The 144,179-nt window shown below is 44.4% G+C and overlaps 1 protein-coding gene across 1 annotated transcript; it reads right to left on the reverse strand.

Annotated features, from left to right (window-relative positions):
* Positions 1-20,503: 20,503 nt before the first annotated feature.
* Positions 20,504-77,881, reverse strand: LOC110528689 (endothelin-3). Its single transcript, XM_021610821.2, has 4 exons — positions 77,528-77,881; positions 66,338-66,614; positions 30,224-30,388; positions 20,504-21,525 (listed from the first exon to the last, which is right to left on the reverse strand). Exons 1-4 carry the CDS (start codon positions 77,595-77,597, stop codon positions 21,510-21,512), a joined length of 528 nt encoding a protein of 175 aa, XP_021466496.2. The 5' UTR covers positions 77,598-77,881; the 3' UTR covers positions 20,504-21,509.
* Positions 77,882-144,179: the final 66,298 nt, after the last annotated feature.

Consider the following 144,179-nt stretch of genomic DNA (forward strand, 5'->3'; position numbering starts at 1 on the left):
CTATACTATGTGTCCTAACTGAGGTGGTCTATACTATGTGTTCTAACTGAGGTGGTCTATACTATGTGTCCTAACTGAGGTGGTCTATACTATGTGTTCTAACTGAGGTGGTCTATAGTATGTGTCCTAACTGAGGTGGTCTGTAGTATGTGTCCTAACTGAGGTGGTCTATACTATGTGTCCTAACTGAGGTGGTCTATACTATGTGTTCTAACTGAGGTGGTCTATAGTATGTGTCCTAACTGAGGTGGTCTATACTATGTGTTCTAACTGAGGTGGTAGTTTCTACAGCACGTCCTTTAGCTCACCTCCCTACCAGAGTGTTTCACAGAGTGTCCCTGCCAAGTAATCGTTTATCACTCTGCAGAGCCACAACCACACGTCTGGAGCAGCTACAGTATATGAGGCATCATCCATGATTCATCCCACAGGACCTTTGTTCACCCTGTTTCCCCAGGCTTTACCCTGTTGGGATAATCATTTCACTGTGTCCTGCTGCAGAGAGAATCCTCCACACCGCTATCAACATGAGGGCTTTACCCTGTTGGGATAATCATATCACTGTGTCCTGCTGCAGAGAGAATCCTCCACACCGCTATCAACATGAGGGCTTTACCCTGTTGGGATAATCATATCACTGTGTCCTCCTGCAGAGAGAATCCTCCACACCGCTATCAACATGAGGGCTTTACCCTGTTGGGATAATCATATCACTGTGTCCTGCTGCAGAGAGAATCCTCCACACCGCTATCAACATGAGGGCTTTACCCTGTTGGGATAATCATATCACTGTGTCCTCCTGCAGAGAGAATCCTCCACACCGCTATCAACATGAGGGCTTTACCCTGTTGGGATAATCATATCACTGTGTCCTCCTGCAGAGAGAATCCTCCACACCGCTATCAACATGAGGGCTTTACCCTGTTGGGATAATCATATCACTGTGTCCTGCTGCAGAGAGAATCCTCCACACTGCTATCAACATGAGGGCTTTACCATGTTGGGATAATCATATCACTGTGTCCTCCTGCAGAGAGAATCCTCCACACTGCTATCAACATGAGGGCTTTACCCTGTTGGGATAATCATATCACTGTGTCCTGCTGCAGAGAGAATCCTCCACACCGCTATCAACATGAGGGCTTTACCCTGTTGGGATAATCATATCACTGTGTCCTGCTGCAGAGAGAATCCTCCACACCGCTATCAACATGAGGGCTTTACCCTGTTGGGATAATCATATCACTGTGTCCTCCTGCAGAGAGAATCCTCCACACCGCTATCAACATGAGGGCTTTACCCTGTTGGGATAATCATATCACTGTGTCCTGCTGCAGAGAGAATCCTCCACACCGCTATCAACATGAGGGCTTTACCCTGTTGGGATAATCATATCACTGTGTCCTCCTGCAGAGAGAATCCTCCACACCGCTATCAACATGAGGGCTTTACCCTGTTGGGATAATCATATCACTGTGTCCTCCTGCAGAGAGAATCCTCCACACCGCTATCAACATGAGGGCTTTACCCTGTTGGGATAATCATATCACTGTGTCCTGCTGCAGAGAGAATCCTCCACACTGCTATCAACATGAGGGCTTTACCATGTTGGGATAATCATATCACTGTGTCCTCCTGCAGAGAGGATCCTCCACACCGCTATCAACATGAGGGCTTTACCCTGTTGGGATAATCATATCACTGTGTCCTGCTGCAGAGAGAATCCTCCACACCGCTATCAACATGAGGGCTTTACCCTGTTGGGATAATCATATCACTGTGTCCTGCTGCAGAGAGAATCCTCCACACCGCTATCAACATGAGGGCTTTACCCTGTTGGGATAATCATATCACTGTGTCCTCCTGCAGAGAGAATCCTCCACACCGCTATCAACATGAGGGCTTTACCCTGTTGGGATAATCATATCACTGTGTCCTCCTGCAGAGAGAATCCTCCACACCGCTATCAACATGAGGGCTTTACCCTGTTGGGATAATCATATCACTGTGTCCTGCTGCAGAGAGAATCCTCCACACTGCTATCAACATGAGGGCTTTACCATGTTGGGATAATCATATCACTGTGTCCTCCTGCAGAGAGAATCCTCCACACTGCTATCAACATGAGGGCTTTACCCTGTTGGGATAATCATATCACTGTGTCCTGCTGCAGAGAGAATCCTCCACACCGCTATCAACATGAGGGCTTTACCCTGTTGGGATAATCATATCACTGTGTCCTGCTGCAGAGAGAATCCTCCACACCGCTATCAACATGAGGGCTTTACCCTGTTGGGATAATCATATCACTGTGTCCTCCTGCAGAGAGAATCCTCCACACCGCTATCAACATGAGGGCTTTACCCTGTTGGGATAATCATATCACTGTGTCCTGCTGCAGAGAGAATCCTCCACACCGCTATCAACATGAGGGCTTTACCCTGTTGGGATAATCATATCACTGTGTCCTCCTGCAGAGAGAATCCTCCACACCGCTATCAACATGAGGGCTTTACCCTGTTGGGATAATCATATCACTGTGTCCTCCTGCAGAGAGAATCCTCCACACCGCTATCAACATGAGGGCTTTACCCTGTTGGGATAATCATATCACTGTGTCCTGCTGCAGAGAGAATCCTCCACACTGCTATCAACATGAGGGCTTTACCATGTTGGGATAATCATATCACTGTGTCCTCCTGCAGAGAGGATCCTCCACACCGCTATCAACATGAGGGCTTTACCCTGTTGGGATAATCATATCACTGTGTCCTGCTGCAGAGAGAATCCTCCACACCGCTATCAACATGAGGGCTTTACCCTGTTGGGATAATCATATCACTGTGTCCTGCTGCAGAGAGAATCCTCCACACCGCTATCAACATGAGGGCTTTACCCTGTTGGGATAATCATATCACTGTGTCCTCCTGCAGAGAGAATCCTCCACACCGCTATCAACATGAGGGCTTTACCATGTTGGGATAATCATATCACTGTGTCCTGCTGCAGAGAGAATCCTCCACACCGCTATCAACATGAGGGCTTTACCATGTTGGGATAATCATATCACTGTGTCCTCCTGCAGAGAGAATCCTCCACACCACTATCAACATGAGGGCTTTACCCTGTTGGGATAATCATATCACTGTGTCCTGCTGCAGAGAGAATCCTCCACACCGCTATCAACATGAGGGCTTTACCCTGTTGGGATAATCATATCACTGTGTCCTGCTGCAGAGAGAATCCTCCACACCGCTATCAACATGAGGGCTTTACCCTGTTGGGATAATCATATCACTCTGTCCTCCTGCAGAGAGAATCCTCCACACCGCTATCAACATGAGGGCTTTACCCTGTTGGGATAATCATATCACTGTGTCCTCCTGCAGAGAGAATCCTCCACACCGCTATCAACATGAGGGCTTTACCCTGTTGGGATAATCATATCACTGTGTCCTGCTGCAGAGAGAATCCTCCACACCGCTATCAACATGAGGGCTTTACCCTGTTGGGATAATCATATCACTGTGTCCTCCTGCAGAGAGAATCCTCCACACCGCTATCAACATGAGTTATCGTCCCAGCCAACCCCCCCCCCTCCCCACTCTCGGCACACATCGGTTGAATCAACGTTGTTTCTACGTCGTTTCAATTAAATGATGTTGAACCAACGTTGAGTAGATGTTAAATTGCCACCTGTGCCCAGTGGGCCAAAGCTGCATTTCAACATGTTTTCATCGTTATGGAGGCATGGGGGAAAAACAGCATGCCTTCAGAGAGTTGGCTGCTCTTCAGTCAGAAGCTTTAGACCCGGGATGGACAGATTAACAAGGCGTTGGACTGTTTTTAGGTTTTTAGAAGTGTAAGCCTCCTCAAACACATATAACGGCTTCGCGGGTCGTCCTTAAACGCCTCCTCCTTTATCTGCTCCTCCGAAGGCCCTTAAAGCATTACGTTTCTGTGTGTGAAATTAGAACCTGTCTTTTTTCCATTTTAACAGCTAGGCTTCCTCGTGCCAGTCCATCCAGATAACCTCAGAGACTGGAAACTGGTCCGGAGGGATATACAGACAGACATACCGTGGCTATACAACCCTATTCCCTATATAGTGCACTACTTTAGACCAGGGCCCTATTCCCTGTATAGTGGTACTACTTTAGACCAGGGCCCTATTCCCTGTATAGTGGTACTACTTTAGACCAGGGCCATATTCCCTGTATAGTGGTACTACTTTAGACCAGGGCCCTATTCCCTGTATACTGGTACTACTTTAGACCAGGGCCCTATTCCCTATATAGTGGTACTACTTTAGACCAGGGCCCTATTCCCTGTATAGTGGTACTACTTTAGACCACGGCCCTATTCCCTGTATAGTGGTACTACTTTAGACCAGGGCCCTATTCCATATATAGTGGTACTACTTTAGACCAGGGTCCTATTCCCTATATAGTGGTACTACTTTAGACCAGGGCCCTATTCCATATATAGTGGTACTACTTTAGACCAGGGTCCTATTCCCTATATAGTGGTACTATAGTGGCCTTTATAGGGAGTTTTTCTAGGGAGTTTTTCCTAGCCACCGTGCTTCTACACCTGCATTTCTTGCTGTTTGGGGTTTTAGGCTGGGTTTCTGTACAGCACTTTGAGATATCAGCTGATGTACGAAGGGCTATATAAATAAATTTGATTTGATACTATAGACCAGAGCCCTATTCCCTATATAGTGGTACTACTATAGACCAAAGCTCTATCTAAACCAGTCTGATCTGCAGCAGCATCTAGTCGTCTATCTAAACCAGTCCGATAAACCAGCCTGATCTGTAGCAGCATCTACTCGTCTATCTAAACCAGTCTGATAAACCAGCCTGATCTGTAGCAGCATCTAGTCGTCTATCTAAACCAGTCTGATAAACCAGTCTGATCTGCAGCAGCATCTAGTCGTCTATCTAAACCAGTCTGATCTGCAGCAGCATCTAGTCGTCTATCTAAACCAGTCTGATAAACCAGTCTGATCTGCAGCAGCATCTAGTCGTCTATCTAAACCAGTCTGATAAACCAGTCTGATCTGCAGCAGCATCTAGTCGTCTATCTAAACCAGTCTGATCTGTAGCAGCATCTAGTCGTCTATCTAAACCAGTCTGATCTGCAGCAGCATCTAGTCGTCTATCTAAACCAGTCTGATAAACCAGTCTGATAAACCAGTCTGATAAACCAGTCTGATAAACCAGTCTGATAAACCAGTCTGATAAACCAGTCTGACCTGCAGCAGCCTCTAGTCGTCTATCTAAACCAGTCTGATAAACCAGTCTGATCTGCAGCAGCATCTAGTCGTCTATCTAAACCAGTCTGATCTGCAGCAGCATCTAGTCGTCTATCTAAACCAGTCTGATAAACCAGTCTGACCTGCAGCAGCCTCTAGTCGTCTATCTAAACCAGTCTGATAAACCAGTCTGATCTGCAGCAGCATCTAGTCGTCTATCTAAACCAGTCTGATCTGCAGCAGCATCTAGTCGTCTATCTACACCAGTCTGATAAACCAGTCTGATAAACCAGTCTGATCTGCAGCAGCATCTAGTCATCTATCTAAACCAGTCTGATAAACCAGTCTCATCTGAGGTGTTATTGTGAAGGATCGGTGACCCTGGGACTGAACTGTGTGGTTACGCTAGTTACACCCTCCCCTGACAATAAACAGCCTAGCTAGTTACACCCTCCCCTGACAATAAACAGCCTAGCTCAATACCCAGGCCAAAGCCAAAGCCACAGGCAACCAAGGCACTTTGGAGAAAAATGTGCAAATTGCATCTTTTGGCTGAAAGAAACCAGTGTTTATTTCTTTGAGCATTTATCTTTGGATTTGAGGCTTATTGTCAAACCTCCTGGAGGAAGACGAGGGCTGTCTCCCAAATGGCACCCCGTTCCCTTTATAGTGCACTACTTATCTATCGGGCCCTGGTAAAAAAAAAAAGTAATGCACTGTCTAGAGAATAGGTTGCTGGGCTGCTCCTTACATGCTTAACAAATATAATTAACTAACACACACAGCAACAAATGTCAATTCTGCATTCAACCACAACATACCGTTCAAATGTATATATTTGTTTTGTGTCTACAGACCTGAAATACATTAGATTAAAATTGAATATCCTGTGCTTTGGCTGAAAAATGTTCAGGAATAATAATAATAATAATGTGTTTTTCTTGTTCTTTTTCCAATGAACACGTTGACTTCACATGACATGTTATTACTGTGTTATAGGGGCCATTCTGTCTGTCTAAACTCATTTGTGATGTTATTAATGTGTTATAGGGGCCATTCTGTCTGTCTAAACTCATTGGTGATGTTATTAATGTGTTATAGGGGCCATTATGTCTGTCTAAACTCATTTGTGATGTTATTAATGTGTTATAGGGGCCATTGTGTCTGTCTAAACTCATTTGTGATGTTATTAATGTGTTATAGTGGCCATTGTGAGGGGCGGGGGTGTGTGTCTATTTGTCAAAAACAGCTGGTGCACGATGTCTAATATTAAAGAAGTCTCGAGGTATTGCTCGCCTGAGGTGGGGTACCTTATGATAAGCTGTAGACCACACTGTAGACCACACTATCTACCAAGAGAGATCTCATCTATATTATTAGTAGCCATCTATTTACCACCACAGACCGATGCTGGCACTAAGACCGCACTCAACGAGCTGTATGAGGCCACTCAACCAGCTGTATAAGGCCACTCAACGAGCTGTATAAGGCCACTCAACGAGCTGTATAAGGCCACTCAACGAGCTGTATAAGGCCACTCAACGAGCTGTATAAGGCCACTCAACGAGCTGTATAAGGCCACTCAACGAGCTGTATAAGGCCACTCAACGAGCTGTATAAGGCCACTCAACGAGCTGTATGAGGCCACTCAACGAGCTGTATAAGGCCACTCAACGAGCTGTATAAGGCCACTCAACGAGCTGTATAAGGCCACTCAACGAGCTGTATGAGGCCACTCAACGAGCTGTATAAGGCCACTCAACGAGCTGTATAAGGCCACTCAACGAGCTGTATGAGGCCACTCAACGAGCTGTATGAGGCCCTCAACGAGCTGTATAAGGCCACTCAACGAGCTGTATAAGGCCACTCAACGAGCTGTATGAGGCCACTCAACCAGCTGTATAAGGCCACTCAACGAGCTGTATGAGGCCCTCAACGAGCTGTATGAGGCCACTCAACCAGCTGTATAAGGCCACTAAACGAGCTGTATAAGGCCACTCAACGAGCTGTATAAGGCCACTCAAACAGCTGTATAAGGCCACTCAACGAGCTGTATAAGGCCACTCAACGAGCTGTATGAGGCCACTCAACCAGCTGTATGAGGCCACTCAACCAGCTGTATAAGGCCACTCAACGAGCTGCATAAGGCCACTCAACCAGCTGTATAAGGCCACTCAACCAGCTGTATAAGGCCACTCAACCAGCTGTATAAGGCCACTCAACCAGCTGTATAAGGCCACTCAACCAGCTGTATAAGGCCACTCAACCAGCTGTATAAGGCCACTCAACGAGCTGTATGAGGCCACTCAACCAGCTGTATAAGGCCACTCAACCAGCTGTATGAGGCCCAAAGCAAACAGGAAGAAGCTCACCCAGAAGCGGCGCTCCTAGTGGCCGGGGACTTTAATGCAGGGAAAAATGAAATCCATTTTCCCTCATTTCTATCAGCGTGTTAAATGTGCAACCAGAGAAATAAAAACTCGAGACCACCTTTACACCACACACAGAGACGCTCGCCACCCATTTGGTAAATCTGACCATAATTATATCCTCCTGATTCCTGCATCCAAGCAAAAACTAAAGTAGGAAGTACCAGTGACTCAGATCCGTGGTCAGATGACGCGGATGCTACGCTTCAGGACTGTTGCTAGCACAGACTGGAATATGTTCTGGGGTTCCTCCGATGTCATTGAGGAGTATACCATCTGTCATCGGCTTCTTCAATAAGTGCATCGATGACGTCTTCCCCACAGTGAATGTACGTACATATCCCAACCAGAAGCCATGGATTACAGGCAACATCTACACTGAGCTAAATACTAGAGCTGTCGCTTTCAAGGAGCGGGACTCTAACCCGGAAGTTTATAAAAAATCCCACTACACCCTCAGATGCACCATCAAACAGGCAAATCATCCATTTAGGACTAAGATTGAATCCTACCACACCGGCTCTGACGCTTGAAAACTATTACTACAAAGGGAAACCCAGACGTGAGCTGCCCAGTGGTGAGAGTCTACCAGACGAGCTAAATGCCTTTTATGCTCGCTTAGAGGCAAGCGACACTGAAGCATGCAAGAGAGCACCAGCTGTTCTGACGAACTATTCAGGACGACTGTGTAATAACGCTCTCGGTAGCCGATGTGAGCAACGTTCACAAAGCTGCGGGGCCTGATGGCCATGACGTGTACTCAAATCATGCGCAGACCAACTGGCAAATGTCTTCACTGACATTTTCAACCTCTCCCTGACCGAGTCTATAATACCAGCGTGATTTAAGTAGACCACCATAGCCCAAGTAAGTGAAAGTAACCTGCCTAAATGATTACCGCCCGTGGCATTCCCGTCAGTAGCCACGAAGTGCTTTGAAAGTCTGGTACTGGCTCACATCAACAGCATCCTCCCAGACACCCTAGACCCTCTCCAATTTGCATACCGGCCCAACAGATCCACAGATGATACAATCTCAATTGCACTCCACACTGCCCTTTCCCACCTGGACAAAAGGAACACCTTTGTGAGAATGCTGTTCATTGACTACAGCTCAGCATTTAACACCATAGTGCCCTCAAAGCTGATCACTAAGCTAAGGACTCTGGGACTAAACACCTCCCTCTGCAACTGGATCCTGGACTTCCTGATGGGCCACCCTCAGGTGTTGAGGGTAGGCAACAACACATCCACCACGCTGACCCTCAACACTGGAGCTCCCCAGGGGTACGTGCTCAGTCCCCTCCTGTGCTCCCTGTTCACCCACGACTGCGTGGCCAAACACGACTCCAACACCATCATTAAGTATGCTGACGACACAACAGTGCTGACCATAATTCTATCCTGATCACCAACAACGATGAGACAGCCTATAGGGAGGAGGTCAGAGACCTGGCCGTGTGGTGCCAGGACAACAACCTCTCTATCAATGTGAGCAACACAAAGGAGCTGATCTCGTGTGTGCGTTTGTGTTTTATATCTGACCTATACAGTACCAGTCAAAAGTTTGGACACACCTACTCATTCAAGTATGATAGTATGGCAGCGTTGCAGTTGTTGACACAAACCGGTGCGCCTGGCACCTACCCAGTTCAAAGGCACTTCAATCTGTTGTGTTGCCCGTTCACCCTCTGAATGGCACAATCCTTATCTCAATTGTCTCAAGGCTTTAAAAAAATCCTTCTTTAACGTGTCTCTTACCTTTCATCAACAATGACTGAAATGGATTTAATAACAGGTGACGTCAATAAGGGATCAAGGCGTTCACTATGTCATGGAAAGAACACGTGGTTCCTAATATTTTGTACACTCAGTGTAGTGCACTACTTTGGACCAGAGCACTCTGAAGGAAATAGTCTTTTGTGACACACCTTGTATGACAGGGTTTTTAAAATTGACAATAAACAAGACATCAGAAATACTACTGTTAACCCTGGACTTTACTCAAGCCCAGATTGATAGAAGACAGATCCGTTGCAAGGGAGCATTAGTGTGACAGAGGTGGAATGCAGTGTGTGACGTGCCTCACCGCTATGATACACAGGATGAACAGAGATGTCACGTCCCTGTCTTTGAAACGTGTTTTTTTCTTTTTCTTTCTGTAGCTGAGTGCAGATTGGCTTCTTGTGGATTATCAGCAATTACACCTAAATCATTCCACATATACTGAAATTACTCTGGGAGTGTGAGAGGAGAGCCCCACCCAGTGCTCTGGGACGGGGAGAGCCCCAGGGAGGTTGGAGGGGAAAGATTAAGATATCAGGTCATACGTCTTTTCTGGATTTGGTTGCTTTCACCACATCTTTCTTCTCTGACATTGAGTCTTAGAAAACTGCCATTTTGACAATAACAAATAGAATTACTCCCAAAAATGTATAACCAAGCTTTTATGAGTTTCTCTCAGGAGAACATTATGGGAGTAGAAGAAAGGTTTAGATATCAGGTCATACGACCTTCCTACCTTGATTGTTTTCTATCACATCATTCTTTGCATATATATTTTTTTAAATAATTGCTAATAACATTGCTAATAACACCTAAAGGTCAGGTCGCAGTTGTAAATGGCTGGTTAAATAAAGGAGAAATATAAAATAAAGGTTGGTGTGTAGGGTTGTAGGATGGGGAAATAATCAGTAGTTTATATCCTGTAGTGTTTTGTATTCAACCAGGGCTGTAATGAAGGTGTTCATTAAGAGACATCAGATAATGTTGTTGGCATCAGTAGCAGAGAACAGAGCAGAGCAGCCGCCCGGGGGGGGGGCGACCTGGGTTCAAATTCTATTGAAAAAAATCATTTCAAATACTGTAGTTGGACTTGATGGAGCGTGCCTGATGCTATGTGCACACCCTGCCAATCTGGCACTCCAGGCAGGCTGAAGCAAAGATGAAAAGTATTTGAAAGATTGAAAATAGTATTTGAACCCAGGTGTGGTATCAGAGTGGAATGTACCTGAGATGCAAAGTAGCACACAGAAACAAACACGTCCATCCAACCCGCAGGATAATTACTGCACAGATCTTAGCTAGTCTTTCACAACAGTCACCGCTGAATATCTAACTGTATTTACTGTGAGTGTAATGAAACACGATGGGAGACAGAAAGCTGGTTTCAAGCGCAGGGCACAGCAGGTGTTTATTTGTAAAGGACCACAGGGGGAGGCAGGTAGCTGGGTCCATTGGCAGGCAGAAGGTCATACACAGGAGGAGGCAGGTAGCTGGGTCCAGGGGCAGGCAGAAGGTCATACACAGGAGAAGGCAGGTAGCTGGGTCCAGGGCCAGGCAGAAGGTCATACACAGGAGGAGGCAGGTAGCTGGGTCCAGGGCCAGGCAGAAGGTCATACACAGGGGGAGGCAGGTAGCTGGGTCCAGGAGCAGGCAGAAGGTCAAACACAGGAGGAGGCAGGTAGCTGGGTCCAGGGGCAGGTTGAAGGTCATACACAGGAGGTCCAAAAGGGCAACAGTACAGGCAGGGAAAAGGCAAGTAACGTAGTCCGGGAGATCAGGCAAGAGGTTGACAACAGGACATCCAGGCATAAAGGCAGGGAATAGGCAAATGGCGTCGTTAGTGAGGCAGGCAAAAACTATCACACAGGATTATATCACGGGAGAACCAGCGCTCTGAAAGACGTGTGTCACAAAACAAACAATACCTCTCAGTGATTGGGTGCAAAGAACTGAACTAAATAGTGTGTGATAATGACACACAGGTGTGTGAACAGGTGATCAGAATTCAGGTGATTGGGATCTGGTGAGTGAGCTGCGTTCAGGGGATCTACGTGTTTGAGAGTTGGAAGCAGACGTTACAGTGCTGGAAAAGTGGAGGCAGCTCCTGTTTTCATTACGACTTGTGGTAATGTGTTTCTAAATCAATAGCTGTTAAGTGGTCTGAAAATGTCAGAAACATTAACTTGATTGACCATGCTGTAGGTCATTTAAATGTTTGTTACATGCAATATGCTTTTTATGTTGCTCTCCGGTTTTGTGATGAAACGAAGGTGTGGTTGAATTTATTCTTCTCATTGTCTCAGCCTTAGGCCTATATATCACAGTGGCAAGGCATGTGAACTAACAGATTATAGAACAAACAAACGAGTGTGAGCTGGAAAGTGAGCTGCGTTCAGAGGATCTACATGTGTGAGAGTGTGAGTTGGAAAGTGGGCTGCGTTCAGGGGATCTTACATGTATGAGAGTGTGAGCTGGAAGCAGACGTTACAGTAAGTAGCTGTTTCCATCTTATTCCCCACATTAAGTGTTTCCAAATGTGTTTTCAATCTACAAAGAAGAGCTCTGCTTAACTCATGTAACAGATTTGCAATCTGTGATATTCTGTTGATAAAGTGCATCCTACTGCCAAAACCAGCAGGGTTTTAACCACGAAGACACAAGAGGGAAACCAATTTATTCTACATGAACCTATGAAGCACGGAGGCCTACCTGAAAAGCTTGAGAGGTAACGGATTGTTGGGGAGATCCAGAAATAACATTCAATCCTGTTCAACCACTGAGAGGAATAGACCTGCTCACCCTCCTGTTCAACCACTGAGAGGCATAAACCTGCTCACCCTCCTCCTGTTCAACCACTGAGAGGCATAAACCTGCTCACCCTCCTCCTGTTCAACCACTGAGAGGCATAAACCTGCTCACCCTCCTCCTGTTCAACCACTGAGAGGCATAAACCTGCTCACCCTCCTCCTGTTCAACCACTGAGGCATAAACCTGCTCACTCTCCTCCTGTTCAACCACTGAGAGGCATAACTGAAACACTGTATGTGCTAGGAGCTATCATCTACCCCAAGGCCAACGTTTCCTTCCTTGATTCATATTTTTATACATTTATTTTTACAATTCACGATTGTTTACACCGATCTAAAATGACACACAAATCCGCCATTCTTTAAACAAGCGGTAAAATTCCAGAGGAAGATAAAAGAGAGAGCTACAGCTACAGGACAAAATGAATGAGCTACAGGACAAAATGAATGAGCTACAGGACAAAATGAATGAGCTACAGGACAAAATGAATGAGCTACAGGACAAAATGAATGAGCTACAGGACAAAATGAGCTACAGGACAAAATGAGCTACAGGACAAAATGAGCTACAGGACAAAATGAATGAGCTAGAGGATAAAATGAATGAGCTACAGGACAAAATGAATGAGCTAGAGGACAAAATGAATGAGCTACAGGACAAAATGAATGAGCTACAGGACAAAATGAATGAGCTACAGGACAAAATGAATGAGCTAGAGGATAAAATGAATGAGCTAGAGGACAAAATGAATGAGCTAGAGGACAAAATGAATGAGCTACAGGACAAAATGAATGAGCTACAGGACAAAACGAATGAGCTAGAGGACAAAATGACTGAGCTACAGGACAAAATGACTGAACGAGAGAGGATCCTCATGTTGTTGCCCAGAGAAAACCTCCCTGGTCTTGAATCTGGTTGAATCTGTGGTTATAAGTTCACTGTGTTGGGTACAGAGATGAGGTAGTCATTCAAAAATCATGTTAAACACTATTATTGCACAAAGCGTGAGTCCATGCAACTTATTATGTGACTTGTTAAGCACATTTTTAGGTAGGCTATTTTATGATAATAATAATAGTAAGAATGATTTAAAAAAAATAATGATAATATTCATTCATAATAATAATAATGGATAAGGAAAATAAAGTCTAGAACTGACTATCAACTGATCGAGTCACTTTCTGTAATAAATAATATGTATAATAAAATTGAGGGTTCATGTAAATAATAATATAAAAAATATTTTGTAGAGGAATAACATTTTGGGGAAATCAGTTCTAGACTTTATTTTCCTTATCCATTATTATTATTATCAATTAATATTATCATTATTATTTAAAAAAAAATCATTATTACTATTATTATTATCATAAAATAGCCTACCTAAAATATTTATTGAGTTAAACTACGTACAGGAAATGAGCTTTTCCCTAGGTCCCTCAAATGAAACAAAATCATATAATATCTCAATAAATAATTATTTGAAACAATTATGTGAAATGGGGGCCCTGGTGAAAAAAGTTTGGGAACCTCTGATGTACACCTCTGGGGGTAAATCTTTACAAATTAATAAAAAATGAAAAGCTGAAATGTCTTGAGTCAATAAGTATTCAAATCCGTTGTTATCGCAAGCCTAAATATGTTCAGGAGTAAAAATGTGCTTAACAAGTCACATAATAAGTTGCATGGACTCACTCTGTGTGCAATAATAGTGTTTAACATGATTTTTGAATAACTACCTCATCTCTGTACCCCACAAATACAATTATCTGTACGGTCCCTCAGTCGAGCAGTAAACTTATAAACACAGATTCAACCACAAAGACCAGGGAGGTTTTCCAATGCCTCGCAAAGAAGGGCTCCTATTGGTAGAAGGGTAAAAATACAGAAAAAGCAGACATTGAATATCCCTTTGAGCTTGGTGAACTTATTAATTACACTTTGGATGGTGTATCAATACACCTAGTCACTACAAAGATACAGGCGTCCTTCATAAACTATAAAAATAACATATTCAAGTATAACACCCTAAAGCTTAAACAGCTTATTTTCATTGTGGATAAAAAGAGAGAACAGAGAAAAGAGCACAGGCACAATTCTTGAGGAAAACCTGGTTCAGTCTGCTTTCCAACCGACACCGGGAGACCTTTCAGCCAGAAAATAACCGAAAAGTCCAAAATACTCTGAGTGGACAAAACATTAAGAACACCTCCTCTTTCCATGACATAGACTGACCGGGTCAATCCAGGTGAAAGCTATGAATCCCTTATTGATGACAGTTATTAAATTCACTTCAATCAGTGTAGTTGAAGGGGAGGAGACATGGTTAAAGAATCATAAAGAAGGATTTTTAAGCCTTGAGACAACTGAGACATGGATTGTGTATGTGTGTCATTGAGGGTGAATGGGCAAGACAACAGATTTAAGTGCCTCTGGTAAGGTAGTAGGCGCCAGGCGCACCGGTTTGTGTCAAAGACTGCAACAATGCTGGGTGTTTCACGCTCAACAGTTTCCGGTGTGTATATCAAGAATGGTCCACCACCCAAAGGACATCCAGCCAACTTGACACAACTGTGGGAAGCATTGGGGTCAGCATGGGCCAGTATCCCTGTGGAACGCTCTCGACACCTTGTAGTCCCTGATGACTTGAGGCTGTAACACTGCATCCTTTCAGTCATAGGTAAATTCATAGGGGGTAAACATCTCAGTCCCAAGGAAACAACAAACATAGAAAATACAGTCCTACATACCAGGACGATTCAGCCATACAAACTTGGACTATTCACATCCTACAAACGTGGACTATTTGCAGACCTGCAAACGTGGACTATTTGCAAGCATAGAAACTTATAATGTTAGACAATTAATTTAGAAAGGGATAGAGTTTTAAACATGATATCTGCCGTTCCTTGGCTTTGTGCTAGAAGGGCATATTGAGGGTACATTCCAAGACAACAACAATCCAGATGCTTAAGGACTAGATGAATTCTACCCCTTCTGTGGCAGACGGTAGCCCACATAGTTCCCAATCTTATTGAAACAGAGAGCAAATATTGGATAAGCTCAAAGATATTTAACTTGATTAAATTTCAGCCAGAAGTTGAGGGCTCTCAAAATTGTTCCCAGGTGTCTTAAGAAATGATTTGGCTATAGAACGAACTGCTGTGGTTGTTGTGTTTTCTCTAAGTTCTGGTTCGTTTTTTGTTCTGTAGCTACTGCTGATTCCTGTCCGTCTCACTGTACTGTAACAAATAAGAAAATTATTATTATTATTCAATTATTATTAAGAAATGAAAACATGAGTAAATAATCAAACTTTTTATTTGATTCACATACAGATGTCATTTGTAATTCTGGGTGCTGTATATATGTTCAGAACTTTTGTGAAACAGCACAGTTGAAAAATAAATGGCAAATAGAAACTGGATGGTCTTCAGAGATAGGGGTTAGGGGTTGAGGGTAGCTGAAGGATGGTACTAAAAACAAACAAAAGATAACTAAATAAAATATACTGCGTCTGTAAAATGTATATACTGTAGTATGTACAGGGCATTCGGAAAGTATTCAGACCCCTTGACTTTTTACACATTTTGTTACGTTACAGACATTCTACATTTATTTTTTTCCCCCTCATCAATTCACACACAATACCCGATAATGACATCACAATACCCCATAATGACATCACAATACCCCATAATGACAAAGCAAAAATGTAGTTTTTTTTTAGAAATGTTTGCAAATTTACTACAAATAAAAACTGAAATATGACATTTACATAAATATTCAGACCCTTTACTCAGTAATTTGTTGAAGCACCTTTGGCAGTGATTACAGCCTCCAGTCTTCTTGGGTGTGATGCTACAAGCTTGGCACACCTGTATTTGGGGAGTTTCTCCCATTCTTTTCTGCAGATCCTCTCAAGCACTGTCAGGTTGGATGGGAGTGTCGCTGAACATTTATTTTCATGTCTTTCCAGAGATGTTCGATTGGGTTCAAGGCTCTGGCTGGGCCATTCAAGGACATTCAAAGACTTCTCCCGAAGCCACTCCTGCGTTGTTTTGGCTGTGTGCTTAGGGTCGTTGTCCTGTTGGAAGGTGAACCTTTGCCCCAGTCTGAGATCCTGAGCTCTCTGGAGCAGGTTTTCATCAAGGATCTCTCTTTACTTTGCTCCGTTTAAACAATTAAAATAAAATAAAATAAGGCCGTAACGTAACAAAATGTGGAAAAAGTCAAGGGGTCTGAATACTTTCTGAATGTGCTGTATAAGCTGTAAGTAGAAGCCTAAGTGTTGTTGTCCACTAGTTAACTTCAATTAGGTGGTAGGGTTAGGGGGAAAATAACAAAGGAAAATATATTTAAAAAAATATATATACATTTTATATATACATTTACCAAAAAAATTGGAAATGATGCAGGCAATTACATTTATGGAAGCTACAACCTACCTGAAATATTAAAGCTGATTCAGTGTTTCCTTGTACGTGTATCTTTGAAGGTAGCTGTTGGATGTTTTAAAGACAATCTAGAATGCTCTTTCTGCTGGTAGTTATCTGGTCTATAGTTTTAAACATGTCTCATAGTCTGGTTGAACATGGTATTTATCTCCCGTATAGATGTTACATAATCTATACAATTATAACAAGCTAATATGTCGATGGCATGTGTCCCAAATGATTTCCGAATCCCTGTGTAGTGCCTTAGTCTTGACCGGAGAACTACGGGCCCTGGTCAGATGTCATTTGGGACATAGCCCATGTTAGTAACGCAAACATGCAAGTTACACAGATTACAGCAGCGTATCAATACTATACACAGTATATAAACTCATACGAGGTATTTCAGTACCTCCTGTAGCTTAGTCTCAAAGTTACATATGAGTTTTTTAAGGGAACTAGAAGTTTCCGCAGTCAACCCGAGCTTTAGTAGGATCAATCTCTCAAGATATACACCGTGCCATGCTTATAGATGTGGTCAAATATTCACCCTTGCATGATTCACAATTTCTTCTATAACAAGTTGAACTTGAAAATAACTTTTGGTGTTTATACATGCATTGTTTGATTTACCTATGATCAAAAATGAAATGGAGATTTTTCAATTAAAAGTTAAAAAATGACCTGAACTAAATTATACAAACGAATTTGGTTGGAGGCAGTAATTCTGGTTAAATGTAATTTTTCTCACCTGTGGTAAGTAGCAGGAGACTACAGGGTATAAATAGTCATTCAACCAGTTTTGAAAATAAGAAACGGAACATTCTGCTCCATTGTAAAGTGCAAGGGTGCTAATATATTTGACAGCATCTGTAACAATAATAACATCAGCACTAACGAAGCCTGGCGTGGAAGACGTTATTTCCACGAAATAAATGGACGACTCTGAGGGTAGTCCTGGTTAGGGTTTCTGAGGGGATCCATGGTCCTGGTTAGAATTTCTGAGGGGATCCATGGTCCTGGTTAGGGTTTCTGAGGGGATCCATGGTCCTGGTTAGAGTTTCTGAGAGGATCCATGGTTCTGGTTAGAGTTTCTGAGGGGATGGTTAGGTTTTCAAAATTCCAATAATTTTCCAAAAGTTCCAGTAACTTTGCCAAAATTACCAGGTTTTTCCCAAAATTCTGGTTAGTGGATTCCGAATTAACTGATTATTCCTGCCTGATTAGGGGATTCCAACCAGGATTTGGGGAAAATTACCAGAATTTTGCCTAGTGAACAGTAATCTGGTTTAAACTAAACGTGGCTTTGGTGAGTTAAGACCGAGTGAACATAACTAGTACATTTTTAAACATGGAAATTAATTTTGTAAAGTCCTGGCATTCATAACTTGAGACATTATTCGTTAAGACATGTGTTGGAATACAATAGGGACATCATATGGTTTCTATTGAATACGTATGGCATCCATACATTACAGGTCACAGCATGTAGTTCTGGTATTCGTTCTACAGGAAGAAATGATAAACTTTATATTAATGGACACCATCACTCCATTTCAAGTCTGTTTATAAAGCCACTTCCAACGCAGCGGTTAGTCATCAGTGGTTAGCCAGTCTCACTGTATCTCTGGATGAGCACAGATCAACCCCAGAGGTGCGTTCAACCAGGCGAACAGTTTGTGATTGTTAGCTAACAGAAGCTAACACATTCTATATGATTTGTGTAAGCAACAAAAAATTAGCTAGCAGTCTGAAAAGATGTGGAGTGATGGAGCACAGATCCACACCAGGAGTCGTAGAGGATCACAGAGCCACACCAGGAGTAGTAGAGGAGCACAGAGCCACACCAGGAGTAGTAGAGGAGCACAGAGCCACACCAGGAGTAGTAGACGAGCACAGATCCACATCAGGAGTCGTAGAGGATCACAGAGCCACACCAGGAGTAGAGGAGCACAGATCTACACCAAGAGGAGTAAAGGAAACAGAGGAACAAAGTCTTTGTGCTTATGTATCCTGGTAAAACCTCTGAGGTTGCAGTCCATCCACTCAGATGAACATTCTGTGTATAGGTCTTTCAGCTCCAATGCCAGAGTTCTTCCCTGGATCTGACATTCCTGATTATGCAGGCCAGACAAACAACCTTTAAGTCCTAGATGTCTCTCCCTTACAGCTAACCAGTCCTCCTTCAGGTCAGCTTGTTGGGGTTGTGGACCAAAAAAAAAAAGTAGTAGTTGTCATTACATTAAAGTAGTAGTTGTCATTACGTCAGCTGGCTATAGGTCGGTTACAGGAAATGCTCACTACCACATATATCTGTGGAAATATATACGCTGGTCTGCTATATATTAGACATCTTGAGGGGAAGTTTTGTTTTTCAGGTTTCTTTCTGGAGGTATGCCAATTCCTCTAGCCGATATCATCAGCTGCATAACAAGGCATTCAGTCCAGCAACAGGTGCTATATGAAAAATCCAATATGTCAGAAGAAATGTATGTACACTGTTCCGCCACATATCATTAAAAAGCCAAGGGTTTCCGGTTGTCTCTCTGTAGATATGTTGTTCCTTTGACTGATAGTCTGAAGTTGTGTTGTTCCTTTGACTGATAGTCTTTAGTTGAACTGTAGTTGTTGCTGTAGCAGGTATCAGTCTGTAGTTGTTGCTGTATCATGTATCAGTCTGTAGTTGTTGCTGTAGCAGGTATCAGTCTGTAGTTGTTGCTGTAGCAGGTATCAGTCTGTAGTTGTTGCTGTAGCAGGTATCAGTCTGTAGTTGTTGCTGTAGCAGGTATCAGTCTGTAGTTGTTGCTGTGGCAGGTATCAGTCTGTAGTTGTTGCTGTGGCAGGTATCAGTCTGTAGTTGATGCTGTATCAGGTATCAGTCTGTAGTTGATGCTGTAGAAGGTATCAGTCTGTAGTTGTTGGTGTAGCAGGTATCAGTCTGTAGTTGATGCTGTATCAGGTATCAGTCTGTAGTTATGTTGTTCCTTTGACTGATCGTCTGTAGTTGAACTGTAGTTGTTGCTGTATCAGGTATCAGTCTGTAGTTGTTGCTGTAGCAGGTATCAGTCTGTAGTTGTTGCTGTAGCAGGTATCAGTCTGTAGTTGTTGCTGTGGCAGGTATCAGTCTGTAGTTGATGCTGTATCAGGTATCAGTCTGTAGTTGATGCTGTAGAAGGTATCAGTCTGTAGTTGTTGCTGTAGCAGGTATCAGTCTGTAGTTGATGCTGTAGCAGGTATCAGTCTGTAGTTGTTGCTGTAGCAGGTATCAGTCTGTAGTTGTTGCTGTAGGAGGTATCAGTCTGTAGTTGATGCTGTAGAAGGTATCAGTCTGTAGTTGTTGCTGTGGCCGGTCTCAGTCTGTAGTTATGTTGTTCCTTTGATAGTCTGTAGTTGAACTGTAGTTGTTGCTGAAAGCTGATATCAGTCTGTAGTTGTTGCTGTAGCAGGTATCAGTCTGTAGTTGAACTGTGTTGTTGCTGTAACAGGTATCAGTCTGGAGTTGTTTCTGAAGCAGGTATCAATTTGTAGTTGAACTGTAGTTGTTGCTGTATCATGTATCAGTCTGTTGTTGATGCTGTAGCAGGTATCAGTCTGTAGTTGTTGCTGAAAGCAGGTATCAGTCTGTAGTTGTTGCTGTATCATGTATCAGTCTGTAGTTGTTGCTGTAACAGGTATCAGTATGTAGTTGATGCTGTAGCAAGTATCGTATCAGTCTGTAGTTGTTGCTGTAGCAGGTATCAGTCTGTAGTTGTTTCTGCATCAGGTATTAGTCTGTAGTTGTTCTGTATCAGGTATCATCAGCCTGTAGTTGTTGCTGCAGCAGGTATCAATCTGTAGTTGAACTGTAGTTGTTGCTGTAGCAGGTATCAGTCTGTCCTTGTTGCTGTATCAGGGATCTGTTTGTAGTTGTTGCTGTATCAGGTATCATCTATAGTTGTTTCTGTAGCAGGTATCAGTCTGTAGTTGTTTCTGTAGCAGGTATCAGTCTGTAGTTGTTGCTGTAGCTGGTATAAGTCTGTAGTTGAACTGTAGTTGTTGCTGTATCAGGTATCAATCTGTAGTTGTTGCTGTAGCAGGTATCAGTCTGTAGTTGTTTCTGTAGCAGGTATCAGTCTGTAGTTGTTGCTGTAGCTGGTATAAGTCTGTAGTTGAACTGTAGTTGTTGCTGTATCAGGTATCAATCTGTAGTTGTTGCTGTAGCAGGTATCAGTCTGTAGTTGTTGCTGTAGCAGGTATCAGTCTGTAGTTGTTGCTGTAGCAGGTATCAGTCTGTAGTTGTTGCTGTAACATGTATCAGTCTGTAGTTGAACTGTAGTTGTTGCCATAGCAGGTATCAGTCTGTAGTTGTTACTGTAACAGGAATCAGTCTGTAGTTGTTGCTGTAGCAGGTATCAGTCTGTAGTTGAACTGTAGTTGTTGCTGTAGCTGGTATCAGTCTGTAGTTGAACTGTAGTTGTTGCTGTAGCAGGTATCAGTCTGTAGTTGTTGCTGTAGCAGGTATCAGTCTGTAGTTGAACTGTAGTTGTTGCTGTTGCAGGTATCAGTCTGTAGTTGTTGCTGTAGCAGGTATCAGTCTGTAGTTGATCTGTAGTTGTTGCTGTAGCAGGTATCAGTCTGTAGTTGAACTGTAGTTGTTGCTGTAGCAGGTATCAGTCTGTAGTTGTTGCTGTAACTGGTATCATTCTGTAGTTGAACTGTAGTTGTTGCTGTAGCAGGTATCAGAAGTTGTACTCAGGTTGAAGATGTGTTAGGGCAGGTAGACACAAGACATGTGTTTCTCCTGTTCAGGTGACTACCGTAACCTCTGCCTGGGGAGAGAAAAGAAAGAATGGTCGATTAGATTAGTCACTTACAGTCTGTAATCATACAGTCTCTAGCTCTCCTAAATATAATAGTATCTTGCTGTCCTGGATAGAATAGTCTCTAGATGTCCTGGATACAATAGTCTCTAGCTGTACTGGATAGGATAGTCTCTAGCTGTCTGGGATAGAATAGTCTCTACTTGTCCTGGATAGAATAGTCTCTCCCTGTCCTGGATGGAATCGTTTCTAGCTGTCTGGGATAGAATAGTATCTAGCTGTCTAGGATAGAATAGTCTCTAGCTGTCTGGGGTAGAATCGTTTCTAGCTGGCCTGGATAGAATAGTCTCAAGCTGTCTGTGATAGAATAGTCTCTAGCTGTCTGGGATAGAATAGTCTCTACCTGTCCTGGATGGAATCGTTTCTAGCTGTCCTGGATAGAATAGTCTCTAGCTGTCTGGGATAGAATAGTCTCTAGCTGTCTGGGATAGAATAGTCTCTAGCTCTCTGGGATAGAATCGTTTCTAGCTGTCCTGGATAGAATAGTCTCTAGCTGTCTGTGATAGAATTGTCTCTAGCTGTCCTGGATAGAATAGTCTCTATTATCTAGATGTCCTGGATAGAATAGTCTCTAGCTGTACTGGATAGGATAGTCTCTAGCTGTCTGGGATAGAATAGTCTCTAGCTTTCTGGGATAGAATAGTCTCTATCTGTCCTGGATATAATTGTCTTTATTATCTAGATGTCCTGGATAGAATAGTCTCTAGCTGTCTGGGATAGAATAGTCTCTAGCTGTCTGGGATAGAATAGTCTATAATATATAGACGTCTGGGATAGAATAGTCTCTAGCTGTCTTGTTTAGAATAGTCTCTAGCTGTCTGGGATAGAATAGTCTCTAGCTGTCTGGGATAGAATAGTCTCTAGCTGTCTGGGATAGAATAGTCTCTAGCTGTCTGGGATAGAATAGTCTCTAGCTGTCTGGGATAGAATAGTCTCTATTATCTAGATCTCCTGGATAGAATAGTCTATGGCTGTCTGGGATAAAATAGTCTCTAGATGTCCTGGGATAGAATAGTCTCTATCTGTCCTGGACAGAATAGTCTCTATCTGTCCAGGATAGAATAGTCTCTAGCTGTCTGGGATAGAATAGTCTCTAGCTGGCTGGGATAGAATAGTCTCTAGCTGTCTGGGATAGAATAGACTCTACCTGTCCTGGATAGAATAGTCTCTACCTGTCCTGGATGGAATCGTTTCTAGCTGTCTGGGATAGAATAGTCTCTAGCTGTCTGGGATAGAATAGTCTCCACCTGTCCTGGATGGAATCGTTTCTAGCTGTCCTGGATAGAATAGTCTCTAGCTATCTGGGATAGAATAGTCTCTAGCTGTCCTGGATAGAATAGTCTCTATTATCTAGATGTCCTGGATAGAATAGTCTCTAGCTGTCCTGGATAGAATAGTCTCTATTATCTAGATGTCCTGGATAGAATAGTCTCTAGCTGTACTGGATAGGATAGTCTCTAGCTGTTTGGGATAGAATCATCTCTAGCTGTCTGGGATAGAATAGTCTCTATCTGTCCTGGATATAATTGTCTCTATTATCTAGATGTCCTGGATAGAATAGTCTCTAGCTGTCTGGGATAGAATAGTCTCTAGCTGTCTGGGATAGAATAGTCTCTAGCTCTCTGGGATAGAATCGTTTCTAGCTGTCCTGGATAGAATAGTCTCTAGCTGTCTGTGATAGAATTGTCTCTAGCTGTCCTGGATAGAATAGTCTCTATTATCTAGATGTCCTGGATAGAATAGTCTCTAGCTGTACTGGATAGGATAGTCTCTAGCTGTCTGGGATAGAATAGTCTCTAGCTTTCTGGGATAGAATAGTCTCTATCTGTCCTGGATATAATTGTCTTTATTATCTAGATGTCCTGGATAGAATAGTCTCTAGCTGTCTGGGATAGAATAGTCTCTAGCTGTCTGGGATAGAATAGTCTATAATATATAGACGTCTGGGATAGAATAGTCTCTAGCTGTCTTGTTTAGAATAGTCTCTAGCTGTCTGGGATAGAATAGTCTCTAGCTGTCTGGGACAGAATAGTCTCTAGCTGTCTGGGATAGAATAGTCTCTATTATCTAGATGTCCTGGATAGAATAGTCTATGGCTGTCTGGGATAAAATTGTCTCTAGATGTCCTGGGATAGAATAGTCTCTATCTGTCCTGGACAGAATAGTCTCTATCTGTCCAGGATAGAATAGTCTCTAGCTGTCTGGGATAGAATAGTCTCTAGCTGGCTGGGATAGAATAGTCTCTAGCTGTCTGGGATAGAATAGACTCTACCTGTCCTGGATAGAATAGTCTCTACCTGTCCTGGATGGAATCGTTTCTAGCTGTCTGGGATAGAATAGTCTCTAGCTGTCTGGGATAGAATAGTCTCCACCTGTCCTGGATGGAATCGTTTCTAGCTGTCCTGGATAGAATAGTCTCTAGCTATCTGGGATAGAATAGTCTCTATGTAACGGTTCTCTTGTTGTGTAGTAGAGGCGGACCAAAACGCAGCGTGGTGGTTGTTCATCGTATTTTAATGAAGACACTATACATGAACAAAACTAACGAAAACAAGAAACGTGAGAACAAAAACAGCCCTATCTGGTGCAAACACAAAGACAGGAACAATCACCCACAAACACACAGTGAAACCCAGGCTACCTAAGTATGATTCTCAATCAGAGACAACTAATGACACCTGCCTCTGATTGAGAACCATACTAGGCCGAAAACATAGAACTGCCCCAAAACATAGAAAAACAAACATAGACTACCCACCCAACTCACGCCCTGACCATACTAAATAAATACAAAAACAACGGAAATAGAGGTCAGAACGTGACAGTACCCCCCCCCAAAGGTGCGGACTCCGGCCGCAAAACCTTGACCTATAGGGGAGGGTCTGGGTGGGCGTCTGTCCGCGGTGGCGGCTCTGGCGCGGGACGCGGACCCCACTTCGCCATTGTCCTAGTCCGCCTTATTGTCCGCCTCCGTGGCTTACTCACCCTGCCCACCCCTCTCAATGACCCCACTGGACAGAGGGGCTGCTTGGGACAGAGGGGCAGCTCGGGACAGAGGTGAAACAGCTGCTCGGGACAGAGGGACAACTGCTCGGGACAGAGGAGCAGCTGCTCGGGACAGAGGGGCGGCAGCAGCTCGGGACAGAGGGGCGATAGCAGCTCGGGACAGAGGGGCGATAGCAGCTCGGGACAGAGGGGCGATAGCTGCTCGGGACAGAGGGGCGATAGCTGCTCGGGACAGAGGGGCGATAGCTGCTCGGGACAGAGGGGCGATAGCAGTTCGGGACAGAGGGGCGATAGCAGTTCGGGACAGAGGGGCGGCAGCTGCTCGGGACAGAGGGGCAGCTGCTCGGGACAGAGGGGCGGCAGCAGCTTGGGACAGAGGGGCGACAGCTGCTCTGGACAGAGGGGCAGCTGCTCGGGCGGCCCCTGGCTGACTGACGGCACTGGCGGCCCCTGGCTTACTGGCGGCCCCTGGCTGACTGGCGGCCCCTGGCTTACTGGCGGCACTGGCGGCCCCTGGCTGACTGGCGGCACTGGCGGCCCCTGGCTGACTGGCGGCACTGGCGGCCCCTGGCTGACTGGCGGCACTGGCGGCCCCTGGCTGACTGGCGGCACTGGCGGCCCCTGGCTGACTGGCGGCACTGGCGGCCCCTGGCTGACTGGCGGCACTGGCGGCCCCTGGCTGACTGGCGGCACTGGCGGCCCCTGGCTGACTGGCGGCACTGGCGGCCCCTGGCTGACGGGCGGCACTGGCGGCCCCTGGCAGACGGGCGGCACTGGCGGCTCCTGGCAGACGGGCGGCACTGGCGGCTCCTGGCAGACGGGCGGAACTGGCGGCTCCTGGCAGACGGGCGGCGTTGGCGGCGCTGGGCAGACGGGCGGCGTTGGCGGCGCTGGGCAGACGGGCGGCGTTGGCGGCGCTGGGCAGACGGGAAGCTCAGCTGGCGCTGGGCAGACGGGAAGCTCCGGCAACGCTGGAGAAAAGGAAGGCCCTGGTAGCGCCGGAGAGGCGGGAGACTCCGGCAGCGGCGCCGGGCAGGCGGGAGGCTCCGGCAGAGGCGCCGGACAGGCGGGAGGCTCCGGCAGAGGCGCCGGACAGGCGGGAGGCTCCGGCAGCGCTGGAGAGGAGGAAGGCTCTGGTAGCGCCGGAGAGGCGGGAGACTCCGGCAGCGCTGGAGAGGAGGAAGGCTCTGGACGGATGGGCCGGAGAGACAGCCTGGTACGGGGAGCTGCCACCGGAGGGCTGGGGTGTGGAGGTGGTGACGGATAGACCGGGCCGTGCAGGCGCACTGGAGCTCTTGAGCACCGAGCCTGCCCAACCTTACCCGGTTGAATGGTCCCGGTCGCCCTGCCAGTGCGGCGAGGTGGAATAGCCCGCACTGGGCTATGCAGGCGAACCGGGGACACCGTGCGCAAGGCTGGTGCCATGTAAGCCGGCCCAAGGAGACGCACTGGAGACCAGATGCGTAGAGCCGGCTTCATGGCACTTGGCTCGATGCCCACTCTAGCCCGGCCGATACGCGGAGCTGGAATGTACCGCACCGGGCTGTGCACCCGCACTGGGGACACCGTGCGCTCCACAGCATAACACGGTGCCTGCCCGGTCTCTCTAGCCCCCCGGTAAGCACAGGGAGTCTGCCCAGGTCTCCTACCTGGCGTAGCCATACTCCCTGTTAGCCCCCCCCCAATAAATTTTTGGGGCTGCCTCTCGGGCTTCCTTCCGCGCCGCCGTGCCTGCTTCGCCAACTCCATTCTCTGATAGCCTTCCGCGCACTGCTCCATCGAATCCCAGGCGGGCTCCGGCACTCTCCCTGGGTCGGCCGCCCACCTGTCGATCTCCTCCCAAGTAGTATAACCCATGCCATTGCTGTCCATAACGTCCTCCCATGTCCATACCTCCTCGCGCTGCTCCTGCTGCTGCTTTCTCCGTTGCCCATTACCACACCGCTTGGTCCTGTTGTGGTGGGTGATTCTGTAACGGTTCTCTTGTTGTGTAGTAGAGGCGGACCAAAACGCAGCGTGGTGGTTGTTCATCGTATTTTAATGAAGACACTATACATGAACAAAACTAACGAAAACAAGAAACGTGAGAACAAAAACAGCCCTATCTGGTGCAAACACAAAGACAGGAACAATCACCCACAAACACACAGTGAAACCCAGGCTACCTAAGTATGATTCTCAATCAGAGACAACTAATGACACCTGCCTCTGATTGAGAACCATACTAGGCCGAAAACATAGAACTGCCCCAAAACATAGAAAAACAAACATAGACTACCCACCCAACTCACGCCCTGACCATACTAAATAAATACAAAAACAACGGAAATAGAGGTCAGAACGTGACACTCTAGCTGTCCTGGATAGAATAGTCTCTATTATCTAGATGTCCTGGATAGAATAGTCTCTAGCTGTCCTGGATAGAATAGTCTCTATTATCTAGATGTCCTGGATAGAATAGTCTCTAGCTGTACTGGATAGGATAGTCTCTAGCTGTCTGGGATAGAATCATCTCTAGCTGTCTGGGATAGAATAGTCTCTATCTGTCCTGGATATAATTGTCTCTATTATCTAGATGTCCTGGATAGAATTGTCTCTAGCTGTCCTGGATAGAATAGTCTCTATTATCTAGATGTCCTGGATAGAATAGTCTCTAGCTGTACTGGATAGAATAGTCTCTAGCTGTCTGGGATAGAATAGTATCTAGCTGTCTGGGATAGAATAGTCTCTATTATCTAGATGTCTGGGATAGAATAGTCTCTAACTGTCTGGGATAGATTCGTCTCTAGATGTCCTGCGATAGAATAGTCTCTAGCTGGCTGGGATAGAATAGTCTCTAGCTGTCTGGGATAGAATAGTTTCTAGCTGTCCTGGAAAGAATAGTCTCTAGCTGTCTGTGATAGAATAGTCTCTAGCTATCTGGGATAGAATAGTCTCTAGCTGTCTGGGATAGAATAGTCTCTATTATCTAGATGTCCTGGATAGAGTAGTCTATGGCTGTCTGGGATAGAATAGTCTCTAGATGTCCTGGGATAGAATAGTCTCTAGCTGTCTGGGATAGAATAGTCTCTAGCTGTCTGGGATAGAATAGTCTCTAGCTGGCTGGGATAGAATAGTCTCTAGCTGTCTGGGATAGAATAGTCTCTAGATGTCCTGGATAGAATAGTATATAGCTGTCTGGGATAGAATAGTCTCTAGATGTCCTGGGAAAGACTAGTCTCTATCTGTCCTGGATAGAATAGTCTCTATCTGTCCAGGATAGAATAGTCTCTAGCTGGTTGGGATAGAATAGTCTCTAGCTGTCTGGGATAGAATAGTCTCTAGCTGGCTGGGATAAAATAGTCTCTAGCTGTCTGGGATAGAATAGACTCTACCTGTCCTGGATAGAATAGTCTCTACCTGTCCTGGATGGAATCGTTTCTAGCTGTCTGGGATAGAATAGTCTCTAGCTGTCTGGGATAGAATAGTCTCTATTATCTAGATGTCCTGGATAGAATAGTCTCTAGCCATCTGGGATAGAATAGTCTCTAGCTGTTCTGGATAGAATAGTCTCTATTATCTAGATGTCCTGGATAGAATAGTCTCTAGCTGTCCTGGATAGAATAGTCTCTATTATCTAGATGTCCTGGGTAGAATAGTCTCTAGCTGTACTGGATAGGATAGTCTCTAGCTGTCTGGGATAGAATCGTCTCTAGCTGTCTGGGATAGAATAGTCTCTATCTGTCCTGGATATAATTGTCTTTATTATCGAGATGTCCTGGATAGAATAGTCTCTAGCTGTCTGGGATAGAATAGTCTCTATTATCTAGATGTCTGGGATAGAATAGTCTCTAACTGTCTGGGATAGATTCATCTCTAGATGTCCTGGGATAGAATAGTCTCTAGCTGGCTGGGATAGAATAGTCTCTAGCTGTCTGGGATAGAATAGTTTCTAGCTGTCCTGGATAGAATAGTCTCTAGCTGTCTGTGATAGAATAGTCTCTAGCTATCTGGGATAGAATAGTCTCTAGCTGTCTGGGATAGAATAGTCTCTATTATCTAGATGTCCTGGATAGAATAGTCTATGGCTGTCTGGGATAGAATAGTCTCTAGATGTCCTGGATAGAATAGACTCTATCTGTCCTGGATATAATAGTCTCTAGCTGTCTGGGATAGAATAGTCTCTAGCTGTCTGGGATAGAATAGTCTCTAGCTGGCTGGGATAGAATAGTCTCTAGCTGTCTGGGATAGAATAGTCTCTAGATGTCCTGGATAGAATAGTCTATAGCTGTCTGGGATAGAATAGTCTCTAGATGTCCTGGGAAAGACTAGTCTCTATCTGTCCTGGATAGAATAGTCTCTATCTGTCCAGGATAGAATAGTCTCTAGCTGGTTGGGATAGAATAGTCTCTAGCTGTCTGGGATAGAATAGTCTCTAGCTGGCTGGGATAGAATAGTCTCTATCTGTCTTGGATAGAATAGTCTATAGCTGTCTGGAATAGAATAGTCTCTAGCTGGCTGGGATAGAATAGTCTCTATTATCTAGATGTCCTGGATAGAATAGTCTCTAGCTGTCTTGGATAGAATAGTCTTTAGCTGTCTGGGATAGAATAGTCTCTAGCTGTCTGAGATAGAACAGTCTCTAGATGGCTGGGATAGAATAGTCTCTATTATCTAGAAGTCCTGGATAGAATAGTCTCTATTATCTAGATGTCCTGGATAGAATAGTCTCTAGCTGTCTGGGATAGAATAGTCTCTATTATCTAGATGTCCTGGATAGAATAGTCTCTAGCTGTCTGGGATAGAATAGTCTCTATTATCTAGCTGTCCTGGATATAATAGTCTATAGCTGTCTGGGATAGAATAGTCTCTAGCTGTCTGGGATAGAATAGTCTCTAGCTGTCTGGGATAGAATAGTCTCTATTATCTAGCTGTCTGGGATAGAATAGTCTCTAGCTGTCTGGGATACAATAGTCTCTATTATCTAGATGTCCTGGATAGAATAGTCTCTAGCTGTCTGGGATAGAATAGTCTCTAGCTGTCTGGGATAGTATAGTCTCTAACATCTTTGACTGAGTTGGGTTAACTGCCAGAGGCAGGGCAAGGGAGGAGAATGCACAACAAGCCTCTGCAGTATGTCTCTGCAGGCGCCGTGTTGGACAGATAAGACAGGGTAGAAGATAGATCTACTTACTGACAGCAGAATCAAAGAGATAATCTTGTCTCTAAAGCATTCAGAGGTTGGCTAATCAGTTAATATCCAAGTGTGATATGAAAAAAAGTGTCTGAAATTGAAAGGTAACATTGGATATGTGAACCCGCTGACCTGATGGGGCCTAAACCATCTAATATATAGCTGATGTGGTAGACCTAGACCTGTCAGCTTTAGCTGATGTTTGAAGACAATTTTGTAAATCTGTCATTTAAATCTGATAAAAGCCACATAAGTGTCTGTGTGTGTGTGTGTGCATGCGTTAAATCAATTGGCGAAGGAAAACAGTGGAGTAGTACTTAGTCCTAAACTCTTCATTACAGCCACAGAGGAATACGAAATAAGAAATTATATCAAAACATGACTTGTCTGTGGTGTGTGTGTGTGTGTGTGTGTGTGTGTGTGTGTGTGTGTGTGTGTGTGTGTGTGTGTGTGTGTGTGTGTACCAACCTGTCAATGCAGAATCTGCTGCACTCTATGTCCGTCTGCTCTGCACACACACAGCGCTGTGATTCCTTCCCTCCTCCTCCTCCTCCTCCTCCTCCTCCTCTCTCACTGGAGCGACGTACACGCTGGGAGCTTCTGTAGCTGGACATACCGTACGGCACTGTACGCCTACACAAACACACACAGGCAAATCATTAGCATAGGGAGTATAGGTAGCCTGGCAGTAATGTAGCTGTTAGAGCATTGGGACGGTAACCCAAAAGGTTGCTTGTTTGAATCCCCAAGGTGGAAAATTCTGCTGTTCTGCCACTGAGCAAGGCACTTAACAACTTCTCTCTGTGTGCCGATGACATCGCTTAAGGCAGCCTTCTGCATCTCTCTGATTCAGTTTCAATTAAAAGCATTCAGACTAGGTTCCCCATGTACCATACCCTACATATCAATAGGTTCCTCTTCCAATTGAACAGCTTTATTTAATTTGTTGCAAATCTATTTTTAAATAAATATTATTATATCTAGAATATCTACAACACAAGGGTGGAGGAGAAGAAAGGGAGGGAGAGAGGGTGAAGGAGAAGAGGAGGGAGAGACAGTGGAGGAGAGGAGGAGAGGAAGGAGGGAGAGAGGATGGAGGAGCGGAGGAGGGAGAGGAGGAGGAGGGAGAGAGGGTGGAGGAGGGAGAAGAGGAGGGAGAGGAGGAGGACAGAGAGGGAGAGGAGGAGGGAGAGAGGATTGATGAGAGGAGGAGAACGGAGAGCGAGAGGAGGGAGAGAGGGTGAAGGAGGAGGAGAGGAGGAGTGAGAGAGGCTGGAGCAGGAGAGTAAGATGGTGGAGGTTGGAGGTAGAGAGGTGGAGGACGACGAGTAGGAGGGTGGAGGAGGTTGGAGGTAGAGAGTAAAATGCTTCCCAAGTGGCACCCTATTCTCTATATACCTGCACTACTTTTGACCAGAGCCCCATGTCCACTTTAATGAATAGGGTGTCATTAGGGACAAACCCTCTCTGCTTGCTGTACTTCACGTTACAGTCTCTGTCTTTCATTTGAATTAAATTCAAAGGGGCTTTATTGACAGGTGAAACATATGTTTACGTTACCAAAGCAAGTGAAATAGATAATTTAAAAAAAAGTGAAACAAACAATCAAAAATGATCAGTAAACATTAGACAAAGGAATAGAGACATTTCATATGTTATGTTATGTTGTGTTTTTAAAGATGTGCAAATAGTTAAAGCATGAAATGAAAATAAATAAACATAAAGATGGGTTGTATTTACAATAGTGTTGTTCTTCACTGGTTGCCCTTTTTTCTGTTAACAGGTCACAAATCTTACTGCTGTGATGGAGTGCTCGTACTTATCAACATTGGCTTTGTTTTCCAATTCTTTGTGGGTCTGTGTAATCTGAGGGAAATGTGTGCCTCTAATATGGTCATACATTTGGCAGGAGGTTAGGAAGTGCAGCTCAGTTTCCACCTCATTTTGTGGGCAGTGAGCACGTAGCCTGTCTTCTCTTGAGAGCCAGGTCTGCCTACGGCGGCCTTTCTCAAAGCCAGGCTATGCTTACTGAGTCTGTACATAGTCAAAGCTTTCCTTAAGTTTGGGTCAGTCACAGTGGTCAGGTATTCTGCCACTGTGTACTCTCTGTTTAGGACCAAATAGCATTCTAGTTTGCTCTGTTTTTTGGTAAATTCTTTATAATGTGTTAAGAAATTTATTTATCTTTTTGTTTTCTCATGATTTGGTTGGGTGTAATTGTGCTGTTGTCCTGGGGCTCTGTAGGGTGTGTTTGTGTTTGTGAACAGAGCCCCAGGACCAGCTGGCTGAGGGGACTCTTCTCTAGGTTCATCTCTGTAGGTGATGGCTTTGTTATGGAAGGTTTGGGAATCGCTTCTTTTTAGGTGGTTGTAGAATTTAGTCTCTCTTCTGGATGTTGTTCATTAGCGGGTATCGGTCTGATATGCATTATTTGGTGTTTTAAGTTGTACACAGAGGATGTTTTTGCAGATTTATGCATGCAGAGTCTCAATTTGGTGTTTGTCCCATTTTGTGAATTCTTGGTTGGTGAGCGGACCCCAGACCTCACAACCATGAAGGGCAATGGGCTCTATAACTGATTCAAGTATTTTTTGCCAGATCCTAATTGGGATGTCAAATTGCACGTTCCTTTTGATGGCGTAGAAGGCCCTTCTTGCCTTGTCTTTCAGATCGATCACAGCTTTCTGGAAGTTACCTGTGGCGCTGATGTTAAGGCCGAGGTAGGTATAGTTTGTTGTGTGCTCGAGGGCAACGGTGTCTAGGTGGAATTTGTATTTGTGGTCCTGGCGACTGGACCATTTTTGGAACACTATTATGTTGGTCTTACTGAGATTTACTGCCAGGGCCCAGGTCTGACAGAATCTGTGCAGAATATCTAGGTGCTGCTGTAGGCCCTCCTTGGTTGGGGACAGAAGCACCAGATCAGCAAACAATAGATATTTGTCTTCAGGTTCTAGTAGGGTGAGGCCGGGTGCTGCAGACTGTTCTAGTGACCTTGCCAATTCGTTAATATATATGTTGAAGAGGGTGGGGCTCAAACTGCATCCATGTCTCACCCCACGGCCCTGTGGGAAGAAACGTGTAACCAAACACTTGTTGTTTGTGTAAATGGATTTTATCATGTCATATGTTTTTCCCCAACACCGCTTTGCATCGATTTCTTATAGCAGGCCCTCATGCCAAATTGGTTCAAAGCTTCTTCTTTTTTTTAAATCATCAAGGCACTTTGCCTTTGTTTTCTGTTTGTTTGTTTGTCAATTAGGGTGAATACTTGGTCTGCCGTACGTTCATTTGGTAGTACATTGTTTTCACTAAAGAAATTTAGAAGTCCGCTGTTAATGATAATGCAGAGGATTTAACCCAAGGTTGCTGTTTATGTATATCCCACAGGTGTTATTGGGGGCAAAAAGATGGAAGCTGTTTTTTCCATACAACTCCACTTTGTGTTGTTTGTTTAGTGTGTTCCAATTTTCCCAGAAGTGGTTAGATTCTATGGATTCTTCAATTATATTGAACTGATTTCTGACGTTCTATTTCTCTCAATCTCCCTCCCTCCCTCCCTCCCTCCCTCCCTCCCTCCCTCCCTCCCTCCCTCTCTCGGAGCTGCAGGCTGGAATGTTGTGATCAAGTCAAGACATTGAAGAGAACTGTTTTTGTTTCACACTAAGAGATTAACAATTACAACATTTTTGGTGTAAGAAGTAAGAGCTGGCTGTCTGATCGGAGAAGTTTTTATTATTTATGAACGTCCTGTTCTGACAGTAGACACCCTATACCCTCTTTAGTGCATTACTATGGGCCCTGGTCGAAAGTAGTGCACTCTATAGGGAATATGTTGCAATTTGGAACACTGCCCTAGTTGTAAGGATCTAATGAGAGGCCCCATTACTGGAACTAATAGCTGCTGAGTGGATCTGAGTGGATCTGAGTGGATCTGAGTGGATCTGAGCGGATCTGAGTGAAGCTGAGTTTAGCTGAGTGGCGCTGAGAGGTGCTGAGCGGAGCTGAACGGATCTGAGAGGAGCTGACTGGAGCTGAGTTTAGCTGAGTGGAGCTGAGTTTAGCTGAGTGGAGCTCAGTGGTGCTGAGAGGTGCTGAGCTGAGTGGAGCTGAGTGGAGCTGAGTGGAGCTGAGAGCTGCTGAGAGGTGCTGTGCGGAGCTAAATGGATCTGAGAGGAGCTGAATGGAGCTGAGCTTAGCTGAGTGGAGCTGAGTGGAGCTAAATGGATCTGAGAGAAGCTGAATGGATCTGAGAGGCGCTGAATGGAATTGAGTGTAGAGATGTGTAGAGAGGTGAAACTTTATATACCGTAGAATCATAGCATCATTCACCAAGTCATTTCCTGTCACAAACTCCTGTCACAAACTCGGATAACTCTTGCGCCACAACCTGTTGCGTCAGCCTATTTTGTTCATAAGTGTTTGTGTTAACACCTGCTACCAATTAGCCAACTAGCTAGCTAGGTTTCAGTGGAGACCGTTTCGCCTGGAATAGCTAACGAACGTTTCCAGCGCTGTAGAAGCTGTGTTTATAACGCTGTTGTCCGGGACATTATTGACAATCTGGAGATCCAATGCGGCAATTGTTTGCTAGTGGAGGATTACAGGAATGAGGTGGCTAGATGATTGTTGACTACAGGAAAAGGAGGACCGCGCACGCCCCCATTCTCATCGACAAGGCTGTAGTGGAGCAGGTTGAGAGCTTCAAGTACCTTGGTGTCCAAATCAACAACAAACTAACATGGTCCAAGAACAACAAGACAGTCATGAAAAGTGCATGACAACACCTATTCCCCCTTAGGAGAAAAGATTTGGCATCCTCAAAAGGTTTAACAGCTGCACCGTCGAGAGCATCCTGACTGGTTGCATCACTGCCTGGTATGGCAACTGCTCGGCCTCTGACCTCAAGGCACGACAGAGGGTAATGCCTACGGCCCAGTACATCACTGCCAAGCTTTCTGTCATCCAGGACCTCGACACCAGGTGGTGTCAGAGGAAGATCCTAAAGATTGTCAAAGACTCCAGCCACCCTAGTCATAGACTGTTCTCTCTGCCACCGCACGGCAAGCAGAACCGGTGCGCCAAGTCTAGGACCAAGAGGCTTCTAAATCAGCTTCTACCTCCAAGCCATAAGACTCCTGAACCTCTAATCAAATGGCTACTTAGACTATTTGCATTGCCCCCCACCCGCCCCATCCTTTATGCCACTGGTACTCTCTGTTATTATCTATGCATAGTCATTTTAATAACTCTACCTACATGTACATATTACCTCAATTGCCTCAACTAACCGGTGACCCTGCACATTGACTCAGTACCGGTACCCCCTGTATATAGTCTCCACATTGACTCAGTACCGGTACCCCCTGTATATAGTCTCCACATTGACTCAGTACCGGTACCCCCTGTATATAGTCTCCACATTGACTCGGTACCGGTACCCCCTGTATATAGTCTCCACATTGACTCAGTACCGGTACCCCCTGTATATAGTCTCCACATTGACTCAGTACCCGTACCCCCTGTATATAGCCTCCACATTGACTCTATACCGGTACCCCCTGTGTATAGTCTCCACATTGACTCAGTACCGGTACCCCCTGTATATAGTCTCCACATTGACTCGGTACCGGTACCCCCTGTATATAGTCTCCACATTGACTCAGTACCGGTACCCCCTGTATATAGTCTCCACATTGACTCAGTACCCGTACCCCCTGTATATAGCCTCCACATTGACTCTGTACCTGTACCCCCTGTATATAGTCTCCACATTGACTCTATACCGGTACCCCCTGTATATAGCCTCCACATTGACTCTGTACCGTAACCCCCTGTATATAGCCTCCACATTGACTCTGTACCGTAACCCCCTGTATATAGCCTCCACATTGACTCTGTACCGTAACACCCTGTATACAGCCTCCACATTGACTCTGTACCGGTACCCTCTGTATATAACCTCCACATTGACTCTGTACCGTAACACCCTGTATATAGCCTCCACATTGACTCTGTACCGTAACACCCTGTATATAGCCTCCACATTGACTCTGTACCGTAACACCCTGTACATAGCCTCCACATTGACTCTGTACCGTAACACCCTGTATATAGTCTCCACATTGACTCTGTACCGTAATACCCTGTATATAGCCTCCACATTGACTCTGTACCAGTACCCCCTGTATATAGCCTCCACATTGACTCTGTACCGGTAACCCCTGTATATAGCCTCCACATTGACTCTGTACCAGTACCCCCTGTATATAGCCTCCACATTGACTCTGTACCGGTACCCCCTGTATATAGCCTCCACATTGACTCTGTACCGGTACCCCCTGTATATAGCCTCCACATTGACTCTGTACCGGTACCCCCTGTATATAGCCTCCACATTGACTCATTACCGGTACACCCTGTATATAGTCTCCACATTGACTCATTACCGGTACACCCTGTATATAGCCTCCACATTGACTCTGTACCGTAACACCCTGTATATAGTCTCCACATTGACTCTGTACCGGTACCCCCTGTATATAGTCTCCACATTGACTCTGTACCGGTACCCCCTGTATATAGTCTCCACATTGACTCTGTACCGGTACCCCCTGTATATAGTCTCCACATTGACTCTGTACCGGTACCCCCTGTATATAGCCTCCACATTGACTCTGTACCGTAACACCCTGTATATAGTCTCCACATTGACTCTGTACCGGTACCCCCTGTATATAGTCTCCACATTGACTCTGTACCGTAACACCCTGTATATAGCCTCCACATTGACTCATTACCGGTACCCCCTGTATATAGCCTCCACATTGACTCTGTACCGTAACACCCTGTATATAGCCTCCACATTGACTCATTACCGGTACCCCCTGTATATAGCCTCCACATTGACTCTGTACCGTAATACCCTGTATATAGCCTCCACATTGACTCTGTACCGTAACACCCTGTATATAGTCTCGCTGGTGTTATTTTACTGCTGCTCTTTAATCACTTGTTCCTTTTATTTCTTATTATTCTTATATTTTTTAAACTGTATTGTTGGTTAAGGGCTTGTAAGCAAGCATTTCACTGTAAGGTCTACACTTGTTGTATTCGGCGCATGTGACTAATAAAATGTGATTTGATTTGATTTATCCTTAGCAAGCTAATTTTAATTATCTGTGAACTTATGGGGAAAAAGCTAATTAGAACTCTCTCCTATGGCTGAACGCCGATCGGGCCTGATGGATGTTTCCTCACCTTGTCATCTGTCCCTATCTGAATGGCCTGTGCTACCTGGAACTTGCCTTCCTACGTAGTCGTCTCCATCTGCTTCTCCTCCTCCATCTTGTGGTGGAGTAGACAAAGAACAACAAGAGGTTTATTCAAATCAACGCAAAGTCGTGGAAACTGAAGGCGGCGGCATACTGCAAAGAAGACTGGAGTGTCTGCAAGAGGTTCAGAGCAGATTCACATGAGGAATAGCTTACTGCACTGGTGCCTGATCTACCTGAACCTTCATCACTGGGACTGCCTGTGTCTGCGATGGCGGTGCTGACTCCAACTACGCTGACTCCAACTACGCTGACTCCAACTACGCTGACTCCAACTACGCTGACTCCAACTACGCTGACTCCAACTACGCTGACTCCAGCAGCGGCTTAGAGTTTGGCTCCTTTCCCTCTATCTGGACCTGACGGGGCGCTGCCTGCTGTGGGATGAACAGATCAGTGGGAGCAATGGGCTTATATCTGCTTCTCCTGGTCCCTTGAAAGGTTACGTGAATTGTGTGAGTGTTAGGGTTAGGCAGATTGCTCTATCCCCTTCTCCGGCTTTCCAACGGTGAGAAATATTTCTGTTCCTGGAGCACAAGTACAGGACATCAATAAGCTGTTCCCTAACATTTTAAACCAGCATCAGGAAATTGAGTCTATCATAGTTAATGTGGGATTCAATGACATTATGAAGGGCAGCTCAGAACAGCTGAAGATGGATTTGAAAGAACTGATTGGTTCTCTGCTTGATACCAACAAACACCCCATAATATCTGGCCCTCTGCCCTCCCTAAATTGTGGCATTGAACGTTTCAGCAGACTTTTTGCCCTCCATAACCTACGAGATGATTGCAGTTCTGTGGGTGTAACATTTATTAACAATTTTGATACCTTCTGGAAACAAAACTTGTTTTATAAGGAGGAAGTGATCCACCCAAATCATTTGGGCCCCTGGATCCTTTCACAGCATTATAAGGTTGTGTTGAGACAATGACTTATCAATGACCCAAACCCAGCTCTGTTAATACCTACCATTGTGTCGCAGAGTTGTCATAATGCTTCAGCAAATATACATGATCTCTGGTGTGCTGGAAGACAGATTAAGTAACCTAATTGATGTCCCTTTAACTGCCCTGAATACATCTTTTGATACTACAGCTATTGTATGCAGTAATCATGAGCCAATGAACCAGAGTTATGCTGTTAGCACTGTGTGCCCTAGTAGGAAGTTCAACTCACCTTGCACTAACATCAATAACGTGAGCATGTCTACTTCTGCTAAGCTTCCCAGTAAAGCAATGAAAACAACCAACCATCCCAGAAAAGTGCTACAAATAGCCCACGTAAACATATGTAAAATACTGAGAAATGTAGCTTAAAAGTGGCCTTTACAATGAAGCTAAACCTCTCTGATCTGAAGCTGGTCTATACAGTAGAGCTACACCTCTCTCGAACTGGTCTGAAGCTGGTCAAATCAATGTGCTGTCTAACACAATGTTCTTTTTAACATTCTAAAATGTGACCATCTGCCGAACCCCATTTCTGCCTGATACCAGCTCACAAAGCCCCTTCATCTGAATTCATCTAACCTAGAAAAATAAATGGTCCATAATTTGGCCGTGTTTTTGGTGAGAAAGTCTTAGTAGCCCCATTGTATATATAGCTATTGATTTGTGTGTTTCTCAAGATTGGACGGTTGGGCACTAAAGCTAGCATACATTGGTCCAACATCAGCAGCATTATAGCGGATCCAGTCCAATGAGGCTGCTAACCAACCTACCTGTTTAGTGCTGCTCACAATGTTAAATGCTTTCAACACAACGCTAGTTAGCTACTTACTGTAGTAGCGCTAATGCTAACATTATTATGAGTTTTGATGAAGCAGCTGTCATTGCAGTAGCCTCCCTCACTGTGCTCAGCTGACCCAACAATACAATAGGAAGTCACTTTGTAGATAGAAAAATGGAAACATAGAAACATGATCTATGGACTGATGTCTGACAACAGTCCCTCCTAATGGTGGGTCTGCATGTCTTAATAGATTATAATTAAACGGTGCTTATATAGTCCTGTTTCAGTGTATGAAGTGGCTAACCTGTAAAAATGACTAACCTGTACAAGTGGGTAATTTGTACAAGTGGGTACAGGTGTGAGGTGTGAAACGGAAATTTTGTTTTTATTGCATATCCTACTCCCCCCGAGACATCCTCAGGGGAATGGGCTCACAGTCAGGGGATCTGCCATTATTGACCGTAGCATTTATGGTTAATTGCCTTGCTCAAGGGCAGAACTACAGATTTTTAAAAACATAAATCATGGTGTCTTTCATATGAAGATGTCTGCAGGGTAGGACTGAACAGCATGCGTTAACTACAGTAGGCCCTGTCACATACCAAGGATGAAAACAGTCCTGAGAATGTGTACGGACTGGCAACTGGCTGATCCATAAATATCAAAGGCTGAGCTCTACATAATATGATCGAAGGAGAGATGGAGAGAGAGAGGAGGCAGGTTCATATGTCGGCAAATCTAGAATCTGGAGCACGAGAACAACTCAGGAGGAGAAGAGAGAGAGGAGGAAAGAGAGAGAAGGAGAGGGAGAGGAAGAGATGAAAAGAGAGCAAAATAGAGAGCAAAATAGAGGGAGAAAAGGAGAGGAGAGGGAGGAGGAGAGGGGAAGAAGAGAGAGAGAGGAGATGGAGAGATGGAGAGGGAGAGAAGCAGAGCAAGAGGTGAGAGGAAGAGACAGAGGGAGAGAAGGAGAGGGAGAGAAGAAGAGAGAGAGGAGGAGAGGGAGAGGAGAGGAGAGGGGGAGAAAAAGAGAGAGAAAGAAGTAGAGGGAGAGAAGGAGAATAAGAGGAGGAGAGGGAGAGAAGGAGAAGGATGGGAGAAGAGAGAGAAAGAAGTAGAGGTAGAGAAGAAGTGGGAAAGGAGTGAGAGAAGAAGAGGGAGTGAAGAAGAGAGAGAGAGAAGGAGAGGGAGAGAAGGATAGGGAGTGGAGCGAGGGAGAGACAGAGGGAGTGGAGGAGAGGGAGAATATGAGAGAAAGAAGATGAGGGAGAGGATGAGAGGGAGAGATGAGAGGGAGAAGGAGAGGAGCATAGGGAGTGGAGAGAGGAAGAGACCGAGGGAGAGAAGGAGAGGGAGAAGAAGAGAGAGAAGAAGAGGGAGAAGAAGAGAGTGAGAGGAGGAGAGAGGGCACGACAAAACCTATTCCCCCTCAAGGGACTGAAAATATTTGGCATGGGTCTTCAGATCCTCAAAAGGTTCTACAGCTGCACCATCGAGAGCATCACTGCATGGTATGGCAACTGCTCATCCTCTGCCCTCAAGGCACTACAGATGGTAGTGCGTAGGGCCCAGTACATCACCGGGGCCAAGCTTCCTGCCATCCAGGGCCTCTATACCAGGCAGTGTCAGCCCCTAAATATTGTCAAAGACTCCAGCCACCCCAGTCATACATAGACTGTTCTCTCTACTACCGCATGGCAAGCGGTACCGGAGCGGCAAGTCTAGGTCCAAGAGGCTTCTAAACAGCTTCTACCCCCAAGCCATAAGACTACTGAACATCTAATCAAATAGCTACCGAGACTATTTGTATTGCCCGCCCCCCCCCCAATCTGCTGCTACTCTCTGCTATTATCTATGCATAGCCACTCTAATAACTCTACCTACATGTACACAATTATCTCAATTACCTCGACACCGGTGCCCCCGCACATTGACACATTGACTCTGTACCGGTACGTCCTGTATATAGCCACCACATTGACTCTGTACCGGTACCCCCTGTATATAGCCTCCACATTGACTCTGTACCGGTACCCCCCTGTATATAGTCTCCACATTGACTCTGTACCGGTACCCCCTGTATATAGCCTCCACATTGACTCGGTATCGGTACACCCTGTATATAGCCTCCACATTGACTCGGTATCGGTACCCCCTGTATATAGCCTCCACATTGACTCGGTATCGGTACACCCTGTATATAGCCACCACATTGACACATTGAGTCTGTACCGGTACCCCCTGTATATAGCCTCCACATTGACTCTGTACCGTAACTCCCTGTATATAGCCTCCACATTGACTCTGTACCGGTACCCCCTGTATATAGCCTCCACATTGACTCTGTACCGTAACTCCCTGTATATAGCCTCCACATTGACTCTGTACCGGTACCCCCTGTATATATCCTCCACATTGACTCTGTACCGGTACCCCCTGTATATAACTTCCAACATTGACTCTGTACCGGTACCCCCTGTATATAGCCTCCACATTGACTCTGTACCGGTAACCTCTGTATATAGCCTCCACATTGTCTCTATACCGGTACCCCCTGTATATAGCCTTCACATTGACCCTGTACCGGTACCCCCTGTATATAGCCTCCACATTGACTCTGTACCGTAACACCCTGTATATAGCCTCCACATTGACTCTGTACTGGTACCCCCCTGTATAGAGCCCCACTATTGTTATTTACTGCTGCTCTTTAATTATTTGTTATCTCTCACTTTTTGGGGGATTTTCTTAAAACTGCATGGTTGATTAAGGGCTTGTAAGTAAGCATTTCACGGTAAGGTCTACTGTTGTACCTGTTGTATTCAGCGCATGTGACAAATAACACTTGATTTGATTTTAAATAGAGGGAGAGAGAGGCAGAGGGAGAGAGAGGCAGAGGGAGAGAGAGGCAGAGGGAGAGAGAGGCAGAGGGAGAGAGAGGCAGAGGGAGAGAAGGAGAGTTGGACAGGGAGAGAAGATTTGCTCCTGTAGCTCTAACTCCAACATTTTTTGGGAGGCTATAAAATCCATAGAGAATAAGAGCACCTCCTCCCAGCTGCCCATTGCTCTGAGGCTAGGAAACACTGTCACCACCGATAAATCCACTATAATTGAGAATTTCAATAAGCATTTCTCTACGGCTGGCCATGCTTTCCTCCTGGCTACCCCAGCCAACAGCTCTGCACCCCCCGCAGCTACTTTGCCCAAGCCTCCCCCATTTCTCCTTCACCCAAATCCAGATAGCTGATGTTCTGATAGAGGTACACAAATCAGCCGGTCTAGACAATCTGGACCCTCTCTTTCTAAAATGATCTGCCGAAATTGTTGCAACCCCTATTACTAGCCTGTTCAACCTCTCTTTCGCATCGTTCGAGATTCCCAAAGATTGGAAGGCTGCTGCGGTCATCCCCCTCTTCAAAGGGGTGACACTCTAGACCCAAACTGCTACAGACCTACAGTATATCATTCCTATCCTGCCTTTCTAAGGTCTTTGAAAGCCAAGTTAACAAACAGATTACCGACTATTTCGAATCCCACCGTACCTTCTCCGCTATTCAAACTGGTTTCAGAGCTGGTCACGGGTGCACCTCAGCCACGCTCAAGGTTCTAAACGACATCATAACCGCCATCGATAAGAGACATTACTGTGCAGCCGTCTTCATCGACCTGGCCAAGGCTTTCGACTCTGTCATTCACAACATTCTTATTGGCAGACTCGACAGCCTTGGTTTCTCAAATGATTGCCTCGCCTGGTTTACCAACTACCACTCAGACAGAGTTTAGTGTGTCAAATTGGAGGGCCTGTTGTCCAGACCTCTGGCAGTCTCTATGGGGGTGCCACAGGGTTCAATCCTCGGGCTGAATCTCTTCTCTGTATACATCAATGATGTTGCTCTTGCTGCTGGTGATTCTCTGATCCACCTCTACACAGACCACACCATTCTGTGTACATCTGGCCCTTCTTTGGACAATGTGTTAATTAACAAACCTCCAGACGAACTTCAATGCCATACAACTCTGTAGTTGCCTCCAACTGCTCTTAAATTCAAATAAAATGAAATGCATTCTATTCAACCGATCACTGTCTGCACCTGCTCGCCCGTCCAGCATCACTACTCTGGACGGCTCTGACTTAGAATACGTGGACAACTACAAATACCTTGGTGTCTGGTTAGACTGTAAACTCTCCTTCCAGACACACATTAAGCATATCCAATCCAAAATTAAGTCTAGAATTGGCTTCCTATTTCGCAACAAAGCATCCTTCACTCATGCTGCCAAACATACCCTCGTAAAACTGACTATCCTACCGATCCTCGACTTCGGCGATGTCATTTACAAAATGGCCTCCAACACACTACTCAACAAACGGGATGCAGTCTATCACAGTGCCATCCATTTTGTCACCAAAGCCCCATACACTACCCACCATTACGGCCTGTACGCTCTCGTTGATTGGCCCTCGCTTTATACTCGTCGCCAAACCCACAGGCTACAGGTTATTTACAAGTCTTTGCTAGGTAAAGCCCTGCCTTATCTCAGCTCAGTGGTCACCATAGCATCACCCACTCGTAGCACGCGCTCCAGCAGGTATATCTCACTGGTCACCCCCAAAGCCAATTCCTCCTTTGGTCGTCTTTCCTTCCAGTTCTCTTCTGCCAATGACTGGAACGAACTGCAAAATCTCTGAAGCTGGAGACTCTTATCTCCCTCACTAGCTTTAAGCGCCAGCTCTCAGAGCAGCTCACAGATCACTGCACCTGTACATAGCCCATCTGTAAACAGTCCATCTATTTACCTACCTCATCCCCATACTGTATTTATTTATCTTGCTCCTTTGCACCCCAGTATCTCTACTTGCACATTCATCTTCTGCACATCTACGATTCCAGTGTTTAATTGCTATATTGTAATTACTTCGTCACCATGACCTATTTATTGCCTATTTTTTTGTTTTCTTTTTTTCTATTGTATTATTGACTATGTTTTCTTTATTCCATGTGTTGTTGCATGTGTCGAATTGTTATGTTTTATCTTGGCCAGGTCGCAGTTGCAAATGAGAACTTGTTCTCAACTAGCCTACCTGGTTAAATAAAGGTGAAATAAATAAATTAAAAAAGAGAGAGAGAGAGAGAAGTTTGAACCGGAGTGACTTGACAAACAAGATGTTAAATGTTTCCAATCTTCAGTTCGTCCGTTTACCCGTTCGTATACGGGTAAGAGTCTAGCTACATTGTCAGATATAAGTTTCTAATTTTGTCAGTAAGTTGTTTGTATTGCAAGTTAAAGCGCACTGTTAGTTAGCTGGCTCGCTAACTAACGTTATGTGTATGATCAGTGTAGTAATATTATTAGAATCTGAAATCCATTTGAATTGCTAGTTATAGCCTAATGTTAGCTAGTTAGCTAACATTGAACCTAGATGGTTAGCTTTATCTACCTGCAGATTCATACTACAGCTATGACAAACAGTTTGTTTTGATAGTAGTATGATTTGGGATTTTGCCAGTTCCTTGTTTAACTGGCTAGCTACATGTCTAAACAAAAGACTGCCAAATGATTACATGACCAATCAAGTTAGCCAGGTGTGTCTAGGGGGTGATTACAGCCATCTATTTTATTTCATGAACATGTCTAGACAATAGTGACCAATCCACTTAGCCAGGTGTGTCTGGGGGTTGATTACAGCCATCTATTGTATTTCATGAACATGTCTAGACAATATTGATCCATCCACTTAGTTAGATGTGACTGGGATGGTGGGTATTTTCACATGACCCATCTATTTAGACAAGTGTGTAATATAATAATAATAATAATAATAATATATATATATATATATATATCGATAAAATATGTTTTATCTGGACACTTTCTGGTTTTGATATTGATACTATGCAGGTAACCACTTCACTGTACCGTTAACACCTTCTGTATCCTCTGTATGTGACAAATAAACGTAGATGTAATTTGATATAGCGTGTGTTTAGCACATGGCCTCACATGTGAATCCTTAAAGAGATGGGTGGGACTAAGGCTTAAGAGGGTGTGAACGATGCTGAATGGGTGTAGACAAAGAGCAGCTCTGCAGTAGGTGTACCAAACATTCAAGGGCCATTTTCTCCGAAAGTGGGTTTACAAGTTTATCAACTTTCAAAGCAGAATCACATTCCCATTGTTCCTCAACTGTGGTGTATGATATACAATTTTTCTAGATCTGAGTCTCTACATCTATCCAACGTAAAAAAGCAAACACATTTTCATTTATTTTCTTCTACATAAGAACAAGGCGGTCGGTCACAAATGTGGAGCCTCAGAGAGTTGTTCAACCTGGACAACTGAGCTGACCAAGGACTAGTCCTTAGATGTAGAGCCTGAAAACGTTATCCTTGTTAACCTGGGCTGACCTAGGAACAGTTATGGAGAGAGTGGCAGGCAATATGCAGTCAGTCACAAAGACAGCAGGACAAGACTGTAAACCTGGTGACCGGAGAGAAGAGAGGATACTCAGTCTCCTCATGGAGCCTGTCAGGCTGACAGGTTTTAACCTAGACTGACCAAGGAGTGGTTATGGAGAGTATAATTGTGTTAGTGGCAAGCTTGGAAAGTCCTCTATATCTGTGATTGACACCATATTGATTGACTCAGTCTCAGTAGCCTGTATATGTGATTGACACCATATTGATTGACTCAGTCTCAGTAGCCTGTATCTGTGATTGACACCATATTGATGGACTCAGTCTCAGTAGCTGCAGGACAAGATAAACCTTCAAACATGTTGCCCAGAGAGAGAGAGAGGATTCTCTGCCTCAACTGTAAAGTGTTACCACAGTGGACGAAACCTTTCAGGAAAACATGTCATTCTTCTCTCTATGACTGTCCGTCCGTCCGTCCGTCCGTCCGTGTGTCCATTCAGCTCTTATCTGAGTGGACACACGTTGACAATTTCCACGTGGTTTCAACCAAACTGTTTTCATTAAGTCAAGAGAGGTGCCTGCAACCCAATCACTGGATTTGTAGGTTTGCTGGATTGAATCCCCGAGCTGACAAGGTAAGGCAGTTAACCCACTGTTCCCCGGGCGCCGAAGACGTGGATATCGATTAAGGCAACGCACCGCACAGCTCTGATTCAGAGGGGTAAAATGCAGAAGACACATTTCAGTTGAAGGCATTCAGTTGTACAACTGACTAGGTATCTTTCCTTTTACATTTCCTTTTTGGTTTTAGTGTTTTGTGTCTTTAACTAAACGACTAACTGGATGAATTACACTTACACTTCCTAGCTTAGACTTGTGAAGTATTCTGAAATATATGTCCATTTTGCTCATTGCTCATCATTGCTCCAATGTATCATACCCATCATTGCATGCCGGTGTATTATCAGCTTAACTTTAGCTTACATTCAGAAAAAAACAGGGAAAAAAAAACAGAAAGAAAAGATTTTATGGTGAAACAATTCCCACAAAACCTCTCCTCATGAAAATCATCCCCTTGGACAGAAGAAATAGCTCAGAGATTCTGGCGTCTTTTTCGCTCTGTGTGTAGCTGGATGAATAGCGTTTAACAAAGCACATTTGTTAAATTCGTTTAAAAACTATTCAGGTTCTATGAACACATTGCCTGTAGTACTTGCACTTAAAAAAAAACTCTACCATTGTTACTCTCCCTTCCGGGATGGCTACAAAGCCTTCCCCCGCCCTCCCTTCGGCAAATCAGATTACAACTCCATTCTGCTCCTCCCTTCCTATAGGCAGAAATTCAAACAGGAAGTACCAGTGCTAAGGTCTATTCGACACTGATTTGACCAATCGGAATCTATGCATCAAGATTGCTTTGATCACGTGGACCGGGATATGTTCCGGGTTGCCTCTGAGAATAACATTGACATATACACTGACACGGTGAGTTCATCAGGAAGTGTATACGAGATGTTGTTACCACTGTGGCTATTAACCTACTCAAACCAGAAATCGTGGATAGACCCAAAACGCAAACCACGGCATTTAAAGGTGACTGAGAATATGGTCGTACACAAACAGTGCAGTTATGCCCTCCGTAAGGCAATCAAACAGGCAAAATGTCTGTTGGAGGGACTCCAGACAATTCTGGATTACATAAGGAAAATCAGCCACGTCATGAACACTGACAAGCTAAACAAATTCTTTGCCCACTTTGAGGATTACACTGACGAGAACCACTACCAGTGGGCTCTTGTTTTCCGTGGCAGACGTGAGTAAGACATTTAGCGTGTTAACCTTCGCAAGGCTGCTGACCCAGACGGCATTCCTAGCCGCATCCTCAGAGCATGGGCAGACCAGCTGACTGGAGTGTTTACGGACATATTTAATCTCTCCCTATCTCAGTCTTCTGTCCCCACATGCTTAAAGATGTCCACCACTGTTCCTGCACCCAAGTAAGCAAAGGTAACTGAACTAAATGACTATCGCCCCGTGCCACTGACCTCTGTCATCATGAAGTGCTTTGAAAGGCTAGTTAAGGATCATATCAACCACATCTTATCTGCCTCCCTAGACCCACTTCAATTTGCATGCCGCCCCAATAGAGCCACAGACGATGAAATTGCCATCACACTGCACACTGCCCTATCCCATCTGGACAAGAGGAATACCTATGTAAGAATGCTGTTCATTGACTACAGCTCAGCATTCAACACCATAGTACCCTCCAAACTCATGGACTTTATTTAAGTGTCACATGATCTGTCACATGATCTCAATATATATACACCTCTTCTGAAAGGCCCCAGAGTCTGCAACACCGCTAAGCAAGGGGCACCACCAAGCAAGCGGCACCATGAAGACCAAGGAGCTCTCCAAACAGGTCAGGGACAAAGTTGTGGAGAAGTACATATCAGGGTTGGGTTATAAAAAAAATATCAGAAACTTTGAACATCCCACAGAGCACCATTAAATAATTTATTAAATAACGGAAAGAATATGGCACCACCACAAACCTGCCAAGAGAGGACTTCCCACCAAAACTCACGGACCAGGCAAGGAGGGCATTAATCAGAGAGGCAACAAAGAGACCAAAGATAACCCTGAAGGAGCTGCAAAGCTCCTCAGTGGAGATTGGAGTATCTGTCCATAGGACCACTTTAAGCCGTATACTCCACAGAGCTGGGCTTTACAGAAGAGTGACCAGAAAAAAGCCATTGCTTAAAGAAAAAAATAAGCAAACACGTTTGGTGTTCACCAAAAGGCATGTGGGAGACTCCCCAAACATATGGAAGAAGGTACTCTGGTCAGATGAAACTAAAATTGAGCTTTTTGGCCATCAAGGAAAATGCTATGTCTGGCGCAAACCCAACACCTCTCATCACCCCGAGAATACCATCCACGCAGTGAAGCATGATGGTGGCAGCATCATGATGTGGGGATGTTTTTCATCAGCAGTGACTGGGAAACTGGTCAGAATTGACGGAATGATGGATGGCGCTAAATACAGGGACATTTTTGAGGGAAACCTCTTTCAGTCTTCCAAAGACTTGAGACTGAGACGTAGGTTCTCCTTCCAGCAGGACAATGACCCTAAGCATACTGCTAAAGAAACACCTGAGTGGTTTAAGCGGAAGCATTTAAATGTCTTGGAATGGCCTAGTCAAAACCCAGACCACAATCCAATTGAGATTCTGTGGTATGACTTAAAGATTGCTGTACATCAGCAGAACCCATCCAACTTGAGGAGCTGGAGCAGTTTTGCCTTGAAGAATGGGCAAAAATCCCAGTGGCTAGATGTGCCAAGCTTATAGAGGGGGGGGGGGGGGGGGGTGAATAGTTATGCACGCTCAAGTGTTTTTTTGTCTTTTTTCTTTCTTGTTTGTTTCACAATAAAACATATTTTTCCATCATCAAAAGTGGTAGGCATGTTGTGTAAATCAAATGATAGAAACCTCCAAAAAAATCTGTTTTAATTCCAGGTTGTAAGGCAACAAAATAGAATAATGCAGAGGGAGATGAATAATTTTGCAAGCCACTGTACATTTTCTGTTGTAGATATGTAGTGTAATAATGTTATATGATGTTTTGTTTCACATTTTGTTTTATGTGTTTGGACCCCAGGAAGAGTAGCTGATGCCTTGACAGGAACTAATGGGGATCCATAATAAACCCCAGGAAGAGTAGCTGCTGCCTTGGCAGGAACTAATGGGGATCCATAATAAACCCCAGGAAGAGTAGCTGCTGCCTTGGCAGGAACTAATGGGGATCCATAATAAACCCCAGGAAGAGTAGCTGCTGCTTTGGCAGGAACTAATGGGGATCCATAATAAACCCCAGGAAGAGTAGCTGCTGCCTTGACAGGAACTAATGGGGATCCATAATAAACCCCAGGAAGAGTAGCTGCTGCTTTGGCAGGAACTAATGGGGATACATAATAAACCCCGGGAAGAGTAGCTGCTGCCTTGACAGGAACTAATGGGGATCCATAATAAACCCCAGGAAGAGTAGCTGCTGCCTTGACAGGAACTAATGGGGATCCATAATAAATACGAAATCAGTGTTCTGAAGAAGGTACAACAACAAGCCTCTTCAACCTCAGAAGAAAATTGACAGTGTGGTGAACCTGAGGTGGCCCCTTCGACCCTACGAACAAACTTTTACAGATTTACAGATGAGAGCATCCTGTCGGACTGTATCGCCACCTGGTATGGCAACTGCACCGCCCCCAACCACAGGGCTCTCCAGAGGGTAGTGTGGTTTGCCCAACGCATCGCCAGAGGCACACTACCTGCCCTCCAGGACACCTACAGCACCGATGTCACAGGGAGGACAGAAAGATCATCAAGGACATCAACCACCCGAGCCAGGGCCATTATCATCCAGAAGGCGAAGGTCAGTACAGGTGCATCAAAGCTATGACCGAGAGTCTGTATTCTAGTCAATGCCACTTCGACATTCCTCATTCTAATATTTATACATTTCTTAATTCCATTCTTTTACTTTGAGATTGTGTGTATTGTTGTGACCTGTTAGATATTACGTCACTGTTGGAGGAAGACAAGCAGTTAGCTACACCTGGAGAAACATCTGCTGAATATGTGTATGTGACCGATAACATTTGATTGATAGATTACACCACACGCGCACACACACGCACACACACACACACACACACACACACACACACACACACACACACACACACACACACACACACACACACACACACACACACACACACTAGAGCTACACAGATCTTGTGTTGCAGAGTTGTTTAATAAAGGCTGTGAAACGATTGGGTTCAGGCACATCTCTTGACTTCAGGCGACAGTTGAAATTAAGTTGAACATGTCAATGCTGAAGAGCTGAGTGGACAGATCAAAGACATACTTTCCTGAAAGGTTCTGTATTCTGAAAGGTTCTGTATTCTGAAAGGTTCTGTATTTTGAAAGGTTCTGTATTCTGAAAGGTTCTGTATTCTGAAAGGTTCTGTATTTTGAAAGGTTTTGTATTCTGAAAGGTTCTGTATTTTGAAAGGTTCTGTATTCTGAAAGGTTCTGTGTTTTGAAAGGTTCTGTCCTCTGGGGTTACACTGTACAGATTAGTCTAAGGATCCTCTCTCTATCTAGGCGACAACATGATCTCTCTCTCTAGGTGACAACAAGAGGATTGTCTATCGTTCTCTCTCAAGGCGACAACAGGAGGATCCCTCCCTCACTCTGGACGACAACAAGAGAACCCCCCTCTCTAGGCAACATCAAGAGGATCCCTCTCTCTCTCTTTCTCTCGCTCTCTCCAGGAGACAACAAGAGAATGCTCTCGCACTCTCTAGGCAACAACAAGAAGATCCCCCCCCCCCTCTCTCTCTCTCTCTCTCTAGGCAACAACAAGAAGATCCTCTCTCTCTCTCTCTCTCTCTCTCTCTCTCTCTCTCTCTCTCTCTAGGCGACAACAGGAGTACCCTTCTCTCTCTCTCTCTCTCTCTCTCTCTCTCAAGGCAACAACAGGAGGATCCTCTCTCTCTCTAGGCGACAACAAGAGGATCCTCTCTCTCTCTCTAGGCGACAACAGGAGGATCCTCTTTCTCCCTCTCAAGACGACAACAAGAGGATCCTCTCTCTGTCTCAATTAAATTCAATTCAAGGGCTTTATTGGCATGGGAAATGTGTTAACATTGCCAAAGCAAATGAGGTAGAATATATAAAGTGAAAAACAATAAAAATTAACAGTAAACATTACACATACAGAAGTTTCAAAAAAATAAAGACATTACAAATGTCATATTATATATATATACAGTGTATCTCTCTCTCTCTCTCTCTCTCTCTCTCTCTCTCTCTCTCTAGGGGACAACAAGAGGATTCTCTCTCTCTCTCTCTCTCTAGCCGACAACAAGAGGATCCTCTCTCTCTCTCTCTCTAGGCGACAACAAGATGATCATCTCTCTCTCTCTGTAGGCAACCACTGGAGGATGCATGCTCTCCCTCTCTCTCTCTCTCTAGGCGACAACAAGAGGATCATCTCTCTCTCTGTAGGCAACCACCTGAGGATGATCTCTTTCTCTGTCTCTTTCTCTCTCTTTTGGCGACAACAGGAGGATCCCCTCTCTCTAGTCAACAACAGGAGGATCCTCTCTCTCTCCCTCTAGTCGACAACAAGAGGATCCCCCTCTCTCTCTCTCTCTCTCTCTCTCTCTCTAGGCGACAACAGGAGGATCCTCTGTCTCACTAGACAACAACAAGAGGATCCTCTCTCTCTCTAGGCAACAACAAGAAGATACCTCTCTCTCTCTAGGCGACAACAAGAGGATCCCTCTCTCTCTAGGTAACAACAAGAGGATCCTCTCTCTCTCTAGGCAACAACAAGAGGATCCATCTCTCTCTCTCTCTCTGGGCAACAACAGGAGGATCATCTCTCTCTATAGGCGACAACAGGAGGATCCTCTCTCTCTCTAGGCAACAACAAGAGGATCCCTCTCTCTCTCTCTCTCTAGGCGACAACAACAGGATCCCTCTCTCTCTCTCTCTAGGCAACAACAAGAGGATCTCTCTCTCTAGGCAACAGCAAGAGGATCCCTCTCTCTCTCTCTAGGCGACAACAAGAGGATACCTCTCTCTCTCAATTAATTTCAATTTCAATGTATTACAGGCTTTTTTGGCATGGGAAACATATGTTAACATTGCAGTAGCAAGTGAAGTAGATAATAATAAAAAGTGAAATAAACAATACAAATTACTTGCTTACTGACTTTATTGTCCCCATGGGGACATTTTGTTGCAGTGTCATGCCCATGTTTAAAGTTGTGTTTAAATACAAAACGAAATTGACAATACAATTTTCAAAAAAGTTACATACCAATAAAACATATATTTTTTTAAAGACTAGCCTGCTGGTCTTACTAAGTCGATAGGAATATTAGCCCAAGCTATTTAGGAGGGATATGATTGTCTAGTTGTGTTTTTCCTGCTGAGGGGTGCCCTATACCTGCGCCCAGAGGGGAGTAGTTCAAAGTCCGGGTACAGGGGGTGGCTTGGGTCTAAAATGATTGTGAGCCTTGCGGAGGCCCCTGACCTTAAAGATCTCATCCAAGCCTGTCTGTTTGACTCCAAGTAACATGCTGAGGGCCCTGACCTTAAAGATCTCATCCAGGCCTGTCTGTTTGACTCCAACTACCTTGCTGAAGGTCCTGACCTTAAAGATCTCATCCAAGCCTGTCTGTTTGACTCCAAGTAACATGCTGAGGGCAATGACCTTAAAGATCTCATCCAGGCCTGTCTGTTTGACTCCAGGGCGGTAGTCATTCAGGGCGGTAGTCATTCAGCACAGAGGGATTAGATGATTTAGGAATTGGTATAATTATTGAGTTTTTCCACAATACTGGCACGTGTTGCTGGTCGAGTGAGGATTGGAAAATGTCTGTAAAAACACCAGCCAGTTGTTCAGCACAGTGCTTTTAACACATGTCCACTTATTTTGTCTGGGCCTGGGCTTTTGTATGTGTTTCATCCCCTGAACAACTTCACAACATCAGACTGTTTAACAACATCTCTCTCAAACATTTGTAATGATGCTTCCATTTGTTTAACCTCTGGCAAAAAGTTGTCTGATTCAAATCTTGAGAAGAAAACATTCAGTTCATTAGCCATGTTCTGGCCCTCATGTCCCTCAAGGTCAGCACTGGTTTTTCCCCTGCCTATGTGTCCCTGGGTCTCCATGCCACCCTTGTGTTTCCTGAGGAGAGGCTCCTCTCCACCCTTGTGTTTCCTAAGGAGAGGGTCCTCTCCACCCTTGTGTTTCCTGAGGAGAGGCTCCTCTCCACCCTTGTGTTTCCTGAGGAGAGGGTCCTCTCCACCCTTGTGTTTCCTGAGGAGAGGCTCCTCTCCACCCTTGTGTTTCCTGAGGGGAGGCTCCTCTCCACCCTTGTGTTTCCTGAGGAGAGGGTCCTCTTCACCCTTGTGTTTCCTGAGGAGAGGGTCCTCTCCACCCTTGTGTTTCCTGGGGAGAGGGTCCTCTCCACCCTTGTGTTTCCTGAGGAGAGGGTCCTCTTCACTCTTGTGTTTCCTGGGGAGAGGGTCCTCTCCACCCTTGTGTTTCCTGAGGCGAGGGTCCTCTCCACCCTTGTGTTTCCTGAGGAGAGGGTCCTCTCCACCCTTGTGTTTCCTGAGGAGAGGGTCCTCTCCACCCTTGTGTTTCCTGAGGAGAGGGTCCTCTCCACCCTTGTATGCCTCCTTGTCCACCTGTATCTGTCTTTTGATCTCACGTTGTACATCTCTTACATCCTGTCTATCACCCTCAGCATAAACTGATCTCACGTTGTACATCTCTTAAAGCCTGTCTATCAGCCTCAGAATTAACTACCTTCTTCCTATCAAGTAGTGATTTTAGATGTTTTGATACCCAAGGCTTATTGTTGGGGAAGATTTTACAGGTTTTAGTGGAACAACTGACTCAACACAGAAGTTTACATTAGTCTGAAACAACATCTGTGAGTTCAACAAGATCAGAGCTGCTGTCCTCAAAGTAATGCTGTTGTCATTCCAGATCTGGACAGTTTTAACTGTGGGTTTCTCCCTCTCCAGGAGCCGACAGTAGGTTGGCCTGAGGTAGTTTTAACTGTGGGTTTCTCCCTCTCCAGGAGGCGACAGTAGGTTGGCCTGAGGTAGTTTTAACTGTGGGTTTCTCCCTCTCCAGGAGGCGACAGTAGGTTGGCCTGAGGTAGTTTTAACTGTGGGTTTCTCCCTCTCCAGGAGGCGACAGTAGGTTGGCCTGAGGTAGTTTTAACTGTGGGTTTCTCCCTCTCCAGGAGGCGACAGTAGGTTGGCCTGAGGTAGTTTTAACTGTGGGTTTCTCCCTCTCCAGGAGGCGACAGTAGGTTGGCCTGAGGTAGTTTTAACTGTGGGTTTCTCCCTCTCCAGGAGGCGACAGTAGGTTGGCCTGAGGTAGTTTTAACTGTGGGTTTCTCCCTCTCCAGGAGGCGACAGTAGGTTGGCCTGAGGTAGTTTTAACTGTGGGTTTCTCCCTCTCCAGGAGGCGACAGTAGGTTGGCCTGAGGTAGTTTTAACTGTGGGTTTCTCCCTCTCCAGGAGGCGACAGTAGGTTGGGCTGAGGTAGTTTTAACTGTGGGTTTCTCCCTCTCCAGGAGCCGACAGTAGGTTGGGCTGAGGTAGACCACATTGTGGTCTGATGTCCCCAGGGGAGGTTTGGTGGTGGCAGACAACATTTTGGTGTTGTCCCATAGCACAAGTCAAGAGTCCTATTTTTCCTAGTGAGACATTTCACATACTGGTGGTATGTGCGCAGAACTTTGTGCAAAGTACAGTTGTTAAAATCCCCTCAAATAAATGTGGGTGCGTCGGGGGAGATGGACTAGTTTCTGTGACAGATTATAAATAATCTTTGATGCCTTTGTTATATTAGCTAATACATTAGGTATACATTACACTCACCGAAGTTCCAAAAGAATAAAGACAATTAAAAATGTCATATCTATCTAAAAACAGTGTTGTAAAGATGTACAAAAGGGAAAATAAATAAACATAAATATGGGTTGTATTTACAGCAGTTGTTCTTCACTGGTTGCCCTTTTCTTGTGGAAACAGGTCACAAATCTTGCTGCTGTGATGGCACACACTGGTATTTCACCAAATAGATATAGTGAGTTTGATTGGATTTGTTTTGGAATTCTTTGTGGGTCTTTGTAATCTCAGGGAAATATGTGTCTCTAATATGGTCATACATTTGGCAGGAGGTTAGGAACTAGGAAGTGCAGCTCAGTTTCCACCTCATTTTGTGGGCAGTGTGCACATAGCCTGTATTCTCTTGAGAGCCAAGTCTGTCTACGGTGACATGCTCACTGAGTTGATACGTAGTCAAAGTTTTCCTTAATTTTAGGTCACAGTGGTCAGGTATTCTGCCACTGTGTACTCTCTGTAAAGGGCCAAAAAGAACTGTAGTTTGCTCTGTTTTTTTGTTAATTCTTTCCAATGTGTCAAATGATTATATTTTTGTTTTCTCATGATTTTGTTGGGTGCAATTGTGTTGATGTCCTGGGGCTCTGTGGGGTCTCTTTGTGTTTGTGAACAGAGCCCCAGGACCAGCTTGCTTAGACTTTTCTCCAGGTTCATCTCTCTGTAGGTGATGGCTTTGTTATGGTTTGGGAATCCCTTCCTTTTAGGTGGTCGTAGAATTTAGTCTCTCTTCTGGATTTTGATAATTTTTCGGTATCGGCCTAATTCTGCTCTACCTGCATTAATTGGTGCTTTATGTTGTACACGGAGGATGTTTTTGCAGATTTCTGCATGTAATTTGGTGTTTGTCTCATTTTGTGAATTATTGGTTGGTGAGTGGACCACAGACCTCACAACCATAAAGGGCAATAGGTTCTATAACTGATTCAAGCATTTTTAACCAGATCCCAATTGCTATGTTGAATTTATGTTCCTTTTGATGGCATAGAAGGCCATTCTTTCCTTGTCTCTCAGATCGTTCACAGCGTTGTGGAAGTTACCTGTGGCGCTGATGTTAAGGCCGAGGTAGGTATAGTTTGTTGTGTGCTCGGGGGCAACGCATGTGGTGCTGATGTTAAGGCCGAGGTAGGTATAGTTTGTTGTGTGCTCGGGGGCAAAGCATGTGGTGCTGATGTTTAGGCCAAGGAATGTGTTATTTTTTGTGTGCTTTAGGGCAACGGTGTCTAGATGGAATTTGTATTTGTGGTCCTGGCAACTGGACCTTTTTTGGAACAGCATTATTTTTGTCTTACTGAGATTTACTGTCAGGGCCCAGGTCTGACAGAATCTGTGCAGAATATCTAGGTGCTCTTGTAGGCCCTCCTTGGTTGGGGACAGAAGCACCAGATCAGCAAACAGTAGACATTTGTCTTCAGATTATATTAGGGTGAGGCCGGGTGCTGCAGACTGTTCTAGTGACCTTGCCAATTCGTTGATATATATGTTGAAGAGGGTGGGGCTCAAGCTGCATCCCTGTCTCACCCCACAGCCCTGTGGAAAGAAATGTGGGTGTTTTTTGTCCATTTCAACCCACACTTGTTGTTCGTGTACATGGATTTTATAATGTCGTATGTTTTTCCCCCAACACCACTTTCCATACATACGTATTGCAGGCCCTCATGTCAAATTGAGACAAAAGCTTTTTGAAATCAGCAAATCATGAGAAGACGTTGCCTTTGTTTTGGTTTGTTTGTTTGTCAATTTAGGTGTGCAGGGTGAATACGTGGTCTGTCGTACGATAATTTGGTCAAAAGGCAATTTGACATTTGCTCAGAACTTTGTTTTCACTGAGGAAATGTACAAGTCTGCAGTTAATGATAATGCAGAGTATTTTCCCAAGTCTGCTGTTGACTTACTGTTAATACCACGGTAGTTATCGGGGTCAAATTTGTCTCCACTTTTGTGGATTGGTGTGGTCATTCCTTGGTTCCAAATATTGGGGAATGTGTCAGAGCTGAGGATGATGTTAAAGAGTTTAAGTATAGCCAATTGGAATTTGTGGTCTGTATATTTTTTCATTTCATTTGGGATACCTTCAACCCCGCGGGCCTTTTTGGGTAGGAGGGTTTGTACTTTGTCCTGTAGTTTATCTCAATGTAGTTTGACTATCCAGTGGGTTCTGGTTCTGTTTAAAAGTTTTAAGATTCTGTTTTTGCTGTTTGTTCTTTGTTATAGAGCCAAGAAGATTGGAGAAATTGTTTCTCCGTTTTGGATAGATAACTCTTTGTTTTGTTGTTTGTTCAGTGTGTTCCAATTTTCAAAATGATGTCGCTCTTCCCTGCGGCTACGACTATAACGTTAATTTCTGATGTCGACCTGATGCTCACACTTTAAGGGAAATGTGCCAGCCAGTGAGAGATGTAAAAAAAACACTGTTGAAACATGTTACCACTTGAAGAAGGCAGGTTTTTAGACTCACTGCCAAAAAACTATTTAATATCAGGTGATGTATCACGGGAAAGCCTACATGGTTTATGCAACTACAGGTAGTCTGAAGTGTTTTAATTGTGGGGAGATTGGACATAAGTGGAAGGCATGCACACACAGGGAGTGGGGCGAGCAGGGCAGTGATGGATCCTCTGTTGCGTCTGGCTCCAGATCTGAGACCTGGGGGTTTCGGGCCAGGCCTCCATCCTCGGTACAAACTTAACACTAACCATTGCAAGAACCAAATCAAATCAAATCAAATTTGTATTAGTCACATGCACCGAATACAGCAGGTGTAGACCATACAGTGAAATGCTTACTTATGAGCCCCTAGGCGACAGTGCAGTTTATAAAACTATGGTTAAGAAGAAGAGATAAAAGTAACAAGTAATTAAAGAGGAGCAGTAAAAATTAACATTATATACAGGGGGGTGTGAAGGCTATATACAGGGTATTATGGTACAGAGTCAATGCGGAGGCTATATACAGGGTATTACGGTACAGAGTCAATGTGGAGGCTAAATACAGGGGGGTGCCGGTACAGAGTCAATGTGGAGGCGATATACAGGGGGTACTGGTACAGAGTCAATGTGGAGACTATATACAGGGGGCCACGGTACAGAGTCAATGTGGAGGCTTTATACAGGTGGTTCTGGTACAGAGTCAATGTGGAGGCTTTATACAGGTGGTTCTGGTACAGAGTCAATGTGGAGGCTATATACAGGGGGTACCGGTACAGAGTCAATGTGGAGACTATATACAGGGGGTACTGGTACAGAGTCAATGTGGAGGCGATATACAGGGCGTCACGGTACAGAGTCAATGTGGAGGCTATATACAGGTGGTTCTGGTACAGAGTCAATTTGGAGGCTACATACAGGGTACAGAGTCAATGTGGAGGCTATATACAGGGTATTACGGTACAGAGTCAATGTGGAGGCTATATACAGGGGGTACTGGTACAGAGTCAATGTGGAGGCTATATACAGGGGGGTGCCGGTACAGTCAATGTTGAGACTATAGACAGGGGGTGCCGGTACAGTCAATGTTGAGACTATAGACAGGGGGTACCGGTACAGAGTCAATGCGGAGACGAAATACAGGGTATTACGGTACAGAGTCAATGTGGAGGCTATATACAGGGGGTACCAGTACAGAGTCAATGTGGAGGCTATATACAGGGGGTACTGGTACAGAGTCAATGTGGAGGCTATATACAGGGGGGTGCCGGTACAGTCAATGTTGAGACTATAGACAGGGGGTACCGGTACAGAGTCAATGTGGAGGCTATATACAGGGGGTACCGGTACAGAGTCAATGTGGAGGCTATATACAGGGGGTACCGGTACAGAGTCATGTTAGTTTCTTGTTGATGTGGGCACCAAGGAACTTGATCGGCTTCCTATTTCGCAACAAAGCATCCTTCACTCATGCTGCCAAACATACCCTCGTTAAACTGACCATCCTACCGATCCTCGACTTCGGTGATGTCATCTATAAAATAGCCTCCAACACTAGTCAACAAACTGGATGCAGTCTATCACAGTGCCAACCGTATCTATGTACTGGATCTATGTCAGTCAGGGGAGCTGTATCAGGATTCTGTGCTCACAGATCTACACTTTTGTATTTTCAGACCATGTGGTAACAATTGTGTTTAGCTTGGCAGTTGTTCCTTGTCCGAGGTCTTACTAGCACTTTAGTCTTAAATTATTGTATGATGCCCTCATTTTGTGAGTGGTTTAGTGTCTTCTGGGAGAGTTGGAAAGGTAGGAAAGCTGAGTTTGAGAACCTAAGACAATTGTGTGAGGTGGAGAAAACACAAGTAAGGTTGTTTTGCCAGCAGTACTCTGCCCATGGGGCAGCTAGGATAACATCTACTATTCGTAGGTTTGAGAAGGATATTAAAGGCATCGAGGATAGCCTTATTAGGCAGAAGGATTTAGGATCAGAGAGGGAGTTGAGGGCTAAGGGGACAGATTTGGGGTCTTTTTTACAGGATCAGGTAAATGGTGCGGCCATTAGAGCATGGATGGCCCTAATGGAAGTGGATGTTCCGAGTTCGTTCTTCTTCAACCTGGAGAAGAAATCTGCAGAAGCAGATGTTCCGTCCTTCGGCGTCCTTCGGCGTCCTTCGGCGTCCTTCGGCGTCCTTCGGCGTCCTTCAGGGTCTCGGATCCAGATGAGGAGGACGACTATGGACGTCTACGCAGACCTCTACGTTGACAGAAACACTGATCCACATTGTGCTCAGGAGATTCTACATGGGTTGCCTAAGCTCAAGCCTGAGTTCTGGTCAGCTCGGGGATTTGATCTAGCAACCTTTGCGGTTACTAGTCCCAACGCTCTAACCACTAGGCTACCTGCCGCCCCAAGTTAAAGAATACTGAACATTAGCTTGCTGGCTCACCAGCTAACTCTGCATATATGATCTGTGTAGTAATGTTATTAGAATCAGAAATCCATTTTAATTGCTAGGTATAGTCTAATGTTAGCTAGTTAGCTAACATTGAACCTAGATGGTTAGCTTTATCTACTTGGAGATTCATACTACAGCTATGACAAACAGTTTGTTTTGGATTGCTGGTAGTATGATTTGGGATTATTCCGGTTCATTATTCATCATTATTTTGCTAGCTAGCTACATGTCTAAACAAAAGCCTCCACTTTGCCAGATGATTCCATTTCATGAACAGGTGTACATGTCTAGACAATAGTGACCCATCCACTTAGCTAGATGTGACTGGGGGGGTGGATATAGCATTTATTTCACACGACCCATCAATTTAGACAAGCTTGTCTGGGTAAGAATCATCTAATAAATAAGAAATATCTGGACACTTTCTGGTTTTGATATTGCAAATATGCAAGTAACAATGTCACTGTACCGTTTACACTTTCTGTATGCTGTGCATGTGACAGACATTTCATTTGATATAGTGTGTGTTTACCAGAGACTACTCACTCTGTTTAGCACAGTAATGTGAACAACAACATGACCTGCACCAAAGTCAGATAAGGATATAGTCCAATGACTAGATAAAGTGTATTTTTACCAGGAGTTTTTCCTTATTGAAGGTTACTACTTTTACCATTTTTAGTCTTGAAATAATTGGTTGTTTACTAAACTACTCACTGTGTTTAAAACATGGCCTCACATGTGAATCCTTAAAGAGATGGGTGGGGCTAAGGCTTAAGAGGGTGTGAACGATGCTGAATGGGTGTAGACAAAGAAGAGCTCTCCAGCAGGTGTACCAATACATTCAAAACTGGTAAACAAGTTTATCAACTTTCAAAGCACAATTACTTGTTCATTGTTCCTCAGCTGCAGTGTATGATATACCATTTTGATGGAGTCTTATACAATATATTGAAATGTTGCTACATAGGACCACATATCTCTGTCCCTCTCTCTGTCTCTCTCTCTCTCTCTCCCTGGGCAACAACACAAGGATACTCTCTCTCTCTCTCTCTCTCTCTCCCTCTCCCTCTACCTCTCTCTCTCCCTCTCTCCCTCTCTCTCTCTCTCTCTCTGGGCAACAGCATGAGGATCCTCTCTCGCTCTCTCTGTCTGTCTCTGTCTGTCTATCTGTCTGTCTGTCTGTCTGTCTGTCTGTCTGTCTGTCTGTCTCTCTCTCCCTCTCCCTCTCCCTCTCTCTCTCCCTCTCTCCCTCTCTCTCTCTCTCTCTCTCTCTCTCTCTCTCTCTCTCTCTCTCTCTCTCTCTCTCTCTCTCTCTCTCTCTCTCTCTCTCTCTCTGGGCAACAGCATGAGGATCCTCTCTCTCTCACTCTCTCTCTCTCTCTGGGCAACAGCATGAGGATCCTCTCTCTCTCTCTCTCTGGGCAACAGCATGAGGATCCCCTCTCTCTCTCTCTCTCTCTCTCTCTCTCTCTCTCTCTCTCACTCGCTCTCTGGCCAACAACACAAGGATACTCTCTCTCTCTGGGCAAGAATATGAGGATTCTCTCTCTCTCTCTCTCTCTCTCTCTCTCTCTCTCTCTCTCTCTCTGGGCAACAACATAAGGATCCTCTCTCTCTCCTCTCTCTGGGCAACAACATGATAATCCTCTCTCTCTCTCTCTCTCTCTCTCTCTCTCTCTCTCTCTCTCTCTCTCTCTCTTTCTCTCTCTCCCTCTCTCTCTCTCTCTCTCTTTCACTCTCTGGGCAACAGCATGAGGATCCTCTCTCTCTCTCTCTCTCTCTCTCTCTCCCTCTCTTTCTGGGCAACAACATCAGAATCCTCTCCCTCACTTTCTGGGCAACAACATGATAATCCTCTCCCTCTCTTTCTGGGCAACAACATGATAATCCTCTCCCTCTCTTTCTGGGCAACATCATGATAATCCTCTCTCTATCTTTCTGGGCAACAACATGAGAATCCTCCCCCTTTCTTTCTGGGCAACAACATGAGAATCCTCTCCCTATCTTTCTGGGCAACAACATGATAATCCTCCCCCTTTCTTTCTGGGCAACAACATGAGAATCCTCTCCCTCTCTTTCTGGGCAACATTCTGAGAATCCTGTCCCTGTCTTTCTGGGCAACAACATGATAATCCTCTCCCTATCTTTCTGGGCAACAACATGAGAATCCTCTCCCTCTCTTTCTGGGCAATAATCTGAGAATCCTCTCCCTCTCTTTCTGGGCAACAACATGATAATCCTCTCCCTCTCTTTCTGGGCAACAACATGAGAATCCTCTCCCTCTCTTTCTGGGCAACAACATGATAATCCTCTCCCTCTCATTCTGGGCAACAACATGAGAATCCTCTCCCTCTCTTTCTGGGCAACAACATGATAATCCTCTCCCTATCTTTCTGGGCAACAACATGAGAATCCTCTCCCTCTCTTTCTGGGCAACAACATAATAATCCTCTCCCTCTCTTTCTGGGCAACAACATGAGAATCCTCTCCCTATCTTTCTGGGCAACAACATGATAATCCTCTGCCTCTCTTTCTGGGCAACAACATGAGAATCCTCTCCCTCTCTTTCTGGGCAACAACATGATAATCCTTTCCCTCTCTTTCTGGGCAACAACATGAGAATCCTCTCCCTCTCTTTCTGGGCAACAACCTGAGAATTCAGTCCCTCTCAATTAAATTCCAATGGGCTTTATTGGCATGTTTCCCATGACAATGAAGGCAATGCAATTGAGACTAGAATAGGGCCTTCAAGCAGCTGTAGACACTAAGACTATAACAGGGCCTTCAAGCAGCTGTAGACACTGAGACGATAACAGGGTCTTCAAGCATGTGTAAACATTGAGACCTTACAACCGAAGACAGACTGACGAGAGAGGGAGGGAGAGAGAAAGAGCGAGATATACAGGCGGAGAGACAGAGGGAGTGGGACAAAGAAGTAGAACTAGAGGGAGAGGGATACAGACGGGGGGGAATACTGCGTGGAAAGAGGTGGGGTTTAGGGGAGGTACGGGTCAGTGTTGGGGTTAGGGGAGGTCAGTGGCAGGAATGGGGTTAGGGGAAGTAAGGGTCGAGATCAGGGGAGTTCAGCCACGCTCAAGGTTCTAAACGATATCATAACCGCCTTCGATAAAAGACATTACTGTGCAGCCTTCTTGATCGACCTGGCCAAGGCTTTCGACTCTGTCAATCACTGCATTCTTATCGGCAGACTCAATAGCCTTGGCTTCTCAAATGACTGCCTCGTCTGGTTCACCAACTACTTCTCAGATAGATTTCAGTGTGTCAAATCGGAGGGTCTGTTGTCCAGACCTCTGGCAGTCTCTATGGGGGTGCCACAGGGTTCAATTCTCGGGCCAACTCTTTTCTCTGTATATATAAATGATGTCGCTCTTGCTGCTGGTGATTCTCTGATCCACCTCTACACAGACGACACCATTCTGTATACATCTGGCCCTTCTTTGGACACTGTGCTAACAAACCTCCAAACGAGCTTCAACGCCATACAACACTCTTTCCGTGGCCTCCAACTGCTTTTAAATGCTAGTCTAACTAAGTGCATGCTCTTCAACCGATTGCTGCCTGCACCTTCCCGCCCGACTAGCATCATTAATCTGGACAGTTCTGACTTAGAATATGTGGACAACTACAACTACCTAGGTGCCTATTTAGACTGTAAACTCTCCTCCCAGACTGACATTAAACATCTCCAATCCAAAATTAAATCTAGAATCTGCTTCCTATTTCACAACAAAGCCTCCGTTCACTCATGCTGCCAAACATACCCTCGTAAAACTGACTATCCTACCGATCCTTGACTTCGGCGATGTCATTTACAAAATAGCCTACAACACTCTACTCAGCAAACTGGATGTAGTCTATCACAGTGCCTTCGTTTTTGTCACCAAAGCCCCATATATTACCCACCACTGTGACCTGTATGCTCTCATTGGCTGGCCCTCGCTACACATTCGTCGCCAAACCCACTGGCTCCAGGTCATCAAAAGTCTTTGCTAGGTAAAGCCCCGCCTTATCTCAGCTCACTGGTCACCATATCAACACCCACCTGTAGCACACGCTCCAGCAGGTATATTTCACTGGTCACCCCTAAAGCCAACACTTACTTTGGCCGCCTTTCTGTCCAGTTCTCTGCTGCCAATGACTGGAACAAATTGCAAAAATCACTGAAGCTGGAGTCTTATATCTCCCTCTCTAACTTGAAGCATCAACTGTCTGAGCAGCTTACTGTACCTGTACACAGCCCATCTGTAAACAGCCCATCCAACTACCTGTACCGGTACAGTGTGCCTGTTAGCCGGCCAGTCCTCCAGGGGGAAGCCGGTGACGGTGACGCACTGTGGAGCAAGTGGAAGCCCTTCATCTCACATTTCTCTCCTTTCTCCTCCTCTCCGTTTCCCTCGTGCTCAGCGCACCGGAAGAGGCTCCAACAACATCAAAACACAACCGGAGACTACTTGCATTAACCCGACCAAACCCATCCGTGGATTCCCCGTGGATCACCTCTCTAAAATGAAGCCTCTCCATTCTAATGGAATTACGCGCAAGGGTCGCGCCGCCGTGGGAGCTGTTCCGCCCGGGGCGACATGGATCACGATGCCGCCCGGGGCGACCCGCGGCCCAACACAGAGAGGGGTGAAGCTGGGACTGTGGAGCTTCAGCTCATCCCCATATTATTACTTACCTTCTTGCTCTTTTGTACTTGCACATCATCATCTGCATATCCATCACTCCAGTATTAATGCTAAATTGTAATTATTTTGCCTCTGTGTCCTATGTATTGCTTACCTCCCTACTCTTCTACATTTGCACTCACTTAAGATAGATTTTTATTTATTTTATTTTATTGACTGTACGTTTGTTTATGTGTAACTCTGCGTTGTTTGTGTCGCACTGCTTTGCTTTATCTTGGCCAGGTCACAGTTGTAAATGAGAACATGTTCTCAACTGGCCTACCTGGTTAAATAAAGGTGAATATATATACATATATTTTTTTTAAGAGTTAGGGGAGATCAGGGTTGGGATTAGTGAAGGTCAGGGTTGGGATTAGGGTCGGTCAGTGTTGGGGTTAGGGTTGGGGTTAGTGGAGGGGTTAGTGAAGGTCAGGGTTGGGGTTAGGGTCTGTCAGGGTTGGGGTTAGGGTTGGGGTTAGTGGAGGGGTTAGTGGAGGTCAGGGTTAGGGTTAGGGTTAGGGTTGGGGTTGGGGTTAGTGAAAGTCCGAGTTGGGATTAGTGAAGGTCAGGGTTGGGGTTAGGGTTGGGGTTGGGGTTAGTGGAGTTCAGAGTTGGGATTAGTGAAAATCAGGGTTGGGGTTAGTGAAGGTTAGGGTTGGGGTTAGTGAAGGTCAGGGTTGGGGTTAGTGAAGGTCAGGGTTGGGGTTAGTGGAGGTCAGGGTTGGGGTTAGTGGAGGTCAGGGTTGGGGTTAGTGAAGGTCAGGGTTGGGGTTAGAGTTGGGGTTTCGTGGAGGTCAGGGTTGGGATTAGTGAAGGTTGGGATTAGTGGAGGTCAGGGTTGGGGTTGGGGTTGGGGTTAGCGGAGGTCAGAGTTAGTGGAGATCAGGGTTAGGGTTAGTAGAGGTCAGGGTTGGGGTTAGGGTTGGGGTTAGTGGAGGTCATGGTTGGGGTTAGTGGTGGTCAGGGTTGGGGTTAGTGGAGGTCAGGGTTGGGGTTAGTAGAGGTCAGGGTTGGGGTTAGTGGAGGTCAGGGTTGGGGTTAGTGGAGGTCAGGGTTGGGGTTAGTGGAGGTCAGGATTGGGGTTAGTGGAGGTCAGGGTTGGGGTTAGTAGAGTTCAGGGTTGGGATTAGTAGAGGTCAGGGTTGGGGTTAGAGTAGGTCAGGGTTAGTGGAGGTCAGGTTTGGGGTTAGGGTTGGGGTTAGGGTTGGGGTTAGTGGAGGTCAGTGGAGGGGAGATCAGGGTTAGGGTTAGTAGAGGTCAGGGTTGGGGTTAGGGTTGGGGTTAGTGGAGGTCAGGGTTGGGGTTAGTAGAGGTCAGGGTTGGGGTTAGTGGAGGTCAGGGTTGGGGTTAGTGGGTTAGTGGAGGTCAGGGTTGGGGTTAGTGGAGGTCAGGGTTGGGGTTAGTGGAGGTCAGGATTGGGGTTAGTGGAGGTCAGGGTTGGGGTTAGTAGAGTTCAGGGTTGGGATTAGTAGAGGTCAGGGTTGGGGTTAGAGTAGGTCAGGGTTAGTGGAGGTCAGGTTTGGGGTTAGGGTTGGGGTTAGGGTTGGGGTTAGTGGAGGTCAGGGTTAGTGGAGGTCAGTGTTGGGGTTAGTGGAGGTCAGGGTTAGTGGAGGTCAGGTTTGGGGTTAGGGTTGGGGTTAGGGTTGGGGTTAGTGTAGGTCAGGGTTAGTGGAGGTCAGGGTTAGTAGAGGTCAGGGTTGGGGTTAGGGTTGGGGTTAGTGGAGGTCAGGGTTAGTGGAGGTCAGGGTTAGTAGAGGTCAGGGTTGGGGTTAGGGTTGGGGTTAGTGGAGGTCAGGGTTAGTGGAGGTCAGGGTTAGTAAAGGCCAGGGTTGGGGTTAGGGTTGGGGTTAGTGGAGGTCAGAGTTAGTGGAGGTCCGGGTTAGTGGAGGTCAGGGTTAGTAGAGGTCAGGGTTGGGGTTAGGGTTGGGGTTAGTGGAGGTCAGGGTTAGTGGAGATCAGGGTTAGTGGAGGTCAGGGTTAGTGGAGGTCAGGGTTAGGCCTGTCACTACTCACTCTGGTGTGTTGATCCAGATGATGTCCAGGTGACAGTAGTAGACACACTCCTTGTCTCTGTAGCTGTAACACGTGCAGCGCTTGTCTCTACGCCGCGCCTCAGTGATGTTCCGGGACCCATTGCTGCTGGCCCCACCTACAGCGCTGGCCACACCTACACCGCTGGCCACACCCACACTGCTGGCCCCACCCACTGTGGTTGACCTGGAGACCAAGTTCATCTCATTGGTCTCCAACTCTTCCCTCTCGACAACATCTTTACTGGGGGCTGAAGAACCTACATGGACATAGGAAGAGTTAATGATGAATACAATTAACAACATGTTGTATACATTTCTTTTTGAAATAAAATGTATTTTATATTGTAATGTAAAAGCACTTTGTGATGGTGTTAAAATGTGTCCCGTTTCAGGAAACTAGGCGTATGTCTCGGGTCACTACTTCACAGGAGAACGTAAATAAATAAATAAATGTTTTGGGGGGCAGAAATTCCTTCTCGAACATGTGCTTTGTCATGTGCTTTAATGACAAACTTGTATGCAATCTGTAAATACGAATACAATTGTTAAATTAGGAGCCAAGTTGGTTAAGTCAACGCTACCCATGATTGGCTGACATTATGAGTGGGCTGGACATGCCGAGAGATGAGTTTGGATTGGTCTGCCATGTAGCCTGCTTCTGTCTATTTGAGCTGTAATCCTATCTAACGTGTCTTTAAAAAAACAGAAGTGGGTAGTAAAACAAAAGACTCCACTATGCAAGTCTCCATTTCAATAGAACATCACTGCAACAACTGTTTCAGACCACTCTAGTCTGAGTGTACCAGAGTGCAGAATAACTGATGAATTTACGAACGCTCAACACCCGTTTAATATGGCCGGTGTCAGTAGACGTCAGCAGAAAAAGTTAAAGTTAAATTGTTGCCAGGAGCACAGTTACAGTCACCAACGCTCTGGATAACATTATTTAAGGAAAAGGGTTGCAGTCTGCCATGAAGCTTTCATCCATGTGTATGGGTAAGGGTCTAGCTACTGTTTCAGATATAATACGTTTCTAATTTGGTCAGAAAGTTGTTTTCATCGCAAGTTAATAACCTCTACGGGACCGGTGTCTCTGTACCGGGACGGTTGATGCTAACCTATGCTAATGTGACTAGAATGATGATGTAAGTAACAGCCATCTTCCCAGGACTAAGACATGTCTTATATGGGCAGAAAGCTTAAATTGTTGTTCATCTAACTGTGGTGTCCAATTTACAGTAGCTATTACAGTGAAAAAATACAGTGGTATTGTTTGAGGAGAGTGCACAACAACAAAACACTTTTATCACGGCAACTGGTTTGATACATTCACCTCTGAAGGTAAATAATGTACTTACATTCAGTAATCTTGCTCTGATTTGTCATCCTGAGGGTCTCAGAGATAAAATTGAGCATAGTTTTGTTTGATAAAATACATTTTTATATTCAAATGTAGGAACAGGGTTCTACAGTTTGAACCCTTGCTGTTTCTGGCTCCACACCCACCCCACCCAGCTATCTAGATGTGTGAAGGTTAGTGTATTTTCTGTAGGGAAGCTAATTATCCATCATGTATGACATTCAGATGATGAAGAGAAAAAAGAGGTTAGTGGATTATCTTTTATTATCTTGTATTATCTTTTACCAGATCTAATATGTTATATTCTCCTACATTAATTTCACAAGAATATGCATATCCTTGCTTCTGGTCCTGAGCTACAGGCAGTCAGATTTGGGTATGAACCATTTTAGGAGGAAATTTAAAAAATGGGTTCGATCCTTAAGAGGTTTTAAAGCTTACTGTTAGCTACCAAGCTAGCTAGCTGACGTTAGATGGCTGGCTCGCTAGCTAACATTACGTTTATGATCTGTGTGTAGTAATGTTATCTCAGAATGCCATTTCGCATTGCTAGTTATAGCCTAATGCTAACTAGCTAACTAGCTAACAATGAACCTATTTGGTTAACTTTAGCTAGCTATGACAATCTGTTTGTATTGCTAGTACTCCTTCGATTAGGATTATGATTCATTGTTTAGCTAGCATGTCTAAACAAAAGACTCCACTTCGTCAGATGATTACATGACCCATCAAGTTAGCCAGGTGTGTCTGACGGTGATTACGGCTATCTACTGTATAATAATGCCTAAATATCTGGAATTTCAGCGTCAGTAGAACACACCTGACTCTCCTCCATCAGTCATACAAGGAGAATGGTCTAATGCCTCCCATCAGAAAGACCTGTAGAACACACCTGACTCTCCTCACCAGTCATACAAGGAGAATGGTCTAATGCCTCCCATCAGAAAGACCTGTAGAACACACCTGACTCTCCTCACCAGTCATACAAGGAGAATGGTCTAATGCCTCCCATCAGAAAGAGAGCTGGCCGAAGAAAGCATAGGTTACATGTGAAGCATGAGGACGTGCAGCGAGCGGTGAACTTCATCGACAACCACGCAGAGGATAATGCCATAGTGTTACCAGGACGCCACCCAGGACGCCACCCAGGACGCCACCCAGGACGCCACCCAGGACGCCACCCAGGACGCCACCCAGGACGCCACCCAGGACGCCACCCAGGACGCCACCCAGGACGCCACCCAGGACGCCACCCAGGACGCCACCCAGGACGCCACCCAGGACGCCACCCAGGACGCCACCCAGGACGCCACCCAGGACGCCACCCAGGACGCCACCCAGGACGCCACCCAGGACGCCACCCAGGACGCCACCCAGGACACCACCCAGGACGCCACCCAGGACGCCACCCAGGACGCCACCCAGGACGCCACCCAGGACGCCACCCAGGACGCCACCCAGGACGCCACCCAGGACGCCACCCAGGACGCCACCCAGGACGCCACCCAGGACGCCACCCAGGACGCCACCCAGGACGCCACCCAGGACGCCACCCAGGACGCCACCCAGGACACTTTGGTGGAAAGCTGCTGCCATCCCATGTGACAAAAGCAGCAGTGTGGCGTCTCCACAAGGAATCGATGACAACACTTGGTATGTAAAACATAAACAACACGTTTTCATTATTTAATTGACCTCCAACATGATTGGCACTACTTTTATTGATCTCACATTATTTCTGTATTTTCCAGAGGTACGTGTAGTCTGGCTGTGTTATATCATATTAACTTCCAGTTTACAACATAATGTTTCTGTTTGCTGTGCTGCTGCTCTGCACATTTGTAGGTAATTGAAACTTACCTGATAATGATGAATTAAAAAATGATATGTTTTACGTTACATTTACTTATCTTCATGTTATTTTGCTGTTTGCAGGTGCGCTATCCTTCTGAGCCTATACAGCCAGGTCCCATCTACAGTTGAAGTCGGAAGTTTACACACACTTAGGTTGGAGTCATTAAAACTTGTTTTTCAACCACTCCACAAATTTCTTGTTAACAAACTATAGTTTTGGCAAGTCTGTTAGGACATCTACTTTTGCATGACACAAGTAATTTGTCCAACAATTGTTTACAGACAGATTATTTCACTTATAATTCACTGTGTCAGTATTCCAGTGGGTCAGAAGTTCACATACACTAAGTTGACTGTGCCTTTAAACAGCTTGGAAAATTCCAGAAAATTATGTCATGGCTTTAGAAGCTTCTGATAGTCTAATTGACATAATTTGAGTCAATTGGAGGTGTACCTGTGGATGTATTTCAAGGCCTACCTTCAAACTCAGTGCCTCTTTACTTGACATCATGGGAAAATCAAAAGAAATCAGCCAAGACCTCAGAAAAATAATTGTAGACCTCCACAAATCTGGTTCATCCTTGGGATTATTATTGTGGGAAGCTTGTGGAAGGCAACCCAAAACGTTTGACCCAAGTTAAACAATTGAAAGGCAATGCTACCAAATACTAATTGAGTGTATGTAAACTTCTGACCCACTGGGAATGTGATGAAAGAAATAAAAGCTTAAATAAATCCTTCTCTCTACCATTATTCTGACATTTCACATTTTTTAAGTAAAGTGGTGAACCTAACTTAAATAAAACAGGGATTTATTACTAGGATTATACGTCAGGAATTGTGAAAAAGTTGAGTGTATTTGGCTAAGGTGTATGTAAACTTCAGACTTCAACTGTACTATTTAACACCTCGCAAGTGTGGCTTGTTTGGTGTCTGCTGTGAAGAAATACCACACCAACTACTTCATTGTTGTATGGAGGGAAACACGTGTGGACTGCAGTGGCCAAAACAAGGACAAGTCTGTGCTCTGGTATTGTGCCTGGTGGACCATGCACAAGCTCCACCACAGTCTGGACCTTCACTTCCTGATCACTGGCCACACCAAGTTTGCTTCGGCCTCATCAAGCAGCGCTTCAGGAAGACCAGAGTGAACACGTTGTCTGAGATCGCTGGTGTTGTGTAGGACAGCACAGAGCCGGGGGTCAACATCCCACAGCTGGTTGGACTGGAGGATGATACGGTGCTGGTGGAAAGCTACGGCTGGCAACAACACCTGACTCCGTACTTCAGGCTGCTGCCACAGATCAAGCAGTACCAGCACTTCAGGTGAACATCATGTTCATTACATTGTATGAGGTCGTTCTTCTTATCTAAACTTTGGAGTAGAATTGATGTTGGTTATTTCCTGTTTTACAGCTTCGATGCTCTGGTGTTGTTGTCTCCAAGGAGCATTCAGACTCAGTCGGGACCAGGTTTCAGCTGCTGCACTACGTTGAAACCCATCCCATAGATGGTTTGCCTGTACAAAGCACCACCTGGACTGGACAAACTTATGTTCTTGAGAAGATCAGGGAGTTTTGTGACGAAGAGGCTATGGACATCACATGCCCTGCACCAACAAAGGCAAGGTCAGGACAGAAACAGGCTCTCAGAATATAGATTAGGTTTGGATAGGTTTGGACACACCAGTCATCAACACTATCTGCTGTGCCTCTATTCACATGATTCTCTCCTAACACTCCACACGTTGCTGCTACTATTTTTTTATATCCTGCTGCTCAGCCACTGATTACATATAACTAACTACCTCGTCATATTGTTTTTGATATTGTTCTTGTACATACTGTATATTATATTATTTATATTGACTATATTTCTGATATTGCTACTATGCATGTAACCATTTGGCTGTACCATTTACACCTTCTGTAGAGACCCATCCACTTAGCTAAATGTGGTTGGGAGTCATAGCATTTCTTTCACATGACCCATCAGTTTAGACAAGTGTGTCACGGTCAGCGTCATCTAATATTAATAAAATATTTTTAATCTGGACACTTTGTTTACCTGAATTTTTCCTTATTGTAGGCACTTTTAGTCTTAATCTTTACTACACTACTCACTCTGTTTAGCACAGTAATGTGAACAACAACATGACCTGCACCAAAGTCAGATAAGGATAAAGGCCAAGGACTAGATAAAGTGTATTTTTACCAGGAGTTTTTCCTTATTGAAGGTTACTACTTTTACCATTTTTTGTCTTGAAATAATTGGTTGTTTACTAAACTACTCACTGTGTTTAAAACATGGCCTCACATGTGAATCCTTAAAGAGATGGGTGGGGCTAAGGCTTAAGAGGGTGTGAACAATGCTGAATGGGAGTAGACAAAGAAGAGCTCTCCAGCAGGTGTACCAAAACATTCAAGGGCCATTTTCAGCAGAATGATGATTTACATTGCCGTTGTTCCTCAAATGCAGTGTATTATATATCATTTGGTAGCGCCGTGTCTCTACTTTTATCCAATATAAAAAAAACACAATTTCAAATGCATCTACATAAGACCGAATTGAGGCGGTCGGTCACAAATGGCACCCTATTCCCTACATAGTGCACTGTGTTTGACCAGGGCCCCTAGGGAACAATGTGCTATTTGGGTACGTCCATCCATCTGGAGCAGGCTATGACAGTGGGGTGACTGATTGGAGATGGGGCTGATGGACTTCATGCTTGTATAAAGAAAGACAGCTTTTCACTGCGTTGAGAAATCAAATTCCTTCAGTCAGGAGCAGGACAGAGACAGAAAGAGACAAGACCGATTTCAGCCGATCAGGTCGCAAATATTAATAAAAAGTAAAAAGGGCTTCATAAATAATGACAGTATTTTTTACAACCTTGGAAAATAGAAAAGGAAACATTTTGATACAATATCTACACTACATGATCAGAAGTATGTGGACACCTGCTCGTCGAACATCTCATTCCAAAATCATGGACGTTACTATGGAGAGGCCCCCCCCCCCCCCCCCCCCCCCACTTTGCTGCTATAACAGTCTCCATTCTTCAGGGAAGGCTTTCCACTAGATGTTGGAACATTGCTAAGGGGACATGCCACAAGAGCATTAACGAGGTCGGGCACTGGCTCACATAGGCCTGGCTCACAGTCAGAGTTGCAATTCATCCCAATGGTGTTCGATGGGGGTTGAGGTGAGGGCTTTGTGCAGGTCAGTCAAGTTCTTCCACACCGATCTCAACAAACCATTTCTGTATGGACTTTGCTTTGTGCATTGGGGCATTGTCATGCTGAAACAGGCAAGGGAACTTCCCCAAACTGTTTCCACAAAGTTGGAAGCACAAAATCCTCTAGAATGTCATTGTATGCTGTAGCGTTAATATGTCCCTTCAATGGAACTAAGGGGTCTAGCCCGAAACATGAAAAACAGCCCCAGACCATTATTCCTCCTCCACCAAACTTTATAGTTGTCACTATGCATTGGGGCAGGTAGCATTCTCCTGACATCCACCAAACCCAGATTTGTCCGTCGGACTGCCAGATGGTGAAGAGTCAACCGAGGACAGAGGATTTTTACGCGCTATGCACTTCAGCACTCGCCGGTCCCATTCTGTAAGGTTGTGTGGCCTACCACTTAGCAGCTGAGCCGTTGTTGCTCCTAGACATTCCACTTTCACAAGAACACAACTCACAGTTGACCGGGGCAGCTCTAGCAGGGCAGACATTTGACGAACTGGCTAGTTGGAAAGGTGGCATCCTATGACGGTGCCACCTTGAAAGTCACTGAGCTCTCCAGTAAGGCCTACTGCCAATGCTATATATACAGTGCCTTGCGAAAGTATTCGGCCCCCTTGAACTTTGCGACCTTTTGCCACATTTCAGGCTTCAAACATGAAGATATAAAACTGTATTTTTTTGTGAAGAATCAACAACAAGTGGGACACAATCATGAAGTGGAATGACATGTATTGGATATTTCAAACTTTTTTAACAAATCAAAAACTGAAAAATTGGGCGTGCAAAATTATTCAGCCCCTTTACTTTCAGTGCAGCAAACTCTCTCCAGAAGTTCAGTGAGGATCTCTGAATGATCCAATGTTGACCTAAATGACTAATGATGATAAATACAATCCACCTGTGTGTAATCAAGTCTCCGTATAAATGCACCTGTACTGTGATGGTCTCAGAGGTCCGTTAAAAGCACAGAGAGCATCATGAAGAACAAGGAACACACCAGGCAGGTCCGAGATACTGTTGTGAAGAAGTTTAAAGCCGGATTTGGATACAAAAATATTTCCCAAGCTTTAAACATCCCAAGGAGCACTGTGCAAGCGATAATATTGAAATGGAAGGAGTATCAGACCACTGCAAATCTACCAAGGCCTGGCCGTCCCTCTAAACTTTCAGCTCATACAAGGAGAAGACTGATCAGAGATGCAGCCAAGAGGCCCATGATCACTCTGGATGAACTGCAGAGATCTACAGCTGAGGTGGGAGACTCTGTCCAAAGGACAACAATCAGTCGTATATTGCACAAATCTGGCCTTTACGGAAGAGTGGCAAGAAGAAAGCCATTTCTTAAAGATATCCATAAAAAGTGTCGTTTAAAATTTGCCACAAGCCACCTGGGAGACACACCAAACATGTGGAAGAAGGTGCTCTGGTCAGATGAAACCAAAATTGAACTTTTTGGCAACAATGCAAAACGTTATGTTTGGCGTAAAAGCAACACAGCTCATCACCCTGAACACACCATCCCCACTGTCAAACATGGTGGTGGCAGCATCATGGTTTGGGCCTGCTTTTCTTTAGCAGGGACAGGGAAGATGGTTAAAATTGATGGGAAGATGGATGGAGCCAAATACAGGACCATTCTGGAAGAAAACCTGATGGAGTCTGCAAAAGACCTGAGACGGGGACGGAGATTTGTCTTCCAACAAGACAATGATCCAAAACATAAAGCAAAATCTACAATGGAATGGTTCAAAAATAAACATATCCAGGTGTTAGAATGACCAAGTCAAAGTCCAGACCTGAATCCAATCGAGAATCTGTGGAAAGAACTGAAAACTGCTGTTCACAAATGCTCTCCATCCAACCTCACTGAGCTCGAGCTGTTTTGCAAGGAGGAATGGGAAAAAATGTCAGTCTCTCGATGTGCAAAACTGATAGAGACATACCCCAAGCGACTTACAGCTGTAATCGCAGCAAAAGGTGGCGCTACAAAGTATTAACTTAAGGGGGCTGAATAATTTTGCACGCCCAATTTTTCAGTTTTTGATTTGTTAAAAAAGTTTGAAATATCCAATAAATGTCGTTCCACTTCATGATTGTGTCCCACTTGTTGTTGATTCTTCACAAAAAAATACAGTTTTATATCTTTATGTTTGAAGCCTGAAATGTGGCAAAAGGTCGCAAAGTTCAAGGGGGCCGAATACTTTCGCAAGGCACTGTATATATATATAATGTTTGTCAATGGAGATTGCATGACTGTGTGATAGATTTTATACACCTGTCAGCAACGGGTGTGGCTGAAATTGCCGAATCCACTAATTTAAAGGGGTGTCCACATAACGTTTATATATATATATATATATATATATATATGTATATATATATATATATATATATATATATATATATATATATATATATATATATAAATATATATATACTGTATCTACATTCAATGAAGTGTCCTGACTCCCCCTGTATTAAAATCCAAATGACTAAATATGCAGTGATCGCTGAAGGTATTCCAAGAACGTCTATCCCACCCCTGGATGCGGGTTACAACGGATTTCTTCACACCATCCCCAGGCTAATTGCACAAAGGGGAGGAAGTGTCTGGGACGAATAGACCTGTAGTTGATTTACTAGGTTTCACACTAGGCTTTTAAGTAACCCAAAAATATTCCACAGCGATGTGCATGCACTGTGGTATCAAAGGGCACCGCAGAGTCACCGAGTAAACGTGCCCAAACCCCCAACCTTCAAAATCATTTTTTTTTAAAAAATCGGTAATGAATGCTCCTCATTTAAAGGAATATTCAAAATTAATATTCAATATAAAATAAATAATCTTGAAGAAAAACTTTAAACATATTTCAACTTGAAGCACTGACACTGATAGATTAAATACACATTCATGAAATCTTATACATCCATGGACATTACTGCTACTTCTTCACAGGAAGATATCCATGGACATTAATGCTACTTCTTCACAGGAAGATATCCATGGACATTACTGCTACTTCTTCACAGGAAGATATCCGTGGACATTACTGCTACTTCTTCACAGGAAGATATCCGTGGACATTCATGATCTGATAATTCTTGACAGGAAGATACATTTAAAAAATGTTTTTTTTTATTGAAGTAGACTAATAAGAGTAAAAGTTCAGTTTACATCGAATGTAGACTACCAGTATTTGATCTCTCAGTGCCCTGTCTCTCCAGCAGAGACGACAGTTTAATAACTCACAACTCAGGACTATTTGATCTCTCAGTGCCCTGTCTCTACAGCAGAAACAACAGTTTAATAACTCACAACTCACAACTATTTAATCTCTCAGTGCCCTGTCTCTCCAGCAGAGACAACAGTTTAATAACTCACAACTCAGGACTATTTGATCTCTCAGTGCCCTGTCTCTCCAGCAGAAACAACAGTTTAATAACTCACAACTCACAAGTATTTAATCTCTCAGTGCCCTGTCTCTCCAGCAGAGACAACAGTTTAATAACACAACTCAGCAGTATTAATTCTCTCAGTGTCCTGTCTCTCCAACAGAATCAAAAGTAGGATTACCCTTGTTTTAAAATTTTCACCTAAAATCAAATACCCAAATCTAACTGCATGTAGCTCAGGACCTGAAGCAAGGATATGCATATTATTGAAACCATTTGAAAGGAAACACGTTGAAGTTTGTGGAAATGTGAAATTAATGTAGGAGAATATAACACATTACATCTGGTAATAAACATGTTGGTATTTTTTGTCCTATCATCTTGAAATGCGAGAGAAAGGCCATAATGTATTATCCCAGCCCAGGCGCAATTTAGATTTTGGACAGTAGACGGCAGCAGTGGCCGTGCAAAGTTTTAGACTGATTCAATGAACCATTGCATTTCAGTTCAAAATGTTGTATGAAGACTCCCCAAATGTGCCTAATTAGTTTATTAATACATTTTCAAGTTCATAATTGTGCACTCTCCTCAAACTATAACATGGTATTCTTTCACTGTAATAGCTACTGTAAATTGGACAGTTTAGTTAGATTAATAAGAATTTAAGCTTTCTGATATGTATAACATATCAGATATGTTTATGTCCTCGGATCGTGTAGAGGATAAGAACACACAACTCAGGAGTTTTTATTCTCTCAGTGCCCTGTCTCTCCAGCAGAGACAACAGTTTAATAACACAACTCAGGAGTTTTTATTCTCTCAGTGCCCTGTCTCTCCAGCAGAGACAACAGTTTAATAACACAACTCAGGAGTTTTTATTCTCTCAGTGCCCTGTCTCTCCAGCAGAAACAACAGTTTAATAACACAACTCAGGAGTTTTATTCTCTCAGTGTCCTGTCTCTCCAGCAGAGACAACAGTTTAATAACACAACTCAGGAGTTTTTATTCTCTCAGTGCCCTGTCTCTCCAGCAGAGACAACAGTTTAATAACACAACTCAGGAGTTTATTCTCTCAGTGCCCTGTCTCTCCAGCAGAGACAACAGTTTAATAACACAACTCAGGAGTTTTATTCTCTCAGTGCCCTGTCTCTCCAGCAGAGACAACAGTTTAATAACACAACTCAGGAGTTTTTATTCTCTCAGTGTCCTGTCTCTCCAGCAGAGACAACAGTTTAATAACACATCTCAGGAGTTTTTATTCTCTCAGTGCCCTGTCTCTCCAACTCAGATGAAACAGATCATTCTTCAAACTTACCATTTGCAAAGACAGCTGCTAGTCCAATTAAAAGTAGAACTCCCAGATCCATCAGAGAAACATTAGCCATACCACATCAGATATAAAAAAAAACAGGAACAAAAAGAGTGAATAAAATATTGAAAAGTAAAAAATAAAGATCAGACTACATAGAATCCCATAGTGAGTAGAATGTTGACTGTTGACACTAACAGAATCCTGCTGGGTTCCAGACTGCTATGTTCCTGCAGAGACCCGCATTGTTGCTGTCTGCTAAAATTCAAAGATGTCCAGTAGGCTTTAGAGCGCAGTGGTCTCTCCTCTACTGTCGGTGATGCAGAAGTAAAGGAGAACTGATATTCCTGTCTGCACAGCGGTCTCTTTATAGCTGCATTGAGCAGTGGTGATACCTGAACACTCACAGACACACACACACACACACATAAACACACACACACACACACACACACACACGCACACACACGCACACGCACACACGCACACACACACACACGCACACACACACACACACACACACGCACACACGCACACACACGCACACAGAAACATAGTTGAAATTGCCACAGGGGACAATGGGGACACAATATTCAGAACAGGTCGATTGCCCCCCCCCCTCCCCAGTATTATTTATAAAAAATATATATTCTGGTCATGTGCGCCACAACAGAAGTAGCTAGTTCGTTAGCTGAGCTAGCCAGTAACTCATCCAGTGTCTGTTGACCTCATTTCACAGGATTTGTTTTTAGGCTGTAGCTGTAAACATTTAAACATTAAAATACCTGGTATGAGGGTGCATTGATTTGCTATGCAATTTAAACCCTCTATTGTGGCGTTTTTTGCTCAAAGTCGACCTTTAAAGTAACTGTCCAGGTGTCTCCAAGATTTCTATAAAATATGACCTATAATTAATTACAATATAAGTGAAATAGTTTTCCTTCCCCCAAAATATGAATGAAGTATGTTAGAAAACAACTTTTCTGTGTTGGAATGGTGTGGCTGTACCGCAACAACATAATGGTGTGTGGGTATACCAATGCGAGTAGACCACTAATTGGCCAGCTCATTCTCCTCAGGATGACATCATCCTCGATGAAGAAATTAGCAAGGTATGTTTAGAAATACAAGTTTGAGGTGTTTTTATTTATTTTTAAGTGTTGCTCTCCAATTTACTATGCTCTGGCCACAAATATGAGTATGGGATGAGTCAACAACATTATTTAGGTATGAGAAAATTAACTTTTAAACAATCATTAAAACATTTGATATAAAGAAAATGGACGGTATTTTTCTATATAAAAATGTGTTTTATCCATGAATTTTTTTATACCAAACATTTCATTATTTCTATCAAAAGTTGGAATTATTGATATATAAATTCAATTCTTGATTAAAAAAAATACAATTATTGATGTAAAAAATTGAATGACTATATGATAAAATGTATTTCCATATGTAAGCTGTTCTGGGATGATGATGATGATGATGATGATGATGATGGCTGGAGAGAGTGATTCACATCACCAAGTTAAGTGAAAATACCTAAGATTTAATAGTCACATCAATTAATATTTTCAAACATTCAAAATATAGATCATATTCTTCACTAAGAAGAGTAGAAAGAGAAATGCCAATCATTTATAATTAAAGAAATAATGTTTATTGAAGAAAACATGTATTCAGCTAGACCTACTCTGTTTGTTTCAAACGCCTCACAAATGTAGGCTGTGACATTTTCTCTTTGTGTTTATTAAGGTGCTTTAATTGAAATATATATTATTGTCTTTATCTAAATATACACTTAGTGCTCTATTCAGTCTGAATGATGAAGCATTACAGATTTCATGACAGAACATTTAAGGTAATTTCCATGATTCATTTCTAGACATGCAGAGTTTACCGTGAAAGCAGTCTCTGCTAATGGGGGAACATTACCTTTAATGCAGTCTCTACTAATGGGGGAGCATTACCTTTAATGCAGTCTCTGCTAATGGGGGAACATTACATTTAATGCAGTCTCTGCTAATGGGGGAACATTACCTTTAATGCAGTCTCTGCTAATGGGGAACATTACCTTTTAATGCAGTCTCTGCTAATGGGGGAACATTACCTTTAATGCAGTCTCTGCTAATGGGGGAACATTACCTTTAATGCAGTCTCTGCTAATGGGGGAACATTACCTTTAATGCAGTCTCTGCTAATGGGGGAACATTACCTTTAATGCAGTCTCTGCTAATGGGGGAACATTACCTTTAATGCAGTCTCTGCTAATGGGGAACATTACCTTTTAATGCAGTCTCTGCTAATGGGGGAACATTACCTTTAATGCAGTCTCTGCTAACGGGGGAACATTACCTTTAATGCAGTCTCTGCTAATGGGGGAGCATTACCTTTAATGCAGTCTCTGCTAATGGGGGAACATTACCTTTAATGCAGTCTCTGCTAATGGGGGAACATTACCTTTAATGCAGTCTCTGCTAATGGGGGAACATTACCTTTAATGCAGTCTCTGCTAATGGGGGAACATTACCTTTAATGCAGTCTCTGCTAATGGGGGGAACATTACCTTTAATACAGTCTCTGCTAATGGGGGAACATTACCTTTAATGCAGTCTCTGCTAATGGGGGAACATTACCTTTAATGCAGTCTCTGCTAATGGGGGAACATTACCTTTAATGCAGTCTCTGCTAATGGGGGAGCATTACCTTTAATGCAGTCTCTGCTAATGGGGGAACATTACCTTTAATGCAGTCTCTGCTAATGGGGGAACATTACCTTTAATGCAGTCTCTGCTAATGGGGGAACATTACCTTTAATGCAGTCTCTGCTAATGGGGGAACATTACCTTAATGCAGTCTCTGCTAATGGGGGAACATTACCTTTAATGCAGTCTCTGCTAATGGGGGAACATTACCTTTAATGCAGTCTCTGCTAATGGGGGAACATTACCTTTAATGCAGTCTCTGCTAATGGGGGAACATTACCTTTAATACAGTCTCTGCTAATGGGGGAACATTACCTTTAATACAGTCTCTGCTAATGGGGGAACATTACCTTTAATACAGTCTCTGCTAATGGGGGAACATTACATTTAATGCAGTCTCTGCTAATGGGGGAGCATTACCTTTAATGCAGTCTCTGCTAACGGGGGAACATTACCTTTAATGCAGTCTCTGCTAACGGGGGAACATTACCTTTAATGCAGTCTCTGCTAACGGGGGAACATTACCTTTAATGCAGTCTCTGCTAACGGGGGAACATTACCTTTAATGCAGTCTCTGCTAATGGGGGAACATTACCTTCATGCAGTCTCTGCTAATGGGGGAACATTACCTTTAATGCAGTCTCTGCTAACGGGGGAACATTACCTTTAATGCAGTCTCTGCTAATGGGGGAACATGACCTTTAATGCAGTCTCTGCTAACGGGGGAACATTACCTTTAATGCAGTCTCTGCTAACGGGGGAACATTACCTTTAATGCAGTCTCTGCTAATGGGGGAACATTACCTTTAATGCAGTCTCTGCTAATGGGGGAACATTACATTTAATGCAGTCTCTGCTAATGGGGGAACATTACCTTTAATGCAGTCTCTGCTAATGGGGGAACATTACCTTTAATGCAGTCTCTGCTAATGGGGGAACATTACCTTTAATGCAGTCTCTGCTAATGGGGGAACATTACCTTTAATGCAGTCTCTGCTAACGGGGGAACATTACCTTTAATGCAGTCTCTGCTAATGGGGGAACATTACCTTTAATGCAGTCTCTGCTAATGGGGGAACATTACCTTTAATGCAGTCTCTGCTAACGGTGGAACATTACCTTTAATGCAGTCTCTGCTAACGGGGGAACATGATTGGTATTGAATAGAGCCTGTAGATCCTCCCAGATATTCTCTGCTGATGAGTAGTTGTACAGTAATCCATTACAGTCCGAAATCTGATTTACATTGAATATCTGATTGATTGATTTATAAAACAGTATTTAATAAGAGTACAAGTAAATGCATGATGAATACAACAACAAACATAAAAAGACCATGATAATCAGCTGGGCTTTACAGAAAAGTGTCCAGAAAAAAAAGCCATTGCTTTTTTGAGAAAAAAATAAGCAAACACGTTTGGTGTTCACCAATAGGCATGTGGGAGACTCCCCAAACGTATAGAAGAAGGTACTCTGGTCATAAAACAATTAAAACCTAAAAGTATCCTATTGAGTCATGCCCTGCACAGGTTTTCCCACAGACAGGCTATAACCTGCCCTCTGAAAACATTTGTTGTACTGGGACAGATAATCGGCTAATGGGAGGCTATTCCACAATTGAATTCCAGTATAAAAACAAAGAGCTCTGTGCCCACCACTGGGCTTTTGGTATTGTGGCTAAACTGGACTGTATCTACTGTCTGTATGTGTTCAAGCACCTGGGGGGGCCAGTACCGTGGATGACAACGGTTCAGTTTCAGCTGTGCGTTGTTCTTTGTTCTACTAGAAACATTCCATTAGAGAGGTCTGATACATGACACTGTTAAGGGCATTAGGGCAGGGCAAAGGTTGCACACGAAATCCCCACTATCTCTTCACTAGATGTGTTATCTGCGTTATCCCTGGGGGTCGTGGACACACACGTGTGTGTGTGTGTGTGTGTGTGTGTGTGTGTGTGTGTGTGTGTGTGTGTGTGTGTGTGTGGTCACGTGTGTGTGGGAGAGAGTTGTGTGTGCCCAGTCTGTTCTTCATTAGAGCCATATGGTGTATTTAAAGAGCAGGTCGTTCCCACCTGGGTCAGGGAAGGGGTTAGGTTGGGGGAATGTTTGGTTTGGTTTGGTTTGGTTGCTGGAAGGTTAGTGTTGGTTAGTGGAACATTAGGTTAGGTTGCTGGAAGGTTAGGGTTAGTTGGTGGAAGGTTGAGATGGCCATAAATTAGCCCAGTGTTTCTCCAACCTCTCACCAGGGACCCCCAGCAATTTCCCTAGCCCAGTGTTTCTCCAACCTCTCACCAGGGACCCCCAGCCATTTCCCTAGCCCAGTGTTTCTCCAACCTCTCACCAGGGACCCCCAGCCAATTCCCTAACCCAGTGTTTCTCCAACCTCTCACCAGGGACCCCCAGCCATTTCCCTAACCCAGTGTTTCTCCAACCTCTCACCAGGGACCCCCAGCCATTTCCCTAGCCCAGTGTTTCTCCAACCTCTCACCAGGGACCCCCAGCCATTTCCCTAACCCAGTGTTTCTCCAACCTCTCACCAGGGACCCCCAGCCATTTCCCTAACCCAGTGTTTCTCCAACCTCTCACCAGGGACCTCCAGCCATTTCCCTAACCCAGTGTTTCTGGGGCAAAGTTCAAAGTGGAAAATAAAAACCACGAAGGAAGCTGTATACTTGTGGTGAGTGTAACGCTAAGACCCCTCCCCCCCCCCCCCCCCCTCCCCCTGCCATGCCTCCTGGTAGAGCTCCCCACATCCCCCTTAACACAAACCCTCTGCCTCTCAGACACATGGTATTCTGGGAATGTGAGAAGGTCGTAACTCAGGTTGTAACCCACAATATATTCTGGATTAATCTGGATTAGCCTGATTCATCTCAATGCTAAATGGTCATGGTTAAAATACACGCAGGGGACCCTTTAATGTGGTTGTGTTTGAGTATTTTCAGATTTTCTTCATTTCCTGGTACATTATTTTCTAGACAGACATGCATGAAATGTAATATTTTAACCCCAACATTGAACCATGTTAAATCCATCATTAAAGCATTTCCACTGGGCATAAACTGGTCAATTTAATGTTGTTTCAACGTAATTTGTCCTCGTATTGTGATGTAGAATCTATGTGGAAAATACATTGGATTTGAAAAAAAAAAATATCTAAATTTTAATAGGTTCACTGTCGCTATCAAAGTCCTTCTAGAGGTTTTAACAGAGCAAATAAAATGCAACCATACTTTATCACTCATATATCATCATTGATGCTATTTAGGACTATATAGCAATAGGGAAGTCATCAACAAGTATTGCTTCAATTCAACCCAGCGTTCAACTGAACATAGACAGTACATATAGGCCCAGGGGGTTTCTAGCTCTGGTTGATTTCAAATGGAATCTACAGGTGAATAACACATCTTTATCTCAATCAAACATCACAGTTAAAAAGTAGGACTAAATCAAATCAAACTGTATTTAAACTGCATTTTAAAGTTTGATTTGATTTTAGTCGTTTTAATTATATTTTGGGGTTAGAAATAGAGATCTGAACCCAACATATCCGTTATTCATTTGTAGACTAACTTGAATTAAAGTCCGACTCAGTGGCACAGAAGGAGCTATCCAAGGATCTATCCAAGGAGCTATCCAAGGAGCTATCCAAGGATCTATCCAAGGAGCTATCCAAGGAGCTGTCCAAGGAGCTGTCCAAGGAGCTATCCAAGGAGCTATCCAAGGAGCTATCCAAGGAGCTATCCAAGGAGCTATCCAAGGAGCTATCCAAGGAGCTGTCCAAGGAGCTATCCAAGGAGCTGTCCAAGGAGCTGTCCAAGGAGCTATCCAAGGAGCTATCCAAGGAGCTATCCAAGGAGCTATCCAAGGAGCTATCCAAGGAGCTGTCCAAGGAGCTATCCAAGGAGCTGTCCAAGGAGCTGTCCAAGGAGCTATCCAAGGAGCTATCCAAGGAGCTATCCAAGGAGCTATCCATGGATACATTGCGCTGACAACCAAACACATCACTTTTTCAATACAGTTAATAGCCTATTAACTTGTCCATCAGTTAACAAATGATATGTTGGATTCACGTCTCTAACTCAACCAAAAAATAAATTTTAAAGAATACAGTAATAACGTTTAGGCTATCTCACAAACGAAGGTAACATTGATTTTACATTGGAACTTGGTTATGCTCATACAGTAGAGGGTTGAAAGCGTAGTGATATCACATTGGGAATTCAACAAACTTTTGACTGTGGGTGAAAAGACGTTTGTATTCTCGTCAATTTTAAGCAGAATTGGTTGGAATCTCATTGATATCAACAAAATGTTACCCAAATCTCCACGTTGAAATGACATGGTATTCCCAGTGGGTTGGGGCTCCCATCAGTCTTTTGGACACTGCTGTCTGGCTTCTTATAGTTTTACGTTCATGACCTAAACGGATTCAGGAACCTTCTACTGCTCTCTCTAGCCCTGTTCATAACTGGTTCTAACATGGAGCCTTTGTCCTGATCTCGTCCTCTTTCTGATTGTGACCACATTTTTCGTGGAGAAGATTAAAAGATGCAATGTAATGTGATCAGATCTTTTAAGTGTAAAACAGACAAGATCAGCTCAAGATCAGGACATGATCAGGTTGGAGGACGCACCTTAACGGCAGGTATAAACAGGGTTTCAGGTGTACTTGTTGAGCTCTACTTGTTCAGATCTGGGCCAAAAGGAATCATTCTGTTTAGGAACTTTCTCTTTCTTTTTCTGTCTAAGGTCTCTCCTATATATATATATATATATGTCTCCTTTATATCTACAGTGCCTTCGGAAAGTATTCAGACCCCTTGACTTTTTCCACACTTTGTTACTTATTCCAAAATTGATTAAATGTTTTTTTTTTTCCCCTTCATCAATCAATACCCCATAATGACAAAGCAAAAACAGGTTTTTTGAAAATGTATTTGTCACGTTGGTCTGAAGAAGTGGACCAATGCGCAGCGTGGTGAGCGTACATTTTAGTTTATTTGTAATGTCGCCAACAAAACAGTAACTAACGTACCGCTACGTAGTGCTCACAGGCCACTACACATAGACAACTACCCACAAATACAGGTGGGGGAAAAGGCTACCTAAGTATGGTTCTCAATCAGAGACAACGATAGACAGCTGCCGGCCAAACACACAGAAATACAAATCATAGAAAAAGGAACATAGAATGCCCACCCAACTCCAAGCCTGCAGTCATGTGCCTTTTACTGAGGAGTGGCTTCCGTCTGGCCACTCTATCATAATGGCCTGATTGGTGGAGTGCTGCAGAGATGGTTGTCCTTCTGGAAGGTTCTCCTATCTCCACAGAGGTACTCTGGAGCTCTGTCAGAGTGACCATCGGGTTCTTGGTCACCTCTCTGAGCTTATTTGAGCTGTTGTTGCCATAATATGGACTTGGTATTTTACCAAATAGGGCTATCTTCTGTATACCACCCCTACCTTGTTACAACACAACTGATAAACACACAGAAATACACATCATAGAAAAAGGAACATAGAATGCCCACCCACACCCTGACCAAACCAAAATAGAGACATAACAAGCTCTAAGGTGTGACAGTATTAGAAATAAAAACTGAAATATCACATTTACATAAGTATTCAGACCCTTTACTCAGTCATTTGTTGAAGCACCTTTGGCAGCGATTAAAGCGTTGACTCAAATCAAATCAAATCAAATCAAATGTTATTGGTCACATTCACATGGTTAGCAGATGATAATGTGAGTGTAGCAAAATGCTTTTACTTCTAGTTCAGACAGTGCAGTAATATCTAACAAGTAATCTAACAATTTCACAACAACCACCTAATACACACAAATCATAAGGGGTGAATGAGAATATGTACATAGAAATATATGGAAGGGTGATGGCCGAGCGGCATAGGCAAGATGCAGTAGATGGTATACAATACAGTATATACATGTGATACACATTTTTAAAGTGACTCTTGATTCATTTATTAAAGTGGCCAGAGATTTGAGTCTGTATGTAGGCAGCAGCTTCTCTGAGTTAGTGAAGGCTGTTTAACAGTCTGAAGGCCTTGAGATAGAAGCTGTTTTTCAGTCTCTCGGTCCCTGCTTTGATGCACCTGTACTGACTTCGCCTTCTGGATGATAACGGGGTGAACAGGCAGTGGCTAAGGTGGTTCTTGTCCTTGACAATCTTTTTGGCCTTCCTGTGACATCGGGTGGTGTATGTGTCCTGGAGGGCAGGTAGTTTGCCCCCAGTGATGCGTTGTGACTCTTCCTGGGTATGACGCTACAAGCTTGGCATACCTGTATTTGTGGAGTTTCTCCCACTCTTCTCTGCAGATCCTCTGAAGCTCTGTCAGGTTGGATGGAAGGTGTCACTGAACAGTTATTTTCAGGTCTCTCCAGAGATGTTTCGATCCGGGCTCTTGCCGTGATCCTGACTAGTCTCCCAGTCCCTCAACTAGTACACTCTACTGTAGGGGCCCTAACTCTACTAGTACACTCTACTGTAGGGCCTTATGATGTCTTGGCTGTGTGCTTAGGGTTGTTGTCCCGTTGGAAGGTGAACCTTCACCCCAGTCTGAGGTCCTGAGCCGTCCCGTGATCCTGACTAGTCTCCCGTTCCTTGCCGCTGAATAACATACCCACATCATGATGCTGCCACCACCATGCTTAACCGTAGGGATGGTGCCAGATTTCCTCCAGACGTGACGCTTGGCATTCAGACCAAGTTTCATCAGACCAGAGAGTATGGTTTGTCATGGTCTGAGAGTCTTTAGGTGCCTTTTGGCAAACTCCAAGCCTGCAGTCATGTGCCTTTTACTGAGGAGTGGCTTCCGTCTGGCCACTCTATCATAAAGGCCTGATTGGTGGAGTGCTGCAGAGATGGTTGTCCTTCTGGAAGGTTCTCCTATCTCCACAGAGGTACTCTGGAGCTCTGTCAGAGTGACCATCGGGTTCTTGGTCACCTCTCTGACCAAGGCCATTCTCCCCCGATTGCTCAGTCTGGCCGGGCGGCCAGCTCTAGGATTGACTGACCTTCATGTCTTAAAATAATGATGAATGACTTTTTTTTCTCTTTGCTTATTTGAGCTGTTGTTGCCATAATATGGACTTGGTATTTTACCAAATAGGGCTATCTTCTGTATACCACCCCTACCTTGTTACAACACAAATGATTGGCTCAAATGCATTAAGAAGGAAATAAATTATACAAATGTACTTTTAACAAGGTACACATGTTAATTGAAGTGCATTCCAGGTGACTACCTCATGAAGCTGGTTGAGAGAATGCCAGGAGTGTGCAAAGCTGTCATCAAGGCAAAGGGTGGCTACTTCACTAGATGATTCCATATGTGTTATTTCATAGTGTTGATGTCTTCACCATTATTCTACAAGTTAGAAAATAGTCAAAAAAGAAGAGAGAAAATAAAGAGAAACTCATGAATGAGTAGTTGTCCAAACTTTTGACTTATATCGTTTACATATACATGTTTTCAAAACACATATGTGGGGGATTGGAAGTGATGCAGACAATTACATTGATGGAACCTATCTGCTATATTAAAGTTGATCTACCCCCTGAATAAATCATTAGAATGGTTGGTGAGCTGCGGTCTCTCCTACCAGGTCCAGTTCCTGTAGTTAAGGGGTGTGGAATGGTTGGTGAGCTGCGGTCTCTCCTACCAGGTAGAGTTCCTGTATTTAAGTGGTGTAGAATGGTTGGTGAGCTGCGGTCTCTTCTACCAGGTAGAGTTCCTGTATTTAAGTGGTGTAGACTGATTGGTGAGCTGCGGTGTCTCCTACCAGGTCCAGTTCCTGTATTTAAGTGGTGTGGAATGGTTGGTGAGCTGCGGTCTCTCATACCAGGTAAAGTTCCTGTATTTAAGTGGTGTGGAATGGTTGGTGAGCTGCGGTCTCTCCTACCATGTAGAGTTCCTGTATGGTTGGAAGTCCTACCAGTTCCAGTTCCTGTATTTAAGTGGTGTAGAATGGTTGGTGAGCTGCGGTCTCTCCTACCAGGTAGAGTTCCTGTATTTAAGTGGTGTGGAATGGTTGGTGAGCTGCGGTCTCTCCTACCAGGTAGAGTTCCTGTATTTAAGTGGTGTAGAATGGTTGGTGAGCTGCGGTCTCTCCTACCAGGTCCAGTTCCTGTATTTAAGTGGTGTAGAATGGTTGGTGAGCTGCGGTCTCTCCTACCATGTAGAGTTCCTGTATTTAAGTGGTGTAGAATGGTTGGTGAGCTGCGGTCTCTCCTACCAGGTAGAGTTCCTGTATTTAAGTGGTGTAGAATGGTTGGTGAGCTGCGGTCTCTCCTACCAGGTCCAGTTCCTGTATTTAAGTGGTGTAGAATGGTTGGTGAGCTGCTGTCTCTCCATCCAGGTAGAGTTCCTGTATTTAAGTGGTGTGGAATGGTTGGTGAGCTGCGGTCTCTCCTACCAGGTCCAGTTCCTGTATTTAAGTATTGTAGAATGGTTGGTGAGCTGCGGTCTCTCCTACCAGGTAGAGTTCCTGTATTTAAGTGGTGTATAATGGTTGGTGAGCTGCGGTCTCTCCGACCAGTTCCAGTTCCTGTATTTAAGTGGTGTAGAATGGTTGGTGAGCTGCGGTCTCTCCTACCAGATCCAGTTCCTGTATTTAAGTATTGTAGAATGGTTGGTGAGCTGCGGTCTCTCCTACCAGGTAGAGTTCCTGTATTTAAGTGGTGTAGAATGGTTGGTGAGCTGCGGTCTCTCCTACCAGGTAGAGTTCCTGTATTTAAGTGGTGTGGAATGGTTGGTGAGCTGCGGTCTCTCCTACCAGGTCCAGCTCCTGTATTTAATTGGTGTGGAATGGTTGATGAGCTGCGGTCTCTCCTACCAGGTCCAGTTCCTGTATTTAAGTGGTGTAGAATGGTTGGTGAGCTGCGGTCTCTCCTACCAGGTAGAGTTCCTGCATTTAAGTGGTGTAGAATGGTTGGTGAGCTGCGGTCTCTCCTACCAGGTAGAGTTCCTGTATTTAAGTGGTGTAGAATGGTTGGTGAGCTGCGGTCTCTCCTACCAGGTAGAGTTCCTGTATTTAAGTGGTGTAGAATGGTTGGTGAGCTGCGGTCTCTCCTAACAGGTCCAGTTCCTGTTTTTAAGTGGTGTGGAATGGTTGGTGAGCTGCGGTCTCTTCTACCAGGTAGAGTTCCTGTATTTAAGTGGTGTAGACTGATTGGTGAGCTGCGGTGTCTCCTACCAGGTCCAGTTCCTGTATTTAAGTGGTGTGCAATGGTTGGTGAGCTGTGGTCTATCATACCAGGTAAAGTTCCTGTATTTAAGTGGTGTAGAATGGTTGGTGAGCTGCGGTCTCTCCTACCAGGTAGAGTTCCTGTATTTAAGTGGTGTGGAATGGTTGGTGAGCTGCGGTCTCTCCTACCAGGTCCAGTTCCTGTATTTAAGTGGTGTAGAATGGTTGGTGAGCTGCGGTCTCTCCTACCAGGTAGAGTTCCTGTATTTAAGTGGTGTGGAATGGTTGGTGAGCTGCGGTCTCTCCTACCAGGTCCAGTTCCTTTATTTAAGTGGTGTAGAATGGTTGGTGAGCTGCGGTCTCTCCTACCAGGTCCAGTTCCTGTATTTAAGTGCTGTAGAATAGTTGGTGAGCTGCGGTCTCCTCTACCAGTTAGAGTTCCTGTATTTAAGTGGTGTAGAATGGTTGGTGAGCTGCGGTCTCTCCTACCAGGTCCAGTTCCTGTATTTAAGTGGTTTAGAATGGTTGGTGAGCTGCGGTCTCGCCTAACAGGTCCAGTTCCTGTATTTAAGTGGTGTAGAATGGTTGGTGAGCTGCGGTCTCTCCTACCAGGTAGAGTTCCTGTATTAAAGTGGTGTGGAATGGTTGGTGAGCTGCGGTCTCTCCTACCATGTAGAGTTCCTGTATGGTTGGAACTCCTACCAGTTCCAGTTCCTGTATTTAAGTGGTGTAGAATGGTTGGTGAGCTGCGGTCTCTCCTACCAGGTAGAGTTCCTGTATTTAAGTGGTGTGGAATGGTTGGTGAGCTGCGGTCTCTCCTACCAGGTAGAGTTCCTGTATTTAGGTGGTGTAGAATGGTTGGTGAGCTGCGGTCTCTTCTACCAGGTAGAGTTCCTGTATTTAAGTGGTGTAGAATGGTTGGTGAGCTGCGGTCTCTCCTACCAGGTCCAGTTCCTGTATTTAAGTGGTGTGGAATGGTTGGTGAGCTGCGGTCTCTCATACAAGGTAAAGTTCCTGTATTTAAGTGGTGTAGAATGGTTTTTGAGCTGCGGTCTCTCCTACCAGGTAGAGTTCCTGTATTTAAGTGGTGTAGAATGGTTGGTGAGCTGCGGTCTCTCCTACCAGGTCCAGTTCCTGTATTTAAGTGGTATGGAATGGTTGGTGAGCTGCGGTCTCTCCTACCAGGTAGAGTTCCTGTATTTAAGTGGTGTAGAATGGTTGGTGAGCTGCGGTCTCCTCTACCAGGTAGAGTTCCTGTATTTAAGTGGTGTAGAATGGTTGGTGAGCTGCGGTCTCTCCTACCAGGTCCAGTTCCTGTATTTAAGTGGTTTAGAATGGTTGGTGAGCTGCAGTCTCGCCTAACAGGTCTAGTTCCTGTATTTAAGTGGTGTAGAATGGTTGGTGAGCTGCGGTCTCTCCTACCAGGTAGAGTTCCTGTATTTAAGTGGTGTGGAATGGTTGGTGAGCTGCGGTCTCTCCTACCATGTAGAGTTCCTGTATGGTTGGAACTCCTACCAGTTCCAGTTCCTGTATTTAAGTGGTGTAGAATGGTTGGTGAGCTGCGGTCTCTCCTACCAGGTAGAGTTCCTGTATTTAAGTGGTGTGGAATGGTTGGTGAGCTGCGGTCTCTCCTACCAGGTAGAGTTCCTGTATTTAAGTGGTGTAGAATGGTTGGTGAGCTGCGATCTCTCCTACCAGGTCCAGTTCCTGTATTTAAGTGGTGTAGAATGGTTGGTGAGCTGCGGTCTCTCCTACCATGTAGTAAAACCAAATGCATGCTTTTCAACCGTTCGCTGCCTGCACCCGCACGCCTGACCAGCATCACCACCCTGGATGGTTCCGACCTTGAATATGTGGACATCTATAAGTACCTAGGTGTCTGGCTAGACTCTAAACTCTCCTTCCAGACCCATATCAAACATCTCCAATCGAAAATCAAATCAAGAGTTGGCTTTCTATTCCGCAACAAAGCCTCCTTCACTCACGCCGCCAAACTTACCCTAGTAAAACTGACTATCCTACCGATCCTCGACTTCGGCGATGTCATCTACAAAATTGCTTCCAACACTTTACTCAGCAAACTGGATGCAGTTTGTCACAGTGCCATCCGTTTTGTCACTAAAGCACCTTATACCACCCACCACTGCGACTTGTATGCTCTAGTCGGCTGGCCCTCGCTACATATTCGTCGCCAGACCCACTGGCTCCAGGTCATCTACAAGTCCATGCTAGGTAAAGCTCCGCCTTATCTCAGTTCACTGGTTACGATGGCAACACCCATCCGTAGCACGCGCTCCAGCAGGTGTATCTCACTGATCATCCCTAAAGCCAACACCTCATTTGGCCGCCTTTCGTTCCAGTTCTCTGCTGCCTGTGATTGGAACGAATTGCAAAAATCGCTGAAGTTGGAGACTTTTATCTCCCTCACCAACTTCAAACATCTTCTATCTGAGCAGCTAACCGATCGCTGCAGCTGTACATAGTCTATTGGTAAATAGCCCACCCATTTTCACCTACCTCATCCCCATACTGTTTTTATTTATTTATTTTTCTGCTCTTTTGCACACCAATATCTCTATCTCTACCTTTACATAACCATCTGATCATTTATCACTCCAGTGTTAATCTGCATAATTGTAATTATTTGCCTACCTTCTCATGCCTTTTGCACACAATGTATATATAGACTCCCCTTTTTTCTACTGTGTTATTGACTTGTTAATTGTTTACTCCATGTGTAACTCTGTGTTGTCTGTTCACACTGCTATGCCTTATCTTGGCCAGGTCGCAGTTGCAAATGAGAACTTGTTCTCAACTAGCCTACCTGGTTAAATAAAGGTGAAATAAAAAAATAAAAAAATAAAATAAAAAAAATGTAGAGTTCCTGTATTTAAGTGGTGTAGAATGGTTGGTGAGCTGCGGTCTCTCCTACCAGGTAGAGTTCCTGTATTTAAGTGGTGTAGAATGGTTGGTGAGCTGCGGTCTCTCCTACCAGGTCCAGTTCCTGTATTTAAGTGGTCTAGAATGGTTGGTGAGCTGCTGTCTCTCCATCCAGGTAGAGTTCCTGTATTTAAGTGGTGTGGAATGGTTGGTGAGCTGCGGTCTCTCCTACCAGGTCCAGTTCCTGTATTTAAGTATTGTAGAATGGTTGGTGAGCTGCGGTCTCTCCTACCAGGTAGAGTTCCTGTATTTAAGTGGTGTAGAATGGTTGGTGAGCTGCGGTCTCTCCTACCAGTTCCAGTTCCTGTATTTAAGTGGTGTAGAATGGTTGGTGAGCTGCGGTCTCTCCTACCAGGTCCAGTTCCTGTTTTTAAGTATTGTAGAATGGTTGGTGAGCTGCGGTCTCTCCTACCAGGTAGAGTTCCTGTATTTAAGTGGTGTAGAATGGTTGGTGAGCTGCGGTCTCTCCTACCAGATCCAGTTCCTGTATTTAAGTGGTGTAGAATGGTTGGTGAGCTGCTGTCTCTCCATCCAGGTAGAGTTCCTGTATTTAAGTGGTGTGGAATGGTTGGTGAGCTGCGGTCTCTCCTACCAGGTCCAGTTCCTGTATTTAAGTATTGTAGAATGGTTGGTGAGCTGCGGTCTCTCCTACCAGGTAGAGTTCCTGTATTTAAGTGGTGTAGAATGGTTGGTGAGCTGCGGTCTCTCCTACCAGTTCCAGTTCCTGTATTTAAGTGGTGTAGAATGGTTGGTGAGCTGCGGTCTCTCCTACCAGGTCCAGTTCCTGTTTTTAAGTATTGTAGAATGGTTGGTGAGCTGCGGTCTCTCCTACCAGGTAGAGTTCCTGTATTTAAGTGGTGTAGAATGGTTGGTGAGCTGCGGTCTCTCCTACCAGGTAGAGTTCCTGTATTTAAGTGGTGTGGAATGGTTGGTGAGCTGCGGTCTCTCCTACCAGGTCCAGCTCCTGTATTTAAGTGGTGTGGAATGGTTGATGAGCTGCGGTCTCTCCTACCAGGTCCAGTTCCTGTATTTAAGTGGTGTAGAATGGTTGGTGAGCTGCGGTCTCTCCTACCAGGTAGAGTTCCTGCATTTAAGTGGTGTAGAATGGTTGGTGAGCTGCGGTCTCTCCTACCAGGTAGAGTTCCTGTATTTAAGTGGTGTATAATGGTTGGTGAGCTGCGGTCTCTCCTACCAGGTAGAGTTCCTGTATTTAAGTGGTGTAGAATGGTTGGTGAGCTGCGGTCTCTCCTACCAGGTCCAGTTCCTGTTTTTAAGTGGTGTGGAATGGTTGGTGAGCTGCGGTCTCTCCTACCAGGTAGAGTTCCTGTATTTAAGTGGTGTAGAATGGTTGGTGACCTGCGGTCTCTCCTACCAGGTCCAGTTCCTGTTTTTAAGTGGTGTGTAATGGTTGGTGAGCTGAGGTCTCTCCTACCAGGTAGAGTTCCTGTATTTAAGTGGTGTGGAATGGTTGGTGAGCTGCGGTCTCTCCTACCAGGTCCAGTTCCTGTTTTTAAGTGGTGTGTAATGGTTGGTGAGCTGAGGTCTCTCCTACCAGGTAGAGTTCCTGTATTTAAGTGGTGTAGAATGGTTGGTGAGCTGCGGTCTCTCCTACCAGGTCCAGTTCCTGTATTTAAGTGGTGTGGAATGGTTGGTGAGCTGCGGTCTCTCCTTCCAGGTCCAGTTCCTGTATTTAAGTGGTGTAGAATGGTTGGTGAGCTGCGGTCTCTCCTACCAGGGAGAGTTCCTGTATTTAAGTGGTGTAGAATGGTTGGTGAGCTGCGGTCTCTCCTACCAGGTCCAGTTCCTGTATTTAAGTATTGTAGAATGGTTGGTGAGCTGCGGTCTCTCCTACCAGGTAGAGTTCCTGTATTTAAGTCGTGTAGAATGGTTGATGAGCTGCGGTCTCTCCTACCAGGTAGAGTTCCTATATTTAAGTGGTGTGGAATGGTTGGTGAGCTGCGGTCTCTCCTACCATGTAGAGTTCCTGCATTTAAGTGGTGTAGAATTGTTGGTGAGCTGCGGTCTCTCCTACCAGGTAGAGTTCCTGTATTTAAGTAGAGTTCCTGTATTTAAGTGGTGTAGAATGGTTGGTGAGCTGCGGTCTCTCCTACCAGGTAGAGTTCCTGTATTTAAGTTGTGTGAAATGGTTGGTGAGCTCCGGTCTCTCGTACCAGGTAGAGTTCCTATATTTATGTGGTGTGGAATGGTTGGTGAGCTGCGGTCTCTCCTACCATGTAGAGTTTCTGCATTTAAGTGGTGTAGAATGGTTGGTGAGCTGCGGTCTCTCCTACCAGGTAGAGTTCCTGTATTTAAGTGGTGTAGAATGGTTGGTGAGCTGCGGTCTCTCCTACCAGGTCCAGTTCCTGTATTTAAGTGGTGTGGAATGGTTGGTGAGCTGCGGTCTCTCCTTCCAGGTCCAGTTCCTGTATTTAAGTGGTGTAGAATGGTTGGTGAGCTGCGGTCTCTCCTACCAGGGAGAGTTCCTGTATTTAAGTGGTGTAGAATGGTTGGTGAGCTGCGGTCTCTCCTACCAGGTCCAGTTCCTGTATTTAAGTATTGTAGAATGGTTGGTGAGCTGCGGTCTCTCCTACCAGGTAGAGTTCCTGTATTTAAGTCGTGTAGAATGGTTGGTGAGCTGCGGTCTCTCCTACCATGTAGAGTTCCTGCATTTAAGTGGTGTAGAATTGTTGGTGAGCTGCGGTCTCTCCTACCAGGTAGAGTTCCTGTATTTAAGTAGAGTTCCTGTATTTAAGTGGTGTAGAATGGTTGGTGAGCTGCGGTCTCTCCTACCAGGTAGAGTTCCTGTATTTAAGTTGTTTGAAATGGTTGGTGAGCTCCGGTCTCTCGTACCAGGTAGAGTTCCTATATTTATGTGGTGTGGAATGGTTGGTGAGCTGCGGTCTCTCCTACCATGTAGAGTTTCTGCATTTAAGTGGTGTAGAATGGTTGGTGAGCTGCGGTCTCTCCTACCAGGTAGAGTTCCTGTATTTAAGTGGTGTGGAATGGTTGGTGAGCTGCGGTCTCTCCTAACAGGTAGAGTTCCTGTATTTAAGTTGTGTGGAATGGTTGGTGAGCTCCGGTCTCTCCTACCAGGTAGAGTTCCTGTATTTAAGTGGTGTAGAATGGTTGGAGAGCTGCGGTTCTCCTACCAGGTAGATTTCCTGTATTTAAGTGGTGTAGAATGGTTGGTGAGCTGCGGTCTCTCCTTCCAGGTAGAGTTCTTGTATTTGTATTTTTTATGGATCCCCATTAGCTGCTGCCAAGGGGGGGCATCACAGCTGCAGCTTCCAAGGCTACAAGGCAGATCTTAATGAAGCACCTGGGTATTAAGCAATGTGTTGTGGTGGAGAACACTGGGCATGAAGCAATGTGTTGAGGTGGAGAACACTGGGCATACAGCAATGTGTTGAGGTGGAGAACACTGGGCATACAGCAATGTGTTGAGGTGGAGAACACTGGGCATGCAGCAATTTGTTGAGGTGGAGAACACTGGGCATGCAGCAATGTGTTGAGGTGGAGAACACTGGGCATGCAGCAATGTGTTGAGGTGTAGAACACTGGGCATGCAGCAATGTGTTGAGGTGGAGAACACTGGGCATGCAGCAATGTGTTGAGGTGGAGAACACTGGGCATGCAGCAATGTGTTGAGGTGGAGAACACTGGGCATGCAGCAATGTGTTGAGGTGGAGAACACTGTTCATGCAGCAATGTGTTGAGGTGGAGAACACTGGGCATGCAGCAATGTGTTGAGGTGGAGAACACTTGGCATGCAGCAATGTGTTGAGGTGGAGAACACTGGGCATGCAGCAATGTGTTGAGGTGGAGAACACTTGGCATGCAGCAATGTGTTGAGGTGGAGAACACTGGGCATGCAGTAATGTGTTGAGGTGGAGAACACTGGGCATGCAGCAATGTGTTGAGGTGGAGAACACTGGGCATGCAGCAATGTGTTGAGGTGGAGAACACTGGGCATGCAGCAATGTGTTGAGGTGGAGAACACTGGGCATGCAGCAATGTGTTGAGGTGGAGAACAGTCCTGACAGGGACAACATCAGACTGGCAGTGAAGAAGGTGTCGTCTGACCCTGTAGACACGTTTTCATGGTTGCTCACAGATGGAGTCAAAGGGGACCTGACACCGCAAGGACTGTCATATCCAGTAAGATAATTTAAGATTGTTCTTTGGCCGTGCAACAGGATTTTTCTGCGCATCCAGCAGGATCAGACAGAGGACAGACTGGAAAACAAACTCAGTGACACTCAGGCACATAAAACTCCACATAATCACAGCCTTGAAAGATGAGTCATGTGTCAAACAGCACCAGCTGCAGGCGGGTGAAACTGTTACAGCTCTTCAGCCATCGGCAACAAATATCACCCAAACATGACTGCTGTGACAATTGTGCAACTCTCATGCAACTGCAAGGACGTATGTGAGGGCAACTCAAGTCCTTTGGAAAGGCATGCAGAAAAGCATTTTCAACCAAGACTGGCTGGTCAGTGAAGAGCACAGGCAGTACCTTGAGAGAGACAGTACATGACCTTTCACTTGAGATGGAGCACACAGGTGATCATGGCATTGTCTCTGTATATTTCACATTAGCCAATGAGGGTAACCTTGACAAAATCACCAACAACATTCTCAGCGCAATTCCCTTAACTTATCTGAATACATGTTTTCTGCTTTGCCCATTACTGACGTGAGACATGCAATAGCCCCACTGTCTATCATCGCTGAGGTTTTTGGGGGGATGATGATGATGGCGATGAACACTTGAGTGATGATGATGAGGATTCAGTGGGGCTTTTACAAACATGACTGTGTATACATGAGGACAGTTACCTGCTGTGTTGATTAATACTGTAGGTATTGTCTCATCTGTTACTTACTACTTAATACTTCAAAAGATTTGCGATATGTAGTCTAGGCTACCCTGGGGTTGCACGGTAGCCTAGTGTTTAGCGCGGTCGACTAGTAACTGAAAGGTTGCTAGTTCAAATCCCTGAGCTGACAAGGTACAAATCTGTCGTTCTGCCCCTGAACAAGGCAGTTAACCCAATGCTCTGTCATTGTAAATAAGAATTTGTTCTTAACTGACTTGCCTAGTTAAACAAAGGTAAAAAATAATATTATTGTTGAGGAAGAATGTATGTAGAATGTATGTCATAAACACACTGTAAGGAAATAATTTAGCTTAACCGCCTAAGGCCGATGTCCGCGCCCCCACAGAAATCGAATTAGAATTTAAAAAATAAAATAAAAATTGGATGTGTCTCAAACCACCGCAACCGCCGATGTCGCACTTGCTAGAGCATTCAGACCATGAGACATCCTGAAAATCGCTTTTCTCACAAAATCGTCTGTAGCGTCTGAATGGTTTTGGCCAGACTATTAAAACCTCTCTATGAAAAGACGATGGTGTTGTCCCTTTTTGTTCCCACAGGCCTCACAAGACTCGTCTGAAGGTCCCTAGGTACCAGTTGAAAAAAATGAAAGGAAGTATACAGTGTATGGAGACTGTTTACTGCCTAAAATACGCGGTTAAATACATGTAAAAAAATATATATATGTTTCCTGATTTTTCTTTTATCTCTCAGATATGGCTCAGATATGGCACAGACACTTCAGAAACAAACTTCCGGTAGATGTTTTGGTGGGTCTATCTGTTGTTCCATGTTGTGAATCGGTCATTCAATGTGTTTGCAAAGCCCAAACATTTGTTTATCAAACATTTTTTATATATAGTTTTTTTTGATACTTCAAGAGATCTTTAAATTCTAAATCAAATAGCAAAATGATTATTGATATGACCTTCTTAAAACAATTCCATATATCTTATATAAGTAATCCAGTTGTGGAAACATCAATATTCAGGCAATTGTATTACTTTATTGTAAATTAACTTAAAGTTGCCTTTTCTGGATGAAATAAGTGACAAAGTGTACTACTATAAATTTTGCACATCTTTCAAAGCAGAAAAGGTTTGAGCTTTCCCCCCAGTGTTGGTTCAGAGAGTTGGTAAAAGGCTGGTGTAACGGGATTCTTCCGTCGAAGGAGAGGAGGACCAAAATGCAGCATGGTTGAAATTCAAGTTTGTTTTTAATAAGAAAACTATACATGAATAAACTACAAAAACAACAAACGTATAAACCCGAAACAGTCCCGTGTGGAACAAACACTGAGACAGGAACAATCACCCACCAAACCCAACACCAAACAGGCTACCTACAGTGACTTGCGAAAGTATTCGGCCCCCTTGAACTTTGCGACCTTTTGCCACATTTCAGGCTTCAAACATAAAGATATAAAACTGTATTTTTTTGTGAAGAATCAACAACAAGTGGGACACAATCATGAAGTGGAACGACATTTATTGGATATTTCAAACTTTTTTAACAAATCAAAAACTGAAAAATTGGGCGTGCAAAATTATTCAGCCCCTTTACTTTCAATGCAGCAAACTCTCTCCAGAAGTTCAGTGGGGATCTCTGAATGATCCAATGTTGACCTAAATGACTAATGATGATAAATACAATCCACCTGTGTGTAATCAAGTCTCCGTATAAATGCACCTGCACTGTGATAGTCTCAGAGGTCCGTTAAAAGCACAGAGAGCATCATGAAGAACAAGGAACACACCAGGCAGGTCCGAGATACTGTTGTGAAGAAGTTTAAAGCCGGATTTGGATACAAAAAGATTTCCCAAGCTTTAAACATCCCAAGGAGCACTGTGCAAGCGAAAGGTCGCAAAGTTCAAGGGGGCCGAATACTTTCGCAAGGCACTGTAAATATGGCTCCCAATCAGAGACAATGACTAACACCTGCCTCTGATTGAGAACCATATCAGGCCCAAACACAGAAAAAGACAAACAAGACATCCAACATAGAATGCCCACTCAGATCACACCCTGACCAAACAAAACATAGAGCATACAAAGCAAACTATGGTAAGGGTGTGACAGTACCCTCTATATCTCTGTATCTCTCGATAATCTCTGTATCTCTCTATATTCCTCTGTATCTCTGTATCTCTCTATATCTCTGTATCTCTCTCTATATCTCTGTATCTCGCTCTATATCTCTGTATCCGATGTTAGTAACTGTTCTGTTATCAGTATGAAATGACTAACATCCTCTGAAACAGTTTTATAGCACTACGGCACCCTGCAGAAGACTTTTTAAGATGTAATATTTTGTTCTGTCACAGTACATGAGATTAAATTATGATTTCATTTCTGTAGGATTTATTTTCCTTCTAGAAGCAGAATGTGTTTAAACAGGAAACACCTTGGATAAATAAAGTCCGGAGCTCTGAAAACCAGTGTTTGGGAGGTAGAATGGGAGGGAGAGAGTCCGGAGCTCTTCAAGACAGTGTCTGGGAGGTAGAATGGGAAGGAGAGAGTCCGGAGCTCTTCAAGACAGTGTCTGGGAGGTAGAATAGGAAGGAGAGAGTCTGGAGCTCTTCAAGACAGTGTCTTGGAGGTAGAATGGGAAGGAGAGAATCTGGAGCTCTTCAATACAGTGTCTGGGAGGTAGAATGGGAAGGAGAGAGTCTGGAGCTCTTCAAGACAGTGTCTGGGAGGTAGAATAGGAAGGAGAGTCTAGAGCTCGTCAAGCCAGTGTCTGGGAGGTAGAATGGGAAGGAGAGAGTCTGGAGCTCTTCAAGACAGTGTCTGGGAGGTAGAATAGGAAGGAGAGTCTAGAGCTCGTCAAGCCAGTGTCTGGGAGGTAGCCTGGGAAAAAGAAAGTCTGGAGCTCTTTGAGCCAGTGTCTGGGAGGTAGAATAGGAAGGAGAGTCTGGAGAGAGTCAAGCCAGTGTCTGGGAGGTAGAATGGGAAGGAGAGCCCTCCAGAGGTCTGAGTGTGTACTAGGCTGGGTTTCTGTACAGCACTTTGAGATAACAGCTGATGTCAGAAGGGCTTTATAAATACATTTGATTTGATTACTATGCACACACACGCAAACACACGAACACGCACACACGCGATCCTCCTAACCCTCCCTCCAACAACTCCTACCCTCCAACCCCTTCAACCTCTCCTACCCCTCCAACCCCTCCTACCCCTCCTACCCCTCCAACCCCTGCAACCCCTCCTACCCCTCCAACCCCTCCTACCCCTCCAACCCTCCTACCCCTCCAACCCCTCCTACCCCTCCTACCCCTCCAAACCCTCCAACCCCTCCTACACCTCCACACTTATGACCTGACCAGTGGTGGTGTTGTTACTAGTGGTGGTAGTGGTAGTAGTGGTGGTAGTGGTACTAGTGGTGGTAGTGGTGGTAGTGGTACTAGTGGTGGTAGTGGTACTTGTTGTACTAGTGGTGGTAGTGGTACTAGTGGTACTAGTGGTGGTTGTGGTAGTAGTGGTGGTAGTGGTACTAGTGGTACTAGTGGTGGTAGTGCTGGTAGTGGTACTAGTGGTGGTAGTGGTGGTAGTGGTACTAGTGGTGGTAGTGGAGGTGATACTAGTGGTGGTAGTGGTACTAGTGGTACTAGTGATGGTAGTGGTACTAGTGGTAGTTGTGGTAGTAGTGGTGGTAGTGGTACTAGTGGTGGTAGTGGTGGTAGTAGTACTAGTGGTACTAGTGGTGGTAGTGCTGGTAGTGGAACTAGTGGTGGTAGTGGTGGTAGTGGTACTTGTGGTGGTAGTGGTGGTGATACTAGTGGTGGTAGTGGTACTAGTGGTACTAGTGATGGTAGTGGTACTAGTGGTAGTTGTGGTAGTAGTGGTGGTAGTGGTACTAGTGGTGGTAGTGGTGGTAGGTGTACTAGTGGTGGTAGTGATACTAGTGGTGGTAGTGGTCCTAGTGGTGGTAGTGGTGGTACTAGTGGTGGTAGTGGTGGTAGTGCTACTAGTGGTGGTAGTGGTGGTAGAGGTACTAGTGGTGGTAGTGGTGGTAGTGGTACTAGTGGTGGTAGTGGTGGTAGTGGTACTATTGGTGGTTGTGGTACTACTGGTGGTAGTGGTACTAGTGGTGGTAGTGCTGGTAGTGGTACTAGTGGTGGTAGTGGTACTAGTGGTGGTAGTGGTGGTAGAGGTACTAGTGGTGGTAGTGGTGGTAGTGCTGCTAGTGGTGGTAGTGGTGGTAGAGGTACTAGTGGTGGTAGTGGTGGTAGTGGTACTAGTGGTGGTAGTGGTGGTAGTGGTACTAGTGGTACTAGTGGTGGTAGTGGTGGTAGTGGTACTAGTGGTACTAGTGGTGGTAGTGGTACTAGTGGCAGAAGTGTTACTAGTGGTGGTAGTGGTACTATTGGTGGTTGTGGTACTACTGGTGGTAGTGGTACTAGTGGTGGTAGTGCTGGTAGTGGTACTAGTGGTGGTAGTGGTACTAGTGGTGGTAGTGCTGGTAGTGGTACTAGTAGTGGTAGTGGTGGTAGTGGTACTAGTGGTAATAGTGGTGGTAGTGGTAGTAGTGGTGGTAGTGGTACTAGTGGTGCTAGTGGTGGTAGTGGTACTAGTGGTACAAGTTGTACTAGTGGTACTAGTGGTGGTAGTGGTACTAGTGGTGATAGTTGTGGTAGTGGTACTAGTTTTGGTAGTGGTGGTAGTGGTGGTAGTGGTACTAGTGGTGGTAGTGGTGGTAGTGGTACTAGTGGTAATAGTGGTGGTAGTGGTGGTAGTGGTACTAGTGGTACTAGTGGTGGTAGTGGTACTAGTGGTACAAGTTGTACTAGTGGTACTAGTGGTGGTAGTGGTACCAGTGTTGGTAGTGGTAATTGTTGTGGTTGTTGTGGTTGGTGGTTGTGGTAATACTGGTGGTAGTGGTACTAGTACTAGTGGTGGTAGTGGTACTAGTGGTGGTAGTGCTGGTAGTGGTACTAGTAGTGGTAGGGCTGGTAGTGGTACTAGTGGTGGTAGTGGTGGTAGTGGGACTAGTGGTGGTAGTGGTAGTGGTACTTGTTGTACTAGTGGTGGTAGTGGTACTAGTGGTACTAGTGGTGGTTGTGGTAGTAGTGGTGGTATTGGTACTAGTGGGACTAGTGGTGGTAGTGGTGGTAGTGGTACTAGTGGTGGTAGTGGTAGTAGTGGTACTAGTGGTGGTAGTGGTGGTAGTGGTACTAGTGGTGGTAGTGGTGGTAGTGGTGGTAGTGGTACTAGTGGTGGTAGTGGTGGTAGTGGTACTAGTGGTGGTAGTGGTGGTGATACTAGTGGTGGTAGTGGTACTAGTGGTACTAGTGATGGTAGTGGTACTAGTGGTAGTTGTGGAGGTAGTGGTGGTAGTGGTACTAGTGGTGGTAGTGGTGGTAGTGGTGGTAGTGGTACTAGTGGTGGTAGGGGTGGTAGTGGTACTAGTGGTGGTAGTGGTGGTAGTGGTGTTAGTAGTGATGGTAGTGGTGGTAGTGGTACTAGTGGAGGTAGTGGTGGTAGTGGTACTAGTGTTGGTAGTGGTGGTAGTGGTACTAGTGGTACTAGTGGTGATAGTTGTGGTATTGGTACTAGTGGTGGTAGTGGTGGTAGTGGTGATAGTGGTGGTAGTGGTACTAGTGGTGGTAGTGGTGGTAGAGGTACTAGCGGCACTAGTGGTGGTAGTGGTGGTCGTTGTAGTAGTGGTGGTAGTGGTACTAGTGGTGGTAGTGGTACTAGTTGTACTAGTTGTACTAGTGGTACTAGTGGTGGTAGTGGTACCAGTGTTGTTAGTGGTGGTAGTGGTACTAGTGGTGGTAGTGGTAGTGGTACTTGTTGTACTAGTGGTGGTAGTGGTAGTAGTGGTGGTAGTGGTACTAGTGGGACTAGTGGTGGTAGTGCTGGTAGTGGTACTAGTGGTGGTAGTGGTACTAGTGGTGGTAGTGGTGGTGATACTAGTGGTGGTAGTGGTACTAGAGTACTAGTGATGGTAGTGGTACTAGTGGTAGTTGTGGAGGTAGGGGTGGTAGTGGTACTAGTGGTGGTAGTGGTACTAGTGGTACTAGTGATGGTAGTGGTACTAGTGGTAGTTGTGGTAGTAGTGGTGGTAGTGGTACTAGTGGTGGTAGTGGTACTAGTGGTGGTAGTGGTGGCAGTGGTACTAGTGGTGGTAGTGGTACTAGTGGTGGTAGTGGTCCTAGTGGTGGTAGTGGTGGTACTAGTGGTGGTAGTGGTGGTAGTGGTACTAGTGGTGGTAGTGGTGGTAGTGGTACTAGTGGTGGTAGTGGTGGTAGTGGTACTAGTGGTGGTAGTGGTGGTAGTGGTACTAGTGGTGGTAGTGGTACTAGTGGTGGTAGTGGTACTAGCAGCTATAGGCTGGGATCAGTACTAACAGCTATAAGCTGGCATCAGTACTAAGCAGCTATAGGCTGGGATCAGTACTAAGCAGCTATAGGCTGGGATCATTACTAACAGCTATAGGCTGGGATCAGAACTAACAGCTATAGGCTGGGATCAGTACTAAACAGCTATAGGCTGGGATCAGTACCAAGAAGCTATAGGCTGGGATCAGTACTAAGCAGCTATAGGCTGGGATCAGTACTAAGCAGCTGCAGGCTGGGATCCACATTAAGCAGCTATAGGCTAGGATGAGTACTAAGCAGGCTGGGATCAGTACTAAGCAGCTAAAGGCCGGGATGAGTACTATAGGCTGCAATCAGTACTAAGCAGCTAAAGGCTGGGATCAGAACTAAGCAGCTATAGGCTGGGATCAGTAGTAAGCAGCTATACGCTGGGATCACTACCAAGCAGCTTTAGGCTGGGATCAGCACTAAGCAGCTAAAGGCCAGGATCAGTACTAAGCAGCTATCGGCTGGGATCAGTACTAACAGCTAGAGGCTGCGATCAGCACGAACAGCTATAGGCTGGGATCAGAACTAAGCATCTATAGGCTGGGATCAGTACTAAGTAGCTATTGGCTGGGATCAGTACTAAGCAGCTAAAGGCCGGGATGAGTACTATAGGCTGCAATCAGTACTAAGCAGCTAAAGGCTGGGATCAGAACTAAGCAGCTATAGGCTGGGATCAGTAGTAAGCAGCTATACGCTGGGATCACTACCAAGCAGCTATAGGCTGGGATCAGCACTAAGCAGCTAAAGGCCAGGATCAGTACTAAGCAGCTATCGGCTGGGATCAGTACTAACAGCTAGAGGCTGCGATCAGCACGAACAGCTATAGGCTGGGATCAGAACTAAGCATCTATAGGCTGGGATCAGTACTAAGTAGCTATTGGCTGGGATCAGTACTAAGCAGCTAAAGGCCGGGATGAGTACTAAGCAGCTATCGGCTGGGATCAGTACTAAGCAGCTATATGCTGGGATCAGTACTAACAGCTAGAGGCTGCGATCAGCACTAACAGCTATAGGCTGGGATCAGAACTAAGCAGCTATAGGCTGGGATCAGTACTAAGCAGCTATAGGCTGGGATCAGCACTAACAGCTACAGGCAGGGATCTGTACTAACAGCTTTAGGCCTGCTTATAAACTGGGATCAGAACTAAGCAGCTATAGGCAGGGATCAGTAAAAAGCAGCTATAGGCAGGGATCAGTACTAAGCAGCTATAGGCAGGGATCAGTACTAACAGCTATAGGCTGGGATCAGTACTAAGCAGCTATAGGCAGGGATCAGTAAAAAGCAGCTATAGGCTGGGATCAGTACTAAGCAGCTTTAGGCTGGGATCAGCACTAAGTAGCTATAGGATGGGATCAGTACTAACAGCTATAGGCTGGGATCAGAACTAAGCAGCTATAGGCTGGGATCCACATTAAGCAGCTATAGGCTGGGATCAGCACTAAGCAGCTATAGACTGTTATCAGTACTAAGCAGCTTTAGGCTAGGATGAGTACTAAGCAGTTATAGCCTGGGATCAGAACTAAACAGCTATAGGCTGGAATCAGTACTAAACAGCTATAGGCTGGGATCAACACTAAGCAGCTATAGGCTGGGATCAGTAGTAAGCAGCTATACGCTGGAATCAGTACTAACAGCTATAGGCTGGGATCAGTACTAAGCAGCTATCGGCTGGGATCAGTACTAAGCAGCTATAGGCTGGGATCAGTACTAACAGCTAGAGAATGCGATCAGCACGAACAGCTATAGGCTGGGATCAGAACTAAGCATCTATAGGCTGGGATCAGTACTAAGCAGCTATTGGCTGGGATCAGTACAAAGCAGCTATAGGCTGGGATCAGAACTAACAGCTAGAGGCTGCGATCAGCACTAACAGCTATAGGCTGGGATCAGAACTAAGCAGCTATAGGCTAGGATCAGTACTAAGCAGCTATTGGCTGAGATAAGTACTAAGCAGCTATTGGCTGGGATCTGTACTAAGCAGCTATAGGCTGGGATCAGCACTAACAGCTATAGGCAGGGATCTGTACTAACAGCTTTAGGCTGGGATCAGTACTAAGCAGCTATTGGCTGGGATCAGTACTAAACAGCTATAGGCTGGGATCAGTACTAAGCAGCTATAGGCTGGGATCAGCACTAAGCAGCTATAGGCTGGGATCAGCACTAAACAGCTATAGGCTGGGATCAGTACTAACAGCTATAGGCTGGGATCAGTACTAAGCACGTATAGGCTGGGATCAGCACTAACAGCTATAGGCTGGGATCAGCACTAACAGCTATAGGCTGGGATCAGCACTAACAGCTATAGGCTGGGATCAGCACTAACAGCTATATGCTGGGATCAGCACTAACAGCTATAGGCTGGGATCAGCACTAACAGCTATAGGCTGGGATCAGAACTAACAGCTATAGGCTGGGATCAGCACTAACAGCTATAGGCTGGGATCAGCACTAACAGCTATAGGCTGGGATCAGCACTAAGCAGCTATAGGCTGGGATCAGCACTAACAGCTATAGGCTGGGATCAGCACTAACAGCTATAGGCTGGGATCAGCACTAACAGCTATAGGCTGGGATCAGCACTAACAGCTATAGGCTGGGATCAGCACTAACAGCTATAGGCTGGGATCAGCACTAACAGCTATAGGCTGGGATCAGTACTAACAGCTATAGGCTGGGATCAGTACTAACAGCTATAGGCTGGGATCAGCACTAACAGCTATAGGCTGGAATCAGAACTAACAGCTATAGGCTGGGATCAGTACTAACAGCTATAGGCTGGGATCAGTACTAACAGCTATAGGCTGGGATCAGTACTAACAGCTATAGGCTGGGATCAGCACTAACAGCTATAGGCTGGGATCAGTACTAACAGCTATAGGCTGGGATCAGTACTAACAGCTATAGGCTGGGATCAGCACTAACAGCTATAGGCTGGGATCAGTACTAACAGCTATAGGCTGGGATCAGTACTAACAGCTATAGGCTGGGATCAGCACTAACAGCTATAGGCTGGGATCAGTACTAACAGCTATAGGCTGGGATCAGCACTAACAGCTATAGGCTGGGATCAGCACTAACAGCTATAGGCTGGGATCAGTACTAACAGCTATAGGCTGGGATCAGCACTAACAGCTATAGGCTGGGATCAGTACTAACAGCTATAGGCTGGGATCAGCACTAACAGCTATAGGCTGGGATCAGTACTAACAGCTATAGGCTGGGATCAGCACTAACAGCTATAGGCTGGGATCAGCACTAACAGCTATAGGCTGGGATCAGCACTAACAGCTATAGGCTGGGATCAGTACTAACAGCTATAGGCTGGGATCAGCACTAACAGCTATAGGCTGGGATCAGCACTAACAGCTATAGGCTGGGATCAGCACTAACAGCTATAGGCTGGGATCAGCACTAACAGCTATAGGCTGGGATCAGCACTAACAGCTATAGGCTGGGATCAGCACTAACAGCTATAGGCTGGGATCAGCACTAACAGCTATAGGGTGGGATCAGCACTAACAGCTATAGGCTGGGATCAGTACTAACAGCTATAGGCTGGGATCAGTACTAACAGCTATAGGCTGGGATCAGCACTAACAGCTATAGGCTGGGATCAGCACTAACAGCTATAGGCTGGGATCAGCACTAACAGCTATAGGCTGGGATCAGTACTAACAGCTATAGGCTGGGATCAGCACTAACAGCTATAGGCTGGGATCAGTACTAACAGCTATAGGCTGGGATCAGCACTAAGCAGCTATAGGCTGGGATCAGCACTAAGCAGCTGTTGCAAGAGCACATTTTTCACACTCCTTCCACTGGTTTCGAACACAATGATTGACAGGCAGCATAAAAGTCTTAAATTCAACCGTTATTTGGTTAAAATACACATCAACATTTGTGAACATCTAATCCACCCCAGCCACCATTTTTAAATGCGCAAATAGTTCGATGAGAGAGCAGCAGTGTGATTCACATCAATTACAGTAAGGATTACAGTTACAGCTGTTTTGTTATCCGTTAGATGTTATCCATTACTCCCTAACCCTGTGACTGCTTGTGAAAGAAAGTTAGGATGAGTGACCCTGACAGCTATTTAAGGTGCGTGTGAGTGTGTGGTTTTTTTTTTGTCGGTGAGAGTGGTAGATGTCAGTGAACAGAAATCATTTTCCAACGTGACACGGTGCAGCTGTTTGTGCCGTGAGGAGGGAAAGCACAGTCACAGCCACAACACATCCTGTTGACTCACTATACAGCCATCCTCACCGGTCCTATCCCCTGCCTGAGAGACAAACTACAGAACATTCTGAACGTATTCCTTGATTTATTCCACATGTTTGCCATGCTCGTAATCAGTCAGAAGGCAAATTTGCATATAAATGGTGTTTTCTGTAAACGTTTAGATTTATTTTTTTTTTGCTGTTTCTGGGTTTCCACCTGGTTTTAACAAAACATTGTCTTTGGTTTCATAATATGTCTTAATGACAAATTAAGAGTATAAATATAGTTTTTAAGCACATGGGTTCGGTGCATGCCAGCTTGCAACACGTCACATCAGGCTTTCATTTATCTGCGTTATCGAAACCTTCCCCTAATCATAAAGGAATTACAAACTAGCTAGCTAGCAGCTGTATGTATCACTGTTGATTAAACAGACAGAGAGCAGTAGACCTAGCTAGCTAGCTATATATTTTGAATCAAGCTGCAACAGGTTATTCAACCGGATGATTGCCCAATCACAACAGGTTATTCAACCGGATGATTGCCCAATCACAACAGGTTATTCAACCGGATGATTGCCCAATCACAACAGGTTATTCAACCGGATGATGGCCCAATCAAAGCTACTGTAATGTATTATCTGGGAGAAAACAAACAAGTTTATCTCAGGCCACGCTATAATCTCTCCGCTCTTTAGATCTGTGAAAAACCTATAGACACACTGTCACTACTGCCTATACTCTTACCTAGCGTAGCTTTCTACTGCATCAATGGATTCCCGGGAGACAGACACACAGTCACTACTGTCTATACCCTTACCTATCTTAGCTTTCTACTGCATCGATGGATTCCCGGGAGACAGACACACTGTCACTACTGTCTACACCCTTACCTAGCTTTAGAGAGAAATCGCTAGATTTTTTTATAATAAGGTTGTGCTGGGAGCTGGTAAAGAAGAAAAGTGGCATCAACTTATTGGCGACTACTTTTTGACACCTGAGCCGGAGAGCGTCTCAGTCAGCGAATCTGCAGACAGCAGAGATAGCACCGACAGCACAGACAGCACCGACAGCACAGATACCACAGACACCACAGACACCACAGATACCACATACACCATAGACACCACAGATACCACCACAGATACCACACACACCATGTTGCTGCTTAGAGAGACCAGAGCTCTGACCCTTTATACCTCTTACCCCCTCCATTCCCTTCCCTGTTTATACCTCTTACCCCCTCCATTCCCTTCCCTGTTTATGTCTCTTACCCCCTCCATTCCCTTCCCTGTTTATACCTCTTACCCCCTCCATTCCCTTCCCTGTTTATACCTCTTACCCCCTCCATTCCCTTCCCTGTTTATACCTCTTACCCCCTCCATTCCCTTCCCTGTTTATGTCTCTTACCCCCTCCATTCCCTTCCCTGTTTATACCTCTTAACCCCTCCATTCCCTTCCCTGTTTATACCTCTTACCCCCTCCATTCCCTTCCCTGTTTATGTCTCTTACCCCCTCCATTCCCTTCCCTGTTTATACCTCTTACCCCCTCCATTCCCTTCCCTGTTTATATCTCTTACCCCCTCCATTCCCTTCCCTGTTTATACCTCTTACCCCCTCCATTCCCTTCCCTGTTTATACCTCTTACCCCCTCCATTCCCTTCCCTGTTTATACCTCTTACCCCCTCCATTCCCTTCCCTGTTTATACCTCTTACCCCCTCCATTCCCTTCCCTGTTTATGTCTCTTACCCCCTCCATTCCCTTCCCTGTTTATATCTCTTACCCCCTCCATTCCCTTCCCTTCTCTCATGTGTTTGAGTATAGTCTAACACACATTCTCTGTGACATGTATTTATAGAAGATTATAAGAGATATTATTTAACCTGCTCATTCAATATTTATCCTTACAAGCGGCAGGTAGCCTAGTGGTTAGAGTGTTGGAACAGTAACCGAAAGGTTGCAAGATCGAATCTCCCAGCTGACAAGGTAAAAATCTGTCGTTCTGCCCCTGAACAAGGCAGTTAACCCACTGTTCCTAGGCCGTCATTGTAAATAAGAATTTGTTCTTAACTGACTTGCCTAGTTAAAGGTAAAATAAATAAGCCTTAACTAACCCTCTACCTGAAAGGTCCTTTTACCGTTTAATATAGAGTTATTGTTTGATCTTAACTGTATCCCTATGCCGTTTTGAACATAACATAGTTTTCCTAGCCACCGTGCTTCTACACCTGCATTGCTTTGCTGTTTGGGGATTTAAGCTGGGTTTCTGTACAGCACTTTGAGACATCGACTGATGTAAAAAGGGCTTTATAAATACATTTGATTGATTGATTGATTGAATAGGGTCCAGTATGCAGCTGGAAGGTTTAGAGGCCATGACTATTTTCATCAATGTGTCAAGAGATATAGTATATCAACACTTGAGTGTCTGCCTTGATCCTAGGTCCTGGCAATGTTGTGCAGACTCAAGACAACTGAGCTTTGCAGGAATACGCAGATTTAAAGAGGAGTCCGCCATTTGCTTTCTAATGATCATTATCTTTTCATCATAGAAGTTCATGAATGTACCACTGCTGAAGTGAAAGCCATCCTCTCTTGGGGAATGTTGATTTTTATTTAGCTTTGCGACAGAATCCAAAATAAATTTTGGATTGTTCTTCTTTTCCTCAATTAAGTTGGAAAAATAGGATGATCGAGCAGCAGTGAGGGCTCTTCGATACGGCACGGTACTGTCTTTCCAAGCTAGTTGGAAGACTTCCAGTTTGGTGTGGCGCCATTTCCGTTCCAAATTTCTGGAAGCTTGCTTCAGGGCTCAGGTATTTTCTGTAAACCCACGGAGCTAGTTTCTTATGACTAATGTTTTTTGTTTTTAATGGTGCAACTGCTTCTAGACTATTACACAAAGTTAAATGTAGTTCCTCAGTTAGGTGGTTAACCGATTTTTGTACTCTGACTGTCACGACTTCCACCGATGTCAGTCCCTCGTTCAGGCGACGTTCGGCGGTTGACGTCACCGGCCTTCAAGCCATCGCCGATCCACTTTTCATTTTCCATATGTTTTGTCTTTGTTTTACACACCTGGTTTCAATTCCCAATTACATTACATTAATTCCCCAGTTACAATTACATTACATTAATTCCCCAGTTACAATTACATTAATTCCCCAGTTACAATTACATATCATTACATATCATTATTTAACTCTCTGTTTTCCCCTATGGTTTTTGTGCGTGTTTGTTTTATGTATTTCAGTCCTTTTGTGTGGGCTTGGTATTACTACATGTATTTGGTAATTTTGAGTAAAGTTACTTTTATTACTCAACTCTGCTGTCCAGCGCCTGACTCCTCTGCACCAGCTACACCCAGATATTTTACACTAAGGTCCTTGGGTAGGTGGAGGGAGCCTGGAAGGGCATCTAAGAATCTTTGGGTTGTCCGAGAATTTATAGCATGGCTTTTGATTATCCTTGGTTGGGGTCTGAGCAGATTATTTGTTGCGATTGCAAACGTAATAAAATGGTGGTCCGATAGTCCAGGATTATGAGGAAAAACATTTAGATCTGCAATATTTATTCCACGGGACAAAACTAGGTCCAGAGTATGACTGTGACAGTGAGTAGATCCGGAGACATGTTGGACAAAACCCACTGAGTAGATTGATGGCTCCGAAAGCCTTTTGGAGTGGGTCTGTGGACTTTTCCATGTGAATATTAAAGTCACCAAAAATTAGAATATTATCTGCTATGACTACAAGGTCCAATAGGAATTCAGGGAACTCAGTGAGGAACGCTGTATATGGCCCAGGAGGCCTGTAAACAGTAGCTATAAAAAGTGATTGAGTAGGCTGCATAGATTTCACAACTAGAAGCTTTTTGTTTTTGTAAATTGAAATTTGCTATCGTATATGTTAGCAACACCTCCGCCTTCGTGGGATGTATGGGGGCTATGGTCACTAGTGTAACCAGGATAAGAGGCCTCTGTTTAACTTCTTTCCTTTTCTGTCTTCTACACCTCTCTCCCCACCTCCTCTTTCTTCCTTGGTTTATAATGCACACCATATGTGCATTGAAGTACAGATTAAACTTGTTTTTATAATATAATATTACAATTATCATAATTATATATTATATTATCCACGTATTATGTGTGTAACATCTGGATAATGAACTTCTTTCAATAAAGTGTTTCACATTCTCCATTGATTGAAATTAAGTATCTCATTGAAATACTATCCTGTGTCCTCAGATTAATGCAGATTAAGGGAGTTAGATATGCATAGTTTTTTTTCTGTATATATGAATTACAAATCAGCCTTTACTTAAATCATGTTTCTAGTCTATTGCATAGTTACAAGGTGTAATCATTGATGTCCCAGGAGCAGGAGAGGTAAACACTGTTGAAGTGTATAATTGTAATACATACATGCAGACACAGAATCATTAAAAGAATGGAGTTTGATACACCTGGTATTGGATATGACGGAAAAATAATATCTCAGAGATTTACACCTGAACCACACCTTTATGTTCCAAGGAAGAGTACATGATCAGTGAATATATTCAATGTACAGGCTCCAATGTGTGGTAATAACTACAGTACATGATCAGTGAATATATTCAATGTACAGGCTGCAATGTGGGGATCTCATGCGTGGTAATAACTACAGCATATAGGACTTGCATTCTTGGCACAATAAAGTTACTATATTCTCCTCAATTCATAGGCTTCATTAATGCCATTCAGACTTGAAATCGATACAACAACTATGATAGCTGAGGTTCATACTGTAGTGTTTTATAGGGTCCATACACAGATCGGCTACATACTGTAGCAAGCTACACATCCATAGGCATAGAGTTATTTTGATCCTCCACTACACCATAAGAAAGTAAATAGTTAACTTGCTATGTTACTTCAGCTGTATTGCAAGGCAAGCTTACACAATTGTACATTCAATTTGCAGTAACTGCTTTAGCTAGCTAGATTCTTTACATCCACTGTTTCCCAAGATGACTACCTGGTTTGCTGGTTTCCTCAGGAGTCCCTAAAACATTAAACAACACGAATTACAATGTCATACTCATGTCATAACACTAGCTAGCTAGCTGGCTAATGTTAGCTAGTCAGCTAACTTGCTAAATAGAGATTTTTGTAAATTATCTTTATGACAAAAACATATGCACATCCGATGGTCTCTGTAATGTAATGTTATTCGTAATGTTTGTCAGCCATCGTTGCTGAAGAAAGTCACCAGGGACGGGTGGCTCGCGTCAAATTCGATATGATTGGTCATGTGTGCTCTAACTCCCCCTTGTGGTGGTCTGGCGCAATGAAGCCGTGACGCTGGGTACCTCTAAGTTCCGCGGTGTAAGTTCGAAACTTTTAAAGCTGGAACCACTATTTTGTTTGTTTTTCCGTGTTGTTCAGAACTTGTTTTGTACATAATGTTGCTGCTACGGTCTCTTATGATCGAAAGAGCTTCTGGACATCAGAACTGTGATTACTCACCTCAGAATAGACGAAGAGTTTATCTTCAATGAGTCGGAGGGGAGGGATATACTACAGACACCCGACCAGGCCCAGATCCCAGTCATTCGCTGGAGTGGGAAACAGATTTAGTGGAAAAAGATCAGGGTGCCTTGTGAGGATCAGGTGACGAGTGGTAATCTGCTTTTTCCTTCCGTCCTGCTAGCTAACGTTCAATCACTGGAAAATAAATGGGACGAACTGAAAGCACGTATATCCTACAATCGAAAATTAGAAATGTAATAGTTTATGTTTCACCGAGTCATGACTGAATGACGACGTTAAGAACATACAGCTGGCGGGTTATACACTCTATCAGCAAGATAGAACAGCAGCCTCTGCTAAGACGCGGAGCAAAGGCATATACATAAACAACAGCTGGTGCACGATAGGATGTCTCGAGGCTTTGCTCACCTGAGGTAGTGTATCTCATGAGAAGCTGTAGACCACACTATCTACCTAGAGAGGTTTCATCTTTATTTTTTGTAGCTGTCTACATACTACCACATACCGATGCTGGCACTAAAACCTCACTCAATGAGCTGTATACTGTATATCAATGTGCAACCAGTGCAAACAGAGTGAAAATAATTTGAGACCACCTTTACTCCACACACAGAGACGAGTACAAAGCTCTCCCTCGACCTCCATTCGGTAAATCTGACCATAATTCTATCCTCCTGATTCCTCCTTACAAGCAAAGATTTAAGCAGGAAGCACCAGTGACTCAGTCTATAAAAAAGTGGTCAGATGAACCAGATGCTAAACTACAGGACTGTTTTGCAAGCACAAACTGGAATATGTACCGGGATTCTTCCAATGGCATTGAGGAGTGCACCACATCAGTCACTGGCTTTATCAATAAGTGCATCAAGGGTGTCGTCCCCACAGCGACTGTACGTACATACCCCAACCAGAAAACATGGATTACAGGCAACATTCGCACTGATTTAAAGGGTAGAGCTGCCGCTTTCAAGGAGCGGGACTCTAACCTGGAACGTTCTGACCTTTATTTCCTTTTGTTTTGTCATTATTTAGTATGGTCAGGGCGTGAGTTGGGGTGGGCAGTCTATGTTTGTTTTTCTATGATTTGGGTATTTCTATGTTTCGGCCTAGTATGGTTCTCAATCAGAGGCAGGCGTCATTAGTTGTCTCTGATTGAGAATCATACTTAGGTAGCCTGGGTTTCACTGTGTGTTGGGGGGTGATTGTTCCTGTCTCTGTGTTTTGCACCAGATAGGGCTGTTTTGGGTATTCACGTTTCTTGTTTTTGTTAGTTTGTTAATGTGAAGTGATTCATTAAAACATGAGTCAAAATAACCACGCTGCGCTTTGGTCCGCCTCTCCGTCAATGGAAGAAATCCCTTACATCTATGCCCTCCGACGAACCATCAAACAGGCAAAGTGTCAATACTACACCGGCTCTGACGCTCGTCGGATGTGGCAAGGCTTGCAAACTATTACAGACTACAAAGGGAAGCACAGCTGAGAGCTGCCCAGTAACACAAGCCTACCAGACAAGCTAAATACCCTTCTATGCTCGCTTCGAGGCAAATAACATTGAAACATGCACTCCCTATATCCACTCCACCCCCTAGATAGGCCTATATCCACTCCCTATATCCACCACACCCCCTAGATAGGCCTATATCCACTCCCTATATCCACTCCACCCCCTATATCCACTCCCTATATCCACCACCTATATCCACTCCACCCCCTAGATAGGCCTATATCCACTCCCTATATCCACTCCACCCCCTATATCCACTCGCTATATCCACCACCTATATCCACTCCACCCCCTAGATAGGCCTATATTCACTCCCTATATCCACTCCACCCCCTATATCCACTCGCTATATCCACCACCTTACAGGCCTCTCTCATCTTTTTAAGTGGGAGAACTTGCACAATTGGTGGCTGACAAAATACTTTTTTGCCCCACTGTATATCCACCCCCTATATCCACCCCCTATTTCCACCCCCTATATCCACCCCCTATTACCACCCCCTATATCCACCCCCTATTTCCACCCCCTATATCCACCCCCTATATCCACCCCCTATTTCCACCCCCTATATCCACCCCCTATATCCACCCCCTATTTCCACCCCCTATATCCACCCCCTATTACCACCCCCTATATCCACCCCCTATTTCCACCCCCTATATCCACCCCCTATATCCACCCCCTATATCCACCCCCTATTACCACCCCCTATATCCACCCCCTATATCCACCCCCTATTACCACCCCCTATATCCACCCCCTATATCCACCCCCTATATCCACCCCCTATTACCACCCCCTATATCCACCCCCTATATCCACCCCCTATTTCCACCCCCTATATCCACCCCCTATTACCACCCCCTATATCCACCCCCTATTTCCACCCCCTATATCCACCCCCTATATCCACCCCCTATATCCACCCCCTATTACCACCCCCTATATCCACCCCCTATATCCACCCCCTATTACCACCCCCTATATCCACCCCCTATATCCACCCCCTATATCCACCCCCTATTACCACCCCCTATATCCACCCCCTATATCCACCCCCTATATCCACCCCCTATTACCACCCCCTATATCCACCCCCTATATCCACCCCCTATTACCACCCCCTATATCAACCCCCTATTACCACCCCCTATATCCACCCCCTATATCCACCCCCTATATCCACCCCCTATTACCACCCCCTATATCCACCCCCTATATCCACCCCCTATATCCACCCCCTATTACCACCCCCTATTACCACCCCCTATATCCACCCCCTATTACCACCCCCTATATCCACCCCCTATATCCACCCCCTATTACCACCCCCTATATCCACCCCCTATATCCACCCCCTATATCCACCCCCTATTACCACCCCCTATATCCACCCCCTATATCCACCCCCTATATCCACCCCCTATATCCACCCCCTATTTCCACCCCCTATATCCACCCCCTATATCCACCCCCTATATCCACCCCCTATTTCCACCCCCTATATCCACCCCCTATATCCACCCCCTATTTCCACCCCCTATATCCACCCCCTATTTCCACCCCCTATATCCACCCCCTATTACCACCCCATATATCCACCCCCTATTACCACCCCCTATATCCACTCCACCCCCCCCTATATCCACCCCCTATATCCACCCCCTATTACCACCCCCTATTACCACCCCCTATATCCACCCCCTATATCCACCCCCTAAATCCACCCCCTATATCCACCCCCTATTTCCACCCCCTATATCCACCCCCTATATCCACCCCCTATTTCCACCCCCTATATCCACCCCCTATTTCCACCCCCTATATCCACCCCCTATTACCACCCCCTATATCCACCCCCTATTACCACCCCCTATATCCACTCCACCCCCCCCTATATCCACCCCCTATATCCACCCCCTATTACCACCCCCTATTACCACCCCCTATATCCACCCCCTATATCCACCCCCTATATCCACCCCCTATATCCACCCCCTATTTCCACCCCCTATTACCACCCCCTATATCCACCCCCTATTACCACCCCCTATATCCACCCCCTATTACCACCCCCTATATCCACTCCACCCCCCCCTATATCCACCCCCTATATCCACCCCCTATTTCCACCCCCTATTACCACCCCCTATATCCACCCCCTATTTCCACCCCCTATATCCACCCCCTATTACCACCCCCTATATCCACCCCCTATTACCACCCCCTATATCCACTCCACCCCCCCCTATATCCACCCCCTATATCCACCCCCTATTTCCACCCCCTATATCCACCCCCTATTTCCACCCCCTATATCCACCCCCTATTACCACCCCCTATATCCACCCCCTATTACCACCCCCTATATCCACTCCACCCCCCCCTATATCCACCCCCTATATCCACCCCCTATTTCCACCCCCTATATCCACCCCCTATTTCCACCCCCTATATCCACCCCCTATTACCACCCCCTATATCCACCCCCTATTACCACCCCTATATCCACTCCACCCCCCCCTATATCCACCCCCTATATCCACCCCCTATTACCACCCCCTATTACCACCCCCTATATCCACCCCCTATATCCACCCCCTATATCCACCCCCTATATCCACCTCCTATTTCCACCCCCTATTACCACCCCCTATTACCACCCCCTATATCCACCCCCTATATCCACCCCCTATATCCACCCCCTATTTCCACCCCCTATATCCACCCCCTATATCCACCCCCTATATCCACCCCCTATATCCACCCCCTATATCCACCCCCTATATCCACCCCCTATTTCCACCCCCTATTACCACCCCCTATTACCACCCCCTATATCCACCCCCTATATCCACCCCCTATATCCACCCCCTATTTCCACCCCCTATATCCACCCCCTATATCCACCCCCTATATCCACCCCCTATTTCCACCCCCTATTACCACCCCCTATATCCACCCCCTATTACCACCCCCTATATCCACCCCCTATTACCACCCCCTATATCCACCCCCTATTACCACCCCCTATATCCACCCCCTATTTCCACCCCCTATTACCACCCCCTATATCCACCCCCTATTTCCACCCCCTATATCCACCCCCTATTTCCACCCCCTATTACCACCCCCTATTACCACCCCCTATATCCACCCCCTATTACCACCCCCTATATCCACCCCCTATTACCACCCCCTATATCCACCCCCTATATCCACCCCCTATTTCCACCCCCTATATCCACCCCCTATATCCACCCCCTATATCCACCCCCTATATCCACCCCCTATTTCCACCCCCTATATCCACCCCCTATTACCACCCCCTATATCCACCTCCTATTTCCACCCCCTATATCCACCCCCTATTTCCACCCCCTATATCCACCCCCTATTACCACCCCCTATATCCACCCCCTATTACCACCCCCTATTTCCACCCCCTATATCCACCCCCTATTTCCACCCCCTATATCCACCCCCTATATCCACCCCCTATATCCACCCCCTATTTCCACCCCCTATATCCACCCCCTATTTCCACCCCCTATATCCACCCCCTATATCCACCCCCTATATCCACCCCCTATTTCCACCCCCTATATCCACCCCCTATATCCACCCCCTATATCCACCCCCTATATCCACCCCCTATATCCACCCCCTATTACCACCCCCTATATCCACCCCCTATTACCACCCCCTATTACCACCCCCTATATCCACCCCCTATTTCCACCCCCTATATCCACCCCCTATTACCACCCCCTATTTCCACCCCCTATATCCACCCCCTATTTCCACCCCCTATATCCACCCCCTATTACCACCCCCTATATCCACCCCCTATATCCACCCCCTATTACCACCCCCTATTACCACCCCCTATATCCACCCCCTATTACCACCCCCTATATCCACCCGCTATATTCACCCGCTAGACTGAATCCGGTGAACAGTATAGGCTTAAGGGCCTAACGGTTCATGTTGAGCGACTCTCTCAAAATGTCCATTTACCTTTTATGTCAAATATTTATCTGTTCACAAAAAGGAGGAAAGAGAAGTTGAGTTGAAAGTGTCACGTTTCCCAATCACAGTTAACACACGCAACTTTCCCTCTGGTGAACTTACTTCCTGTATACAAGGGGTCTGTTCCTTCCTCAGTAAAACCCTCCACCCATTAATAATGCCGCTAATAATGTTTACATATCTTGCATTACTCATCTCATATGTATATACTGTATCTTATACCGTCTATTGCATCTTGCCTATGCCGCTCGGCCATTGCTCAACCATATATTTATATGTACATATTCTCATTCACCCCTTTAGATGTGTGTGTATTAGGTGGTTGTTGTGGAATTGTTAGATTACTTGTTAGGTATTACTGCACTGTCGGGAACTAGAAGCACAAGCATTTCACTACACTCACATTAATTAACATCAGTTAACCCTGTGTATGTGACCAATAAAATTTTATTTGATTTTATATGTAGCCGACAAAGTATGAATTTGCAATTATTGATTACAGTTAATCAAATTCAACGTTTCACAGCAGCTTGAGTTTTAATAAACGTAATAAACCGGTAGCCACCGACATAGAGTAACTTGTTATCGGCTGGAGTGTGCAGCGGGGCCTTTTCTCTTGACCTTGGGAGTAAAAAACCCTTGATGGATTCTTACAAATATCGAAATTAGTTTCAGAAACACCTGCAGGATGTCATCTCCAAATCTGAAATCATGTGAGACCTCTGGACAAAATATGAATGAGGCAAAGGAATGTGTAGGAGTAGCTTGGCTTTAACCCGCCCAGGGGTCTTCCCCTTGGCAGTGTAACTCAATTTTTCTTAGAAGGAATTCGTTAAAAAAAAATGAATCAGAATAACAAATACATACTTCACAAAAATATAAATGCAACATGTAAAGTGTTGGTCCCATGTTTCATGAGCTGAAATAAAAGGTCCCAGAAATGTTCCATAAACACAAAAAGCTTATTTCTCTAAAATGTTGTGGACACATTTGTTTACATCCTTGTTAGCTAGCATTTCTCCTTTGCCAAGATAATCCATGTACCTGACAGGTGTGGCATATCAAGAAGCTGATTAGACAGCATTACCATTACACAGGTGCACCTTGTGCTGGGGACAATAAAAGGCCACTCTAAAATGTGCAGTTTTGTTACATAACACAATAGCACAGGTGGCTAAAGTTGAGGGAGTGTGCAATTTCCATGCTGACTGTAGGAATGTCCACCAGAGCAGTTGCCAGATAATTGAATGTTAATTTCTCTATAATAAGCCGCCTCCAACGTCGGTTTAGAGAATTTGGCAGTACGACCAACCGGATTCACAACCACAGACCAGGTGTACCCACGCCAGACCAGGACCTCCACATCTGGCTTTTTCACCTGCGGGATCATCTGTGTGCTCGTTGTCCTCACCAGGGTCTTGACCTGACTGCAGTTTGGGGTCGTAACCAACTAGTGGGTAAATAATCACCTACGATGGCCATTGGCATGTTGGAAAAGTGTGCTCTTCACGAATTAATCCCGGTTTCAACTGTGCCAGGCAGATGGCAGCAGTGTGGGAGAGCGGTTTGCTGGTGTCAACGTTGTGAACAGAGTGCCCCATGGTGGGGTTATGTTATGGGCAGGCATAAGCTAAGGACAATGAACACAATTGCATTTTATTGATGGCAATTTGAATGCGCAAAGATACCTTGACAACATCCTGAGGCCCATTGTCAAGCCATTCAGCCGCCATCATCACCTGCTTCAGCATGATAATGCACGACCCCATCCTTTTGTACATAATTCCTGGAAGCTGAAAATGTCCCAGTTCTTCCATGCATACTTTATTTACTTGTTTTTTTATTTTACATTTATTTAACTAGGAAAGTCAGTTAAGACGACCTACCAAAAGGCAAATGGCTGTGGGGACGGGGACTGGGATTAATAATAATAATTAAATATAAATATAGGACAAAACCCACATCACTGTCACACCCTGACCATAGAGAGCCATTGTTTCTCCATGGTGTAGTAGGTCAGGGCGTGACTGGGGGTTGTTCTAGTTTATATTTTCTATGTGGGGTTCTAGTTTAGTAAATCTATGTTGGTGATTTGTATGATTCCCAATTAGAGGCAGCTGGTAATCGTTGTCTCTAATTGGGGATCATATTCAAGTAGCATTTTTTCCCCACATGTGTTTGTGGGATATTGTTTATGTGTAGTTGCATGCTAGCATGCCATTGTCGTCACGGTTAGTTTATTCTTTATTGTTTTGTGATGTGGTTCACTTACTTTAAATTAAAAAGATGTGGAACCCAGATCACGCTGCACGTGTGTCCGAGCTTCCAACGATCATGACAAACCACGACATAAGACAACAACATAGCATTTCAACAACACATGACAACACAGCATGGTAGCAACACAACATAACAACAACATGGTTGCAACTCAAACATGGTAGCAGCATAAAAACATGGTATTAACATTATTGGGCACAGACAACAGCACAAAGGGCAAGAAGGTAGAGGCAGTAAGAGTGTCCATGATTGAGTCTTTGAATGAAGAGACAGATGTGCCACCCACTATTGGGAACTCTGCTCCTCCCAATATCCATCAACTTCGTTTTTCCCCCTCATCATTCTACACACAATACCCCACAATGACTAAGCAAAAACAGGTTTATGTTTTTTTTTTTAGGAAATGTATTAAACATTTAAATATCACATGTAGATAGCATTCAGACCCTTTACTTTGTTGAAGAACCTTCGGCAGCGAATATAGCCTCAAGTCTTCTTGGGTATGACGCTACAAGCTTGGCACACCTGTGTTTGCGTTTCTCACATTCTTCTCTGCAGATCCTCTCAAGCACTGTCAGGTTGGATGGGGAGTGTCGCTGCACAGCTATTTTCAGGTCTCTCCAGAGATGTTCGATCAGGTTCAAGTCCGGGCTCTGGCTGGGCCATTCAAGGACATTCAGAGACTTGTCCCGAAGCCACTCCTGTGTTGTCTTGTCTATGTGCTTAGGGTCGTTGTCCTGTTGGAAGGTGAAACTTCGCCCCAGTCTGAGGTCCTGAGCAGGTTGTCATGAAGGATCTCTCTGTACTTTGCTCCGTTCATCTTTGCCTCAATCCTGACTAGTCTCCCAGTCTCTGCAGATGAAAAACATCCCCACAGCATGATGCTGACACCACAATGCTTCACCATAGGGATGGTGCCAGATTTCTTTCAGACATGATGCTTGGTATTCAGGCCAAAGTGTTCAATCTTAGTTTCATCAGACCAGATAATCTTGTTTCTCATGGTCTGAGAGTCCTTTAGCTGCTGTTTGGCAAACTCCAAGTGGCCTGTCATATGCCTTTTCCAGAGGAGTGGCTTCCGTCTGGCCACTCTACAATAAAGGCCTGATTAGTGGAGTGCTGCAGAGATAGTTGTCCTTCTGGAAGGTTCTCTCATCTCCACAGAAGACCTTTAGAGCTCTGTCAAAGTGACCATTGGATTCTTGGTCACCTTCCTGACCAAGGCCCTTCTCCCCCGATTGCTCAGCTTGGCCAGGCGGCCAGCTCTAGGAAGAGTCTTGGTGGTTCCAAACTTCTTCCATTTAAGAATGATGAAGGCCACTGTGTTCTTGGGGACCTTTAATGCTGCAGAAATGTTTTGGTACCCTTCCCCAGATATGTGTCTCGACACAATCCTGTCTAGGAGCTCTACGAACAATTCCTTCAACCTCATGGCTTAGCTTTTGGTCTGATATGCATTGTCAACTGTGGGACCTTATAAAGACAGGCGTGTGCCTTTGCAAATCATGTCCAATCAATTGAATTTACCACAGGTGGACTGCAATTAAGTTGTAGAAACATCTCAAGGACGATCAATGGAAACAGGATGCACCTGAGCTCAATTTCGAGTCTCATAGCAAAAGGTCTGAATACTTATGGAAATAAGGTAAATATAATAATAATAAGGTATTTCAGTTCTTTAAACTATATATATTTCGAAAGATTTCTAAAAACCTGTTTTCCCTTCTTCATTATGGCATATTGTGTGTAGCTTGATAAATGTATATATATATTTTTTAAAAGGCTGTAAGGTTAAAAAAATGTGTAAAAAAAGGCAAGGGGTGTGAATACTTTCCAAACGCACTGAATACGGTCCTCGTTTGACCTTGTCATATACTGCAGTGAGTGGTGTGTTCATTTATACTGCAGTGAGTGGTGTGTTCATTTATACTGCAGTGAGTGGTGTGTTCATTTATACTGCAGTGAGTGGTGTGTTCATTTATACTGCAGTGAGTGGTGTGTTCATTTATAATGCAGTGAGTGGTGTGTTCATTTATACTGCAGTGAGTGGTGTGTTCATTTATACTGCAGTGAGTGGTGTGTTCATTTATACTGCAGTGAGTGACATGTTAATTTATACTGTAGTGAGGGTCATGTTAATTTATACTGTAGTGAGGGTCATGTTAATTTATACTGTAGTGAGTGACATGTTAATTTATACTGTAGTGAGTGACATGTTAATTTATACTGTAGTGAGTGACATGTTAATTTATACTGTAGTGAGGGTCATGTTAATTTATACTGTAGTGAGTGACATGTTAATTTATACTGTAGTGAGTGACATGTTAATTTATACTGTAGTGAGTGACATGTTAATTTATACTGTAGTGAGTGACATGTTAATTTATACTGTAGTGAGTGACATGTTAATTTATACTGTAGTGAGTGACATGTTAATTTATACTGTAGTGAGTGACATGTTAATTTATACTGTAGTGAGTGACATGTTAATTTATACTGTAGTGAGTGACATTTTAATTTATACTGTAGTGAGTGACATGTTAATTTATACTCTAGTGAGTGACATGTTAATTTATACTGTAGTGATTGACATGTTAATTTATACTGTAGTGAGTGACATGTTAATTTATACTGTAGTGAGTTTCATGTTAATTTATACTGTAGTGAGTGACATGTTAATTTATACTGTAGTGAGTTTCATGTTAATTTATACTGTAGTGAGTGACATGTTAATTTATACTGTAGTGAGTGACATGTTAATTTATACTGTAGTGTATGACGTGTTAGTCAAATCAAATGTTATTTGTCACACGTGCATATATAACAGGTGTAGACCTTACAGTGAAATGCTGAGGACAAGTATTTAACCAACAATGCAGTTTTAAAAATATAACAAAAAAAGTAAGAGATAAGAATAACAAATAATCAAAGAGCAGCAGTAAATAACAATGTGGAGGCTATATACAGGGGGTACCGGTACAGAGTCAATGTGGAGACTATATACAGGGTATTACGGTACAGAGTCAATGTGGAGGCTATATACAGGGGGTACCGGTACAGAGTCAATGTGGAGACTATATACAGGGTATTACGGTACAGAGTCAATGTGGAGACTATATACAGGGTATTACGGTACAGAGTCAATGTGGAGACTATATACAGGGTGTTACGGTACAGAGTCAATGTGTAGGCTATATACAGGGTATTACGGTACAGAGTCAATGTGGAGACTATATACAGGGTGTTACGGTACAGAGTCAATGTGGAGACTATATACAGGGTGTTACGGTACAGAGTCAATGTGGAGGCTATATACAGGGGGTACCAGTACAGAGTCAATGTGGAGGCTATATACAGGGGTACCAGTACAGAGTCAATGTGGAGGCTATATACAGGGTGTTACGGTACAGAGTCAATGTGGAGGCTATATACAGGGTGTTACGGTACAGAGTCAATGTGGAGGCTATATACAGGGTGTTACGGTACAGAGTCAATGTGGAGGCTATATACAGGGTGTTACGGTACAGAGTCAATGTGGAGGCTATATACAGGGTGTTACGGTACAGAGTCAATGTGGAGGCTATATACAGGGGGTACCTGTACAGAGTCAATGTGGAGGCTATATACAGGGTGTTACGGTACAGAGTCAATGTGGAGGCTATATACAGGGTGTTACGGTACAGAGTCAATGTGGAGGCTATATACAGGGTGTTACGGTACAGAGTCAATGTGGAGGCTATATACAGGGGGTACCTGTACAGAGTCAATGTGGAGGCTATATACAGGGTGTTACGGTACAGAGTCAATGTGGAGGCTATATACAGGGGGTACCGGTACAGAGTCAATGTGGAGGCTATATACAGGGTGTTACGGTACAGAGTCAATGTGGAGGCTATATACAGGGTATTACGGTACAGAGTCAATGTGGAGGCTATATACAGGGTGTTACGGTACAGAGTCAATGTGGAGACTATATACAGGGTGTTACGGTACAGAGTCAATGTGGAGGCTATATACAGGGTGTTACGGTACAGAGTCAATGTGGAGGCTATATACAGGGTGTTACGGTACAGAGTCAATGTGGAGGCTATATACAGGGGGTACCGGTACAGAGTCAATGTGGAGGCTATATACAGGGTGTTACGGTACAGAGTCAATGTGGAGGCTATATACAGGGTATTACGGTACAGAGTCAATGTGGAGGCTATATACAGGGTGTTACGGTACAGAGTCAATGTGGAGGCTATATAAAGGGTGTTACGGTACAGAGTCAATGTGGAGGCTATATAAAGGGTATTACGGTACAGAGTCAATGTGGAGACTATATACAGGGTATTACGGTACAGAGTCAATGTGGAGGCTATATACAGGGGGTACCGGTACAGAGTCAATGTGGAGGCTATATACAGGGGGTACCAGTACAGAGTCAATGTGGAGGCTATATACAGGGTGTTACGGTACAGAGTCAATGTGGAGGCTATATACAGGGTGTTACGGTACAGAGTCAATGTGGAGGCTATATACAGGGTGTTACGGTACAGAGTCAATGTGGAGGCTATATACAGGGGGTACCTGTACAGAGTCAATGTGGAGGCTATATACAGGGTGTTACGGTACAGAGTCAATGTGGAGGCTATATACAGGGTGTTACGGTACAGAGTCAATGTGGAGGCTATATACAGGGTGTTACGGTACAGAGTCAATGTGGAGGCTATATACAGGGGGTACCTGTACAGAGTCAATGTGGAGGCTATATACAGGGTGTTACGGTACAGAGTCAATGTGGAGGCTATATACAGGGGGTACCGGTACAGAGTCAATGTGGAGGCTATATACAGGGTGTTACGGTACAGAGTCAATGTGGAGGCTATATACAGGGTATTACGGTACAGAGTCAATGTGGAGGCTATATACAGGGTGTTACGGTACAGAGTCAATGTGGAGACTATATACAGGGTGTTACGGTACAGAGTCAATGTGGAGGCTATATACAGGGTGTTACGGTACAGAGTCAATGTGGAGGCTATATACAGGGGGTACCGGTACAGAGTCAATGTGGAGGCTATATACAGGGTGTTACGGTACAGAGTCAATGTGGAGGCTATATACAGGGTATTACGGTACAGAGTCAATGTGGAGGCTATATACAGGGTGTTACGGTACAGAGTCAATGTGGAGGCTATATAAAGGGTGTTACGGTACAGAGTCAATGTGGAGGCTATATAAAGGGTATTACGGTACAGAGTCAATGTGGAGACTATATACAGGGTATTACGGTACAGAGTCAATGTGGAGGCTATATACAGGGGGTACCGGTACAGAGTCAATGTGGAGGCTATATACAGGGGGTACCAGTACAGAGTCAATGTGGAGGCTATATACAGGGTGTTACGGTACAGAGTCAATGTGGAGGCTATATACAGGGTGTTACGGTACAGAGTCAATGTGGAGGCTATATACAGGGTGTTACGGTACAGAGTCAATGTGGAGGCTATATACAGGGGGTACCTGTACAGAGTCAATGTGGAGGCTATATACAGGGTGTTACGGTACAGAGTCAATGTGGAGGCTATATACAGGGTGTTACGGTACAGAGTCAATGTGGAGGCTATATACAGGGTGTTACGGTACAGAGTCAATGTGGAGGCTATATACAGGGGGTACCTGTACAGAGTCAATGTGGAGGCTATATACAGGGTGTTACGGTACAGAGTCAATGTGGAGGCTATATACAGGGGGTAACGGTACAGAGTCAATGTGGAGGCTATATACAGGGTGTTACGGTACAGAGTCAATGTGGAGGCTATATACAGGGTATTACGGTACAGAGTCAATGTGGAGGCTATATACAGGGTGTTACGGTACAGAGTCAATGTGGAGACTATATACAGGGTGTTACGGTACAGAGTCAATGTGGAGGCTATATACAGGGTGTTACGGTACAGAGTCAATGTGGAGGCTATATACAGGGTGTTACGGTACAGAGTCAATGTGGAGGCTATATACAGGGGGTACCGGTACAGAGTCAATGTGGAGGCTATATACAGGGTGTTACGGTACAGAGTCAATGTGGAGGCTATATACAGGGTATTACGGTACAGAGTCAATGTGGAGGCTATATACAGGGTGTTACGGTACAGAGTCAATGTGGAGGCTATATAAAGGGTGTTACGGTACAGAGTCAATGTGGAGGCTATATAAAGGGTATTACGGTACAGAGTCAATGTGGAGACTATATACAGGGTATTACGGTACAGAGTCAATGTGGAGACTATATACAGGGTATTACGGTACAGAGTCAATGTGGAGGCTATATACAGGGTGTTACGGTACAGAGTCAATGTGGAGGCTATATACAGGGTATTACGGTACAGAGTCAATGTGGAGACTATATACAGGGTGTTACGGTACAGAGTCAATGTGGAGGCTATATACAGGGTGTTACGGTACAGAGTCAATGTGGAGGCTATATACAGGGTGTTACGGTACAGAGTCAATGTGGAGACTATATACAGGGTGTTACGGTACAGAGTCAATGTGGAGGCTATATACAGGGTATTACGGTACAGAGTCAATGTGGAGACTATATACAGGGGGTACCTGTACAGAGTCAATGTGGAGGCGATATACAGGGGGTACCGGTACAGAGTCAATGTGGAGGCTATATACAGGGGGTACCTGTACAGAGTCAATGTGGAGGCTATATACAGGGTGTTACGATACAGAGTCAATGTGGAGGCTATATACAGGGGGTACCTGTACAGAGTCAATGTGGAGGCTATATACAGGGGGTACCAGTACAGAGTCAATGTGGAGGCTATATACAGGGTGTTACGGTACAGAGTCAATGTGGAGGCTATATACAGGGTGTTACGGTACAGAGTCAATGTGGAGGCTATATACAGGGTGTTACGGTACAGAGTCAATGTGGAGGCTATATACAGGGTGTTACGGTACAGAGTCAATGTGGAGGCTATATACAGGGTGTTACGGTACAGAGTCAATGTGGAGGCTATATACAGGGTGTTACGGTACAGAGTCAATGTGGAGGCTATATACAGGGTGTTACGGTACAGAGTCAATGTGGAGGCTATATACAGGGTGTTACGGTACAGAGTCAATGTGGAGGCTATATACAGGGTGTTACGGTACAGAGTCAATGTGGAGGCTATATACAGGGTGTTACGGTACAGAGTCAATGTGGAGGCTATATACAGGGTGTTACGGTACAGAGTCAATGTGGAGGCTATATACAGGGTGTTACGGTACAGAGTCAATGTGGAGGCTATATACAGGGTGTTACGGTACAGAGTCAATGTGGAGACTATATACAGGGTGTTACGGTACAGAGTCAATGTGGAGACTATATACAGGGTATTACGGTACAGAGTCAATGTGGAGACTATATACAGGGGGTACCTGTACAGAGTCAATGTGGAGGCTATATACAGGGGGTACCAGTACAGAGTCAATGTGGAGGCTATATACAGGGGGTACCTGTACAGAGTCAATGTGGAGGCTATATACAGGGTGTTACGATACAGAGTCAATGTGGAGGCTATATACAGGGGGTACCTGTACAGAGTCAATGTGGAGGCTATATACAGGGGGTACCAGTACAGAGTCAATGTGGAGGCTATATACAGGGGGTACCTGTACAGAGTCAATGTGGAGGCTATATACAGGGGTTACCGGTACAGAGTCAATGTGGAGACTATATACAGGGTGTTACGGTACAGAGTCAATGTGGAGAATATATACAGGGTGTACCGGTACAGAGTCAATGTGGAGGCTATATACAGGGGGTACCGGTACAGAGTCAATGTGGAGGCTATATACAGGGGATACTGGTACAGAGTCAATGTGGAGGTTATATACAAGGGGTACTGGTACAGAGTCAATGTGAAGGTTATATACAGGGGGTACTGGTACAGAGTCAATGTGGAGGTTATATACAGGGGGTACTGGTACAGAGTCAATGTGGAGGCTATATACAGGGGGTACCAGTACAGAGTCAATGTGGAGGCTATATACAGGGGATACTGGTACAGAGTCAATGTGGAGGTTATATACAGGGGGTACTGGTACAGAGTCAATGTGGAGGTTATATACAGGGGGTACTGGTACAGAGTCAATGTGGAGGCTATATACAGGGGGTACCAGTACAGAGTCAATGTGGAGGCTATATACAGGGTATTACGGTACAGAGTCAATGTGGAGGCTATATACAGGGTGTTACGGTACAGAGTCAGCGTGGAGGCTATTTACAGGGTGTTACGGTACAGAGTCAATGTGGAGGCTATATAAAGGGTGTTACGGTACAGAGTCAATGTGGAGGCTATATACAGGGTGTTACGGTACAGAGTCAATGTGGAGGCTATATACAGGGTGTTACGGTACAGAGTCAATGTGGAGGCTATATACAGGGTGTTACGGAACAGAGTCAATGTGGAGACTATATACAGGGTATTACGGTACAGAGTCAATGTGGAGACTATATACAGGGTGTTACGGTACAGAGTCAATGTGGAGACTATATACAGGGTATTACGGTACAGAGTCAATGTGGAGACTATATACAGGGGGTACCTGTACAGAGTCAATGTGGAGGCTATATACAGGGGGTACCAGTACAGAGTCAATGTGGAGGCTATATACAGGGGGTACCTGTACAGAGTCAATGTGGAGGCTATATACAGGGTGTTACTGTACAGAGTCAATGTGGAGGCTATATACAGGGGGTACCTGTACAGAGTCAATGTGGAGGCTATATACAGGGGGTACCAGTACAGAGTCAATGTGGAGGCTATATACAGGGGGTACCTGTACAGAGTCAATGTGGAGGCTATATACAGGGGTTACCGGTACAGAGTCAATGTGGAGACTATATACAGGGTGTACCGGTACAGAGTCAATGTGGAGGCTATATACAGGGGATACTGGTACAGAGTCAATGTGGAGGTTATATACAGGGGGTACTGGTACAGAGTCAATGTGGAGGCTATATACAGGGGGTACTGGTACAGAGTCAATGTGGAGGCTATATACAGGGAGTTACGGTACAGAGTCAATGTGGAGGCTATATACAGGGGGGTACTGGTACAGAGTCAATGTGGAGGCTATATACAGGGGGTACCGGTACAGAGTCAATGTGGAGGCTATATACAGGGGGTACCGGTACAGCATTAATGTGGAGGCTATATACAGGGGGTACTGGTACAACGTCAATGTGGAGGCTATATACAGGGGGTACCGGTACAGAGTCAATGTGGAGGCTGTATACAGGGGTTACCGGTAGAGAGTCAATGTGGAGGCTATATACAGGGGTTACCGGTAGAGAGTCAATGTGGAGGCTATATACAGGGGATACTGGTACAGAGTCAATGTGGAGGCTATATACAGGGGGTACTGGTACAGAGTCAATGTGGAGGCTATATACAGGGGGTACTGGTACAGAGGCAATGTGGAGGCTATATACAGGGGTTACCGGTAGAGAGTCAATGTGGAGGCTATATACAGGGGGTACCGGCAGAGAGTCAATGTGGAGGCTGTATACAGGGGTTACCGGTAGAGAGTCAATGTGGAGGCTATATACAGGGGTTACCGGTAGAGAGTCAATGTGCGGGGACAACGGTGTTGAGGTAATATAGGTAATATGTACATGTCGATAGAGTTATTAAAGTGACTATGCATAGATAATAACAGAGAGTAGAAACAGTATAGAAGGGGGGGGCAAAACGTTTGGGTAGTCATTTGATTGGCTGTTCAGGAGTCTTATGGCTTGGGGGTAGAAGCTGTTTAGAAGCCTTTTTGTCCTAGACTTGGCGCTCCGGTACTGCTTGCCGTGCGGTAGCAGAGAGATTTATACTGTAGTGAGTGACATGTTAATTTATACTGTAGTGAGTGATATGTTAATTTATACTGTAGTGAGTGACATGTTAATTTATACTGTAGTGAGTGACATGTTAATTTATACTGTAGTGAGTGACATGTTAATTTATACTGTAGTGAGTGACATGTTAATTTATACTGTAGTGAGTGACATGTTAATTTATACTGTAGTGAGTGACATGTTAATTTATACTGTAGTGAGTGACATGTTAATTTATACTGTAGTGATTGACATGTTAATTTATACTGTAGTGAGTGACATGTTAATTTATACTGTAGTGAGTGACATGTTAATTTATACTGTAGTGAGTGACATGTTAATTTCTACTCTAGTGAGTGACATGTTAATTTCTACTCTAGTGAGTGACATGTTAATTTCTACTGTAGTGAGTGACATGTTAATTTATACTCTAGTGAGTGACATGTTAATTTCTACTCCAGTGAGTGACATGTTAATTTCTACTCTAGTGAGTGACATGTTAATTTATACTCTAGTGAGTGACATTTTAATTTATACTGCAGTAAGTGACATGTTAATTTCTACTTTAGAGAGTGACATGTTAATTTCTACTGTAGTGAGTGACATGTTAATTTATACTGCAGTGAGTGACATGTTAATTTATACTCTAGTGAGTGACATGTTAATTTATACTGTAGTGAGTGACATGTTAATTTATACTGTAGTGAGTGACATGTTAATTTATACTGTAGTGAGTGACATGTTAATTTATACTGTAGTGAGTGACATGTTAATTTATGCTGTAGTGAGGGTCATGTTAATTTATACTGTAGTGAGTGACATGTTAATTTATACTGTAGTGAGTGACATGTTAATTTATACTGTAGTGAGTTTCATGTTAATTTATACTGTAGTGAGTGACATGTTAATTTATACTGTAGTGAGGGTCATGTTAATTTATACTGTAGTGAGTGGTGTGTTAATTTATACTGTAGTGAGTGACATGTTAATTTTTACTGTAGTGAGTTTCATGTTAATTTATACTGTAGTGAGTGACATGTTAATTTATACTGTAGTGAGTGACATGTTAATTTATACTGTAGTGAGGGTCATGTTAATTTATACTGTAGTGAGGGTCATGTTAATTTATACTGTAGTGAGTGACATGTTAATTTATACTGTAGTGAGTGACATGTTAATTTATACTGTAGTGAGGGTCATGTTAATTTATACTGTAGTGAGTGACATGTTAATTTATACTGTAGTGAGTGACATGTTAATTTATACTGTAGTGAGTGACATGTTAATTTATACTGTAGTGAGTGACATGTTAATTTATACTGTAGTGAGTGACATGTTAATTTATACTGCAGTGAGTGACATGTTAATTTATACTGCAGTGAGTGACATGTTAATTTATACTGTAGTGAGGGTCATGTTAATTTATACTGTAGTGAGTGACATGGTAATTTATACTGTAGTGAGTGACATGTTAATTTATACTGTAGTGAGTGGTGTGTTAATTTATACTGCAGTGAGTGACATGTTAATTTATACTGTAGTGAGTGGTGTGTTAATTTATACTGTAGTGAGTGACATGTTAATTTATACTGTAGTGAGTGACATGTTAATTTATACTGCAGTGAGTGACATGTTAATTTATACTGTAGTGAGTTTCATGTTAATTTATACTGTAGTGAGTGACATGTTAATTTATACTCTAGTGAGTGACATGTTAATTTCTACTCCAGTGAGTGACATGTTAATTTCTACTCTAGTGAGTGACATGTTAATTTATACTGTAGTGAGTGACATGTTAATTTATACTGTAGTGAGTGACATGTTAATTTATACTGTAGTGAGTGACGTTAATTTATACTGTAGTGAGTGACATGTTAATTTATACTGTAGTGAGTGACATGTTAATTTATACTGTAGTGAGTGACATGTTAATTTATACTGTAGTGAGTGACATGTTAATTTATACTGTAGTGAGTGACATGTTAATTTATACTGTAGTGAGTGACAGGTTAATTTATACTGTAGTGAGTGACAGGTTAATTTATACTGTAGTGAGTGACAGGTTAATTTATACTGTAGTGAGTGACAGGTTAATTTATACTGTAGTGAGGGTCATGTTAATTTATACTGTAGTGAGTGACATGTTAATTTATACTGTAGTGAGTGACATGTTAATTTATACTGTAGTGAGTGACGTTAATTTATACTGTAGTGAGTGACATGTTAATTTATACTGTAGTGAGTGACATGTTAATTTATACTGTAGTGAGTGACATGTTAATTTATACTGTAGTGAGTGACATGTTAATTTATACTGTAGTGAGTGACATGTTAATTTCTACTGTAGTGAGTGGTGTGTTAATTTATACTGTAGTGAGTGACATGTTAATTTATACTGTAGTGAGGGTCATGTTAATTTATACTGTAGTGAGTGACATGTTAATTTATACTGTAGTGAGTGACATGTTAATTTATACTGTAGTGAGTGACATGTTAATTTATACTGTAGTGAGTGGTGTGTTAATTTATACTGTAGTGAGTGACATGTTAATTTATACTGCAGTGAGTGACATGTTAATTTATACTGTAGTGAGTGACATGTTAATTTATACTGTAGTGAGTGACATGTTAATTTATGCTGTAGTGAGTGACATGTTAATTTATGCTGTAGTGAGTGACATGTTAATTTATACTGTAGTGAGTGGTGTGTTAATTTATACTGTAGTGAGTTTCATGTTAATTTATACTGTAGTGAGTGGTGTGTTAATTTATACTGTAGTGAGTGACATGTTAATTTATACTGTAGTGAGTGACATGTTAATTTATACTGTAGTGAGTGACATGTTAATTTATACTGTAGTGAGTGACATGTTAATTTATACTGTAGTGAGTGGTGTGTTAATTTATACTGTAGTGAGTGACATGTTAATTTATACTGTAGTGAGTGGTGTGTTAATTTATACTGTAGTGAGTGACATGTTAATTTATACTGTAGTGAGTGACATGTTAATTTATACTGTAGTGAGTGGTGTGTTAATTTATACTGTAGTGAGTGACATGTTAATTTATACTGTAGTGAGTGACATGTTAATTTATACTGTAGTGAGTGGTGTGTTAATTTATACTGTAGTGAGTGGTGTGTTAATTTATACTGTAGTGAGTGGTGTGTTAATTTATACTGTAGTGAGTGACATGTTAATTTAGACTGTAGTGAGTGGTGTGTTAATTTATACTGTAGTGAGTGACATGTTAATTTATACTGTAGTGAGTGGTGTGTTAATTTATACTGTAGTGAGTGACATGTTAATTTATACTGTAGTGAGTGGTGTGTTAATTTATGCTGTAGTGAGTGACATGTTAATTTATACTGTAGTGAGTGACATGTTAATTTATACTGTAGTGAGTGACATGTTAATTTATACTGTAGTGAGTGACATGTTAATTTATACTGTAGTGAGTGACATGTTAATTTATACTGTAGTGAGTGACATGTTAATTTATACTGCAGTGAGTGACATGTTAATTTATACTGTAGTGAGTGACATGTTAATTTATACTGTAGTGAGTGACATGTTAATTTATACTGTAGTGAGTGACATGTTAATTTATACTGTAGTGAGTGACATGTTAATTTATACTGTAGTGAGTGACATGTTAATTTATACTGTAGTGAGTGACATGTTAATTTATACTGTAGTGAGTGACATGTTAATTTATACTGTAGTGAGTGACATGTTAATTTATACTGTAGTGAGTTTCATGTTAATTTATACTGTAGTGAGTGACATGTTAATTTATACTGTAGTGAGTGACGTTAATTTATACTGTAGTGAGTGACATGTTAATTTATACTGTAGTGAGTGACGTTAATTTATACTGTAGTGAGTGACATGTTAATTTATACTGTAGTGAGTGACATGTTAATTTATACTGTAGTGAGTGACATGTTAATTTATACTGTAGTGAGTGACGTTAATTTATACTGTAGTGAGTTTCATGTTAATTTATACTGTAGTGAGTGACATGTTAATTTATACTGTAGTGAGTGACATGTTAATTTATACTGTAGTGAGTGACATGTTAATTTATACTGTAGTGAGTGACATGTTAATTTATACTGTAGTGAGTGACATGTTAATTTATACTGTAGTGAGTGACATGTTAATTTATACTGTAGTGAGTGACATGTTAATTTATACTGTAGTGAGTGACGTGTTAGTCAAATCAAATGTTATTTGTCACACGTGCATATATAACAGGTGTAGACCTTACAGTGAAATGCTGAGGACAAGTATTTAACCAACAATGCAGTTTTAAAAATATAACAAAAAAAAGTAAGAGATAAGAATAACAAATAATCAAAGAGCAGCAGTAAATAACAATAACAAGACTATATTCAGGGGGTACCGGTACAGAGTCAATGTGGAGGCTATATACAGGGGTTACCGGTAGAGAGTCAATGTGGAGGCTATATACAGGGGGTACCGGTACAGAGTCAATGTGGAGGCTATATACAGGGTATTACGGTACAGAGTCAATGTGGAGGCTATATACAGGGGCTACCGGTACAGAGTCAATGTGGAGGCTATATACAGGGGGTACCGGTACAGAGTCAATGTGGAGGCTATATACAGGGGGTACCGGTACAGAGTCAATGTAGAGGCTATATACAGGGTGCTACGGTACAGAGTCAATGTGGAGGCTATATACAGGGGGTATCAGTACAGAGTCAATGTGGAGGCTATATACAGGGTGTTACGGTACAGAGTCAATGTGGAGGCTATATACAGGGTGTTACGGTACAGAGTCAATGTGGAGGCTATATACAGGGGATACTGGTACAGAGTCAATGTGGAGGCTATATACAGGGTGTTACGGTACAGAGTCAATGTGGAGGCTATATACAGGGTGTTACGGTACAGAGTCAATGTGGAGGCTATATACAGGGGGTACCGGTACAGAGTCAATGTGGAGGCTATATACAGGGGGTACCGGTACAGAGTCAATGTGGAGGCTATATACAGGGGGTACCGGTACAGAGTCAATGTGGAGGCTATATACAGGGGATACCGGTACAGAGTCAATGTGGAGGCTATATACAGGGGGTACCGGTACAGAGTCAATGTGGAGGCTATATACAGGGGGTACCGGTACAGAGTCAATGTGGAGGCTATATACAGGGGGTACCGGTACAGAGTCAATGTGGAGGCTATATACAGGGTGTTACGGTACAGAGTCAATGTGGAGGCTATATACAGGGTGTTACGGTACAGAGTCAATGTGGAGGCTATATACAGGGTGTTACGGTACAGAGTCAATGTGGAGGCTATATACAGGGTGTTACGGTACAGAGTCAATGTGGAGGCTATATACAGGGGGTACCGGTACAGAGTCAATGTGGAGGCTATATACAGGGTGTTACGGTACAGAGTCAATGTGGAGGCTATATACAGGGTGTTACGGTACAGAGTCAATGTGGAGGCTATATACAGGGTGTTACGGTACAGAGTCAATGTGGAGGCTATATACAGGGTGTTACGGTACAGAGTCAATGTGGAGGCTATATACAGGGGGTACCGGTACAGAGTCAATGTGGAGGCTATATACAGGGTGTTACGGTACAGAGTCAATGTGGAGGCTATATACAGGGTGTTACGGTACAGAGTCAATGTGGAGGCTATATACAGGGGGTACCGGTACAGAGTCAATGTGGAGGCTATATACAGGGTGTTACGGTACAGAGTCAATGTGGAGGCTATATACAGGGGTACCGGTACAGAGTCAATGTGGAGGCTATATACAGGGGTACCGGTACAGAGTCAATGTGGAGGCTATATACAGGGGGTACCGGTACAGAGTCAATGTGGAGGCTATATACAGGGGTACCGGTACAGAGTCAATGTGGAGACTATATACAGGGTGTTACGGTACAGAGTCAATGTGGAGGCTATATACAGGGGTACCGGTACAGAGTCAATGTGGAGGCTATATACAGGGGTACCGGTACAGAGTCAATGTGGAGGCTATATACAGGGGGTACCGGTACAGAGTCAATGTGGAGGCTATATACAGGGGGTACCGGTACAGAGTCAATGTGGAGGCTATATACAGGGGGTACCGGTACAGAGTCAATGTGGAGGCTATATACAGGGTGTTACGGTACAGAGTCAATGTGGAGGCTATATACAGGGGTACCGGTACAGAGTCAATGTGGAGGCTATATACAGGGGTACCGGTACAGAGTCAATGTGGAGGCTATATACAGGGGTACCGGTACAGAGTCTATGTGGAGGCTATATACAGGGTGTTACGGTACAGAGTCAATGTGGAGGTTATATACTGGGTGTTACGGTACAGAGTCAATGTGGAGGCTATATACAGGGTGTTACGGTACAGAGTCAATGTGGAGGCTATATACAGGGTGTTACGGTACAGAGTCAATGTGGAGGCTATATACAGGGTGTTACGGTACAGAGTCAATGTGGAGACTATATACAGGGTGTTACGGTACAGAGTCAATGTGGAGGCTATATACAGGGGGTACTGGTACAGAGTCAATGTGGAGGCTATATACAGGGGGTACTGGTACAGAGTCAATGTGGAGGCTATATACAGGGGGTACCGGTACAGAGTCAATGTGGAGGCTATATACAGGGGGTACCGGTACAGAGTCAATGTGGAGGCTATATACAGGGTGTTACGGTACAGAGTCAATGTGGAGGCTATATACAGGGTGTTACGGTACAGAGTCAATGTGGAGGCTATATACAGGGGGTACCGGTACAGAGTCAATGTGGAGGCTATATACAGGGTGTTACGGTACAGAGTCAATGTGGAGGCTATATACAGGGGGTACCGGTACAGAGTCAATGTGGAGGCTATATACAGGGGGTACCGGTACAGAGTCAATGTGGAGGCTATATACAGGGGGTACCGGTACAGAGTCAATGTGGAGGCTATATACAGGGGGAACCGGTACAGAGTCAATGTGGAGGCTATATACAGGGGGTACCGGTACAGAGTCAATGTGGAGGTTATATACAGGGAGTACCGGTACAGAGTCAATGTGGAGGCTATATACAGGGGGTACCGGTACAGAGTCAATGTGGAGGCTATATACAGGGGGTACCGGTACAGAGTCAATGTGGAGGCTATATACAGGGGATACCGGTACAGAGTCAATGTGGAGGCTATATACAGGGGGTACCGGTACAGAGTCAATGTGGAGGCTATATACAGGGGATACCGGTACAGAGTCAATGTGGAGGCTATATACAGGGGGTACCGGTACAGAGTCAATGTGGAGGCTATATACAGGGGGTACCGGTACAGAGTCAATGTGGAGGCTATATACAGGGGATACCGGTACAGAGTCAATGTGGAGGCTATATACAGGGGATACTGGTACAGAGTCAATGTGGAGGCTATATACAGGGGGTACCGGTACAGAGTCAATGTGAAGGTTATATACAGGGGGTACTGGTACAGAGTCAATGTGGAGGTTATATACAGGGGGTACTGGTACAGAGTCAATGTGGAGGCTATATACAGGGGGTACCAGTACAGAGTCAATGTGGAGGCTATATACAGGGTATTACGGTACAGAGTCAATGTGGAGGCTATATACAGGGGGTACCGGTACAGAGTCAATGTGGAGGCTATATACAGGGAGTTACGGTACAGAGTCAATGTGGAGGCTATATACAGGGGGGTACTGGTACAGAGTCAATGTGGAGGCTATATACAGGGGGTACCGGTACAGAGTCAATGTGGAGGCTATATACAGGGTGTACTGGTACAAAGTCAATGTGGAGGCTATATACAGGGGGTACTGGTACAAAGTCAATGTGGAGACTATATACAGGGGGTACCGGTACAGAGTCAATGTGGAGGCTGTATACAGGGGTTACCGGTAGAGAGTCAATGTGGAGGCTATATACAGGGGTTACCGGTAGAGAGTCAATGTGCGGGGACAACGGTGTTGAGGTAATTTAGGTAATATGTACATGTCGATAGAGTTATTAAAGTGACTATGCATAGATAATAACAGAGAGTAGAAACAGTATAGAAGGGGGGGCAAAAAGTTTGGGTAGTCATTTGATTGGCTGTTCAGGAGTCTTATGGCTTGGGGGTAGAAGCTGTTTAGAAGCCTTTTTGTCCTAGACTTGGTGCTCCGGTACTGCTTGCCGTGCGGTAGCAGAGAGATTTATACTGTAGTGATTGACATGTTAATTTATACTGTAGTGAGTGATATGTTAATTTATACTGTAGTGAGTGACATGTTAATTTCTACTCTAGTGAGTGATATGTTAATTTATACTGTAGTGAGTGACATGTTAATTTCTACTCTAGTGAGTGACATGTTAATTTCTACTCTAGTGAGTGACATGTTAATTTCTACTGTAGTGAGTGACATGTTAATTTCTACTGTAGTGAGTGACATGTTAATTTCTACTCTAGTGAGTGACATGTTAATTTCTACTCTAGTGAGTGACATGTTAATTTCTACTCTAGTGAGTGACATGTTAATTTCTACTGCAGTAAGTGACATGTTAATTTCTACTCTAGTGAGTGACATGTTAATTTCTACTCTAGTGAGTGACATGTTAATTTATACTGCAGTAAGTGACATGTTAATTTATACTGCAGTGAGTGACATGTTAATTTATACTGTAGTGAGTGACATGTTAATTTATACTGTAGTGAGTGGTGTGAATTTATACTGTAGTGAGTGGTGTGTTAATTTATACTGTAGTGAGTGACATGTTAATTTCTACTCTAGTGAGTGACATGTTAATTTCTACTCTAGTGAGTGACATGTTAATTTCTACTCTAGTGAGTGACATGTTAATTTATACTGCAGTAAGTGACATGTTAATTTCTACTGTAGTGAGTGACATGTTAATTTCTACTGTAGTGAGTGACATGTTAATTTATACTCTAGTGAGTGACATGATAGTTTATACTGCAGTGAGTGACATGCTAATTTATGCTGTAGTGAGTTTCATATTAATTTATACTGTAGTGAGTGACATGTTAATTTATACTGTAGTGAGTGACATGTTAATTTATACTGTAGTGAGTGACATGTTAATTTATACTGTGGTGAGTGACATGTTAATTTATACTGTAGTGAGTGACATGTTAATTTATACTGTAGTGAGTGACATGTTAATTTATACTGTAGTGAGTGACATGTTAATTTATACTGTAGTGAGTGGTGTGTTAATTTAGACTGTAGTGAGTGGTGTGTTAATTTATACTGTAGTGAGTGGTGTGTTAATTTAGACTGTAGTGAGTGGTGTGTTAATTTATACTGTAGTGAGTTTCATGTTAATTTATACTGTAGTGAGTGACATGTTAATTTATACTGTAGTGAGGGTCATGTTAATTTTGGGTGTTATGTTAGTGGGTGTTATGTTAATGGGTGTTATGTTAGCGGGTGGTATGTTAGCGGGTGGTATGTTAGCGGGTGCTATGTTAGCGGGTGCTATGTTAGCGGTTGCAATGTTAGCGGGTGCTATGTTAGCGGGGGGTATGTTAGCGGGTGGTATGTTAGCGGCTGTTGTGTTAGTGGGTGGTGTGTTAGTGTGTGGTATGTTAGTGGGTGGTGTGTTAGTGGGTGGTGTGTTAGTGGGTAGTATGTTAGCGGGTGGTGTGTTAGCGGGTGGTGTGTTAGCGGGTGGTGTGTTAGTGGGTGGTGTGTTAGCGGGTGGTGTGTTAGCGGGTGGTATGTTAGTGGCTGGTGTGTTAGTGGCTGGTGTGTTAGTGGGTGGTATGTTAGTGTGTAGTATGTTAGCGGGTGGTTCCCGAGTGTTGCCTTATTTTTAAGATTCTTCAGGCCTCATCTCAAATTCAGAACAGAGGTCAACACCATTAAGTGAGTCTGTTCTTTCCCTTGTCTTTCCCTTCAGAGTCATTTTGACAATATTTCAAACATTCTGTGTACCACGTTTACATTGGGCTTTTCAGTCATTTTCTCATCAGGAGAAATATACATGTATGCAACCAAAATTAGGACAACAGATAATTTCGAAAGTGCTATTTGCATGTAAAGTACATTTTTTCTCACCGGTGAAGAAGCTACTAAAACCAAATGAAAAGATGACATACAATTAATCGGACACAGTATTAACACCACTCACAAATAAAAACTCAGCAGCGTATTTGGTAGTGGACATTCCAGCAGTCCTGCAAGAGAAAACAAACATTTAGTTATTTTTCAATATGCTAAATCTTAAATCAGTCCTATACATTCCAAATCTTTTAATTTTCTTTCTTCCTACTCAGAACTCACTTCTCTGTTTCTTTTAACTCAGTCTTTCACTAATTCCCAACAGGAAATCCCTCTCAATTACCCTGTACATTTCTCTTCCTGTTTCCCCTCTACAGTCTTGACTATACTCTACCGCTCTATACCCTCTAACAATATCAATGTTGGGGGCACCTTGAGAGTTATTTAAGAAGAGTAGAAGAAGACGGTTTCAGACGTTTTCGAAAGATGGACAGGGACCCTGCGTGGCAGACGTCAGGGGGATCTTGTAAGGGGACCATTGGGGTGTCAGGACAGCCATGTATGAAACACAAGCCCACACCCCAGAACTCTCCACTGTTGAGCCCTGAAACCCGTCATGCACACAAAGGAACAACCGCCTTCCATCCCCTAATACCACACGCTGATGAATGTTAATTAAGGGCAACACGCAGGAACCACCTGCAAACTGTTCTTTCAACTCCTAAAAACGAGGCAACACTTGGGGTTATCCTAGTGACCTCATCTATTAATATGACTGAAGAAAAATATGTTTAGTTAATGTTAAGTAAATGTTGTGAAGGAAACTGTCTGTTCCTCCCAAACGACCCTGCGCTGATGAGTCAGAATGAGGCAACACTCGGGAACCAACCACAACTTTGGGAGCCTTGCTGCGGTCACTGTCCGGACCTGTGGATATACCTCGGATATAACCACCTCCTCCTCAGGACAGCAAACCATTAACCTGAACCCCAGACTATAAACCAACCACACCCTCTGGGTATCCCACCGGTCACACTGTCCCCGTCACACTGTCCCCGTCACACTGTCCCTGTCACACTGTCCCTGTCACACTGTCCTGGTCACACTGTCCCGGTCACACTGTCCCAGTCACACTGTCCCTGTCACACTGTCCCCTGTCACACTGTCCCCCGTCACACTGTCCTGGTCACACTGTCCCGGTCACTCTGTCCCGCGTCACACTGTCCTGGTCACACTGGACCGGTCACACTGTCCCGGTCACACTGTCCTGGTCACACTGTCCCGGTCACACTGTCCTGGTCACACTGTCCCGGTCACACTGTCCCCGTCACACTGTCCCCGTCACACTGTCCCCGTCACACTGTCCCCGTCACACTGTCCCGGTCACACTGTCCCGGTCACACTGTCCCCATCACACTGTCCCCGCCACACTGTCCCGGTCACACTGTCCCCATCACACTGTCCCGGTCACACTGTCCCGGTCACACTGTCCCGGTCACACTGTCCCCATCACACTGTCCCCGTCATACTGTCCCCATCACACTGTCCCGGTCACACTGTCCCTGTCACACGGTCCTGGTCACACTGGTGTCAATAAACAATTGAAAGTTCACTTCCCTACTACAGATACTTTAGATTCAGCCTCAAAACATGACTGTAGTACAATCAGAATGTGTAGATGGCCCTTATGGGGTGTAGGAGGCAATGGTAAGGAACAAGCTGACCTTGATTTTTGGGCCGGCCACATCCACTGCAGATTCTCCGTCCAACCAAATCTGTTATTCCGGAATTCCATTATTTCATAACTTCAATAGTTAAAAGACAAATTGTGTACTCTAAAATGTAAATGCTCTCATCCAGTGGAAATGTTATAAAATACCAGATTTCTTCTTATCCCTTGCAGAAATACAACTGTGTCTGTCCGGAGGTCACTGCATGGGAGACACTAAGGGCCCAGAATAGTTGATACAATGTTGCAAGACCGGACCCAGTTGAGACAATGTTGCAAGGCCGGACCCATTTGAGACAATGTTGCAAGGCCGGGCTCAGTTGAGACAATGTTGCAAGGCCCGACCCAGTTGAGACAATGTTGCAAGACCAGACTCAGTTGAGACAATGTTGCAAGGCCAGACTCAGTTGAGACAATGTTGCAAGGCCCGACCCAGTTGAGACAATGTTGCAAGACCAGACTCAGTTGAGACAATGTTGCAAGGCCCGACCCAGTTGAGACAATGTTGCAAGGCCCCACCCAGTTGAGACAATGTTGCAAGACCAGACTCAGTTGAGACAATGTTGCAAGGCCAGACTCAGTTGAGACAATGTTGCAAGGCCCGACCCAGTTGAGACAATGTTGCAAGACCAGACTCAGTTGAGACAATGTTGCAAGGCCCGACCCAGTTGAGACAATGTTGCAAGGCCCCACCCAGTTGAGACAATGTTGCAAGGCCGGACCCAGTTGAGACAATGTTGCAAGACCAGACTCAGTTGAGACAATGTTGCAAGACCAGACTCAGTTGAGACAATGTTGCAAGACCAGACTCGGTTGAGACAATGTTGCAAGACCAGACTCAGTTGAGACAATGTTGCAAGGCCGGACCCAGTTGATACAATGTTGCAAGGCCTGACCCAGTTGAGACAATGTCTCAAGGCTGGACCCAGTTGATACAATGTCTCTAGGCTGGACCCAGTTGATACAATGTTGCAAGGCCAAACCCAGTTGAGACAATGTATCAAGGCTGGACCCAGTTGATACAATGTTGTTGCAGCCAGGAGAAGTAGCCACATTTATGTCTTAATTCTCCAGTTTAACTGGCCGCTTAAAGCGTCAGACAAGCTCTGTGCATATAGTTGATTTTATTGCAGTTTTTACCAATTGTTTACACACAACAAATGTCCCATGAGGCACAATGACCCAAACCTGTAGCTTATTTAATAGGACCATACACCAAATCTGCAATACTACAAGCACATGTTTTGCTTTACACTCAGATTGTAATTCTACAACAAACATTTGGCAACACACAATACTTTACATTTGGCACAGCCTTCACAACTAAAATGTATTGTGTGTAAATTGAAA

The sequence above is a fragment of the Oncorhynchus mykiss genome, chromosome 7 (assembly GCF_013265735.2).
Source record: "Oncorhynchus mykiss isolate Arlee chromosome 7, USDA_OmykA_1.1, whole genome shotgun sequence".
Lineage (NCBI taxonomy): Eukaryota > Metazoa > Chordata > Actinopteri > Salmoniformes > Salmonidae > Oncorhynchus > Oncorhynchus mykiss.

Coding starts and splice junctions, on each gene's coding strand:
- LOC110528689 (XM_021610821.2), bottom strand. CDS start 77,597: ATGGCTAATGTTTCTCTGATGGATCTGGGAGTTCTACTTTTAATTGGA. Junction 66,615..77,527: donor AGCAGCTGTCTTTGCAAATG/GTAAGTTTGAAG, acceptor ATGTCCATGTAG/GTTCTTCAGCCCCCAGTAAA. Junction 30,389..66,337: donor ATCTGGATCAACACACCAGA/GTGAGTAGTGAC, acceptor GTGTTTGTGTAG/GCGTACAGTGCCGTACGGTA.